At 42.5% G+C, this 143045-nt stretch overlaps 9 protein-coding genes and 2 long non-coding RNA genes across 17 annotated transcripts; 2 read left to right on the forward strand and 9 right to left on the reverse strand.

The window, feature by feature from the left end:
• Positions 1 to 4551: 4551 nt before the first annotated feature.
• Positions 4552 to 16829, reverse strand: rgmd (RGM domain family, member D). The gene is made up of 5 exons (XM_076278242.1): positions 16790 to 16829; positions 12542 to 12588; positions 11386 to 11534; positions 7196 to 7725; positions 4552 to 6291 (listed from the first exon to the last, which is right to left on the reverse strand). The coding sequence occupies exons 2-5, from the start codon at positions 12580 to 12582 to the stop codon at positions 5575 to 5577; spliced, it is 1437 nt and encodes a 478-aa protein (XP_076134357.1). The 5' UTR covers positions 12583 to 12588; positions 16790 to 16829; the 3' UTR covers positions 4552 to 5574.
• Positions 16830 to 46154: 29325 nt separating this feature from the next.
• hsd11b1la (hydroxysteroid (11-beta) dehydrogenase 1-like a) lies at positions 46155 to 65545 on the reverse strand. Of its 2 annotated transcripts, none has more exons than XM_076278246.1 (6): positions 65251 to 65545; positions 48984 to 49114; positions 48690 to 48893; positions 48362 to 48455; positions 47866 to 48031; positions 46155 to 47513 (listed from the first exon to the last, which is right to left on the reverse strand). In XM_076278246.1, exons 1-6 carry the CDS (start codon positions 65336 to 65338, stop codon positions 47330 to 47332), a joined length of 867 nt encoding a protein of 288 aa, XP_076134361.1. In that variant the 5' UTR covers positions 65339 to 65545; the 3' UTR covers positions 46155 to 47329. The 2 variants fall into 2 exon arrangements, with proteins under 2 accessions (XP_076134361.1, XP_076134360.1); XM_076278245.1 differs by having other exon boundaries at positions 47833 to 48031.
• LOC143116883 (uncharacterized) lies at positions 50049 to 57193 on the forward strand. Of its 3 annotated transcripts, none has more exons than XR_012985934.1 (4): positions 50049 to 50387; positions 50543 to 51466; positions 56200 to 56320; positions 56539 to 57193. It is a non-coding gene; the product is annotated as an uncharacterized LOC143116883 (long non-coding RNA). The 3 variants fall into 3 exon arrangements; XR_012985933.1 differs by having other exon boundaries at positions 51367 to 51466; XR_012985935.1 differs by lacking the exon at positions 50049 to 50387 and having other exon boundaries at positions 50394 to 50825; positions 51367 to 51466.
• On the reverse strand, positions 59361 to 65154 carry LOC143116884 (uncharacterized). 4 transcript variants are annotated; one of them, XR_012985937.1, is made up of 5 exons: positions 64812 to 65154; positions 64396 to 64662; positions 63729 to 63820; positions 60932 to 60999; positions 59361 to 60246 (listed from the first exon to the last, which is right to left on the reverse strand). It is a non-coding gene; the product is annotated as an uncharacterized LOC143116884 (long non-coding RNA). The 4 variants fall into 4 exon arrangements; XR_012985939.1 differs by having other exon boundaries at positions 64545 to 65154; XR_012985938.1 differs by having other exon boundaries at positions 64535 to 65154.
• Positions 65546 to 66731: 1186 nt separating the features above from the next.
• micos13 (mitochondrial contact site and cristae organizing system subunit 13) lies at positions 66732 to 69833 on the forward strand. The gene is made up of 4 exons (XM_076278247.1): positions 66732 to 66897; positions 67589 to 67745; positions 69111 to 69162; positions 69262 to 69833. The coding sequence occupies exons 1-4, from the start codon at positions 66869 to 66871 to the stop codon at positions 69357 to 69359; spliced, it is 336 nt and encodes a 111-aa protein (XP_076134362.1). The 5' UTR covers positions 66732 to 66868; the 3' UTR covers positions 69360 to 69833.
• A 2144-nt stretch (positions 69834 to 71977) lies between these two features.
• Positions 71978 to 73844, reverse strand: LOC143116889 (mast cell protease 1A). Its single transcript, XM_076278250.1, has 5 exons — positions 73683 to 73844; positions 73415 to 73565; positions 73200 to 73329; positions 72809 to 73078; positions 71978 to 72493 (listed from the first exon to the last, which is right to left on the reverse strand). Exons 1-5 carry the CDS (start codon positions 73738 to 73740, stop codon positions 72335 to 72337), a joined length of 768 nt encoding a protein of 255 aa, XP_076134365.1. The 5' UTR covers positions 73741 to 73844; the 3' UTR covers positions 71978 to 72334.
• Positions 73845 to 76539: 2695 nt separating this feature from the next.
• On the reverse strand, positions 76540 to 78100 carry LOC143116887 (granzyme G-like). Its single transcript, XM_076278249.1, has 5 exons — positions 77950 to 78100; positions 77676 to 77826; positions 77437 to 77584; positions 77027 to 77290; positions 76540 to 76879 (listed from the first exon to the last, which is right to left on the reverse strand). The coding sequence occupies exons 1-5, from the start codon at positions 78005 to 78007 to the stop codon at positions 76700 to 76702; spliced, it is 801 nt and encodes a 266-aa protein (XP_076134364.1). The 5' UTR covers positions 78008 to 78100; the 3' UTR covers positions 76540 to 76699.
• Positions 78101 to 78881: 781 nt separating this feature from the next.
• LOC143117530 (transmembrane protease serine 9-like) lies at positions 78882 to 93919 on the reverse strand. The gene is made up of 10 exons (XM_076279273.1): positions 93696 to 93919; positions 92537 to 92696; positions 92267 to 92402; positions 91889 to 92137; positions 91626 to 91782; positions 80212 to 80376; positions 79809 to 79965; positions 79536 to 79674; positions 79176 to 79424; positions 78882 to 79069 (listed from the first exon to the last, which is right to left on the reverse strand). Exons 1-10 carry the CDS (start codon positions 93757 to 93759, stop codon positions 78917 to 78919), a joined length of 1629 nt encoding a protein of 542 aa, XP_076135388.1. The 5' UTR covers positions 93760 to 93919; the 3' UTR covers positions 78882 to 78916.
• Positions 83107 to 84906, reverse strand: LOC143116890 (granzyme B-like). Its single transcript, XM_076278251.1, has 5 exons — positions 84763 to 84906; positions 84511 to 84661; positions 84288 to 84417; positions 83880 to 84149; positions 83107 to 83543 (listed from the first exon to the last, which is right to left on the reverse strand). The coding sequence occupies exons 1-5, from the start codon at positions 84818 to 84820 to the stop codon at positions 83385 to 83387; spliced, it is 768 nt and encodes a 255-aa protein (XP_076134366.1). The 5' UTR covers positions 84821 to 84906; the 3' UTR covers positions 83107 to 83384.
• On the reverse strand, positions 88417 to 90819 carry LOC143116886 (duodenase-1-like). The gene is made up of 5 exons (XM_076278248.1): positions 90741 to 90819; positions 90467 to 90617; positions 90229 to 90376; positions 89839 to 90102; positions 88417 to 89318 (listed from the first exon to the last, which is right to left on the reverse strand). Exons 1-5 carry the CDS (start codon positions 90796 to 90798, stop codon positions 89136 to 89138), a joined length of 804 nt encoding a protein of 267 aa, XP_076134363.1. The 5' UTR covers positions 90799 to 90819; the 3' UTR covers positions 88417 to 89135.
• Positions 93920 to 109652: 15733 nt separating the features above from the next.
• On the reverse strand, positions 109653 to 111157 carry LOC143115148 (granzyme B-like). The gene is made up of 5 exons (XM_076277064.1): positions 111051 to 111157; positions 110641 to 110797; positions 110368 to 110506; positions 109966 to 110214; positions 109653 to 109845 (listed from the first exon to the last, which is right to left on the reverse strand). Exons 1-5 carry the CDS (start codon positions 111112 to 111114, stop codon positions 109684 to 109686), a joined length of 771 nt encoding a protein of 256 aa, XP_076133179.1. The 5' UTR covers positions 111115 to 111157; the 3' UTR covers positions 109653 to 109683.
• Positions 111158 to 143045: the final 31888 nt, after the last annotated feature.

Below are 143045 nucleotides of genomic sequence, written 5' to 3' on the forward strand. Positions count from 1 at the left end.
TGCTAAGGACAGTAGCTTATTATAGATATGAAATCTGTATATTAAGGGAAAATCAGCACAGGGACATTTTGGATTCAAAGGGCGGGCTTTGATGGGAGGGCAAGGGAGGGTGGGGTGGGTTCGCTTTATAAGATCATGGTAAACTTCTGGCTTCTCGGCACAAGGAAAAACAAAACAGTATATATATCGAGAGTATTTGAATCTGTTGTCAAGACGGAGAGCTTATGTGAGTGAGTTGGGCATTTCAGTGTTAATCCGGGGAGGGAGGAGGCTGTTTACATTTCTTTCTTTTTTAAAAGAGGAGAGCGCCATCTGTCTGCAGGATGGGCTCAGTACAGCATGGTGAACTGAAGTGAGGAGCAGTACCTTTTTTATGAAAAAAGAGAAGATGTGTTCTGTAATCGCCTGAGAAACCAAACATTTTTCTCCTGTTGAATATTTCTCAAATACTTGCTGCTTACATTATTTCATATTGATGACAATGATTTCATTATTTGCCAATAATGTATTTGAGCATTTATTTATTTATTATTTTATATTTATTTATTTTATTAATTTATTATTTATTTAACTTATTGGTTGATCTCTATGACTTTATTCATCTGTTATGTTTGAGAAAAAATATGTATGCATCAAAAAGAAATGCTTACTGGGCTTTTCTCTTTCTCTCTCTTTTTTTCAATTTTACAATAAAAGTACAAACTGGATATCCAGCTCCTCTTTGCGCCCCGTCATGTATACATACCCACAATATTGGATGACTGTATACTGTCATTTAAACATTTTAATGGGTAGTTCAAACACATTTATTTAATAAAACATTATATGAGAAACGGTTGAGTGACAGAAGATTAGGTAGAGAAAGGACCAATTTTCATGGCTGCCATAAGAGATTTGTCAATTTATGAATCAATTTCTCCAACATTTATCTACCTACACTTGAATTACCAATGTGAATGAATTGTGTTATATGAATAAACTTGCCTTGCCTTGCCTTAACACCTTGAACGTATCAAATCTACTAAATGACAGCAGGTGATTGACAGTCTCATCATCCTTTTTGGTGTGTGGTAAATGAACTGTGTTGAAATATTGTGTTTGGTAAGAGCATAGAGGGGGATGGGAAGAGAGGTATCCAGCTGTAAGGGAGGGTGGACTAAAAAAAAAGTAGAACCACTGGCTCATGAAATAAATTGGCCCAATTACAATAAAGTGTGGCTCTTGGTCAGTGTGCAAGCCCGGCAGTTCATCTTTATTACAATCAGTTAATGAAAATCAATCCGCCTCCTGATAAACTCTTATCTGCACAGCCTCAGAGCGCCCTGCACGCTGGATGATAATAAATTAGGGTAATATTGCCTTTGATGAGGGAGTGAATTGCAAATTATTGTAACTTTCCAAGATTTATGATGTAGATGCCTAATATCCGCACAAGGTTTTTTTTTTTTTTCTTTCACAGAGCTTCAGGGTGTGGGAGAGCCATTTGTAAAAAAGTTTAGTGACATCGTCCCATTAACAAATTTATACACTCGGTCAGGCAGGTGTCCTCAGCAACCCCCCTCTCTTCCTGCGGTATTTCAGTAGGAAGTGTCCTGTCCTGATATCATTTTGTCTGATAATGCCAGAAGATGAGCTCAGTAAATCCACCAAGGAATGTCACTTAATTGGGGGCAAGTAGCCATTAATTTTGCTGTGAGTTTATCAGGTATAAATACAGTGCTCAGACGGTAGGCGTCACAGGTAGAATCTGCTGGGAGCTCACACACGCCTCTGGTTATGCACCAGGTATTTCCTTTTAAACAAATCATTGCATTACATATTTAAGGGATTCTCCGGGAGGAGGAGGACTACTAGTCTATCCAAACATGCAATTCCTATTTTGGGCAGAATCGAGTAAGTCAAGTGGTTTGACAGTGTGGGACACACACATACACACGCTCATTTTGATGCAGTGGTGACGTGACTTGATGCAGTCTGTGTGAGCATGTTGAATTATCATTTTATGAAAGTACATCAGCCAGATTTAAGCACAGATCTGCCATCTGTCCATGCATGTGTAATGTATGAATCAGGAGCCAACAGACACAGCGGAGGCTACAAAGCAAAGAATATGGATAGAATATATTAATTACCAATATACCACAGCTTTTTTGAAGTTGGATAAAGTTTATTATGTGTATGTAAAAATAGTCATGTAGTCATGTCCTATATAACCAGCAAGTAAACAAATGAATTTGAATGAATGAATGAAACCAGATTATTTTCTATCAGCCAAAGCCTTTACATAATATAACATGGTGACCTCACCAGCACCTCACCAGCACCACCAGGGTTTTAAACTACAAAGATGATGATGCTTTTCCTGCACCACTACACCCAGCACAGATTGTCTGTATTTGTTATAGAGGTGAGACAATGGATAATTAGACTGGTTAGTGGCTGTGTTAGGGACCATTAAAAGGGGTCTTGAATTAAAATAAGCTGTACTGAGCACCTTTCTTAGTCTTTACACAAGTGCCTTGTGGTCTGTTTACAGCCACAGAGATTTGGGACCTCGGTTTTATGTCTCACTCCGACGGCAGAACGTGACTGCATGGCTGTGCTCCCATCACTGCAGTGGGGTTTGTCCACTTAGTCCTGCTCGTCCCTCAACAACTCCTCCAGTGTGAACCCAGTACTGCATGGTGAAGTGAACCAACACACAGTTTTCTGTATTTGTCTGAGAAACCAGAGGGTATATCCAGTTAATCTCCATCAAGGCATCGGTCAGGTTATTTACCTTGCTAGGTTTTGTTTATTGTTATTGTTATTATTGTTTATTGGTTTTTTGTCAAAAGGTCTTGCCAGGAAAAGTTTTGGAATCACTTGTATGACAGATTGCTTGCTTGTTTGTTTGTGTTTATCCTCAGTGTACTTTCAGTTATTTAGATAAGCCAGGCTAAAGATGAATAAGATTTAGCTTTGCTGACTCTAATATGAAAAATAGAAGTAATTAAAAACATTTATGAATTAGTAATGGACAGATGAATTTTGGGGTGTTTTTTTAAAAAGCATTAAGTGGATTGGAGGGATCAAGGACATGCATGACGACAGCCATCAATCTAGCTATTAGCCATCAAGGAGAGGGCAGCGTCTGTACAGCTGATTTATCTTGCCTAATGCTCTATTAATATTAAATTAATTCCTCCTTAGTGAATATCAATCATTCAAGAGGGCCCCTTAGAATCATTAGCAAAATAATTGTCCTTGTTTATGAGGAGGCAAAGAGAGACACTCATTGACAATTAAGTTTTTCTCTTGATACGAAAGTGCTGTGGTGCACCAGTGACAGGGTCATCAGAACATATTGTTGCTGACTAATGCACCAAACTTATAAGCCATTACATCCTTGTGTTTGCAGGTTTTTATATTATCTTCATACGTCCCTAGAGTTTGATGATTAACATATGTCAATGATAAATTGGCTAAAATAGCCCATGTTATTGGCCTGTGTAACGGCCAACTGGTTTGGTTGTGGTGAAAGTTATGTTCGGTTTCCATCTTCAGTTGCACTGCCCAGTCAGTCATCATTGGAAAATCTCATGGTAGCCATTACTCCTTTAGACATCATACTGCCTCCTGCTGGTCAGAATGTCATTCTTCATGTCATTCTCAGCTACTTTAATGGAGGGCAGTAGAGGTTCATTGGTGAATGCCATCTGTACTGATCATGACCAGACAAGCCAGATACGTATACACCACACAGTAGGCCACTTTACCCCATCGGTAGCAAATATATTAGAAAAAGAAATTCCTATGACACAGAATACAAAGCAAAGTTATACCTCTGAGAATTACAAATGATCCAAAACGAACAAACTTTAGAAGTAAACAAGTGATGTGCCTCCATGTAAGCACTGAGTAAGCAAGGGTTGGGTCTGCTGCTATAACAGCGCCTCCTCAGTCACAGTTCCATTTACACACACACACACACACACACACGTACACACAGACCACACCTTTCAGCGTGCTGACTACTTGCCCACAAGTGTCCTATTTCTGGGCCATCTGAGAACCACCAGCTCATTAATGACCGCGTTATCATGCACTGCGTGTGCTTGATGCCCACAGTGGCCCATGAAAAGAATAGAGGTGCGGCAGGCGATCCCAATAGATCTGATGTAGGATGGACAGGGGCATGTTCCACTCACTGCCTAAACATTAAGACATTCGCCTCTGGGGTTTCCTCAGGGACCACTGGGTCCCATGTAGGAGGCAGAGAAGCTCCCACTTATGAAAGGTCAAGATCAGACACAGTTAAACATCCGTAGTAGCATGACAGTGTTTAGTCATATCTGACTGCTCCTAAACCGACTGTAGAGTCAAATTGTTTCACCTATGCAGCTGTGGCAGACTGACAGTACATACAACAGCTGGACACATTCCATTAATTTGAATGAAATTCTTTTGATCATCTTTACAAGTGTATATATTAGAGCCGAGGTGTAAATATATTTCTTTATATACATTTTCCACACTTTTGGTGTAAAGAAAATAGACTTAAAGACACTGTGTGCCCAACACTTTAATATGGAAGGGATTACAATGTAAAACATATTAGTTCACTTATAATATGGATTTTTAAAAAAGCACTAGATCACATTGTATGTAAGACACATCACAGTTAAATCATCTATACACAGACAAATGTACACATTATAAACACATATATACACTCTTTCAATATATTATTTATATAAAGAATTTGTTTTCTTTACCTTAAAACAATGAAGGAAGTAGCGCAGCTTGAAAAGGGAGTGTGTTTTTTTTCCATCTGTGGTAAACATGAAAGATCTCCATACTTCAGTATCACCAACCTTAGAGCGCCTGATTATAGGTAGCATTTCCTAACAGTTGTTGGATCCCATCGAAAATATTCACAACAAATATGCCATTTATTTACTTATGGGGCTCAGAATGTGTACCAGTAAGTGCCTTACAATCTTCCAAAAAACAACCGACTGTGTACTATTGCAGGTCTAGAAATGTACTAGGGACAATAATGGAAGAGAATAACAATCTGAAGTATAGTGTGATTATTTGCCTGTACCACAGTTGTGGGGTGAAGGGTAATATAGTGAAGTGTACCATTTGTGTTTCAATTCTGCCAACTGTCCATATTGACCTCAAATCAAATCAACAACACACTTCTTTGTGTGTTAAGCATAGCTGCATAGCTGCCTTAACAATCCCAGGAACCCATGAAGCAATTATATGTTCACATTGAGGCTAGTGTTTTGCTTTGTTTTTTGTTTGTTTTTGTTTTGTTTTTTCTAAGTGTATACAAGTCACACAGGAAGTTGGCAGATGGTAGCAATGAAAACAGTCCATGCACTCCAACTTTAGGAATTGTAATGCTTTCCCAAGCTCTCCTCCCAGATGGCAGCTGCTGCTGCAGCTCACAGAGGAATCCACGTGAAGGTTAAACCCAGCACGGGAGTCCCGGTCCAAAGCGGAGCCGTCCACTCTATCAAAGCATTCCATCCTCAAGCCGTCATCTCGTCCTCCTCCTCCTTTCACCCTCCCTGGTCCATTTCACATGTGCAGCAACGCTGCCAACAGAGTCAGTAGGAGGAGGAGGGTGTGTGTGGAGGCCTGGGTGGCCATGGCCGAGCCCAGCGCACCCGAGCCGGAGCCGCCGGTGCTGGCCGCGTCGTCGAGCGTCCTGGGAGGGTTCTGCTTCAGTCTGCTGGGTGGCAGCGCCTTGAGGTCCTCCAGCGCGCCGAAGGCGGCCATGGAGAACTCGGGGTCGCCGGTGGTGAGCAGGTCGAAGACGCACGACTGGAAGTAGACGTCTTCCACCTGCAGCGTCTCGCGACACTTGGTGGTGGCACGCTCCACGCTGTAGGCCTGCTGGGGCGGCAGCGGCAGGCCCTTGGGCGGCCCCTGCTGGCGGTGGAGCGTGTGCTCCTGGATGAGCTCGTTGCGCGGGCAGCCGTGGAGACACAGCTGCAGGCCGCCGCTCTCCTCGGCCGGCCCCAGGGTGTCCTCGGGCATGCGGATGGCAAAGGTCAGGTAGCGGCCAACGCGCCGCACGATGATGGACGTGCCGATGTGGCGCGCCTGCAGCCGAACCTGACGCCCCCCGGGGCCGCCGTTGTGCTCAGAGATCCACAAGCTGCCCGACTCGCCACCGGCAGGCCGGCCACTGCCACGTGTGCCGTCCTGGAAGGCTGAGGGAAGGTCCTCTGTTGTGGCCTGGTAGACCTTCTGCTCCGTACAACCATGGTACGCCTTAAATATCACCGTTATCTGAGGGGAAAGAGGAAGAGAGGATTCAAAATGCCCTTTTCATGACACAGACATAATCAAAAGGTCAGACACAACACTGCTATTCCGTCCTGAGACAAAAAAAAAAAAAAAAAAAACATATATCCAGGAAGAGGTCAAAGAATAACACACAACTGAAATGAACTGGTGAACACATTTTCTATTTCCCTTATGCATTACCAAACCACACTAAAACTGACACTACGTGATGGCAAAGAAAACTTGATTAATATAAAATCTCATGTGATTTATCTGAAACTTCACAATACAGTCCCAGGTGCTTTTCCATGAACCTTGTGGAATAGTTGCACAAAACTAGCATTCAAAACTAGGCCAAGACCTGAAGGCTGCTCATATGAAAGCTTATTTTCCCTAGACGTGTCCATGGGTTCACTAGATCTGCAACAGACCATCCATTTCAGTTCTGACACTGAAACCAGTGCTTGTGGACATACTGATGGATGGCCAGGGGTCAGAGAAAGACACTCTGGCAAACATACCACACTGTAGTCCATCAAGGAGAGCACAGGCCAGATGCACTTACGTGGGGAAATCCCATTTATCAACCGGTCAACAAAGATAAAAATAAATAAATAAATAAAAAAACACACATTTCACATCACCTTGGGGCTAACACACAATCAGTGATTAGGACCATGTTAACAAGAGGATTGTATGTGCATACCAATTATCTTCCTCTTATTGTCAAGTCCAGAGTGACCAAGATACACTATGCATTTTAAAGCAGCATGTTAAGGTTGACAACATAATGGAACGCTCCCCCTGAGTGGATGTAAGCAGTTTGCTCAGTGTAAAACAACAGGATAGGTGTTAGTGGAAACAAGCCAAGCATGTGTCATTGGACAGCAGGAGGCATCGCGCTCACCTTGCTGGTTGCAGTGGCGCTGGAGCCCTGCACCACTGGCACGTTTGTCACCTGCACGGACAGGTAGCGGTTGTCGATAAGCGGCCAGGCGCCCTCCACCTTGCAGGTCTGGAACTCGTCGCGGAAGGTGCGCAGGTGCGGGTCGCCGAACAAGCCGCAGTGGGCGTACTTCTTGTGCTGCCCGTTGGCGCCGCCCGCGCCCTGGGCCAGTGCGCGGCTCTCGTAGTCGCAGAGTTGCGAGGCGTGCGGCCGCGAAGTGCTGGGAGCTTTGGCCGGCGACGTGGGCCCGTCGCTCGAGCAGTTGTGCTGCGAGAAGAGCTCGCGGATGCTCAGCAGGGCAGCGTGGTACGTGAGGTCGCCGTGGCAGCCGCGCGACGTCCGCCGCGTGCAGAGGTTGTAGGCGCGCAGCGCCGTGCAGTAGTCCACGGTGTCAGGCGACGCGCCGCCCTCGTCAGGCAGGCCACCGGATGGCGATGTAGAGGCCACATACTCAGAGTTGCAGCGCTGGATCCGACACTGCTGGCAACATGCTGATAGAGAGAGAGAGAGAGAGAGATGAAGGGAGAGAGAGTGGACAGATGTTATACATTTGTCATCACAACATCCATACATTTAAGGCAAGAATGAAGCTCAAATTATCAAGTTTGCTTTTATTTGACTTTGTTTGAATTCTGTAGTTGCACAGAATTCCCCTCACTGAACAGCAGGATGTGAAAATGCAAATGATGAAGGCTTTCAATGTGAAAATTATAGCCTGTGTTTACATACAGTACTGAACCTTATTTTGCATTGTAAACTGCAGTTGCACCAATATCTCCATTACAAAAAACAAAAAAACACAACTAAGAAATAATTTCATTTGGCAGTGGTAAATGTTATGGACAACCTTTCAAGATAGCTTTCTTAGCTGAAAGTTGTTTGGAATATCCCTTGGTTTAAAAGGCTAAAACGATGAAGTCTTATTCTTCTCTCAATATTGATAGAAAATGAAGGTCTGAGAAACAGGAAATGCACATGGAGCTTCTGGTTAAAGTGGGGCCAGAAGTACAAATATTTTTCTCTGGAGTTCCATGGTGAGCCTGGACACATTGTCCAAAGGCCAGAATCCACTGATGCTAGTAGACATGTTGAAATTCTAATTTTGATTAATGAAATGTTGCTTCCAGGCATGTGGCCGTGCTAAAATGAAAGTCAACACATTTTCATCAATACTGTGGTTTCTCTCTTCCCTCCAGAGCTGCATGTTTACTTGGTAGCAGTGGGAAGAGTTGGCAGTGGTTTAACTTTTCAATGAACTACCAACTCTGCTTCCTAAATTTGATTTTCTGGATCATTTTAAATATGCATTTTTTTTTTTAACAAACACTGCAAAGCAGGCAATGAAGTCATCCTCTCGTCAAAAACAATATAACTGATTCAACCTTTTAAGCTTCTAAATATTACCCAAGATGCCATTTAGTAGGGCTGTGCTGATGTCATGTCATGTATGTCAATTTCATGGGTTTAAATGTGGCCTACTATGCGAGAGGTTAGTTCGGTTTAAGAAGCAGGTATCCATGGTAAAATCGGAAATATGAAAATATAGCCTATATCAGTGCAGTGTTTGTTTTTTTTGTTTTTTTTTGGGGGGGGGGGGGGCTTTTTTACCTTTTATTTGGACAGGACAGTGGAGAGTGAGACAGGTAGCAAGTGGGAGAGAGAGATGGGGTGGGATCAGGAAATGACCTCAGGTCGGATTCAAACCTGGGTCCCCGTGGGCACTCGGACCCAAGGTCAAACTATTCTCCACAGAGAGTTAACAGATTTACATTAAACAGCTGACTGAGACCTAAGACAAAATATGTCAAATAAAAAGTTTAACAAACCAATGCAGTAACATTAAAATGAGAGATGTGTACTGAACATCACAGAAGGTCTCAAGTGTATGACTGCAATGCACTTTATTGTAAAGACAACTTAGTTTGACATGGGCCAACAGGAAGAGAGTTGAAGTTTACTTCTTCTACAACAGGTGCTCAGTCAAGCACTGCTGAGGCTCTATGGTTGAAACAACTGACTACAAATCATAAAAGAAAATGCAATTATGAACAACATTTTCCACTTTTGGTCATCCTTATTTGCACAGCCTTCTAAAGACTCATTGTAGTTTTCAAATGGCTGTGAAACAGAAGCCTAGCGACATGCAGCTGATGGATTTTCCGTACACACGTACAAATGTGATAAATCTCAAGCATGGTTTACACTGGTGAACATGGACAGTTTTGTATTGAAAAGACGCCTATTTTTTAATCCAACTACATGTTTAAGCAGTGGTGTTGGAAGTAATTTGCTTTTCAACACCTTCGTGCAGACACAGGAACAGATATCAATCAAAATTGATTTGTATGGCAAAGACTGATATGGTTATTTGAGGGTTTAGGATGCATGATAAAATCCCAAGGCAAACAAGGAATTGAATAGACATCGCATCTCTAAATCTTCCTACCTAGGGCAACTCTCAGACTAGTCTATTCCACCAGTCACTTCCACACTTTTTGTATTCATGAGTAAATGACTAGACTAAACCTATTTAATTAAACTTTGTTGTATTTTAGCAGAGTTATAGCTGTAGTGTAGTCCGGCCTCAACCACTGGAGGCTCTCACAGCATGCTAGTAGTGGACCCCTGACTCCACACATGCCAGAACCGTTTATGTGAGGCTAGTCATGGGCTGTCCTGCTTGTAAACTAAAACCCATAGGCACCAGATCATGCCAATGCATATCTACATCTATACACATTTGTATTAAAAAATATTGTAGGTTATAAATAAGGGGCGATACTTTTTTTTATTAAATCTCTTTTTGCATCTACAGATGGGACATTTGAATTTACATACCAGAGATATGCATCAGGAATTAATATGGTAAGCTTTACAGTAATAGTAGTGGTAAGAGTATTTTATTGCCCTCTACTGTCAGGCAGAAGAACCCTTATTTCAATGAAAACATCATTAAGTCAAGCACATTTGTCTTGTGTGCAACAGTAAAAGAACAGTGAAACGGCTGTAAATGTCTTTCAGATATTATGGAAACACCCACAACTTACTGACTTTCTGTCTGTCTGATAACCAACCAGGTAACCGTTATAGGCTAGGCTACAACCTATAAAAGTTTATCACCTCAGCGAACTTTATTGTATAGTGTCCAAATTGAAGAGGGCGCACACAAAAACTGAATAGAAACACTGGTAGTTGATTAATTCGGAGTAAACTTGTAAAGGGCTAGACCCAATTAATTATCAGGGAATACTGGGAATTTGTCTCGAAATTCAGACTCGGGGCGTTTGGATCTGGCCGCGACATTTGAGATAACGTTAGAGCTAGACAACTACGTCCATTCCGTAGAGAACAATAGCACAGCTTACAAATTAATGTTTCAATACAAGAGAGTTAGTCAAAGTTAGTTCACGTGATAACAAATAAATATTGGTATTAATTAAAGGTAGTTCACATGTTATCCCACATTTCTTCACGTTACATTAGTCATAACTCTTGGTTGTAACTTGTAAACGAGCTAACAAAGTATCAGGAAAAACAAGGGGAAAAGTTTACATTAGCATACTAAGTTAGCCAGGTAACTTACGTTAATTTCATCAACAGTGCAACATTGTGAGCGCTAATTGGGCCGTCTTGTCAGTACACCATGTAAACCATTGTTACATGGCACGGCAACAACTTTTAAATGAATATGTCTTAAATAAAATTCAATAAAAACTTAGCTGGCAAGCTAGGTATTAGCTGGCTACCACTCGCTAGCTTTGCAAATGTCGCTAACACTGCTAGCTAGCTCGTGACCAGGTGTAGAATACAGCCAAGGTACCGAACTACAGCAGAGTCGTTAGCTTGCTAACAGTTCAGATAGAAAGCAGACCATGCATCAGAAGCCTGGGAGGAGAACGAGTGTACGATAAACAGATGGTTAGAGGAAAAGATAGGTATTTTTTCCCCTTGTCCAGATCATGATGTGCTTGTCAACATCACTGTCAGTTGCTTGACCTCAACGTTAGCTCACGATAGAAACAACACTTGACGGAACAAGCCCGAGTCGCTAACACGCTGCGGGCCGTAGCTAACGCGAAGTTCCATGACTTCAGGGTGCGGGACATTTGTTTCCTATGCAAGCGGGTAAAATGACTGATGGCATTATTTACCTGGTCGGAAAAGCAAAGACAGTAAAACCATCATTAAAGAAATCCAGTTCCAAAGCTTCCGCTTAGCCAAGTTGTGAGATCCGCTTTCCCCCATGCCAATCCATTCAGTTAGATTGAAGTTCTTCGACTGCTGCTCATCGGCGTTGAAGCTGCGGGAAACCAGACTAAATTTTTCATCCCTGCTTCTGGCATTGTCATTCAGAGAGGACTACTATGTGCTCCCTTGCATGGGAGGAGTCTGAAGTAAACCAGCCTTCAAATTAGTTCTCTGAGCAATGAATCAGTTTTTGTAGTTGTCATTTAGGATAACTTTTTTCATAATCAGACAGCTCAAACTACATCGAGATAATTGTTTGCTCATACAATGAAACAAAAATCGAAACAGTAAGTAGCCTACTCTATAATATGAAAGAAAAATGGCTTTAACCTACATCTGCAATATTTCTGAGTATTCATGTCAAACAAACACAACAAAAACACCTGAAACATAAAACATATATATTATAACATATGACAAAGCATGTCATAGCGTAGGTAGGCTATTATTTACATTATTTAGCATTCTTACGTTTGGGTAACAACAACAACGGGAACAACAACAACAACAAAACAATTGGAATCAATTGCACGGAATAGTCTAAATAGCCTATGTAACAAAATTAATGCCTTGACCTTTATGCAGCTCAATCACTGATTTTCCATGCTTCCATAACTGAATAATGTAGGCCTACTGGAAGATACAATTTAGAGGTGCGATACTGTTTGCATTTCCCATTTCTTTTATTTAGGCTAGCTCACTCAAGTGAAGTGATTACTTTTATTTCTACAACACAAAAATAAAAAGTACTGGCCTACATTTTGAATTGGAACATGCCCAATCAATTTGAAAGTTTATACTTTTCACTTCAGAGTGAACAGGATTTAGGCAAGATTATGCCTGTTCTGTAGTGCCTTAAAGAGGCTTCACATGGGGCTAACTCTGTCAGAATCACCCCCTTGGGTCCAATGCTCTGGTGTTTGTTCAGCTAATTTTGGGGCTCGACTCCCTCTCTATCTAAGAATACATCTGAATTCAGCACAAATGTTAAAATATCATAAGACGCTTAACTATTGGCACCTTTGAGAGGAAATTATCTGCAAGATTTAATTATCTTACCTTTCACCACTGTGTTTTTCTGGACCCGTGGGAAATAGCATGTTACCCTTGAAACAAACAAAATGATTAGAAACCTGTGATGATGTTAATGCACTGCATGATTTAAAAAAAAAACTTTTCAGATGTATTACATAGCCTAGTAGAAAAAAAAATGTTCAGTTTTGTCTTGCCCATTCAGTAGCCATGAATAATAAAGTACAACCTGGTGTCAATAGTTTTAATTACACAGCTGACTTGCTCTCTCAGTAGGTTTCAATGCATTCATTCATACTGTTAGCATTTCTAATTATCCTGCCAGCAATGACTTTTGTCAGTAAATGGAAGAGTAATTCATCTCCGACTTCTATAAAGGTGTTGGCAGGACCAAAAGAAGAGAGAGAGAAACATTATTCATGTGCATGGTTCACTGAAGCAAACATGTTGTTCATTCAGGTGGGCAAGGGATGCGGGCATGCATGGATGGATGGACGGATGGGTGCATGGGAGAATTCTTTATATGGAATATCACTATAGATGTTTTGTTTGGTCTGATGGCTGGAGAAAGAAGCCTTTCTTCTCATGCTTTTTTTGAGCATATTCCATTTCATGACCCAGCAAATATACATGTTCTGCCTCCCCGGACAAGCTGTGCGAAGAGGTGGGGTGGGGTGGGGGGGCTGGGTAAGTAAATTACTGGGATGAAACGGGTAAAAGAGGAAGCCAGAGTATTTCTACTGACACTGGATCATTTGTTCTAATACAATAGAAGAATGAGGTCAGTCTGGTAAAATTAGCCATCCAACTCATAGCAGACCTGAATGCCAGGCCAGTGAGAAGGAACGGCTGGTCTCGTTTTGTGAGTTGGAGAGGCGAGCGAATGAAAAAAAAAAATACTAAGGGAGACAGAGGAGAGAGAAAAGAGATCAGAGGGTAGGGAACGTTTGGTACAAAGTGTTAAAGATAAACAGAAAGCAGAGAAAGAAAGAAAAAAAGAAAGAAAGAAAGAAAGAAAGAAAGAAAAAGGCAAAAAAACGCTTTCATATGTTACTTGAAACAGTGAACATGGAGCATCATTCCCAAACAGGAGATGAAAATCTGCTAAGACTGTGAACTTCTAATCAGTTGTGAAAAAGATAAACAACAAAAACCTAAACAATGTAGTTCTAGTGTGTGAGAGGAAAAGAATGGAAGAAAGAGAGAGAGAGAGAGAGAGAGAGAGAGAGAGAGATGGACTGTTGGACTGAAGGATAGACAGGTGGGAGGGAAGAAAGTGAGAGGGATTGAGTTTCCCCTGACTGTGTGTCTGGGCAGCTCCATATGTTCCTCATTAAAATCCTCACACTACGGGCCCAGCTTTGCTCCAGCCTGCTTGTTTTTGTTGTTAGACCCATCTCATTGCGGTCTGGAGGAAACCAGAAATCATCTGGCCCACCTAGACCAGGTCTGTCATATCTATGCTGCTGCTGATACCAAACAATTACTTTCATCCAGCAGTTTTTTGTATATAATTGTATTAGGTTGACTTAATCTGATTTAAATTGAAGACAAAGTTATCATTTTACCATGTTCTTCTGGGCTACTTGTATGTGGTGAGCTGTTAGATTAATCTGCATGATTTGTTCTTTCATTGCACTGGATTTACATCATTAGTGTTACTTTGGAATAAGGCCAGATGTCTTTTTTGGTATTGCATGTATAGATTTCATCACTGATTTGATCATATTGTAAGATGGGATGGATCATTGGCTTGGCAGGCCAATGGGACGCTTAAACCAATACCATGGCTGATGCCACAGAGCAGATAGCAGTCACAGAGGTGTCAGTCACTCTGATACTATCTGCCCCAAGGGACCAGCTTGAACTGGCACCTCATGGGGCACATTGAAGGAGTCTATGATCTTGTGAGTCTCAACAAGTGATGTGAAGACTGAAAGCTTTGAAAGGGGGAGGTTCAGATCTCATGATTATTCTCGTTACCTTTTAATTAGGCTGATTTATTTTGTGTGATAATAAACCTAGTAGAAGTAATGCGATAGGCCTATTCATTCCAGCCTGGCAGTGCCCTCCCACACATATTTCTCAACACCGGAGTCTGGAAAGTCCTCACTGGATGCTGTTTGGGTTAGGGGTGTCACCACTGTGCACTGACAGTCAAAATTATGTTGAGAGCCATTGTATAAGCTCCTAGCTTAAAACAAGCTTGCAAGATTAAAACTGGCAACGCCAGGCTGCAGAGCCAGTTGGTTAAACAAACTCAACAGGGTGAGGAGCCATAACATGTCTTTCCCATTAATAAAGGTCTTCATTCAGGTTGTTGTAACTTCATCCACATGTAGTTTTTGCCAAATTGACTAATTTTCGGCATCTCTGCCAGCCTCTTCAACTCTGGCCATGTTGTTGGAGCTGGATTTCCAATGGCAGTGCTGCCTCGTTGTCATCACCTAAACCACTACCCACAGAAAGTCCACTCGGCCAATCCTCCTCTACACTGTAGATTGAAGATTTCCAGATTATAACTGCAGTGAAAACTAAACTGTTTTTAAAGTAATATGATGTCGCACTTCTACCTAAAAATAACTAGGCCTACATCTAACAAATTTTGACACCACACTGACTGGGTTTCCAGTGTATAGGGAAATACACCCTTGATCACTATTCTGTGTAGTATTAGAAGAGTTAAGCCTTTTGGTGTTTTTATTTGTAATGCAAGTTAGATGGAATCACAAGCTTAGTAAAATGACCTGTTTAATGCTTAGCTCAATGGACTGTGAGTTAGCTCAGCATCGGCTTGGATGGCTTAGATTTGTTTCTCAAATAACCATCTCTGCGCTACACTTGCTATTCCCAGCTGGGGAATCTGTGCAGGGATTTGCACATATTTTAATATTCCGATATGCAACTATATGTTGTTGCTGAGCTAGATCTAAATGTGTTCTCTCCAGGACAGCAGAACAGGAAGGATGTAAGATGGATTCCATACAGTCTCCCCTTTCCCTCTCCTACACAGACACACACACACACACTCACAATGTTTCACACACACACACACACCAATCACACACCTGCTCCAGCTACTTTTCCAAGCTCCTCAGCTGCCTTGGGGCTCAGAGGGGGAGCAGGCAATGACAAAAATGTCCGGTCAGTATCCATTGTACATTGTTTTAGCCCACTGTGCCTTATACTCGTGCGGGCGTGATGGCTGAGGAAATGCACAGGAGACTAAATGATTACCACTTTATAAAGATGTTATTATTCAGTGACAAAACTAAATTTCAATTTTACCCAGCTAGAGGTGGATGTTACTTTAACGAAATGTTGCTGTTTCACTTGCAAGGGTGCCTTTTATATGGCTTCACAAATGGCACTTGCACTGACTACCCTCTTGGGAATACGATGCCTCCACATGGCCACATGATTTCATGTGTATGATGGCATGAGACAAAATGAAGTACAGACCTTTGTTCATGTACGTCATAAGACAGGGAGGGATTTATATATTGAATGCGAGTTTTGTTCAGTTAAACTGTGCAGTAGTTGTACGATTAATTTAAACAGTAAATGGCATAATATAGGGGAAAATGGCCCGGCTCAAGTTGACCAGGACACTCAGAAGCACTCGCTACTCAGGTTTCATGTTGTTCTTTGGGTCCTATAAATTTCAGTGAACTCACGCTTTATTTGATCTGCAGAAAATAATAGCCCAAGACTGAGAATAGATTTACAAGCAATAACCCCCCCTTCCTGAATCATCCTCTGGTCCGGAGCTGGCTCACCCTAGGTCCCGATCTGTTTTAGAGTCAGCTGGTATTTGGGTCATGAACCCAGAGTATAAATTCAGCTTTCTCAACACTACTCAGCCATGTTTACACAAGTGGGCTATGCACCGCCACAAGTCAGACTTAGGGGACATGCAGTATGGTCATCAGTGAAGCCATGGATGAACTATCTCACCATGCTTGCACCTGAGGCAGGCACTCACCCAAGGCCTTCAGTATTTTATAGAGAGATCTGAAGCTAAGATATTTTAGTTCATCATATACACTGTGGTATAATAATGTTTGTTTTAATGCAGGATTAGGTAGAAGAATAGAAAAGCCCTAATCATTCTAAGTACTGAGGCAGTCATTCGTTTACAAACAGATGAAAATGGCAACATCTCAAATCCTGACAAAATCACACAAAGCCTGATAGAACTGCATTAAGCAAACCCTTAGCAATGTCTAATGAGAGATGTCTCTGAAGTTACAGAAGTACACAAAGCAAACTTACCTCGTTTTGTGAGTGTGGTGTATGCAGTGCGGACTCGGAACAGGCACAGACCTCTAGACCCCGCACCCTGGCAGCTTCTACCGGGCAACTACCACCTCAGCTGCTCCTCACACACAGAGATGGCTGAGAACTAAGCCACTTGACAACAGCTGTCTTTTTAAAGAATCGGCACTTTGATTAGCAATGCTGCCTAATTCCAATATAACTGGGCAGGGCAATTACAAAGAAAGATTGAAAAAAAGTGTGTGTGTGTTTGTGGGTGTGTGTGTGTGTGTGTGCGTGTGTGTGTGTGTGTGGTCAAAAGAGAGATAGATAGACAGAGGGAGTAAAGCACGCTCACATGCATGCTTGCAAACATGTCTCACACACCCTTATTCACATTCATCGACACTCATTGGTTTGACAACATGTGTCGCCGTTGGACTGAAGCCCATATTCTCCAAAGGCCACAGAGACAGGCAGACGCAGTGTTGCAGAGGTCCAGGCAATGGGCAGAAATGAGCCCATGTAACACAGTGGAAAATGAATGAAAGCTCTGTCTGGCATTATGGACTTTAGGGTCCCTCATCTCTGCCTCTCTTGACACCCCCACAAACCCACCCCCTCTTACCCAGCTCCCACCCTTATGCCGCTACCCCATAACCCTTGTCCCCCATCCCCACCCCACAAGACATAAGTGTGTGCATTCAAAGTTCTTGCCAGAGGGAGTCATAAAATATGAGTGTCTGACTGATGGATAGCTCCAATGTTTGGAGTGTGCTTGGAAGAAAAGCCTTCAAAGACATGTGCATAAGAGGCATGAATTGTCAGCACTTGGAACAGTATCATCATCTTGATACACCGGCCAACTAAATTTTGACTAAAGCCAATCCAAACCTTCCCTGGTTTTAGGCTTGGACAACATTTTTTGCTTTAAAGCTTATTAATAACATTGAAGTAACACAAGGAGATAATTGATTCAAATTGAAGGGTGCTGGTAAAATGACATATATTTAGTTGCCATACATCTATGGCTCATGTGGTTCTAATTTGAGAGGGGGAAGAGAATTCCTCTCCCTGTGGTCTTCACAGGTGACATCTCTACACACCTTGCTCAAACCTTGAGAAAGAAAGTTGGCCACATTACATTACAAAAAATGTGTATCAGAAAAATGATGAGGTTATTTCTGTTCCATTCTGTATATAAAAAGCCTATTATACTTAAGAGTCAAATAGCCTATCAAGGGACATTGGGATATTTTCAAAGGCCCATTGGGTCATTTTGTGGCACATTTGTTTTGCTTTTCTTCAGCTACATCGTAACATATTCATTGTTTATCAAGTGCTTCCCAAGATAAACAATAAACAATAAAAATACAAAACAATGTCAACATCTTCATTCTTTGTGTTGGGTGCCGTGTGTATGTGTGCGTGTGTGAGGGAGTGCCGGGGCTTTCTGCAAATGGACAGCTGTTCAAACAGACAGCTGCAATACTCATTCATTCCAATGGTGGTGATTTAAAAATCAAGTCAATGTTGTTTTTAAGTTGATCCATTGCTATTTCAACTAGTAATCCTCTCTCATGCCCTAGCACTCTCTTTCTCTCTCTCTTTCTCTCTCTCACCCGCACACACACACACAAACACACACACACACATACACCATTATTTCTTTCCAGAACACACTCTCTTTCCCACTTGATTCCATGAAACACATGCACACACATACATGCACACACACAACCATACACACACACACTCACACACAGAGACACACACACACAATGCAGACAAAACATATAACACATAACTGCATGGACTTATTAAAATGTTCATTAATTTGACCATGTAAAAGACTATTGATAGTGTGGGTGGCATTCCATGGCATGGCGCGCATAGTTTCCAAAGGCAAAGGGCCCAAATTGCAGTAGCCTGGCACCTTCGGATTAGGCCCCACTACTGGACCCAAAGCCAAACAGAGCTGCGTAATCTCTGCCTCGCTGCGCCAAACATTGTTTCCACGTCTTTTTCTGTGGCGGCATGCGTCCACCCAAAGCCCCTGTGGCGACAGAGTGTGGCATTGAGGAGAGGGTTAAAGTGGACCAGGGGAGGCCGTGCCAATCTGGACGTGCATCTGTCTCCCACACACAGAAAAGCCGTGTGACCACACACACACACACACACACACACACACACACACACACACACACACACACACACACACACACACACACACACACACACACACACACACACAAACACACACACACACACACATACTCACACACACACACACACACAGACACAGACATGCACACACACACACACACACACACACAAGCTCACGCACATGCACACACACAGACACAGACACACAGACACAGAAACACACACACACACACAAGCTCACGCACATGCATACCCCCACACACAATTACAACATGTCTCCAGTTGTTCCCTGCTCTCACTGTGCACAGCAGGTGTTGAGCGGACCTTGGGCTAAAGAATGGGAGCCAGGGGAAGGGGGTGTGTGTGGGGCTGGGGTTGGGGTTGGGGGGACCAGGCTCCAAGAACAGCATTGCTATTGTTACAGACACGGGTATTGTCCTAGAACAACATAGGAAAACCTCAGCATTGTCTCAGTACTGTACCGAGAAAGGGGAAGAGTACAGTCTAGACAAAGCCTTTGATTAGAAATACATCATCAGTGTTATTTCATATGAAGATTATTAGACTTGTATGTGCTTTACTGGATCTCTGAAGGGGGTCTAAGATTAATTGAAGGAGGCACACATTTTGTGGTATTGTCATAACTGGACATTTCTTTCAGAGTACGTATCAGATTAGATTAGATTAGATAGATTTAACTTTATTGTCATTGTGCAGAGTACAAGTACCTGAGACAACGAAATGCAGTTTGTGTCTAATCAGAAGTGCAAAAAAGCAGAAAAAGTGCAATGTGATATACAAAGTATGTGGTGCATAGACAGGACAAAAGATATAGTGCAGTGTAGACAGTAGTATACAGTTGTTTATAGATGCAGTAGGTCATTCAAACAGTTGATATTTTCCCGTCTAAAAAAGTTACGCAGTATGGAGTCTTCCATCTCTTGAATTGGATCAGACACTTGAATACATGTCATGAGATTCAAGTCCACACCTCAGTACTGCTGTACGCTTAAGTTCATCAGTTAAATCAATCAATCTGTGTAAATGCAATTTGCAGGAATTTAAAGCATGCTACCTCTGTTCTAAAGTAATTCCGAGACTAAAAATGTGAATAAGACAAACAACAGGCCAGTATCAACAGAAGCAGAGGCAGCAACCATCATTAAATCAGCTCACTGTCAGTCAGCTACATCTCTGATGTCCCATATCTCTTTAAAGGTATTGCATTAAGCCGAATCCTAATGATGTGATCCCTTCTGCCTGTCTAAATTGGCAAAGGCATCAAAGGCCAAATGCAAAAGAAAGTGCAGACTTTGATGCTGAACACTGCCTCCTTTCAACAAAGGATTCACAATATCAAAAGCAAACCTCGTCTGTTATGTCAAAGCCCCGCTAATGTAAATGTGAGGAGAGGAAGCCAGAAATAAGAATGATCCTTCAGAACCTCTGCAAAGCCATAGCAGCTCATCGGCAAATTAATAGAGAATAATGTCTTGATGCGCTATACTCTGTGTCCATTAGAGACATCATTAGTAAGCCTCCGAAAAAGTTTCTCCTTTTGTCTGGTATTTTGTCTGGTTTTATTTTTCAGTGAACTTCAGCTAATAATTCAGCTCCTGTTGTTTTTCGCTTTGCTCCTGCTGCCTTGGTTATTACAACTTTTTATTTGTGTGTATATGTAGTAATGTATTGTCCTGTGCATGTGAGCCATCAGGAATTCAAATGTATTTGATTTTTTTTTCCATTTGCCATCTCGGTGTAATTGCCTTGCTGTAAGTCCTTTTGCGTGACAAGAGGAGAATTAGGTGTCTGTTCTTCATTGTGCGCCTACTCACCTAACTCACTGGCAAAGGCGAGGACCGTGATGAGTCAACATAGCACATTTCCAGAGTGAGACAGACACCTTAATATCTTGACCGCTAGTGCTTTATAACCACAAATAATGTCCGCAGTCTAATTTCAGGGATCTAGTTATCCGCCTAAGAAGTCACTTTTGAAGGACAGTATTGAAAGTGGCGCACCAACATGTTGGAGTATTTAGTGTGATGTTTACATGAATATAAACATATGCTGCCAAGGCAGTGTCAGCATTTTGTCTCTGAATCTCAGTCTTATGGTCTAACAATATATATAGACTGCATAGGGGAGGTACGGTAGCTAAAGCACACTACCACAGAGCAGATGCCACTGATACTGACTGTAATAATTCCAAAGCAATAATGAAAGAAATATTCCCAAACCCAAACAGCCCATTGTTAGTCGCTGGGGGTGATGACAGTTTCAGCATGACGCGGGCGCCACACGGACATCAGGGATCCGGAAAAAAAGAAAAGAAGTTTCAAGAAAAGTTTTTTTTTTCTCACTTTCAGAGAGAGAATAGGCACATACACACACACATAAACACACACAGCAACACACACACAGGCGCGCGCACACATGCACACACACACACATGCACTCACACATCATATTAAATAACATCCAAAAGTCTGTCAGAAGGTTTGAGATGTGGGGGCTAGCCAGTGATAAGCTGATGTCTGGAGAAGCTTTGGGAGCAGGGAGAGAAATGGAGCATCACCATCCATCCCTGCCCTCCCCAGCTTCCCCTCCACCCAGCCTGGAACCCTCAGCGAACCCCTCCTGGGCCCCTGGACGCTCTGAGATGTGCTGCTCCGTGATGGCTGCCGTCTTGTGCCCAGACAGGAAATGGGGAGAGCTGCCAATCACCATGATAAATGAGTGGAAGATGGGACCTTTCTCCAACTCCCCTGCTATGAGGGATCCGTCAGGGTTGATTGTCTGGAAGAGAGAACCACCTCACTTAAGGTGCACCACTACGTTTTATACTGCTTATACACACAAGCTTGGAGAAAGACACATTGGAGTGGACGTGGGACTGTGGTGTGTTCCTCCAACGTAAACACAAAACAATATCATCTTTATTCATCGAGTTTTAGGACAACAGCAGGATATTACATCACTTTTATTCAAATAAATACAATTTCTAAAAAGACTCAGGATGTAAAGGCTTCCTTTTGTCACAAACACAGTGCACACATCTGGTGAAATTAGCACATCACCCAAATCCAAGACTGCATAGAGGAAAGTACAGAACAGGAAAACAAATAAAAAAACAAAACAAATAAAGTCATGTTAACATGCGTGAAAACAGAAAAACCTCTAAGTTCTGTATTCACATTAGTGGTGTTGTTGCTGGACTTTTTTTGCATTTGGGACTAATAGCAGTCTGCTGGCAGCCCATTCAGCATAATTACTAAGGGTCATGCGTACGGGAAGCCAGAGAGGGGGCCAGTATCATCAAAGCCCAAGTGATCACTCACTGGCCTCTCTCCCCGACAGGAGAGGGGAGAAGAAACACAAATACACATGAACAAACACGCAAGGAGGAAGTGAAAGGCAAGGCAGATGTGATGGTTAAAGGCTCCAGATTGCAAGGAGGGGGGACAGGAACAATCTCCCCTGCATCACCACCACCACCATCATCATCACCGCAACCACCACCACCACCTCCACCACCACCAGCACCACCTGTTAATATTTAAAAACAATGGAAGCCTGGGGGAGAAAAAAATAAGAAAAACAGGGGAAAAAACGCAGAGATGACATCATGGATTTCAGGCAGGGAGGGAGGGATCTGGGGTGGGGGGGTGTGGGGAGCTATTAAGGGGCCGGTCTGGATTTTAGGTTTGAGGGCAGGAAACTGTGCAAGGAGGAATTTGAGACCTTCGAACCTCTGCAGCTGTGTTCAGAGCTTTACCCCAACAATGTCTGTCTGAAGCTGGCCGAACACACAGAGACCACCAACCTACCCCTGCAAAACAACATCTTTAGACTGCAGTCAAAGACAAAACTCTCTCACTGTCTCTCTCTGTCTTTTTTTTTTTGATCGACGAGGAGCAAAGAAAATGTCTGCTAAACATTTACTCAAGTAAATTACCTCATAACGTAAACCTTTCAAAACATACAGATCTCAGATATTCCAGTACCCACCATCGCTTTTTCATTATGTGTTTATGAGCCTTTCATGTGCATTAGTTTATTTATTACAGCAGAAGCAAACAGTGGGTGCAGAAGATGAATTAGCTTAGAATATGATAATGCATCACTCATGTGCGCATGGTGGGAAGGGACAATACCAAAATTGCACATCTTGGCACATGATAACAAGGATCAGTAATCCACCATGATGTCTACTGGTCTCCAGAATCCTCGCATAAGAGAGCAACCCAGAAGTGCTGCGTTGCCTTTTGAAGCCATAATCATTTGAGTCTGGGGCTGAGCGGGTGCCAAACACCGGGAAACTATCCCCCCGTATCTTTTATCTCCCATGTTTAAAGTTGCCAGATTGTGCAGCCCCTTTGAAATGTGTGCAGCGCTGTGCTGTCATGGGCGTGCATTCATCTCCGTGGCTTTCAATTAGAAACCCGCGGCTGCTCTCTGCCTCTGCCGCTGACGATGCTGCTGCTGCTGCTGAGAGAAGCGCTGAAGAATGCTCAGTCAGGACCTCGGCCAAAACAAGCCAGCCGGCGCCGCATCGGACCTGTCCTGGCTCTGGCCCAGATTCACTAGTTCTCCTGGATCTGGCCCTGAACTGGCCCAGAGCTGGTTGACCTCTCCCTCTCTGTCCGGCACCTCCCACCGAGAGGGGTGCAGGAGTGGGGAGCATCTTCCCTTGTGCTGCCCTGTGCTGTGCTGCACAAGGGGAGTGAATGTGACACTCCGCAGAGGGGCTCTTTGTGCCCCAGATCACTACCAGATGGGCCCGGCGCGTCCGGACTCCAAACTGGGGCTGCATGTGTGCAATTTTCAGCAATTTGTCAGATTTCAGGGTTCACTCTGATACCGGCCGATAGACAAATAAAGTGCTCGCGAGGATAATTTGAAACATGCACACCTTCACTCCCAGATCTCATCTTCAGACATATCTTGAGAGTGATATATGCCCAGGGAAAGAGGAGCGTGAGCATTCAGGCCTGATTGACCACCCAGCTGCAGCACACAGACATGTGATTCAGCATTACTCCATAATCTGAAACCCAGTCAAAATGGCCATCACTGTTTCCCTTAACTCAGGCCTTCTGAGAGAGAGAGAGAGAGAGAGAGAGAGAGAGAGAAAGAGAGAGAGAGAGAGAGAGAGAGAAAGAGACAGGCAGATGGAGAGTGAGACAACATTCACACACACTAAATCTATCAACCAGTGCATATGTGAAAAAAGGCACAACCAAAACATGCTCATTGGTAAATAAATAAGTCAAGCAGCCAGTTAATCTCTCCTGGGACACCCCATAAATTAACTGACAGCTTTTGGCCTCTGTAGCTTTTCAGTCATATGCTTTCTCTTTGTACTCCCTCTCTCTCTCTCTCTCTCTCTCTCTCTCTCTCTCTCTTTACACACACACACACACACACACACAAACATACACACACACACACTTATTTTCCTTTTATACAAACATTTTTTGAGAAAAATAAAAGACCAAGAGCCCCAAACAATAATCATATTTTCCTAGCAGCCAGGAGGGAAAGAAAGTATCCTTTGTTGCTCACTCCCTGTTTAGGCCTCTTTCATAGGAAATTGAGGGCAGTGTCTCGTCTTTATGGCAAGCTTGAAACGTGTCAAGTCTTGGGATGGGGGAGGGGGAGGGTTTTTGGGAACAGTGCCCCCTCCCCCACCCTAAGGCAGACTCACTACCTCTTACCAATTCTATAACATTGCTGCAGAGCATTCCTTGACTTTCCCCAGCTAACCTGGACATACTGTACTCTGGACTGGAAAAAAAGAATCACTATTAGAAATGAATACAGTTTGGTATTTTTTAACTAGGGCAGTAGACATCCAATTACTTTCCTCAGCTGGATTCTCCCACTATGGTCTTAGTGCAGTCTGCAGTGTCTACAGTAATGTTTGGTTTGCTAGAAGGCAAATGCTTTCTTCTTAGAAATATCTTGAGTAAGCTACTGAGGACTCCAGGCTCGGGGAAACAGTGATTTCCTTATGCAAGTATGTAATAGAACTTACACAAGCCTCGGACTCCAAGAAGCGCATGACAGAGATTGTAAACCACAAACACGTGAAGGCCATTGCAGCTCGCACTGAGTAGGCTATGTGCTTAGTGTCACTTATGACATCTTTTGACTCTGTCACCTAATTGAATTAACATGTCCCAAGACTACCATTTTTCTTGAGTAATTGTGTTTAGTGATAAACCCATAGTCACAAATTAACATGTGGCAGTGGTGTGCTGGCCAAAGATCTCTACACAAATGTTTGCTAGAACAATCACATGTGCATCAGAAAGGCTGGAATTAATTTTGTAAGATGTTTGTAATGATTCATCGACCAATTGATATTCTCCCTAGATAAAAGTGCCCAAAAGTGCAGAGAAAAGTAATTTTACAAAAGCTAAAAGCTATAGGGCCTACTAACTAACAACTAAATTTATTTACTAATGGTAAAGAAAGTAGCAAGCATAGCTAGCTTAGCTGTTGCAAAAGCTAATTCAAAGGTAAACCCAAAGTCGGAAGTTATCATAAGATTGGTTGGGCCACAGTATCACTTATAGACCTATATCAGTTTTAGATTTGAATATATACATTTACAAAATAGTTAAGCTAGGCCTTTTTCTTCAATGGTGTTGTTTGATAGCATTTTATAATAAATAATATTTGGGTGACTTTTGACCTTTGCCAGTGAATTTCTTAAGAATGTGCAGTAGGGTGCATAATTAAATAAACTGTGAGGCTGGACGTCATGGGGAAAGTCTTCATTCACGCCACATTCCTGAACTATTCAATCAACCAGTACAGAGATATCTATTCAGTGCTATTACAGACACAAAGCTAATAAACAGGATTCCACACATTGGTTCCTCTCAATAATCTTAAAATTATGTTTTTGCACACTTTACCAAGTGTTTAAAAATGCACAAGATCAATAAATGATAAAAACCTTTTCTAATGTCGACTGTTTCCTTTTTCAAGAAAGAAACCTGCCAATTTGCACTTTTTTAATTATTTGTTTGTTTTGTTTTGACTACACAGACATTGTTGTTCAGAAATGTAAACATATTAATTTTGCATAATAAACCAACATTAGAGTGTTTTTCATCGGGGAGACACTGATTCACCTGTTTTATAGTGTCTTACATTGGGCTGTTCTAATTAAGTGTTACCAAATAAACTCTTTGTTACGTTTATATTAGCAGAGAAAGGACTCTGAGTTCACTTTGAGTATTTGTTTACTAGTCAGGAAAATCTCTTAACGTTGTCCCACACAGTGGAAACTGCTAAAGTGTTTACAGTGCTGGCACAGAGCGCTGTGCATGTATGGTTATCCCGTATGGCTGAGCTGTGCCTCTCTCCAAAGCCCAGCATATTGCATTGCAGTTAAAAGGAGATGGAGTTTCCTCCCTGGAATCTGCGGGGGTGTGAGAATAGGTGCAGCGAGGTTACGCTTTTAAAAAGCCACGGGTCTTAAACGGTGTTGTGCGTACATGTTTATGCCATTACACGCCTCACTATGATCAAGGATTGTATTTGTAAGCTAATGGAGGTCCAAGGTTTTAGAGCATAAATACCTGGTTGTTTGTGCTCAAGCCAGACTACAGAGAGATAAATGTAGCCTACATAACAGGTACTCAACATAGATTAAACATTGTATCTGTAAGGCCTGTTTAATTGTGTCCATAGACTTTGTGCCACATGTGTGCCCATACCAGAAGTAGAAAGCACATCATGCGTCTCTGACTGCTAGTCTGTGCATATGAAGGGCCAGAGCAGCTGCCTGGCACCGTGTGTGTGGAGTCCGACCCCCCGCCATTTTCCAGCCTAGTGTTCCCACTGGACCGGAGCTTTTGTGGGCTGCCCCGGGCGCCCATCCCTGCGACTGGTGGGTCTTGTGTTATGTCTGCTCGTGTTTTATTTCCACCGGCTTGTTTTCGCTCCGATAATGCAAAACAAATTCCAGATTAATACGCCACCCAGATGGCGAGGGGCCCGGCTCCCGGTGCGCGCCCGGGCCAGGTCCGTGCCACACCCGGTTGGCCGGCGGGGCCTGTTGTTCCTCCTCGCTGGCTCGTCCCCCCAGTGTCTCGGAGCACATGGCCTCCCCCTAGAGCCTCACTGCACGTTTGTTTTCCTTTTGGCTCATTTCCCGCTAAGCTGGCTGACAGACGTCCATCAACCCCGGCCGCCACCGTTGGTGCTTCTCAGTATGCTACAGACCTGCAAGCAGACATTCTGAGGAGCATCCCTGGGATTTATACCATAAATGGTCATTCCATACATGCAGCAACTGTGAGGCTAACAGCTTGATAATGCAGCTACTTTCTCCTGAGGGTTCTACTTTTACACTCAGGAGCTATACTCAAAATCTTCACTATTTCACTATAATGACTTGATATAGGTATTCATCAAGTAGTGCACTATGTATTGAAATGGTGTTCATTTCGAGAACATCAAAGGTGTCTTGCAGCAGATACAGTATAAATCGGTTGAAAAGTTAAATATTGTTGAAAGCTCATTCGTCTGTGCAGACTGTTACACACACTTAAAAAAATGTTGGATTTATGAAGCCCTGTTAATTGCTTAGCAGTTCATTTAATGGAAAGACCATAGAAGTGAGCTGGTTTTCGCCTCTACTTTTCCGTCGGAGGAGTGCAACAGACAGCCACCGCCTATAATGAGTTGGAATGATTACTAATAACATTTAATTGGCCTCATTAAGGAGTTTCTCTGAAAACAGGAATGTGGGAGGGGGCTGCAGCAGAAAACAAAAGGCTCAGTATTGCTCAGGAGTCCTTACCTCGACCACTGGCGAACCCCACTGGATCTTCAACCAGATCTATCTCTTTCAAGGTCTGGTGTGTGACTACTTGGTGGTTGAAAATCACCTCACTAGTCTACCTGACCAGATCCAGGAAAAACAATGAAAATGGCCACAGCAGCATCTGGATAATAATCCTGACTAGCTGCTACACTGGCAGGTAAATTAGGCTACAGTGCCAAACTGTAATAGAACAGTTCAGAAGTGTGTTTAATTCACTTGAAGGAGGCTAATAAAGTGCATTAATAATGTAATATGTTTTCATATCTTTTATCAACAGACATATTAGTTACAAAGTTCACATTTGTAAATCAACAGTGTAATTTATCAGCACTGGAATATAAAAACAACCAGATTTTTGGTGTAACATCCCCTTTTAATATTTCTACCATCCACAAATTAGTATGCGTAATGTGTCCCCTCAAATTAACCTCATAACTAGATAACTCTGGAGAAATTCAAAAGTGACAAAATACCATTAAAGTGACTTGTTGATGAAAGCCTGAATAAAGCTAAAGATCTAGATAATGTATTTGAATGGTTTTATTATCTGGCTACTTTGTGTGAATGACAGGAAAAAAAATCAGGTCTGTTTTACATGCAAACCATGTCTCGAGTTAGTCATGCATGGATTGTTTGTATTAGATGGTCAAGCGTCATGAAAATCAAATCGCCGGTAAGGGAAAAAAAAACAATAATCAAATAACAAGTTGTGTTCATCATCAAGATTTTTATTTCAAAATAATGTAACGAAATGTAACGGTTCTAGCTCTTTCTTTAGTGATTGAAAATTTCCATTATTCTAAGAGATTTACAGCTCGGACCGTGATCTGTCGACATTTGTTAAGGTATTTGAGTGGACCAGAAAGGAGATGGAGGCCCAGGCCGTGCTGGGATGTATGTGTTAGTAATTTGGAACGTTAGGGGGGTAGGGGGCTCAGGCTCCTCCAATGCAGAGCTGAATTCCTTTAACATATGGCACGTCAGGAAAGGGGTGGTTGACCTATGGCACACCACGAGTCCCTGGAGACAGCCTAGCAAGGGTTGCACGAGAGATCCAGCATTGTCTGCTGTGAGTCGCTATTCAGGTTGCAACTGCTATTACAGTCATGCCTTATCTCAGTGATGTTTTTACTAAAGTATCGCTCTAAAGATCTTTTTTCATCGTCTAGTTTTTTATGTGTAATTTTCTTTTTCTTTTTTTGCAGAGTTTTCGGCTGCCGGTCTTGCCTGATGCTGTCTCACTTACCTCCATACATCAGCTCAACACATGTGACCCATTAAAGTAGATAGAGCTGCCAGAAAGCCCAGGAAGCTCTCAAAAAATGTGTTGCTCTACTTACAAGTGTTTCCAGGGGCTGTGGATTTTTAAGCTCATACGACATGTAACCAACAGATTACCAGACATTTATCAACCCTTCTATTGTCACTGGAGAATCTGAAATATACATCATATGGAGACTTTGGAAACAAAGATTTAGCAACATTCATGCCAATACCATAATGTCATTGGCTGGTTTTATGTATTTTCATGTGGTCTCAAAAAAGTCCCATTTGAAATTATGTCAAATGCATAAAATTTTTATTACTAAATAGATATTTTCTCTTTGGCTGCACATCATTGTGAAAAGATTGTCTGTTACTAGCTATTAACTATATTTAGAGTTTGTACGCCAATTTCCCAACTGACCACACAGAACTACAAAAACTAAATTGAATAATTTTGCTAAATACAACCAATGATGTGCTATACCAAAGAGCATGCTGCTTTAATGGGGGGAAACTCACCCCTGATGGCAATAACGAGATAACTGCCCTTTGCTGTGCATCAAACAGGTGCATTTCTCAAAACACCCACGTTGATCTGTAATTGGTGGTACCACCAATATCAAAGGCAACCCATAACGGCCAGGGGCAATAGATCTTGGGGGGGGGGCAGGGCAATAGAAGGGGTTGAGGGTCAGGGTCATCAGGATGGATGCGTCCCGATGGCTCTTTTGTACCCCCTGAAAGAGGCAGTGTGGTGGGGGTCATTGTGGTGGTGGTGGTTCGGCCTGTGCTCTTCCTCACAGAAGGGACCCTGTGGGGGAGAGAGAGCACAGTGTTGCGGTCTTGAGCAGCGGGGTGAGGCCGTCCGCGAAATGTCAATGGGGCAGCTGCGCAGGGGTGAATAGGAGGTCCCTTTGTGTCCTGCCAACAAAAATCTGTGACCAATTATCTGTGTCTGTCTCCCAAGAGGAGCTATCTCGGCCAGGACGGGCCAGGGGAAGCACTGGTCAAGGGGTTCGGGGGCAGGAGGCGGGCAGGAGATGGGAATTTGTTGATTTTTAACCCCATCCTTCCTCTGGTCGCTTACGTAAACTCACACACGCACAGAGTGCAGCTACAAAGCTCACCTTGAGGTCAGTCTCATTGCTGGAGCTTTTAATGAAGTCCAAACCAGAAGCATCCGTTGCCATCAGGCTCATGTTAAATGCCAAAGATGAAACCCATTGCAGTCCTGTGAATATAAGCAGTCAAGTGACCAACTACCTAACTAGCGATCTAAAAGAAAGCCGAATCGGAATAGATGTTTTGTAAATCCCAGCGTCCGTCGACAAAAGGAAATGAAATGGCAAATCAAAACAACCCCCCCCCCCCATTTGCAGCTGTTTGCAATCCCCACTGCCATCCCTGAGCATTGGTCCCATTTAAAAGTCTAATATGGGTCTGTTATTAGCAAAGTGGCTCCATCTCCCAGGGAGGTGAGGATGAGGGAGTTAGGGTGTGGAGGAATGATGTGTTCTCCTCCATATGCTTCACATTAACTACTAATTAGAGATAAAAAGCTGCGCATTTACCACAAAGTAAAGCCTTGTTAAGTATACTTTACTGTCTCCACAGAGATCAGTCATCCCTGACAAGCACAATTGGCACGGCAATAATCACTAATGTAATTGCCAGACCACTTTTATTATTTAATTCATTTGGGATCCAGAAACGACCTGACGTGATGGTCAGTGCCGCGCATAAAAATCCATCAGTACAAAGATACATAATTAAGCTGTGCTGTACTCCCTCTCCCTCTCTGAAGAGAAGAGATTCTTTAATATTTAAAGCAGCGGTATGTAAAATGTCATTATTTTCCATAACAGTTGAACTGTGAAGTGCAGTCATTTGGAAACTAGTGCAGTGTTTGTGGAAAGGTGGAAAGGTATGTTGTAGGTAACCTTTGACCCGATGGGGGTTGGGTGTATTATTGAATAGGGATAGAATAACTGAGCTGCCGATGACCCCGGGGTGACCTTTCCCTTCAGTCCCACATGGTTGCTAGTAGCGATGGCTCCAGTTGATCTTCACCTGTCAAAGCAAGACTTTGACTAAAGACTTGCTGCTCGAGAGGAGGAAAGGAAAAACAAAAAGAGGAAAAGGGAAAACAAAAGAGCTCACAAAACCATCCCCTCTCTGGCATGAAGATGACCAAAAAATATATATTTTCAAAATTTGGATGAATCAGAGGGAAAAGAAGAAACTGAAGACTCATAGGACTGTATTACTTCCAGACGTTTGATTTAGTGCTTTTTTTACTATTTATCTTTTATTTGCAAAGTCACTACTTATTCTTATTTTTTCTTAATCCGGATTTGCAAGTCAACTCATCACGTCTTCTAGTTCGGCTACCTTTTCTCAGCCTTCCTGATATGTCAGAAAGGGAACACCTTTTTCTACCAGGAGGGCCACCACCAGCAGCAGTTGAAAGATGACACAAATTCTTTCAGCAGACACCTTTTTTCCTCGCCCGGATTGTCTTTGTTCCCCCTCCTGTTTGTTTGAAGGGGGTTCCTCCTTACCTAGACTTGCTAAAAGCCCACAGAATTAATGTAGCAAACTGTTGACTTTAAACTGTCAGCCACAAGCCATAAAACATCTCACTGGGGGATGTGGGCCAAGGCTGAGACATAAAAGAAACACACGTTGTGCAATTGAAGTTTAACTGCACCACACTACCAAACTCAAATTACCAATGGAATTGTCATTGACTGCCAAGCATTTTAGGGCAGTTGTTTAAAACTTATTTACAAAGAGTATTTTATGCAGTATTATTGAGTTAATTCCGTGTTTTTTTTTTTTACTTCATTTTAAACTTCACAATCTAATCTGAATCTATAGATTTTGTGAATGTAGAAAACGTCTAAATATGTTGGGATGTCATATTAAATATACAATCATGCACATATGTGTGTAGACCCTCTCTTTCATCTTAACATTACAAATAGGTAACTGTTAACATTACTAAAACAACATGACAATATCTTTACACATAAACCATAGTAAACTTGATTCAGTTTGAAGGAAAACCTAAACTAATCAGTATGTTGGGAAATGACAGTGACCTCCTAAGAAAAAGTCAATAGTCTTCACAGTTCTGCTTGACTAGCTTAAGACCCCCTCCTTGATCTTTTCAAGGTTGGGAGTCAAACATTCCAGGCTCTCCCATCCCCCTTTAGCATCCTTTGTCGAATAAAAAGAAAAATTTGGCCAGGATCTCATCTCTGGAAGCTCTGTTTGTCTTGTATCAGAGGTTATAATAATAACCCTCTACTTTGCCTTAGTTGGGGTTTGAGAGAAGCTTGGGGGGGGGGGGTTCCTCGTGCTCATGTGTTCATTGTCACTACATAGCGCTCGCTAGGGTGAATAATTACAACCCTGACATTTTTTACTTATATCGTCTTGTCTGCGGTCCAGATCTGGTCTTTGTGTCGGAGGAGAGGCTGTGGAGGAGACTGCTGCTGCTGGCCGGTTACTTCCTGGTGTGCAGCGTCTGTGAAAGTGAGGGACTACCTGTTGCATGAAACAGCTCTGTTATTATGCATGTCCACCCCTGGGGAGGAACAAGGAGGCTGGACTGCTGGTAAAAGGCTTGGCTCTCGAGCGAAAAGCACATCTGGTTGAAGTTGGAGTTGATTTTTAAGAGTGCAGATGCTCTCTCTCTCTGTGGTTGATTTTTTTTTTCAGAGGGAATTCTCTCCCTGGAAAGACAAAATGGTGGAGAGTAAGATTTACTCTTCTGTTCTCAGTTTATTCACTTCTTTGCATTGTCTACCATGGATAATGCACAACGCATGCTGAAAGCACTGTCTGACTCCAAATGACTGCAGTTGCTTGTGTAGGCTAAAACAGGTCCCTGAGATGTAACTGTATTCCTTCCTATAGGCTCTCCAGAACCCTGTTCTCATCTTTGTTTCACTCTCCTGCATGGTCTGTGAGAACCTTTGTTGACCTGCTGGCTCCGTCACTTCTCTGATGTCGTCAGGCCATTACACTCATGAGGGATCAGGCCTGTTGACTTTGGCTGTGTCATCTCCAGGGGCAGTCTGTTCTGTTGCTGTGTGTGTGTGTGTGTGTGTGTGTGTGTGTGTGTGTGTGTGTGGTGGGGGCGTGGGGGTGGGTAGCTTAACGCTGCTGCGTCATGTGGGCCTGTTGTTGTCTGCCCTCTCTGCCCACTGACGCACCCACTCGCCCAGCCCTGCCTGCCAGGCACTCCACTGGAAAATTCTGATCTGACGCACAAATAAATACAGCAATGTGGCCTTGACCATGCTGTGAGTTTACCTGAGACTAACTTGCATAGTGGAAGTCCATCAAATCTAACATTAGATCGCTGATGTAATAAAGTGGTAATAAACAGAGAATTGATTGATAGCACAGCAATGACACCTCATACCTTTTACATTTTGGCTTTTCATATTCTGGACATTCTGCCATGTTTTCCCCTTTACATATTAGTCACTGGCACTGCGGGCTAAGCAGTGAAATATCAAACCTTGAAATGCTAATGTGCAATTAACAGGAGAAAAATAAATCTTGAAGGTGTCCATGACCCTTCATTTTGTGGTAAACATTATGACTTGCTGCTCCATTCCCCTCCTAGTGGGAGATGTTTCACTGGCTTCCATGCTAAAATAATCAGACCATAAACAGTTGGTTTCCAGGCAACCTCAGAACCTCGAAAAGGGCACCAAAGGTATGACGGCCACTGACCTGCTCACAATGCCCCACTGATGGAAAAACTAGGCCCTGATGCGCGGCCCAAGCCAGATTCGGTGCGGTTAGGATGGGAGCCTTCCATGATGCCCAGGAGACTTGTTGAGGCGGCACCATTTTCCCCCTGGTGAAGCCCAGACTGGGGGCTCTGTCTGGAATGCAATCTGCTGGCCAGCTGCGCCCCCTACCCTCCCCAGCCCATCCGACCACCACCCATCTGTCCACCCCCACCCCCCCCCAGCACCCCCGCCCCCCCCCTCCCCCCTCCCCCCCCCCCACCAACTCCATTCTCTTTTTTGATTTCCAGACAGACCCATGTCAAAATTAGTGTCTGTCCTCTAGCTGGCTCTGAATGTGCTGGATAACACTGCCTCATTCTGTCCATTTACAAAAAATGCTTCCCCACCTCAGTGCAGCCAAAGAAAAATAAAGAATAGATTACCAAGTGTGGAAAACACACACACACACACACACACACACACATACACACACACATGGCCATATTTCAAATTGGACTCAACTGAAAGCGTCACGCTTTCCAAACAGTCCCACATCGCAACTCAGATTTTTGATAATATCAACACCTCAGCGCACACGATAATATCTACCAAACCAAAGCGTTACAGTATCAACAATGGAGACTCTGTTTTAAATCACCAGATGAAAGGAGATGAGAAACTGTCTTTCTCCCTGAGTGATTCGTCTCACTTTCTCCCCCCTCCTCATCCCCTGGGTTCTCTGGAGATGAAGAGCCTGCAGAGGGGTTCGGACTTGGCCAGCCTCCAGCTCACACAGTTGCTTCACTGCTGTTGCTCCTTTCCCCTGTTCTCTCCCCACTCATGCTAGGCCCTTTAGCGTAGCTTGCTGATTAGCTTTTACATTCGTTGAAGAAGGTGTGCTCTTTATGTTAGAAGCGGGTTTAGCGGGTTTGGTCAACCGTGAGATCCTTCACTGATTACAAGACAGGGCGAAACAGAGAAGGGACCAAAAGGGGCACACATGCATTGCACACATTGCATACATCTGTTTCAAAACAAATCTGTTTGTTGAGCACAATTTTAGCTTAGGTCAACAAAAAAAGGGCTACTTTCAAGAGACGTGGGTTTAGCTGCTCCAGGGTCTGAAATAATATCTCCAAATGCCCCAGTCACAGGTGTCGATGGAGCCCCTTTGATTGCCCGGAGGGAACTCAGTGAAAGTTATGGAGGCCTCTTATGAGGCTGCAGCTAACAGTTAACTAGCAGGATGATGCCAGGGGCAAACAAAAAAAGAGAGAAAGAAAATCGGGCCACAGAACAGGGTCACAGTAAAAAAAGTGGGGTTTTCGTGAACATTCATACTTGTGGAGAGCTCTGGTACGAGGCTTGGGGGGTGGGTTGGGAAGAAGGAGAAGAAGAAGAAGAAGAAGAAGAAGAAGAAGAAGAAGAAGAAGAGGAAGAAAAAAAAACATGGGGCTCACAATTAGGGAGAACTAATCAGTGCTGTTTAGCCAAGCACATCCCCCTGGTCAGTGCCAGCCCCTGCACTGCGCTTGAACCTGCAGTGAATGCCAACGGCAGATAATTATAAACCCCTCGCACTGCGGCGCCGAAGCCTCTTCACAGCAAAGAGAAGGAGGGAGGGAGAGAGTGAGAGAGGGATAGAGAGAGAGACAGAGAGAAGCATGGAGCCCATGCTGAACTCCTGACCCTCTTAACACACCGAGCGTCTGTTGTGGGCTCCGGGAGGTGCAAGATGGGTAAGACCTAACAGAGAGAGGAGAGGAGAGAGGCCAGGGTGGAGGGCAGAGGAGAGGAGAGGAGAGGTGGAGGCAGAGGAAGGGGTGGTAGAAGGGTGTAGAGAGGGTGGAGTGTCTGTGGGCACTATTGTTGAATCAACCCGTTGCAATGCAGCAGGCATCAAAGGCACAGGCAAGTTCTGTCCCATCAGCAATCTGGACGAGCTGGTGTACATAATGTGAGCTCTGAACAAAGACACAGAGAGGAAACAGATCATCAAATGGACAAGGTGTAATGGGTAGCATGTAACATTCAATGCAAGTTATGCAAGGCCAAGGCCGTAGTCATGATGTAAACATTGGGGGGGACCAAATCTGTGGTGGGGTCTGAGGGACCCTCAAACAGAATTTCAATACATTTCCTACCATGCAAAAATATTATTAAAAATCACAAACAAGTCGTTAGGTCAGTCAAAAATTAACTTTTGACGGACATAGGAATGGCATGGATGGATTATGAACCCCTGGACACAGATGCACTGGACCAGTGACTCCATTTGTGTTCAAAATGTATACTTTAAAAGAAATTACAAACTAGAGTATCTTATGATAACCTCTATATTACACAGAATGTGGTTTTTTGACTTAGCCTATTACTTACACCTGAAGATTTTTTTAAACTATGAGGCTTAGACTCATTTGGAGCCTAATAAGATTTTGTCTTTTAATTTAGATTTTATTATGCTGGCGGCTAATCACACAATTTTAAGATAGTTTGAAAGGGACAGGATTCAGGAATAGGCTACTAAGACAGGCCCCTCTTCTGTCTGACCCACCTCATGTTACCCCTGTATGCATTGGTGAATGGAGGTGCAAATTCCTTTCTTTGGTTATTGTCCGCGATTCACATTAACTGTAGGCTATCACGTAGGCCTATTGTAAACGTCGCCACATTTGATCGTTTTGCCTGCATGGCTGCGCGATTGTGTGCGCATCTAAATAATATGCAAGATGCAACAATCATTTCTAAGAGGCCTATAAACGGTAATTTCTGGCATTACTACTAGCATATGAATGCATTATTTATGTTGAAAGACGTGAAAGAAATCACACAGGCTTGCACAATTCATCATTTAAAATAAAACGTTTCACTTTCGCTATCATTGTGAGAATAGGCTACAATATGGAAAATGTTCCCTTTCAGTCTGATCGGCTCCAAACATGTATGGGATTTCCTTAGCCTGTGCTACACCTTTTCAAGAAGTTTTGTGAAAATTGTACCAGTAGCTTTTGCGATAGGTCACTAATTTGTGCGTTATTTACGTTTGATTACATTTCAGATACAGTACGTGTTGGTTTCCTGTAGGCCTAGTATAGCGCTTTATTCTTTATTTATTTTTCTATGTCCGAATATTGGGGGGGACATTTTGGTCATATTTGAATATTGGGGGAGACACGTCCCCCTCAATGTCTATGCTGTGCAAGGCCCTGGCTGTGAAATGGGTCATTTAATCTATTCTGTAACATCAAGTCTTGTTGAGGGGATTCACATAGTAGAATTCAATAACATAAGAGAACCTTAACAAATTCAAACACTCATTTGAAGTTGCATGTCTAAAACATGATTACAGCCACAGGACAAACAGATCCCCATCAAACATATTCATTAAATCCTAATACTTTTATATACCTTCTTCAATGACCGCAATAAAAATACTTATAAACCAATTTGTTTTGCTTAGCCTGGAAAATGTTGTCGACATGGTCTATAAAGAGTGCTGCAGGCATATTCTATTCATGCCATTTCAATTATCATGGACGTGCTCCGCAGAGACAGACAACAGGAATGGAATGTGCGTATGCATTTATGCATGAATATGTGAGGGCAAGGGGTTCTGGACAGGATGTGAATAAGATAGCAAATTGGTAAATCCTGTGCAATCATTGCTCCCGCTGTCATTTTCATTTTCTCTGAAGCTTGTCTTTGTGGACAATCACTCCCAGATGTTGAATATTAGATGTAATCTCTTTATTGTCGTCCAGTCTGCTTGCTTTGAAAGGTGACAGGCAATGCTCTTTCCACCAGGCCTAGTAATGACCAGTCTCCTAGTCTTTGTGACCATGTGTGATAAAAAAGCTTTCTTAGGCTTTCTCATGCAACGAATATGCATGTCAAGCAAAGTTTGGTAATCCACCTGAATAATCTGAATTCTGTTAAACAAGAACATTTTCTTTTCTTTTCTTTTCTGATTGATAACCCACGACAGCATAAAAAAACATGGCTTTACATGAGTTTTCAAAAATAGATGCACTTTCCTTAAAACTTTAATCACTACCAACACATGTTTCAATGTAAACTTTATGCTCATATAACATACATGCAATCAATACATTAAGCCCAAGGAATCACCATCTGAACTCAGTGTGTAAACTTTCAAAAACACTAAGCCACAAAATTATTAACACATCGATCAGAGTTGCCGAATCAATACATAAGGGACATTGGTGTGCCAACATGCTTTAGAACAATAGATCCTACAATGTAGAACTTGTAAGACTCCAGATGAGGCCAAGCACAAAGATGATGAGAAAGGGGGGATATGAAAGACAAAGAGTTTCAGATGAAATTCATCATTATCAATCATCATGTGCTCGTACATGAAATTATTATGGCGAAGGTAGACAATGGCCGCAGTCAAACTGAGCCCTTTTACAGATGCTTCCATTTTCAGTGTAATTTGCATTGATGTACCTGCAGTGCAGGCACTATACCCACACTTGGGCCTTGTTTTCATTGTTTTATTTCCACAGTGACATCTGTAACTGCTGAATTATGTTTTTGTTTTGGTAAAACTGAAAGGCAGACACTGTCTAAGATTAAGCAGACACTACTTCTGTTGATGTTTTTTATTTGCTCATCTGGTCATCATCAACAATGCCAAAGGGCAGAAACCCCAAACAAGGACACCAAGAGCACTCCCAAATTGGAGAAAAAAGTTATGGTAGTTTACATCAGACATGTCTTGGCTGTGCAAAGATGGATCAGCTCTGCAACTCGTTCACCCCGGCGTTCAGACAGACACCTTGAAGATGCCAGACTGTAGCCGTGCCAAAACAAACCCATATCATGGGTCTGTGGCCTACTCCTGCACCATTAGGGAGCTTAAATCTGGGGACTGTCTGTGTGTGTGTGTGTGTGTGTGTGTGTGTGTGTGTGTGTGTGTGTGTGTGTGTAGTGTGTGTGTGTGTGTGTGTGTGTGTGTGTGTGTGTGTGTGTGTATGCCGGGAAGGCCATCTGTAGCGCATTTGATATTTACACTGTTCGACACCTCTAGATGAGGTTGGTTTTGTTGTGGAAATGCTCCTGACTGATGGATGGCGAAAGTTGAAGAAAGAGAAAGAGAAAGAGGAGGAGGAGAAGAGGGGAAGAAAAAGGGGGGATGAAGCAGAAGTGTCAGCGATGCCAACCCCCACCCCCACTGGACTGAGACGGGCAAGCCTGTTTCTGGCTGACCTCCTCCTCACCCCTACCTCTGTACTGTCCAAAACCTGGGTGAGTTACTGCCCGGGGTTGTGCTCGCCGAGGAGGCTCCCTCCCTTTAATATCGGCCAGATTTGTGTCACGTGGGGCTCTCGGATGGGCCCTAATGGCAGTCCGAGCCGTGGAGGTCAGGCTCAGGCGGGCTCCAGACACGGATCACGCACATCAGTCCGGCCGCCTCGCTCTCTCGCTCATCAGCGCTGCTTGGAGAAAATTCCAATCTGGTGAAAGACAGAGAGAGAAGAGAGAGAGAGAGAGAGAGAGAGAGAGAGATAAAAGAGACAGCAGATACATACTGTAGAGATAGAGGGAGAAGAGAGAGAGGTGAGGGAAGGAGGAGAGCGGGAAAAAGGAAAATGGAGGGATAGAGAGAGAGAGGAAGATGGAGGAAGAAAGCGAGAGAGAGACAGGAGAAGAGACAGATGGAGGATTGAAAAACAGGCTATATAGAAGGAATATATACAGAGAGAGAGAGATGAAAGAGATGAAAAAAGAGACAGAAAGAGAAAAAAAACGAGAGTGCTCCTCACACTGTTGCTAATGTCCTGTTCCAGTTTGGCAGACGCTGGAGCAAGAGCACCTCCTGACATCCATCTTGTGCGAGGCATAAGCACTGCAGGCTTTCTCACGGCCCTCTATTTGGGCCTGCGAGCACGTTGTGTTTTATGTGATTCAGATGGTTGGTCACGGCGTTTGGAAACACCGCCGCTGCAGAGCACCATGACAGTACAGGCTTCACCTGTTTCAAAATAAATCCTCGGTTAGACACTGGAAAATCTTTTACAAAAGAGGGGGAAAGAGCGGAATAGAAAATGTTGCTATTTATAGACTTATAACGTTTTTTTTTAGGTGTGGAGCAACATATGTTGTGAAGTGTGAGCATGTGTATTTCAACAACTCTCTTCTGTAGTTACAGCTGCACTGAAGGTTTCGGCTGATGTCAACAGGCAAATCTCTACCTAGCATTTCAGCTTCCACAAATAGAACCACAGTAGCACCTGAGCTTGGACCAGATGTGGACCTAAACTGCCAGCTCCACACCACATCAGAACCACACTTGGCCCAGCTTCAGCTGCCAACTGGGAAGGTGAACACAACACACACACAGCTAGACAACCTGAAACACTACAGTGATCAAGGACCGGGTTGCGAAATGGTCAACATTCACTATTCTCCCTGCTTAAGTCTCAAGGCTCGTTGCCAAAAGGTGGGGGTTGTGGAGGGGAGAGGAGTCCAGACTGAAAATAAATGACCCATGTGCAGCCCAGCGCGAGGAGCTGAGACCTCGCTGTGGCTCCCCTAAACAGTCTGGAGGTCTCCATTCCTCCTAGGGTTTAACCCTTCTCACCCCATCTCATTCGCCACCCTTTCATTCAGCTCTCTGATTTATTAGCACTCCGCGGGGAGCAAAAACAACCATGTCCCAGCCCCATCTCTTTGATAAATTACCTCAACCTGGATCTTCCTCGCCATGCTCACCGGAAGTTCCCGTGAGAGTGTGTGTGTGTGTGTGTGTGTGTGTGTGTGTGTGTGTGTGTGTGTGAATGAACATCCATCCATGTGTGTTTGGTTCTGTGTCTGCATACAAATATGTATGTATGTATTTGTATTTGTGTGTAAGTGTTTTAGTGTGTTTGTGCTGGTCCAATTATGCATATATAATATGGACAATATGGAAGATGTCCATTTGTATAATTCTAAAAAGAGAATGCTTCTAAAAGCTCTAACCTTATAAAGCAAGGTCTTCCCAAACATACAGCACATGAGCACAAAGGAGAAACGGGCCTGTGTGTTTCTGTAGAATTCACAATATGATAAATATAATAAATATACTGCTTTGTTTGTGTGTCATACAATTGGACTTAGTGGATCTACTAGGCCCCACTAACAATGTCATAATCATATAGGCATTAGGTCATAAGTAGCTTATTTGACAAACACCGCCAAGAGACTTCAAATACAATCACACACACTTCAAACACACACCTTACAGAAAACGCGATCTGTTCAATGAAGTGGATCGGAGTGTGTGCTCAACTGCCTCCTAAATTACCATAACAAGATTTGCAGACGTAAACGGAGGAAAGCGTCTGTTGTCTGTCTGAGCTTTTTCACTCTGGTGATGTTTCTATTCCCTTCTGTCGCCCCACCCTGCCCCGGCTCCTGCTCCTGCTCCTGCTCCTACCCCTACCAACACCGCAGAGCAAAGCAGCCGCTCGCCTCCTCTCCAAATGAAATTCTTTTGGAAAGTCATTTTATATCACCCTTTGAACGTGCATTGAACTGTAAAACTACCCCATTGGAAACCAAATAAAGGGATAGGAGTGCAAGAGGGAAGGGTACAGGGGGGGGGGGGTGTTGGGGGATGGGGCAAGGAGGAGAATTATAATTCTTTGCAGGCCACTGGTATTAACCCAAACACCATAGCTGTCAGCAGCTTAGAAAGGGAGGTGCGAGGGGCAAACATTCAGTGTTAATTGGCACTTTGTACGCTCAGAGCCCTCCTTTTGTGGGAGTTGTGGTGGAGGGGGGGGGGGGTTGAGAGGGGGAGAGGGCCAGAGAGATAGAGATAGAGATAGAGAGAGAGAGGGAAGCAGAGAGAGTGAGTGAGAGAGAGAGAGAAAGCCGGCTCTTGTTCTTGTTGGGCCTTGTTGAGGGTGTTTACGGTTCACTTCTTATCCTTTGTTAATTGGTCTCTCTCCTCTCCATGAAAAAAAAGAAAAAAGAAGAATTCATCTCACCCCCCCCCCCCCCCCCCCCCCACACACACACACACACACACACACATCCCACCCCCCAACCCAACCACCCATGCTCTCTGAACCTCCCTCCAAAGTCGGATCAGTTGGGGAGGCCTAAATCACCAGAGTACACCAACATAATTGTACATGGGACTTCATTAGGCTCAGATAGATCAGGACCTGATGAAGAAACATTGCAACTCACAACTCGAATGCATTACGTGCAAAAAATGAAGAAGAAAAACGTCAAGTGCTTTTGACATCCAATTAACGGGATAAAGTTATGCAGGGCTGTGCTTTGCATTAATTCTGGGGCACAGATGAACTCTTGTGTGTCGGAGCAAATAGGGTGTCAAGCATGTAATGGGATTCCGACTAATTTCAGGCTCTTCTTAAAATAATGGCCACTAAGCGAATGTTTGTGTGCTTGTGCACATCACCCCCTACCTCATCATCACTACCACCCACACACAGGCACACACACACACACACACACACACACACACACACACGAATACACACACACACACACACACACACACACTCAGTATCCGGAAGTCCCTATTCCGGAGGCAGTAGGAAAGTACTAGAACTGCACAACAACAGCACCCTTGGGGCAGAGAGTGAACTCTCTTTTTCTCCCTCTCTCCTTCCTCTCTGCATCCGCCTATGTTTTTGGGCACAGGGAACCTCGCCTAATTAGACTAGAGGACTGAATGGGGAATGGGGGTCGGAGATGGTGGGGGTGGTGGGGGGGAGGGGTTGCGCAGGAGTGTGTTTGAGGGGGCCAGGGATGAGATGGGGTTGGGGCTGGGGGGAACGGGGGGGTCAGTGTTTCGGGGAAAAAAAGGGGGACAGGGGTTAGCCTGCTTCACAGCACCTCTGGCCTCTCTCTTCTCTCGGGGAGCGATGTAAACAATAATAGTGGCAGGGCTGAAAGGACACAGGTGTCAACCATTGTGCGGACATGAATAGGGGTGCGGGGAGGGGAAGCGGGAGTCCAGGGGCCCACGCGGATCACTGGCCCTCAGAGCAGCCCCGGCACATATTCATCACCAGTGCCGCTTCCACCGCCTGATAGCCCGCATGCTCTATCTCTGCTCCGCTCTTTGCTCATTACCACAACTTACATTTGTTTTCGCCCAGGACTGCGTAATTGTTGTATTTTGTTTAAAAGGATTCAGTGATAATGGTGTCCAGGCTAATGATTGGAAACAAGTTCTTGTGATACTTCTTGTGGACATTTGGCTATGTTGATTATATTCCTAGCTGACAGAATGGCTAAAGGAACGTGCTAAGAAACTAGCGCTAATTAGGTTAATTGGATTTAAAAAGGCCTCTGTATTTGTCTTGAAATAAACTATTCACACATCTTTGTCTGATTTGATTACAAAACATGCTCTAATTATACATACAGTTATTTGCCTCTTTGCAAATGAGGATGAAAGTAAAACCCTGTTCAGCTTTTTTGCATGTTTACTTTGAAACATTTCTGATGTGAAATGTTTGCTCACACATTACACCACAATCTTAGCCTAAACCTCTGCCTTTCTCACCTAACTCCATTCAAATGGCTCAGCTGTACTCTGAGACCACTCCTCATGCATTTTAAAATGGGTGCCGGTTTCCCCTTGCTTGCATCAGCCTCCGGTATTCATTTTTATGAGATTGTTTGACGTTGACGGTTTTGCCCAATTTCTACCCCACCGGCGGCCTCTTCTTGGATGCTGCTGTGGCTCACTATCAGTCTCATATGAGGTGCGTTAACTGGACATTACCTGCATGTTGTGAAGCACACAAGTAACTTTTCCTATATTATATTTCTCACTTTCTTAGTTAGAGAAAAACGGTTATCACATAAACATACATAAGAGAGTAAACATCAGTGAGGCTTCACTGTTGAAAAGTACCCACATCGTTAGTGCATCTTGTCATCTTTGTTCACATATGGCATGCCCTTCACACTCAACTATGCGTGTCTTTGAGCAACACAGAAACACACACACACACACACACAGAGAGAAGGGCACAACTGGCGCAGCTGCCAAACAGCTCAGAGATGGACGAAGTGTGTGTGTGTGAGGTTGAGCGTGATCTTTGTCCCACTGGTGAATGGTGGGTTGGTGTGCTGGTGCTGTAGGGTGTGCCTCTTCCCCTCACGGGCTCCACTCTCTCTCTCTCTCTCTCCGCTATCTGCTGATGCTAGTCGAGGGTGAGGGGATTTATTACCCGGCATTAGAAGCACTAATCTTTTGCAGGTGTTACTGGCTGACATCCCGGGCAGAGCCTGCTCCCTTCCCCAGGAGGCCCCACCATGTGTGTGTGGCGTACAACAGAGGGAGGGAAAGAAAGAGAAAGAGAGAGGGGAAAAGGAGGGATAGAGAAAGAGAGAGAGGAAGATGGAGAAAGACAGAGAAAAAGAGACAGAAAGGAGAAGAGACATGGAGAGATGAAGGAGAAGAGAGAGAGGGATAGAGAAAAGAGTGGAGAAGATAAACTACAAAAGAGAAAGGAAGAGAGGAAGAGAGAGAGAGAAGGGAAGGAACTCAAAGGGAGGCAGAGAAGAGAAAGACAGAGAGATATGAAATTATATGTGAATGCTTACATCCTCCCAGGATTTCAGCACAGATGTGGCCGTAAAATATGTCCGAGAGACAAAATAACCCTCAAAATGTTTGTTTGTGTGCAATAGGCCTAATGTAATGTGTTTGCTGGTAAGTTTGTATAGTTTTTGATGTTGACCCAACTACACCAACAGAAATGTGAATCTGTGCATCTGTACACACGTAGTAGGAGTGTAATATGGTTTGCTATTCATCTAGGGAGCAATTTTCTGGTGAGATATTCCAAAACAGAAGGCTTTTCAAAGTGACCAGAAACTGGAGAAACACTGCCATGTTGAGGACACACTGAGTCATCACATGTAAACCAGCTGAGAAGCAGGGAGGGACTTTACGTACTGTAATTCATATTTAAACAAATAACCAATTACAGAAGCATGAAATATGAAGTAAGTAAATAAGCAAGTTTCTTATCTTATTTTCTAGCAAAATAACCACTCAAAGGCTTAATGTAAGAATGCAAGCACTCAAAGGCTTCACATAAAGACCAGTCCATGGGCATTGGTCAGTGATGATTTTCCTATAACATTTTGCATTCAAAGTAACACATTTAAGGCTAAATGTAAAAACATTTGGGGACAATTTTGTATATTTGCAAACATATTTAGGTGGATGTCTACTGTAAGTCTGATGTAATGCCAGAATTGATGTCTACTGTAAGTCTGATGTAATGCCAGAATTAACATTTTAAATTTCAACAGTTGTACATGTTCTTAAGGCTCTGGTTGACCTCTTTGGCCTCATGTAACTTAGTGATACCATCACAAAATCTACCACCAAACATGTAGTGTATGCTTCCATGAGCATAGCCTCTCTTGGCTAGCTCCCCTTTGACCCTCATCAGTGTATCAAAAACAGTGTTCAGTTTCCCCTATACTTTGACATTAGCTTTGCTTCTCTGCAGACCCACCAGTGCGCTGTAATTCACTGTAAACCTGAAGATCCATTCTCTCATTTATATGTCAGTGGGTGTGCAAGAGCTGAGGCAAGCCATGTACAGTCCAAATCATGAAGCTGTTCCCAGAGTGACAGATGAACATTGCTTTTTTTTTACCAGCCGTAACTGATGTAATTATGCAGTCCATTGAGACCAAGAAATTAAACGCAGACAGTATCCCAGTCTCACACTAGTCTTAACAGTAAATGTATCCAAAAGATGCTCTGCATTGATATCTCTGCAGGCCACCTCCTCTCCATCTTCCACAGGGGGTATGAATTCTTTCTATAGACCGTAATGCTGTGTAATGCCCAAAATGCCTTGCCCTTGCCATCATAAACCTGCTTCGAATCAATTACGTTAATGTGTAGTGAGAGTTCAACTGTGACAAACTAATCTGCAACTACAGATGCATTATAACCTTTGGTGGCCCCAACTGTTTTCTGTTTTATACAGGATATTCATGCTAACCTAGGCATGGAGCGTGAAAGAACTTGTCTGAATAAATGTCTTTGTGGAGTCTCCTGAATAGATGTAACTGTCAAATGGAGAGAAGCCATGTTTCCCCAATTCTTTATGCTTTGTATGACCCCATTGGCCTGAACTCAGAGGTTGCCTTATTTCATGAACAATTATTCAAACTCAGCTACGCCACCACTGACTATTTTGTATGCCAGGCAAGACACAGATATTTTATTGCTTCTTCAGTGTAATGCCTAATACAACTGTCATGCACACTGTGGTAATGTGTGATGTGTAATGTGTGGTAACGTCACACTCTCGGTTCTCAATTCACTGCCCTGAAGATATATACAACAAACCTTTTTTATAAACCTTTTACTCATATTAAAAACAATCTGCAAAAATACATATTGAAATACCCACAGGCTATGATGACAGGGAAAACCCTTCACAAACAGATATTTACTGGAATAACAACACAAGTGATGTGATCATCATCAGAACACAAAACCAGTTTTTAGTCTTAATAGGGATCAGTGCAGAGTTGAAACATGCACTCTGCTGTTACATAAGGGGCCAAGCCGGTTCAGCTCTCCTTGATTGACATGAATGAACAGTGTTTTTCAAGTTTTATGTTCACTGCATGGCAGAAAAGAATTTCAGTTCCTCCCTGATTGTAGGATAACTCATGATTATCAGAGTTTCAAGTATGCTGGATAAATCATACATATATGTAGCAATCATAGAGGCAATGTAAATTAATTATAAAATATCAGCAGTGTTAATGTATAAGTAAAAGTAAGTAATACAAAAAGTTATGCACCTAAAATTAATACAAAAGAAATAAGGATCTACTGTATTTGGAATGGGGTAATTTCATGCTGAAAGGCTTTTGAGAGTGCTATTGCACCCCCTAGCATAAAAAACAGTGAACTGCACTATTCATAGGTATTTGTATTAAAGGTATACTATGCAGTTTCAGGTATTTTTGGCGACTGAAAAACTCCCCCTAGAGTCGCGATATATTTATATTTTACACTCTGCTGTTGTAAATAACCTACATCTCGTGGCTTGTTCCCCCTGTACACAATGAAAATGCTGTTGTTGTGGAGGCGAATGATTAACAACAGGCTATCTCCAAAGAGCTACATCTACTGACAAGGTAATGTTTCATGATTTACGCAAGATGTATTCAGGTCGACTTTTCTTGAAGTTGCATGGCTGGTTCTCTATTAGCGACTCGCTATGGCTATGCTGTATGGCTATGCTAGGTGAACGATTCCCCTATTACAAGTTTGTTTACCATCAAATTAGCTTCGTAAAGGTTATATTAAGGTGAAAATCTTGCATAGTGTACCTTTAAAATTAGACATGGATGAGGGAATGAAATACACAATTATAACAAAATGGTTAGCTCTAAAAACACAAACATTCTAAAAACAAAATGACATTCTATTTCCTGCTGTGCACATGTGCAGGATATGGGTATCCTCTCCATCCTTCTCTATGGCTCATAATGGTAAAACCCTCGGATGACCATGTCCCTGAAGAAGGGAAACCAGTCCTTGAAGAGGCCAGAGTAGTAGGCGTACCAGGGATAGAAGATCTCTGGCTGCCGGGTCACTCCAGCTGTGATGATTTGCCAGGCTGCCTCACTCGCCGGGTACGCCGTCATGTTGGTATATCCCCTTTAAACGCACACCAAATAAATAAAAAAGCAGCAAATGGCTATGAATGTTTAAAGACTCATCTGTTCGTCTTACTGAATCAATTTATTAATTTTCTTAGAGAGTTATGGTTTTTATGTTTATGATTTTTGCTCAAATGAAAACTCATTATATGTATGATATTTAATAATGTTTCTATTACTAATATTTTTGTTATCATTACTATTATCATTATGCCTATAGGCTTTTCAACTTTATTTTTTAACTAATGTTTATTTACTGTAAATCGCTGTGGAGAAAAGTGTCTGCCAAATACCATAAACATAAACAAAATAATGACCTGAAGATGTTAGGTAACTTTGAAACAGCCAACCTGACTTTCTCCATAGCCGAATCTGTGTCAATCAGCCCCAGAATGCAGATGCTGACTGTCACATTGCTCTTTTTCATGGCCAGTTCATGCTGCATTGTTCCGAAGAAACCGTTCAAGGCAAACTTGGTGGCAGTGTAAGGACCAACAAATGGTGTGCACATCTTTCCTGTAAAACGACCACTGTTGTAATGATCCATGTTTAGGTATTTTCCAAGGTTGAAAGATGATACCCCTAAAATCTCTTCAATGTAACTAAACATTGATATAATGTGATACAGATTAGATAGCTGATGAGTTAGGGTCCAGACTCATGCCATTTGTATACCAGAATAAGGTAAATTAAAGTTAATAAGTCAAAATCATCCCGAAGCACCACTATTTTTCCATGGTTAGCTGACAAGATATATTTTGGGTGATATGGCAGACACCTACAATTAAGTCCAATTTCATGCAATGTATTGTGAAGAGTGATGCATTAATAACGTGTTTGACTCACCAAGCACAGAGGAGACTACTATTATCGAACCTTTACTTTGCTCAAGAGTTGGGATTGCTTTCCATGCCATCTGCAGGTAGCTTAAGAAATTTACCTTTCAGAGAGAAACCACATTAATACAGTAGTTCAGCATTGCCCCTCATTAACACATATTCATCATCTACTCTGTAGTAGGCTAATTGCCACTAAGAAGGGTAACTGATTGAAAAATGCCTGACTAACTATCTACACTTATATTAGCATTAAAACTGGTCACAACTGACTTGGACCTGTATACACACATGTTAAACACCAATAATCTAAACAGAGATAAAGTAAAATAATATACCTGCATTAACCACCTAGTATGCTCAACATCTCCATCCCACATGGCAAAGGGACTGGGTCCGATGTGATTCAGCACTAGGTAGTCTAATCCTCCAAGCTGCTCTACGGCAAACCTCACAACTTTCTCTGGGTCAGACGCCTCTGACATATCAGCTGGGATGTACACGGCTTTCTGAGCCCCCATAGTCATGCATTTTTTCACCACCTGATACATGAAACAAAACAAATCAAAACAAACAAAAAAAAAACTTTTTTATCAAAAAACAATCTAGTGTTACACATTAAGCCCACTTACCTGCTCCAGAACATTGCCTCTCCTTGCAGTGATAACAACCTGTGCACCAGCTTTGGCAAGGTGGTAGGCAACCTGCTCTCCAATGCCAGTGCTGGCACCAGTCACCAAGACCCGGGAACCCTTTAAGGACTCTGAAACAGGTCAAAGGTCATCACCATATGCCGTTGAGCAAACTCTCATTCTATCCTTTAAAACATGCCATATCCCCATTCTAGTATTAACATGTTTTACTTGTTAGACTAAGTTGTCTTTGCCTATGATATCAAGCTACTGGTGGTCAGGTGTCATTATGACAATAAAAGTGGATTGTCCCAGAAAAGGATTTAAACTAAATATGCCTTAACCTCAGGGCTTTCGTGTTAATGAATAAGCCTATTGTGTGCACAGATCAGACCAGCCATAACTGGGTCAAATTAATTTGACATGTCTTCCCTTGTGAGCATCAACTGAGATGTCCTCACATGTGATCAAGTGAACTGTTAAGCCAGTATGCTGACACCCAAATAGGCCTTCATGTTATAGAAGAAGTACGAAGTAAAAACCTTATAGCCTACATGTGGTGATGATATGATATGAATAAATATGAATCTAGTTATCAATATAGAATAAAACTATTGGACAGTTGTATGCAAACCTTTAGGGCTACGGTTTACAAAAATAAAGTGTATTTGGATAAGCGTCTGCCACTATAGGCTAGGCCAAAACTATTCCACTTTTCCAGATTGCAGGATAATATGGCATTATTGACATGGTACGCATCACACAATGAAGTGCTAATTGAGTGGACTACATTGCTCGTTATGACCGTTCTAACCCCTCCAATCAATCTTTACGCTTTCAGGGATCCACATTTTCACAACAACGCTTGAACAGGCCTCTCACGCATTTTTCAAGTAATTAATGCAAGCTTCGCACACGGCATGAATAAAGCAACACACAGACCTCCAAGCAATTGTCTCCGCCCTGCATGGTTAAAATCGCATGACACGAAACTCGATTAGACTTCAACAACAGCTGTGCGTGATAGCCTGTGTCAGACGCTTCAGGTCCCGTCAGCGTTTGCACCAACACAGTCTCACTCCCTACTCGTCAAAGGTCTGACGCATGGTCAAGGTTCCTTGGCGTCAAATTCCAACGAGAAAGGTGTACCCTTTGCGTCGTTTTTCGACGTGGGGGTCCGTCAGATAGACATTCATGTTAATCCCTCACCGTCAGATATAGACGAAAGGAAATCAAATGTCCATCAAAGGTGATGCCGTCACGCAACCCAGTCTGAAAATCTAACAGGCTTTACAAAATAGCATGGCGAAAAAATGTCTGTTACATTCTTTTGAAGCTGCAGCAACGTGATATCTCGTAGCTCGCTAGACCCTCATTCTGCCTGAGAAGGACCAAACCAGCAAGGTAACTACCATTTTATTCGTTTCTGAGCTAGGGGTAGGCCTACTTCTTTTGTAAACAACTTGTTTTACATATTTATGTTTGTTTATACAGAATGTAATCGATATGTGCTTTCACAACTGATCAACAAATGGACCATTTTCTTGTGTTTGCACTAGCTTCGATACTAGACAGCAGTAGCGAGATATGTAAACATCCGGTAACGGCGAAGCTGGTTACGGTCATGTGACACACGCAACCACAAGAAAGCGGAAACGCGGCATAGAGCGAGCCATGTGGAGAAAGTTAAGCGACGTACATTTTGTAAACAATAATGCTGTTTTTTGTTGTTGTTTTCGAACAAAATATAAGCCTAGTTATCCTGAACAACACTCCTTCATGGTGTACAAAGCCTACAATCGTGCGATTTTAGTGCAATTTTTCAGTGCAGTTCAAAGTCTTGTAAGTGTAAAAGATATGGTCAAATTATAGGCCTACATGAATTAGCTAAATAAATCATTATTCGACACGTTATGCTTAAATTGCCTTGTTTTAAGCAGGTGAATCTCACAATAAGTTATTTATCCTTGGGTCTGGGTAACTCATGGGACAAAACATGTTGTTATTATAGGTTATTACCGTTTTATCCTGAAAAAAAGCCAACATTTCTGTGTCCAAAGTATTGCATTTCTGCAGTGTAGGCTACTATGTAGTGCAGCTTTTAATGTGCTTGTATTTTCCTGCATATGAACTACAAATATTCCTCCAAAACCAGTGTTGACATTTGAAGTAGGCCTATAGGAGTTATTTTTTAGTATTGTAGTATTTGAATATTTACCCACAACAGTTTATGTAGGCCTAATGTATTCTTAAGGCCATTTTTGCATAGGCTCTTCCTTTTTCATGCTAAAGATAATGTTATTGTAACCATTGGCCATTTCATGTTTCAAACCTTTGAAATAATTTTACTGATGTTTACTGTTACACCTTAATGTTGCTTCAGTGCTTCAGCAATGCCAAGACACAATCTGTGAAGCCTGGCCCTGAAGAAGAGGAGGCATGGCCTGTCCCAATGCATGCAGGGCAAAACGAACATACATTTTGTGAGTATTGCTAATATTAAATGACATCCAGGTATACAATACACAACTATGTATAGGCTTGTTGCACGAGTGGCTCTTGGTGGGCTCATTTGTTTCCGATGGAGCCAGGTGTGTTTGAACCTGTCACTATTGTTAATGTAATTAGTGTCTACACCGACTAGGTTGGTTGTGGCACCTAGTGAATCAGCACTTTACAATAAAGAAGGATTTATGCATGTGTTAAATTTGTTATTATTGGCCAAACAAGTAATTCAGTGTCGGAGTAAACATGTAAGAAGCAGAATATAACAGAGGATGTCGTTACAACACAGCTAACACTCCACCGGAGATAGACGAGCCCACCGAGGACCCTTTCGTGCGACTAGTCAATTAGTCTATGTAAATAAAATGATGGGGCAAATAAAGCAGAATGGTGGCTAGGTTGGCATTTAAGTATAGTATATAAGTATATATACTCTTTTGATCCCGTGAGGGAAATTTGGTGTCTGCATTTATCCCAATCCGTGAATTAGTGAAACACACTCAGCACACAGTGAACACACAGTGAGGTGAAGCACACACTAATCCCGGCGCAGTGAGCTGCCTGCAACAACAGCGGCGCTCGGGGACAGTGAGGGGTTAGGTGCCTTGCTCAAGGGCACTTCAGCCGTGCCTACTGGTCGGGGTTCGAACCGGCAACCCTCCGGTTACAAGTCTGAAGCGCTAACCAGTAGGCCACGGCTGCCCATAGGTAGTGGTTGCAAGGTTGTTGCTAGGGCAATTGAGATGGTTCCTAGGTTGTTGCTATGGTAGAAATGGTGGTGGCTATGCTAAACCTAGTTGTTGCTATGTTGGTTGCTAGGGTAATCATGTTGGTTGCTGTGGTGGTTGCTAGGTTGACATTATGGTGGTGGTTGTTAGGTCAGTGGTAGGGTAATTGAGATGGTTCCTAGGATGTTGCTATGGTAGATATGTTGGTTGCTATATTAAACAAAGCGGTTGCTATGCTGGTTGCTAGGGTAATCATGTTGGTTGCTATGGTGGTTGCTAGGTTGACATTATAGTGGTGGTTGTTAGGTCAATGGTAGGGTAATTGAGATGGCTAACCATAGCGGTTGCTATGCTAGTTGCTATGGTAATCATGTTGGTTGCTATGCTGGTTGCTAGGGTAATCTTGTTGGTTGCATGAACATTGTAGTGGTGGGTGGTTGCTAGGTTGTTGATTGGGTAATTGAGATGGTTGCTAGGGTGCTGCTAGGGTAGATATGGTGGTTGCAATGTGGTAGGGTAATAGAGAAGGTTCCTAGGTTGTTGCCATGGTAAATATGTTGGTTGCTATATTAAACAAAGTGGTTGCTATGCTAGTTGCTAGGGTAATCATGTTGGTTGCTATGGTGGTTGCTAGGTTGACATTATGGTGGTGGTTGTTAGGTCAATGGTAGGGTAATTGAGATGATTCCTAGGTTGTTGCTATGGTAGATATGTTGGCTGCTATACTAACCATAGCGGTTGCTATGCTGGTTGCTATGGTAATCATGTTGGTTGCTATGCTGGTTTCTTGGGTAATCTTGTTGGTTGCTATGGTGGTTGCTAGGTTGACATTACAGTGGTGGTTGCTAGGTTCTTGATAGGGTAATTGAGATGGTTGCTAGGGTAGATATGGTTGCAATGTGGTAGGGTAATAGAGATGGTTCCTAGGTTGTTGCCATGGTAGATATGCTGGTTGCTTTACTAAACATAACAGTTGCTATGCTGGTTGCTAGGGTAATCATGAAAAGCCCATAGCCTGTAGATGTCAATGAATATGAATGAAGACATGTCCCACCTTCCTATGTACTTTGGTGTATCAAAAGGCGTACATAGGCCCATATTGTAGATTGAGAAACAAATTGTTCAGTTGATACATTTTGGCCTACACTATTAAGGGACAGCTGAATTGACCACATAAACCATATATTTTCTGAAAGCCCATAGCCTGTAGATGTCAATGAATATGAATTAAGACATGTCCCACCTTCCTACGTACTTTGGTGTATCAAAAGGCGTACATAGGCCCATATTGTAGATTGAGAAACAAATTGTTCAGTTGATACATTTTGGCCTACACTATTAAGGGACAGCTGAATTGACCACATAAACCATATATTTTCTGAAAGCCCATAGCCTGTAGATGTCAATGAATATGAATTAAGACATGTCCCACCTTCCTACGTACTTTGGTGTATCAAAAGGCGTACATAGGCCCATATTGTAGATTGAGAAACAAATTGTTCAGTTGATACATTTTGGCCTACACTATTAAGGGACAGCTGAGTTGACCACATAAACCATATATTTTCTGAAAGCCCATAGCCTGTAGATGTCAATGAATATGAATTAAGACATGTTCCACCTTCCTACTTATTTTGGTGTATCATAAGGCGTACATAGGCCCATATTGTAGATCGAGAAGCAAATTGTTCAGTTGATACATTTTGGCCTACACTATTAAGGGACAGCTGAATTGACCACATAAACCATATATTTTCTGAAAGCCCATAGCCTGTAGATGTCAATGAATATGAATTAAGACATGTCCCACCTTCCTACGTACTTTGGTGTATCAAAAGGCGTACATAGGCCCATATTGTAGATTGAGAAACAAATTGTTCAGTTGATACATTTTGGCCTACACTATTAAGGGACAGCTGAGTTGACCACATAAACCATATATTTTCTGAAAGCCCATAGCCTGTAGATGTCAATGAATATGAATTAAGACATGTTCCACCTTCCTACTTATTTTGGTGTATCATAAGGCGTACATAGGCCCATATTGTAGATCGAGAAGCAAATTGTTCAGTTGATACATTTTGGCCTACACTATTAAGGGACAGCTGAATTGACCACATAAACCATATATTTTCTGAAAGCCCATAGCCTTTAGATGTCAATGAATATGAATTAAGACATGTCCCACCTTCCTACGTACTTTGGTGTATCATAAGGCGTACATAGGCCCATATTGTAGATCGAGAAGCAAATTGTTCAGTTGATACATTTTGGCCTACACTATTAAGGGACAGCTGAATTGACCACATAAACCATATATTTTCTGACATCCCATAGCCTTTAGATGTCAATGAATATGAATTAAGACATGTCCCACCTTCCTACGTACTTTGGTGTATCAAAAGGCGTACATAGGCCCATATTGTAGATTGAGAAACAAATTGTTCAGTTGATACATTTTGGCCTACACTATTAAGGGACAGCTGAATTGACCACATAAACCATATATTTTCTGAAAGCCCATAGCCTTTAGATGTCAATGAATATGAATTAAGACATGTTCCACCTTCCTACTTATTTTGGTGTATCATAAGGCGTACATAGGCCCATATTGTAGATCGAGAAGCAAATTGTTCAGTTGATACATTTTGGCCTACACTATTAAGGGACAGCTGAATTGACCACATAAACCATATATTTTCTGAAAGCCCATAGCCTTTAGATGTCAATGAATATGAATTAAGACATGTCCCACCTTCCTACGTACTTTGGTGTATCATAAGGCGTACATAGGCCCATATTGTAGATCGAGAAGCAAATTGTTCAGTTGATACATTTTGGCCTACACTATTAAGGGACAGCTGAATTGACCACATAAACCATATATTTTCTGAAAGCCCATAGCCTTTAGATGTCAATGAATATGAATTAAGACATGTCCCACCTTCCTACGTACTTTGGTGTATCATAAGGCGTACATAGGCCCATATTGTAGATCGAGAAGCAAATTGTTCAGTTGATACATTTTGGCCTACACTATTAAGGGACAGCTGAATTGACCACATAAACCATATATTTTCTGAAAGCCCATAGCCTGTAGATGTCAATGAATATGAACATTTTGGCCTACACTATTAAGGGACAGCTACGTCTGCTCAGTCAGACTTTGTATGACACAGATGTTATCTCTCATTCTCTGTTTTGTGGTTTAGTGATTTAAGAGTCAGTCTGCAGCTACAGCGGTCTGGGTTCAATATCCAAGTGTGACCATTTGGGTCTACCATAAACAGAAGAGAACAATTGGAAAAACATTTACTTAGTCATTTATATGGTGGTTGCTAGGTTGACATTGTAGTAGTTATCGTAGATATATTGGTTGCTATACTAGGCCCATATTGTAGGAACCAACTGTACAGGTTATACATTTTGGCCTCCACCAGTAAGAGACAGTTGATTCAACCACCTAATATGAAGATTATGTGAAGAGCCGTATAATACATTTTCTTAAAGCCTATAGCCTGTAGATGTCAATTAATATGAATTAAGACATGTCCAACCTTTTCACTTTGGTGCACCACACATTGTACATAGACCCATATTGATGAACCAACTTATACATTCTGGCCTACACAGCTAATTCAAGCACTTCAACCAAATCATTAACATAAATTAGGAATTGCTCCACCCTTCTCAAATACTTGTGCACTATTTTCAAAACATAGACCTATCTTGTATAGGTGAACTTTAGTCAACTGGGGCGCGTTTCCTAAAACCTTACTTGCTAACTAAGTTAGCACCTTAGTTGCTAATTAAGTTAGCAACTTTGTTGGTTGCAATGCAATTTCCCATTGCCAACCAACAGGTTAGCAACTATGGTTTTGGGAAATGCACCCCAGTATGTTTGAACATGTCAAAAGAAACACTGAGATTGTATTTTCTTTTTTGGTACTCTAAACATTTCAAAAGTTCTTTCTGATTTCCAGGTAATTAACTGTTGATAGGCTCATCCCAAAGCAGAAAGATACTTGACTGCTGAGAGCTGGATTGCTCCTGTGGAAAGAAGCTCCTGGCCTTTTCTCTATTTGGACACAACTGTGGAGGAAGGTGGGACATGTCTCAATTCATGTTAAATAATATCTAAAGAGTAAAGGCTTTTAGAAAATATAAAGTATGCTGTATATTGTTTAAATGTATCAGGCGTACCCTGGATGCACTGATATATGATATAGGGCTATATATGTCTTCATATATATTGCATGTTAGGAGATTGTAGTGTCTCTTGGTATCAATATTTAAATGTTTTATATCTTTCTAATTTCCAGGTTGTCAACTGTTTTCAGGCTCATCACCAAAGCAGAAAGACATAGTGAGACCAGACATGCCAGGAAGGAGCCAAGCACAGCCAAGGGATTTTTCTGCAGCTGTTCCTGCCAGTTATAGATGAACTGCTCCTGAGAATAGATGGGTGTCAACATCGTTTTGCCTACAAAATTGGTCTCCTATACGCATGATGCTTGTCAAGCACATCATTCCGGTGGCGGGACTGTTCCTGTGACCACACGGCTGAACAATGCATCATTCTCATCCATGCCCTCACCCCCCCTCTCCCCCAGACTGGACTACTGCAACCGGTCTTGAAAAGCGCTATGAAAATTAAATGTATTATTATTATTATTATTATTATTATTATTTTTGTTATTTGCTCCCTCTGTGTTAGCATATACCTTTGATGTATGTTTTATGTTTATTGGACACTCCCTTGGTTTAAGCAAACACAAACCATTAAAAAATACATATTTGGATATGTGTTGTGCTGAAATAAACCCAGAAACGGGTGTTTAGAGACCATATTTTTCACATACGTTGATAAACAAAAGTTCTTTAATCCTACCCAAACCATTACAACATCCATATTTTGATTGATTATGATACACAGAGGTGTGCTGTACTGAAATAAACCTAATTTCACTGACCTTACATGCTGTGGGAATTTTGATCTTCAAGACATCTTTAGGAACTGACATTTAGAGTGCATGTTTTTCACATATGCTGATAAACAAAAGTTCTTTAATCCTACCCAAACCATTAAAACATCCATATTTTGATTGATTATGATACACAGAGGTGTGCTGTACTGAAATAAACCTAATTTCACTGACCTTACATGCTGTGGGAATTTTGATCTTCAAGACATCTTTAGAAACAGACGTTTAGGGAGCATATTTTTCACATACTTTGATAAACAAAAGTTCTTAAATCATACCCAAACCATTAAAACATCCATATTTTGATTGATTATGATACACAGAGGTGTGCTGTACTGAAATAAACCTAATTTCACTGACCTTACATGCTGTGGGAATTTTGATCTTCAAGACATCTTTAGAAACAGACGTTTAGAGTATATTTTTCACATACTTTGATAAACAAAAGTTCTTAAATCATACCCAAACCATTAAAACATCCATATTTTGATTGATTATGATACACAGAGGTGTGCTGTACTGAAATAAACCTAATTTCACTGACCTTACATGCCTTGGCAAGTTTGATGCACTGGACATACTCAGAAACTACAATTCAGACACCCATATTGGCCAGACAGGCCTAGGTAAGTGTCACACTCATTATTTCATGAAATGTTGGCATGTGGCACATATTTTGATACAGGGTATGATAACAAAGTTGTTTGTCAAATTTGAGACCTCTGACTGCTTGTGTGTTGACAGGAGGCGGAGCCAAAGATTGGAAAATCTAGATTTCTAGGGGGCGCTATAGAGTCTGTGAATATGTGAGGCATGATTTTACTTCTCTCATATATTTTATGTCATATATAGATGTCACATGCCAAATTTAGTCTGTCTATGAGGTATGCAAGTTAGAAATGCTAACCCTAGGTTTAGATGGTCATAATTTGTATAGGTCAGACAGGCCTTGATAGGATTACACCAGTTAATTCAAGATAGTGCCAGCATGTGGCACATATTTTGATACAGGGGATAATAACAAACTAGTTTTTCAAATTTGAGATATCTACTGGCTTCTGTGTTGCCAGGAGGCGGAGCCAAATATAGGAAATATTGGATTTCTAGGGGGCGCTATAGAGTGTGTGAATATGTGATGTGTGATTTTACTACACACTCATATTTTGTGTCATATATGGATGTCACATTCCAGATTTAATCAGTCTAGGGGGTATCTAAGTCACAAATGCTAACCCTAGGATTAGATGTCCATGATTTGGTAGGTAAGATAGGTTAAAGGAACCATATGTAAGATTATGGCCAAAACTGGTACTGCAATCACTTTCAAATTACTGTAGAGCGGTGTATCCCCTCCCCCTCCCCCCTGACTCGAGGTTGCCAACCCGGATGCCGAAACACTACTTACTTAGTGATTAGTAGATAGGTGGAGGGTAGCGCATCAGGCCAAAACACAACATGACATGACAAAACACAACAACATCAGTTGAGGGCTGCAACTTCACTTTTTAAATGACAATATCCTGGCCAGACTACTGTTGTCAGTGATATATGTATTTGAAATTAACATGATTTCTTAATGTCTAGTGACATATCAGGGCCATTTTATGATTAATTTAAATACATTTCTTACATACGGTTCCTTTAAACAGGCCCTGAAAAGGTTACACCAGTTATTATCAACTAATACCAACATGTGGCACATATATTGATAAGGGGGTAAAAACAAAATAGTTTGTCAAATTTGAGACCTCTAGCTGTTTCTGTGTTGCCAGGAGGCGGAGCCAAAGATTGGCAGAGGTGGCAAGCGCAACTTGAGTGTATTAAATTGACAAACCGTTTGTGTTGCTTAGGAACGAGATAAAACTTATTATGGTCTGAGCGTTGCGTTACGTTTGCGCTGGCTGATGTGATCCTTGCCTTATAGTTAGAAATGCCAACCCATTATGTACATGTCCATGAATGGCAAAGGTCAGACAGGTCAGATAAGGTTACACCAGTAATTTTCAACTAATAACAACATGCGGCACAAATTGATTTAGGGGAATAAACTGGTTTGCTGTATTTGAGACCTGATCTGAATCTGATCTGATTGTGTGTTACTGTAGCTTCCAGGGTGTGTGAGGTAATTTCACTCTGATCCCATATTTACAAAGCCTAGATTCAAGTTCAAGTTTGGTTTATTGTCATGTATTTAGTAGGCCTACAATACAATGAAATGCATTTTGCTCCATCACTCACATGCAGTATAACTGGTTAAAATCACTCTAAAATGCAAAACAATGGTAATCAGTTTTTAATGTGATTATGGAAATTTTAATCTAAGTGCAAAAATAGCAGTATTGCTGAAGCCTATAGTAAAATAGCACCAATTACTTGGTGTGGTACTTATATCATGCTAAGAGCAGCAGTTAGTGTGAGACAGTTATCTTTATGTGTGGTGAGTTTATTAGCCTCACTGTTCCTCAGCCAGGTGGTTCTAGTCCTGATACTCCATACAGGGAGGGGGGATTCAGTCCATTAGCAAGTAGGGTGGAATTCTTCATGATGCAAAATACCTGTAGAAAGTCTTATATGTATCTACTGATGTAAAGGTCATTGACAATGGGTAGATTGCTGCCAATACTCTGTACTGTTGTAACCACCTGATGCAGTACACCACAGGAAGTGAGGATGTGCTCCACAACACAGCTGTACATGGAAGCAAGAACTAAGGTGTCAAGGCCAGCATGATTCAGCCTCCTCAGGAAGTAGACAAACAAGGCGGGCCTTGTTTACATGCTGGCTGTCTTGTTGCTTGTGGAAGGACACCACATTATCAGCTCCTTTGATGTAGAGAGAGGGGATCTTGGGGGATTGAAGGATGATTGTGTTAATGGTGCAACTGATGAGCAGTCATTCATTGGAATCCTTGCTCTCCAAACATGCCAGAGTCAGGAGAACCACAGATGAGCAGAAATTAGTACTGGAACACTTATTTCTGTAGGTGTTCTGTTGGAGTCATATAATGTAATGCAACCCAAACATCAGGATATCAGGAGCAAGGATCTGTGAAAACATAAGTAGAGGGGACAAATTTAAAATAAGTCTAGAAAACATTAGGACAAATTTATACATGGTTCTATTTTGTATATTGGCAAACGAAAGGCACATATGATACGTTTTAAGCTCCAACTCAAAGGCAAAGCAATTTCACCTAACCAAACCATATCTTTTCTGAAAGCTTTTCACTAGTAGATGTGAATTAACATACATTAGGACATATCCCACCTTTCTGCAAACTTTGGTGGCCAAAAATCTGTACATGGTTCTATTTTGTATGTATAAATCTAATGTGAAAATATAAGGATAGATCATCTTAAGAACCCTAAATGATATCTTTTTGGAATTATTGTAGTGTGTAAATGTGATTTAAGATATAATAAGTTATATTCCACCCTTCTGTGGTCTTGACAATATCATATGCCAGGATGAGATCACTGTTCTGAGTGACGGATAATTTTGAGCACTGGTAGTTTTTAGGGTGAAATATAAGGATAGATCATCATGTCATCATGTAGTGTATAGATATGATGTAAGCTATAATAATCTGTATTCCACTGTTCCTGCAAACTTTTGTGCACATATACTGGTGAATGAAGGATATATATGACACGTTTCAAGCTACAAAACGAAGGAAAGGCATATTCACCGAACTGTACATTTTCTGAAAGCCTGTCACTAGGTGTCCCACCTTATTGAAGTTCACGGCCATCACAAAGCAGAAGGGCAGCACTGCACACATGGGACCCTCTCGAACTTCTGTAGGATGTAAAGGCAAGACTTTTAGAAAGTATATGCTTTAGGTGGTTGAATTACCTGTCCCTAATAGTGGAGTCCACAATGGCCAGGGTGGTCCATATCACAGCAAGGCCTGAACAACCTGCAAACGTTATTCACCTTATAATACAATTGCACTGACCTCATCTGACATTAGAGTAAAGAAAAAATGCTTCCCAATTATGTCAATGGAAGATTGTCAATTATCATTATTTAAGGTTTTGGAGTTTAATATTCAAAGTAGATGTTATGGCTACAACCCAATAGGTGTCCCTGGCATTGTTCATTGTGTTGTACAATCTAAACTCACTGATTAAAACACCTAATTACCAGTTAAAATCTATTTAGCAGGTTTTAAGTGCATTGTTATGCTAATGGTTCCCATGCAGGATAGTAGGCTATAAATAAATAAACAAATATATAAAACAAATAAATCGCCTATTAAGCAATTGAGAAAAATAACCCATTTTCGTAGGCCATCTGAGAATCAAAATTCTCAAGGTTCATGCTCATCTCATAATAATTAAATCCTTGTATTTGTATAACAACAGTATATCGTGCAGTAGCCTACTAACGTTAGTCCTTATTATAATTATTAGCCTGTGTAGTCGCTAACTTTAGTTGCCAATGTTTTGTTTGGCGATGCCAGCGATAGTGTTGGTGCATACGATTCATAAACGCCTCTTCAGGAGATTCAGTCTCTCATCTTCTGGGGTTTCAGAGTTAAACAAAAGTATTAAATTAATATAAATTGTAGCAAATGCCCGACTGTTACCTGTATTCTCCGCCATCTTTACATACCCTGTGTAAACAAGTGTAAGGGACAGCAATAGTTTCCGGATTGCCAGCCAATGGGAGCAACCAGTGCTAACGACCAATCATATACAGAATGCACACACTTTAAGATTTTAAAGTGATGAAATGAGCTACACTTTCTCTTGCAAATGTAGTTGTAGTCTTATCACTACCAATCAAAAGAGGGGGTTTGTTAATATTCTAATATTCTTTTTCTCTAGAAACCACCATAGCAACCAACAAGATTACCATAGTAACCAGCATAGCAACCAACATGATTACCCTAGCAACCAGCATAGCAACCGCTATGTTTAGTATAGCAGCCAACATATCTACCATAGCAACAACCCAGGAACCATCTCACTTACCCTACCATTGACCTAACAACCACCACCATAATGTCAACCTAGCAACCACCATAGCAACCAACATGATTACCCTAGCAACCAGCATAGCAACCGCTATGTTTAGTATAGCAGCCAACATATCTACCATAGCAACAACCTAGGAACCATCTCAATTACCCTACCATTGACCTAACAACCACCACCATAATGTCAACCTAGCAACCACCATAGCAACTAACATGATTACCCTAGCAACCAGCATAACAACTGCTTTGTTTAATAAAGCAACCACCATTTCTACCATGGCAACAACCTAGGAACAATCTCTATTACCCTACCACATTGCAACCACCATATCTACCCTAGCAGCACCCTAGCAACCATCTCAATTACCCTATGAACCACCATAGCAACAAACAAGATTACCCTAGCAACCAGCATAGCAACCAACAAGATTACCCTAGCAACCAGCATAGCAACCACTTTGTTTAATATAGCAACCACCATTTCTACCATGGCAAAAACCTAGGAACCATCTCTATTACCCTACCACATTGCAACCACCATATCTACCCTAGCAGCACCCTAGCAACCATCTCAATTACCCCATCAATAACCTAGCAACCACCACTACAATTTCAACCTAGCAACCACCATAGCAACCAACAAGATTACCCTAGCAACTAGCATAGCAACCAACAAGATTACCCTAGCAACCAGCATAGCAACCACTTTGTTTATTATAGCAACCAACATATCTACCATAGCAACAACCTAGGAACCATCCCAATTACCCTACCACTGACCTAACAACCACCACCATAATGTCAACCTAGCAACCACCGTAGCCACCAACATGATCACCCTAGCAACCAGCATAGCAACCACTTTATTTAATATAGCAACCAACATATCTACCATAGCAACAACCTAGGAACCATCTCAATTACCCTACCACTGACCTAACAACCACCACCATAATGTCAACCTAGGAACCACCACAGAAACCAACAGGGTAATACCCTAGCAACCAACAAAGCAACCACTATGTTTAGCATAGCAACCACCATTTCTACCATAGCAACAACCTAGGAACCATCTCAATTGCCCTAGCAACAACCTTGCAACCACTACCTAAATGCCAACCTAGCAACCACTATTCTGCTTTATTTGCCCCATCATTTTATTTACATAGACTAATTGACTAGTCGCACAAAAGGCTCCTCGGTGGGCTCGTCTATCTCCGGTGGAGTGTTAGCTGTGTTGTAACGACATCTTCTGTTATATTCTGCTCCTTATATGTTTACTCCGACACTGAATTACTTGTTTGGCCAATAATAACAAATTTAACACATGCATAAATCCTTCTTTATTGTAAAGTGCTGATTCACTATGTGCAACAACCAACCTAGTCCGTGTAGACACTAATTACATTAACAATAGCGACAGGTTCAAACACACCTGGCTCCATCGGAAACAAACGAGCCCACCAAAAACCACTCGTGCAAAAAGCCTATACATAGTTGTGTATTGTATACCTGGATGTCATTTAATATTAGCAATACTCACAAAATGTATGTTTGTTTTGCCCTGCATGCATTGGGACAGGCCATGCCTCCTCTTCTTCGGGGCCAGGCTTCACAGATTGTGTCTTGGCATTGCTGAAGCACAATTAAGGTGTAACAGTAAACATCAGTAAAATTATTTCAAAGGTTTGAAACATGAAATGGCCAATGGTTATAATTACATTATCTCTAGCATGAAAAAGGAAGAGCCTATGCAAAAATGGCCTTGAGAATACATTAGGCCTACATAAAACTGTTGTGGGTAAATATTCAAATACTACAATACCAAAAAAATAACTCCAATAGGCCTACTTCAAATGTCAACACTGGTTTTGGAGGAATATTTGTAGTTCATATGCAGGAAAATACAGTACTTTGTACATTAAAAGCTGCACTACATAGTAGCCTACACTGCAGAAATGCAATACCTGGACACAGAAATGTTGGCTTTTTTTCAGGAAAAAACGGTAATTAGCCTATATTAACAACATGTTTTGTCCCATGAGTTACCCAGACCCAAGGATAAATAGCTTATTGTGAGACTGACCTGCTTAAAACTAGGCAATTTAATGTCAAATTAAATCATTGCACTCATTTCGAAAATTTAAGCATAACGATTTATTTAGCTAATTCATGTAGGCCTATAATTTGACTAAGTCTTTTACACTTACAAGACTTTGAACTGCACTGAAAAATTGCACGATTGTAGTAGGCTTTGTACACCATGAAGGAGTGTTGTTCAGAATAACTAGACCTATATTTTGTTCGAAAACAACAACAAAAAACAGCATTATTGTTTACAAAATTTACGTCGCTTAACTTTCTCCACATGGCTCGCTCTATGCCGCGTTTCCGCTTTCTTGTGGTTGCGTGTGTCACATGACCGTAACCAGCTTCGCCGTTACCGGATGTTTACATATCTCGCTACTGCTGTCAAGCTAGTGCAAACACAAGAAAATGGTCCATTTGTTGATCAGTTGTGAAAGCACATATCGATTACATTCTGTATAAACAAACATAAATATGTAAAACAAGTTGTTTACAAAATAAGTTCCCCTAGCTCAGAAATGAATAAAATGGTAGTTACCTTGCTGGTTTGGTCCTTCTCAGGCAGAATGAGGGTGTAGCGAGCTATGAGATATCACGTTGATGCAGCTTCAAAAGAATGTCACAGCCATTTTTTCGCCATGCTATTTTGTAAGCCTGTTAGATTTTCAGACTGGGTTGCGTGACGGCATCACCTTTGATGGACATTTGATTTCCTTTCGTCTATATCTGACGGTGAGGGATTAACATGAATGTCTATCTGACGGACCCCCACGTCGAAAAACGACGCAAAGGGTACACCTTTCTCGTTGGAATTTGACGCCAAGGAACCTTGACCATGCGTCAGACCTTTGACGAGTAGGGAGTGAGACTGTGTTGTTTGCACCTGTCACCTCAACGGCATTATAGAAACGACGAGCTGCCCGAACTCCGAAGTCGATTCAAGTGATCAGAAAAATATTATAGGTAGGCCTACTTACCAGCATTGAAGGTTGGACCTCTCAAGTACAGTGCAAGAAGAGCTGCAGTTATACTTCCCAATGCAAAAAGTTTTAAAGAACGCCTCATTTCCGAATTCTAGTAGTCTCAGTAGCCACTTGGATTTCGAGGAGGGAAAATTATATCTTTCAATTTGGCAAAGACTGACGACTAGTGTTACTCTTAACGTACTATCTTTTTTCCATTACACAACATCAGCACTGAAAGGGTTAACGTTCATGAAGCCAAGTAGGGATCTGGCAGCAGGCATGCCTGAAGAATCGTGAACCTACTGTTGCAGATTAGACTTATCATGCATTAAAACAGGCGGAGTCTAGTCAGTGACAATTTTCTGAATTATAAGAACGGCTGCCTGATTGGACTGATTGGTCTGACCCTGTTGGACTTTTGACTTAAAGCCCCATTTCTATTTGATTTTGTTACAAAGATTAGTTCCAATCCTTCAAAATACATACCGGTAACGACAAAATACGTTAAAGTAATTATTTAAAATATTAACATAGGCCTACTGCCCATGTCTATCGCCTTGATGTAATGAATGGGCTGTCAAAAATGCATCATCACACCATATACTATTGTAGCAGGCTAAACTTAGGCTATGCCCAGGCATATTACATATATATATATATATATATATATATATATATATATAGCTTTACTTATAGATATTTATTAATTTAATATATTTATAATATGTAGCCTATTTAGGCCTATCTCTTTAGTTGTATTCATTATTATTCATTTAGGTATTAAGTTTCATACAGGACATAGGTGAAATCTTCAGACCTGAAAAAGACAGAAGGAATTATTAGGACAGCAAAATATTATTCCTCTACAACTTTGCCATACCCTGAGAATGATAGCACCAGCAGTTGTCTTCAATGCCAATCCCATTTCTGCAGTATATGATGCATAGGTTAATTAATTACCAGGAAGAAGTTGTCTCTTTTGATTGTTGGATGATGTAGACATGTATCTGATTAACGACCTAATGATAATCCCTGAGAATGGTCATAGTCTAAACAAAGAGATAAACTAGTCCTATTCTAAAAATGTTAACCTACAATATAGGCCTGATTATGCTCAGTCAAAAAGCCTGACATTGATGCAACAGAGTAATAAATAGTGGGAGGCCTTTAAACTCAGATTATTTATAACTGTTGTGCATGGGATTCACATAACAGAATATACAAAGTTATAAACTCATGAAACTCAGGCTTGCAACCACAGACAACACCCTTACCACCCATAGCCCTAGTCTGCAATATTGTTCTGCTTAATGCGAACAATTGATAGCCTATCACCAATTTATTAGAAACCAAACAGAGCGAAATATGTAGGCTAGTGGCAGCAGGATTATCAGACAGACAGGCCTACCAGAAGAGTGTCTGTACTTTACTACGTTTTGACGAATCTGCCGAAGTTGTTGTTCAGATAGCTGTCAAACCTCACCCTGACTTCACTACTCTGCTCTGCTCCTGTGCGTCCATGTCCTTGTCAGTGAATGGGGGCTGGTAGAGAGACTGGTCCGGTGATTTCGTAGCAGTTTTTGCTGTATTTATCAGAATCGGTAACTAGCTTAGTTTATTTTGTTGTACAATGGCTGCCAAGATTTTACCTGTTGTCAAGTAAGTGTACAATAATTGTCTTTTTTGTGTGTAGGCAACGTTAACTTTAGCTAGCTAACGCTAACGTTAGTTAACAAGCTGTCAAGGTGTTTCTCGATAACCTAGCGATAACTCTCTATGTTAATCATAGAAAATATTGCAACACCAAAGTGCATTTAGTACCTTTATTTATGTGTTGAAGATAAGTAAAGCGTTCGTAAATAAACTCGTAGGTTAAAGGCTACGTAGCTTAGCTAACGTTACTCAAGTTAATGTTACTGGCCTAACATAGACCATAACGTTAGAGAAAGCTCGAGATATGTTAGCAAGCCATCCAGCTAGATAATGTAGCTCACAGATCACGTTAACGTTAGGTTGGTCGCTGCTCAAGATTGCAGCTAGTCACAATACGTGCACACTGCATGAATACTGCCTAAAAATAGGCAGTGCAGCTAGGTACAGATGTTATCCAAAGTGAATGTCTGAGTGCAGTGTCTGGTTGAAATGTCTTAGGTTAGTTATCACAACATTACTGTTGCATAGAAGCACCGAAGCTAAGTAGCCTAATTGTGTGCTGGTGTTGTCAAGCTGCTATTCTTGTAGGCATAATGTAAAAAATACGTAACGTTAGCGTTATAACATCATAAACTGATGATGTTGTCTACCAAAGTTGCTGGCATGCGAAAAATAACTTTATCCATGTACATCCCAGGCTTGCTACAAAGGTGACCATTGCTGGTGGAGCTATCTATGTTGCGTATGATTCTGGCCTGCTGGGAGGTAGTGAGGAGGGTTCAGTCGTCCTCGCTAAGGCCAAAGCTGCCATCCCTCCTGCAGTAGACGAATGGATGAAGTACTTTGGACTTGAGGTAAAAAGGCATAGGTCTAATGGTTTACAAGATGTTTTAGTGGGTATGGGAGAAAGGGGACCGAATTGGCCAGCCATGGCATCTTTCACCCACCCATCAATTGCCATTTGATAGGCAAATAGGACTCCAATAGGGGCAGGACATACAATCCAATGGCAATTCCATATTTTGATGAGAATGCATCCCTAACCCACAGAAATAGGCACAAGAAACCATTTACATGGTTATTACATACATGTAGCTCATTCATCTAATGACTGTTTATTCATTTAATTAAGTTCTCAGGTACTTACTACCAGATTATAAGGATGAGATGATGAAGCTGAAAATTATGTAAATGAATGAATTTCTGGAAATTCATTCATTTCTCAAAGTCAAGTCAATTTACTTGCCAAAATACATTAATATATATTTCCACACAGAATTGGTTATTAGCTTTACTGATTGCTTGAGTTGTTGTGGTTAGTACAACTTTGTTTATTCAATGCCCATTTACTCATCTCCCACTCTAAAAAATTAAAAGATTCTTGAACACTACACGGCTGCTCTGTAATATTTGGTCGTATATTGTACCATTCATTATATAGTAAGTCATGGAAATTCTTTTTTTTTTGTCAAGGAAAAGTCATGGAATTTTACATTTGACTTGGAGTGGAAACACTGTGTGTAAAATGTAATAAAAAACAGAATCAGTGATCATCTGCAAATCACAAACCTATATTTAGTTGCAAAACGTTCATAGACAACATATCAAATGCTGAAACTTACAATTTGATGCTAGCAAAACAAACAAAAGATCTTGGAATGAAATTATCTATGAAAATCCAATTGCTGAAGACTTATCTTAAGTCTTATCCAATAATTACTCAGAAATGGGGATTTAAACATGAAACACTGTCATTGTGACCATCCAGACAGCACCACTTACACTAATTGGTGTCTGAAGTGGCTTTTGATTTTTGAACTTTGATTATCAGTACTGAGCAATGTTTCATAGTTAAAAACGTTTGTTAAATACATGTTAACACGTCTCTTCAGGGGGGTCATAAAATCAGTAAACCAATTATTTACTATTTAACAAAAGTTTTTAATTTAGGGCTGTGCATGAATAATCAAATATCCAGACATTCCAGAATATTCCTCTCTGGCTATCAAGACTCTTGAAATGTGGATGGTTTGCTGAATGGACACAGAATTGTTCATTTAGAGCGAGATGGTATTCATTCACAGTAAATTCTCACCTTCCTAATAGTTTTCCCATATATTGTAGTCTGGTATCCACCCGAAGAGATTTTATGTTGTGGATGTGTTGATTTCCCTACTTTTGTACCATACTAACAAGCCTCATTTCTCCCTTGGGTTCAGTTGCCTACGCCACCTAAAATAGAGTTCTCTCCACTTCAAGCTTGGAACTCAGGTGAGTGTTTCTCACACTTGGTCATGCTTTCAGTTTATGTGCCATTCTGTGAGCTGTGTGGTTTTCACATTTTCAAATCTTGTCCCTCTTTGTTTGTAGGAGTACAGAAGTCTATCCATGCACTCTCCGTAGCTCCAACCAGAGCAACCGAATACACCAGCCAAGGCGTGCAATACCTGAAAGATCTCACCAAGTGAAGACTGTATTTTCCCTCTGACACTCGTTCAGGTTCTTTTTGCTCAAGCTTATTGAGTTATATTACCATTCAGAAAGCCCCGTCCCCTTTCAGTCAATACAGTGTACAAGAAGTGACTTATTTATAATTGAATTCATTGGATACTTCTCTACTGGGATTAGATGAATACAAAATTCTCTACAGTATTTGCTCACAATTTGCCTTGGGGGAAATTGAAGATAAACACAAAAATGCTAAAGACCCCTAAGTTTATGAGGCAGTCATTTATTTAAATCCACATGTTTGTCGTGAATTTTGTCTTCACAGTTTTGTTTATCAGGGAAGGTTCAGTGGTACAGTATGTTTGCTGTATTCTAACTCGGACTTGGCTATATCTCCCAACCAAAACACATCTTTTTTTACAGCAAAAAACAACTCTATTTTGTAAATAACCAGCTAGCTCTTATTTTCATGATTAATAAACTTTATCATGTCACATGGTGTAACATGAGTTGTTCTTTAAACACTGAAAAAACAACGTCTGCGGAAGAAAATGACAATAAAGAGATATTAATTAGTCAGAAAGGTCCAAGAACATTTATTATCATTTTAAGACCCTCTAAAGAGTTTTTTTACCTTTTAAAATAATTTCAAAAATCATTTCGATGCCACATACTCTTAATAGGGTGAACAGCACTTCCGCCACACTGTGAGCAGGTCTTATCGCTTGTAAAACAGCCATCAGAAGTTGGGTGCTCGGGTAGAAACACTGCCCCCCTCCGACGTTGAAATGGAAAAGAGCTGCTATGCTACAGGAATTCGGAGATCTCTTTCTACAGACATGCTGTCGGTGCATTCCCACTATATTGTATCGGAGTTGTGTTCATACGTTGTTGCAAAAGACACATATTTAATATTTTTAATACTTTAATATTTCCTTTACTAGCAACAAACCAACGTTTTGGCCCTTAGGCCTTCATCAGTAAACATTTTGAAATAATTTGAAATGAAATGTTTTATTTAGGCAGCTTCAGTGTAGTTGAGTTACTGTCCTAAGCACTCCTGGCAAGGTTATTTAGTAATCCTACTAGCTTCACTAGCCTTACAACAGGTAGCCCATGAGGTAAGATGTTTTCTCTCTCCTTTTAGCAGCTCAATGATTTGGTATCTGAAAAACAACAGACTCCTCCTTGATTAAAAGATGCAACAACTTTTTATTGGACAGCCCTCTGAATTTTCTGCCAAATTCTCTCTGCCCGGATACAGAGAGATACAGAATGTCCTGTTCATAGCACTGTACAACATCATTAAGCTGTTGCAACACTAGAGGGCAATATTATTGTGCACAGCACACCAAGAGCACCAGACAAATAAATAATCCACTAGAACAGTTGGCAAATACATTTACACACGTTTGGGTCACCTGTAAATGTAGTACATAAAGCCACTTTATATTCCATTAGATTCAACTACAAAATATTTCCACTGTTTTCTCACCACTTGAGTCATCAGACATACTCCTAATGCCTACCCCGTGGATTACTGGCCAGCCACTCTAGTCATCAGACTGCCCCGGACATTATTATAGGTATTGGCTGTCTGTGACTCTAAGATGTGATGAAGATGAGAGCTTTTAAGCTGTTTTCACATATGAACTCTGGACATTGTCTGTAGTTTCACAACTGTCACACACAAAAGGAGGTTGGCCAAACTTGCATCCATCATGGGCAATACCTCTCATCCCCTGCACGAGACAGTAAGGACGCCAAGCCGATCCTTCAGCAACAGACTGCGCTACCACAGTTCCTTCATTCCGCCTGCTATTATTCTACAATACCACAGTGTTGAAACCCAGAGCAAATAGGTCCTGGATGTACATTATTGTATTCTAATCATGAATGTCAATTGGATGTGTGCAATATCCACTATGTACAATAACCATATTTATTTATTTATTTATTTATTTATTTATTTATTTATTTAGATCTACGGGTATGTGGAATATTAGGGCTACATGTATACATCATTTATGTATACATAAATTCTTCTTGATTATTTCTACTTTTTAATTTTTTATTTCAATGCTAGTTTCTTTCCTTGGCTGATGTAACAAATACATTTCCCTGGTCTGGGATCAGAAAAAGCCTTCTCTGTGTCAGATGCGCTCTCACCAGTGGTTTACATACGGTCACTTGGATGACGCAAGAGAGAGCCCACCCATGTCGCTGATCGCTTGTGGCCATTTCTGACTTGTGGTTACCTGTCTATGGAGATAAGCCTCAGAGTTTATAATTCGTCAGTGTCAAAATGACTGCTGACCGTTTGAATGATGGGATGAGGTTGGGGTGATGATGTGGTTGGCATTCAACAAACCCACTCTTGAGTTCTCTGTCTTGGGTCGTTTTGGAATGTGACGCAGGTCTTTGGTGTTACTCACAGGATGTAGTAGTAGTAGTGTGAACATTTAGTTTGTTCATTTAGTATCATTGTTTGACAAGTAGGAAAAAACAGGTAGTCATTGTCCTTCTATAGGTCTCAAAATGTGTTGGAGTGTAATTACATGAATGAAATTACAAGGTAAAGTACAAGGACTCTAAAACAATGCAGTGTTAATCTACCAATAAGTGTGCTTAAGCAGGATTTTAGGCATAAGGATTTTATTGGAAGTGCAAGAAACTTTCACTCATGGTGATTTTACTTTTTACACCATTTGACATATTTGTGAAACAGTTGAATGCCCAGAGAGATGGAGTATTTAGTGAGATGCGTGACACCTCTGATAACAAACGTAATCAGTGCATTAACTACTATAAGAAACTACTACTATAAGAACTATATAAACTACTATAATTTCCCCTGTGGATCAATAAAGTATCTATCTATCTATCTAAGAAATGTCAGGAGCACAGAAGGGATGTCAGGAGGGGTGTTGTAATTTAACTGCCTGTTGAGTTTAAATATCAAACAACTTTTTGTCAGAAGCCTGGATCTATACCTTCAAGAATGGACTTTGATGGTTTCATTAATCCAGGGCAAGAATTTTGAGATCTGAGTGTAGACATTGGGAACATTAGGATAGTTACAGTCTTGCCTGAGGTTGAATGAAACAATGCCAACTGCCACATTGTCACACACCAGTGGTCCCCCTGAATCACCCTGCAACATCAAATCAATGGAATTAGGCTTACAGGCAGATCTCCCTTGCCCCACACTATTATATGTAAGTACAATACTCCTTATATAAGTTTAAAGGATAGGATAACAGTAATCACTGATAAAAGGTAATGATATATAATTGTTTAAGAGGTATTTTATCTGAAAAGTTTCATTTAATGAATAACTGACGTACATTAAATAAAATAAAGGATGTTGAGAATGAAGAGTGTTTACAGTATTTCACAAGCTGAAGTATATTGTACTAATTGTTTATTATTGAAACACACTCCAGACAAAATACACTGATGTACAAACCTGGCAGGCCCCTTTCTTGGTTTCATATCCTCCAGCACACATGACCTTGGCTGGCAGAGTCACCTTTGCTTCCTTCCACACGTTTTTGCATTCCTCGGTGTCAATGGGCTTCACGTTTACAACCTGCAGATCCTCTGATGCCTTCTTGTTGCTGTTTGCAGTGGAACCCCAACCAGCAACTGAGCACTTTGTGGGTTGCTGAACTGGTTTGTCGTTTCTTGGGATATTAACTATTTTCACCCCTTTGCCTAATTTCACCTGTTTGACTAACTTCACATAGAAGAAAAATAAATATATTTTAGTACTTTCATTTTCTTGGTTTTGGCTTTGAAGAGCTAAAACTTTTAAAATGTTCAATTCCAACATTTCATATAAAAATGATAAATAATACCTTTAATAGCATTATGTCGTTTCCAGTCAAGGAGCTTTTGTATGATCCATGCTTAATCTTGCTGTCCACTTTGTGTTTTTTAACATTTCCCTTAATGCCATGTGTGCCAAGGACAACAGTCATCTCACCACTAAGCATAACAGAAAAAAGGCATCACAAATCTGCATCAGCAGCATCATTGGATGAATCATTGTATCTGCTGAAGGAATACTAACCTGAAGTCACAGTGTGCAGCCGTAAGAACGAAGTTGGGGTCAATGAGGAATCCTCCACACCTATGGGTGCCATCAATCTGCACCGATGCCATGTATTCCAAGGAACCATCTTTGGCTTTCTTACCATTGATGATTTCATCTTCTGACAAGGCTTAAATCATTCAACAGCGTAACGTGCATACCATAAGTAAACATGCAGTAAACTCGGCAATGGAATACATCGTCCATAAAAGTGTGTTTCGTTTTTTTTTGTCTGTACATGGGTTACCTGCATGTGCATTTGCTACCAAAGCGAGGAAGAGAAGTAGGCTGTGCTGGATACTCATGTTCTTGAGTGTAGTCTTTGTTCACTTTGATCTGTGCCAGCAGAGACACTCATATTTATACCAGTGAGACATCTGTGGTTTTCTTTCTCACAGAGCACTTACCTCGCAGAAGAGGCTCCTCTTTGAGTGACATGTAATGCTTGCCACTTGCCTTGCCTTAGCACCTATAAGCAGACTTATAAATATCTTAACCTTATTTACAATCAGAAGGTGTGTGTGTGTGTATATGTGTGTTTGTGTGGGGGGGGGTAGTCTGTATGGCGAACGCCTTCTCCATACAGACTACAGAACCCTGACCACCTCAGTCCATGAAACCACCAAGATCTCATGAAATCACATTTTGTGGTGATGGGCTGGGACCCTCTTCTCAGAAAGTTGCCGCCTCATTTCTCAGTAGAGCTGCAGAGAGCTGGTGACATTTACGCCATGATTAGTAAACGTAGCACAAGCACAAACCATACCATATCCTGCATGGGGCTGTGGGCTCTTACAAAGGAAGAGTCGCTGACCAGAAATTCAACACTTGTTTCCCACAAATGTATACTACTTCATGAGGCAAAGTATGTAATTGACTCCCTGGACTTTTGAAAAGACTGTGATCCAAAACTTATCTGCAGGCATTTACCAATCACCATCAATGCACAGTACGTCATAGTTGACAGCTGGCAGTAACTGGCACTGGCAGTAACTGACACCCTATCGTGCAACTGTCACATGCACACTGTGAACTGCAGTGTGAGAGTTAAAAAGATGTAGAGATGCTACATGTTACATTTGAATAGAATATCAATATATATATATAGTAAAATTAAATAGTTTAATATATGTTGCAATACTAATAATATGTGTATACTTCCCAATTGAAAATGTGGATTTATTTATGATTTGCATAGAGTGAACTGAATTATCTTGAATGTTAAAATAAATATATTTTTGTATTTAAAAGGAATCTTTGAGTTCATTTGGGGTGAGTCATTGAACTGTGGTCTAGCAATAACCTAAACCAATCTCCTCGGAACAGACTGTTCCCACACCAGCATAGGCTCCTTCCTTGTTGTGTGGGCTACAGAAAAGTGTACAGTAGTCGTGTGCAGCTGTGTGCACACACATACGTACTCATCTTCTACAGAGTATGGTGTGCGTGGCTCACCTGACCACGCTGACCATAGCAGTTTGCTGGAAATGTACACTAATAGGTCAAACTCTTGCAGATGTTCCAAATGTACGCCTGCATCTGCCTGGTGTGGGGGAGGGCAGGTGTCATCCTGGCCCCTCTGTCTCTACGTCCTCTGATCTCTTCATCCCACAGAAAACATTGTTGCTTTAGAATAGAACAGTAGAATAGGTCTTTATTGTCATTGTCACAGGTACAACAGAAGTGCTTTCCTGTCAATGCATCATTCATGAGTCTATAAAAATATAATTATGACCGCCGCTAGTGTAGCTAGCAAAGCGGTCATATAGGGATTGTCAAAGTTTTTTTCCACCGTCATCTGCTTCCTGAATTTTTGGCCAACGATACCCGGGACACCGAAACACTGGGGCACATGAAATTTGGTGGGTATGTAGCCCCACTAGACTTTTACCGGGGGCCACTCAAATGCTTTAATCCCCCGATCTTCAGTTAAGATGTTCAGAATTGTACTGTATGTGTATGATTAACCTGACATTCACTGGGGGTATGCCAAGTTTCGTAGAATTTCATCCATGGGGCGGGGGGGGGGGGGGGGGGTGGGGTCCAAAAAAATTAAGTTATGTGACACACACACACACACATGTACACGAGCACACATACACACACAGACAGAAACATACACATGTACACACACCCACACAAACACACACACACACACACACACAGGCACGCACATACTATCGGTATCGGCAATTATAACGGCCGATACATAATTACAAATTCAGTAGGATTAAAGGAAAACCGAATATTCTACGGTTTTGTCATAACTCCCTCTATGCATTTTAGCATTTAGAGTAGCTCTGAAACTGGGGGGCGAACACATTGCAGAGGGGGCGCCAGAGCGCGGATACTGTATCTCAATCACAAAATTAAACAATATTTCTATCCGGCGCCTACCATGGACTAGGCTGGGTGATCTGCCGGCGATTTCTTTTTAGATTTCTTAAAAGATTGAGCTTGGTTTGGTGAAAGCCAGACAAACCATGGACCTCACAGGTGCAAAATGCAGGGGAACTTGAATCAGCCTATATTTGCACAAACAATAACGGACAACAGCTCTTACGCCCGTTAAAATGTGTATGAACAGTCTAGTGACGCATTTCGTTTTAGACTACTGGTATTTATGCATTGACAATAAAGTTGAATATAATATGAACTAAAGATGACTAAATTCTTGCATATGTAGAAGAAGAAACATTCACAAAAATCCATGGCATGACCTCTCTTATTGATAGCTGTTGGAATGGAACTGACAGGGATTGTTTATTAATGAATAAATAAATAAATACAAATAAAACTGATACCTTCTGCTTTTCCCAAATACAATGTAGCCTGCAGGTGTATATGATCTTTCATCAGTCCAGTTGCAATGGATGAACTGTGATGAATGCCCTACTTGTGATTATTTAGAGATTTTAAAGGTTTTATAACAATGCTACAATTTTTTTGGCTACTGCTACAAATCTATTCACCTTTGCAGCACAAGTAGGCTACTTTCTGTGCAGCCCACACACACACAGGCATGCCAAACAAGCATACACAAAAGTTTCAAGAGTGGGGGATGGAGTAGAAGATGGAGACAAATTGATTAGTGTGTTTATTTTTTTTTGCGGAATGGATGTACAGGACTGAGCGGCGGTCATATTTTGTATGTACCGCTATGCAGTACATCTAGTTTATTATAGAAAGCACAAATCACATATACTCATTATACAACTGACAAGCATGCATGCATGATGGTTCAGCTATACAAAAACTATGCATTTACTCAAAATAAGAATCTTGCAAATCAAAACTGGGACCAGTTTTGTTTTTGATCCATGGCAGGAACTTTGAGATTTGAGTGTAAACAGCAGGAATGATCTGTCGATAGCTTTCATTCAGGTTGAATGATACTATACCCACAGCCAGGCCGTTGCACACCAATGGACCTCCTGAGTCTCCCTGGAACAAGAACATAAAATAATGTCAAATAAGATGCATCTCTGATATAAGGTTAAGCAACCCATATAATATTACTGAATTTTAGGTCATAAAAAGATGTATAAATGGCAAATAAATAGCTAATACTTGTCAGTTTAGCATACACACCAGACTCGGACCGTTCCTGTTGAACCCTATGGCACACATCACATTTTTAGGAAGTTTCTTGCTGATGTCGTTTTGATTCCACGCTGCCCGGCAGTTTTGGAAATCGATGACTTGAACCTGGACCACTTGGAGCTGACTTGAGGCTTCATTCGTACTTGTTTTACCCCAACCAGCGACCAAACACTTTGTGGCATTTTTCATCTTCATCTTGTCAGATGATGGGATTTTCACTGTTTTCACATCCTTGCCGATTTTCCCTGACAGCTTGAAATATAAGCAAAGGATTAAAGGATTAAACAGCATTCATGTCTACTCTGCATATTCACTTTTAGACATGACAAATGAGAGGCAGAACAGAGTGAAGACTGAGAGTCACTTCAGAGCCACAGAGTGACAGCACTGGTACATACCTTCAACAGCATGATGTCATTTCCAGTTATGACTTCTTTGTATGCTTCATGGATGATTTTGTCTTCTTTTCTGATATAGTATCGTTTGTTTTTCTCTGCTTTATGGATGTTGTGTGCCCCAAGAACAACACTCACCTTGCCAGTGAGCCTATAGATCACAAATCGAATATCAATAACTTCATCATTTCTTTAAAAGAAAGAAAAATATCATTCTTCTATGGTCCATCTTGTGATGTTACCTTTCTTTGCAGTGTGCTGCAGTCAGTACAAAGTTGGGCTTTATGACAAAGCCTCCACAGACATGCTTCCCATTGTTCTGCACTGATGCCATGTACTGCATGGCTTTAGCTGCTACTGTGCTCCCATTAATAATCTTCTCAGCATAACAACCTTTTAAAAAAATTAAGGAAAACAGGTGCAGCCTGTATGAATCAACTTGCTGTCAAAGGGCAACTAAGCAGGACTTGCTATCGAAGAGAAAATAGCCAGGATTTTAATTATCATTTGACTTACCATGCACGTGCAGAAGAAGCATTGTCAGAAGCATCAGGGGATAGTGCAAGGCGCACATGTCTCTGGTTCAGGGGTCGAGGGCAGTAGTGCAGGACTGCTGGGACGTACCTGGTTTTTACAAGCTGAAAGGCGTTTGTGGTTTTCTGTTCACAGGCAGCCTAGCGTATCATATTGATCGCTCGTGCCTGAAGACCGTTTCACACAGATGAGCTGTATCATAAGTTATTGTTGTCATTTTATATATGCTAAGTTTAGAGATGAGCCAAGGAGAAGAGGTGGAGGCTGAGGTTGAAGTTCAATTGAATAGTCATTGCAGGCCACACATTGTGCACGCAGTTTTATAGGCACCAATCAATTCTGAATACGTGTGAAAAACATTGCAGTGAATATCAGCATCCACTGAGACAAACAAAGTTGGCATTTGCAACATGTTTTTTAATTGAAATTCTAATCATTTGCTTATTTCAGTGACATAACATTTTGAAGTATAATGTTCGCGATTTTAGTGGTAATTTCCACATGCACAGTGGCTCAACTCACAGTCGTCTGAAATGTTTCCCGTAAAGACCCTTGTACCTGTAAGGACCCCTAATGAGGTCACCCACAGGAAACCCTTCTGAGCTGTGATGTACTAACCACAGGTTTCCATGGTGCACTTTGAGCGTGTGCACTTTTTGCAGTGTCACCGCTAATTTCAAGATGCAGGCTGAAGAATTTCACAACAAACTGTAACTCAGCAAAGTGGTAGATGACTAGTTCAGAGATCAGTGCTGCTATTGTGATCAATAATTCCATTGTGGTTGGTATGCTTGCTCTATCTGATATAGACCATCAGACAAGCTTATGTAAAAGACCTTGAGAAAATACTTTTTACTTTATACTTTTTAATGGAATCATGTAATTTAATAAGAAATTAAATGAAAAAAGTAATGGAAGGTATATAAGCATTTATTTCATTTTGTCAGTGTTACACACTTTTTAAAATACTCTTTATCCAAGGCAGATATGCTGATATTCTTGTGTAGACATTTGGCTTTTTTAGGTTGTTACAGTTTTTATCCGTGAACGACACTACTCCCACAGCTTTATTCTTGCAGACCAGAGGGCCACCCGAGTCACCCTGCAACAGACATCAGCTGGGTGAGAAAACAAAAGTAGCAGAGCAACTCAATTTTGTTCTTACATATTCATTGACCTCGAGAGTAGTGTATTTGCCCATAGCTCACCTGGCAAAAGCCTGCTCTACCACTTGCACAAAGCATTTTTTCACTTAAGTATGTTTTCCATAATTTCTTGCACTCTTGTCTTTTCATGATGAGCACATTTGCCTCGAGAAGGAGATTGTTTGGAGGCCCATTGGTTTTTGTTGCCCCCCATCCGGCCACACTACAATTCGTTGCCCCTTTGATGTCTTTGTTTTTCTTAGGAATAGAGATCCATTTTACAGAGTTGGACTGTTTTACTCCTTCTGTCAGCTGTGTAACATATCCAAAAAACTGTGACTAACAATGATTTGAGCAGGTAGTATGAAACAACACAGTGCATCTTTAAATAAAGTAAAAAAAGGCTTCAGTATTGCTATTCACCTGTAGAATTGCAATGTCATTCTGAAGTGTCTCAGGAATGTATCCGGGGTTGACATGGTAGTATTTCACTGGTATCCTTGTTCCACTTTTCTGGTTTGTAATGTCGTGTCCCCCTACCACAACAGTCAAATCCACTCCCCTGCCAAGGAGGAAAGAAAACATACTTTTTATATTAAGGTATCTTCAACAGTTTATTTTGACAGCTTTGGCTTAATCTAGCTTTTGTTGCATAACTCATATCACCAGTTATGAAACTTGAATCAGAGAACTTACCAAGTGATACAATGAGCTGCAGTCATGACAAATGACTCAGACACCAGAAAGCCACCACAGAAATGTCCCTTATTTTTCTGCACAGAGACCATGTAGGGTCTAGAGTGGTTTTTTGCTACTTTGCCATTCACAATGCCCACATACCCACCCTGAGCACCTGCCAAAGACAATGATAGTGGATATCACACATCTATGTAATACTACAAACAAAGTACAGGTAAACATTACATACATAAGTACATTATAATGTAATGTATGTCTTATCAGTTCATTAATAATTATAGAACAAGTTCATATTCACCATAGAACCTTGTATAACAACATAGATGTTATTGTATTATCTTTGAAATATAGCCTAATAAATATCAATATAAGCTTATCAGATATATGATTAGGAACTTACTTGAGAAAACCAGCAACAGCATGGAAGCTGCCAGCTGGAGGCATAACAGAGTTGCAGCACCCATGATGTTCACAACCCCAAGTGACAGACGCATCAGCAGGGGATAGCTCACATGGAGCTCGTCCACATCCTCCCCAATGTGGTCTATGACTGTTTTTGCCGATTAGCTGTAAAGAATGCAGAAATTTCATAGTCCCTCATATCTCCTCCCCATCACGTGCACATACATGTACTCTTGCAAACACACACTCCCACATGTATACACACAAATACACAAACACACTGACCTTGTGGGGATGATATGGCAAGTGACCTCTACCAGTGAATGAATGCTTGAATGTTCGCAGTTACAATTATTCTGAATACCCAGAGATATGACACATGTCACGTCTTACAGTCTTTGTAACCACATGAGAAAGATATCTTGAGATATCAGCCAAGCCACATATTCAACTGTGTGAGAAACTTTCGGTTTCACCCTTTATTACTGCATCTCAGTGTATGGGCTATTGTAACGATTAGGGTCAGGCATGTGTCATGGCGTGATGCTTTGTTTCTGTGATGTGGGCGTGGGCAGAAGCCTCAACTATGACACTCTCTGAGAAACACCCTCTCAAGGCTTGCTTGTGGTTGGCACTCAGCACAACGCCTTTAGTTTAGGCCCTTTCAAAGATGAGTTGAACTGACTTGGGATGCATGCTCAACTTGTCACATCACTCTAGGTCTAGTAAGTAGTGGCTGTAAGGCAGTTGTCAGTTATCAGTTATGAGGATAAAATTCATAGAGACACCTAGTAGTTAGTAGAGATATGTAAGTAAAGAGCATTTGACACAGACAACAAAAGAGAAAAGCAATATGGTCACCTCCTCAATATCCTGATGTCTTAACACACAACTACAGTAAAATAAGGGTTATTAGTTGTGAGTTAATAGTTTAACTATTGCTGTAAATTATAGGGGTAGTCTTTATGAAGACTCTCTATCTCAAAATATAATGGGGATCATATCATATCCCTGTGCATCCTATCCTCATTGCACCAAATTATTGCATTTTTTTTTAACCAGGAGATGGCGCTCTTGCCCATGTTTACTGTTTACACATTTTCTTATATTTTCTTCTCTTGTACAAGGGGGTCCATCTTTTCACTTCAATACCCAGATATGTTTTGACTTCACTTTGGCCGTCTCTATGTTCTAAAAACGAATGAGCACCTTCGTTCACCTCTCTGGGGTTCTGGTTCTGCCTATTCTTGAGCCCTAATGTAGGCTTAAACAAGTCATGCCCATGACCCCCAGAAGCGGAACGTCCCACACTGGAGCTGACTTCCGGTATGAACTATACTATACAAGATATTTATTATCAGACACTGTTCAATTCGTTACCTTTGTGGTACAGGTGTGTTGTGTCCTTGTGAATTGTGTGGGTTTGTTATATTTGTAAGCACCTGTATAAGCTGACCAGCATACGCTTAATAACCTTGTATTAACTCCATTGACCAGCATGCTTTGTGTTTTAAATGTTCATGTTGTGAAATGATATTCTGTATGTGCACCTTTGTTTGTTGTGCTTGTATTTTAATTATTTAATCAGCCAATAATTATTTGTTATTTTATTATGCCCGCGAAATCGTGAGCACTGAGCGTTCAATCTTATGGAGGATTCACTGGCCGATGTGTCACTTAAATGGCAAACGAAGTTTGTTAATTTGCCATTATAAAAAGTTTTAAAAAAGATAATTTACAAAATGTTTTTTGTAAATCAATTATTTATTTATCATTAAATACTCTAATTTTAAAAAGGGATTTGCAAATATAATTGCAAAATCTTTTTGCTTTTCCATTTGCCAAATAATTTGGCAAATCGATTGGATGTCACGAATCGTCCAGGACCTTCCAGATCCTGAGCCGGGTTTTCTTGTACCTACCTGGCTGGCTGCACTTTTAAGGTGCTCCATTCCCAGGTGGTCAACTCCATGCCATGTTTTGCTGCTGACCTACTGCATCTCCTGTCTCCCTGCTCTGCTGCTCAGCACACCTGTGTCTGATTACTTAGTCAGGCACAGTATTTAGGCTGGGCTCTTGTAATCCTTCAGTGTTATCTTGCGATGTCATCTTGTTGCTACTGCTACTGCTGCTTTCCCTGTGGAATTACTTTTTGACCTTGTTGGACTGAACTTTGTTACTGAACTTTGGACTGTTTTCTGACCACGATTTTGGATTACTGTTTTTGGATTGTTTGCCCTGGACCTTATGTTGTCTTCACTCATTGACTTTCATTTTTGGTCTGCCATTGCCTGCTGTTTTTCTTTAAGTGGTTCTTGTTTCCACTGAACCTGTTACCATTTTTTGCTTGTGTCCTACTTCTGGGTCCAACCAGCAACTCTGCCCTAATGGCCGTAACATTGGAAAAGAATGCCTTAAAAAGAACATTGATAAAACATAGTAACGATCCGAGCTTAGAAGCATGAAACAAACTCGTAGAATCCAGCTGTCACAAGCACCTTCTGAACTCAAAGGAAACACTTGATAAAATATATTTGCGGTTTATAAAGGAGCTTTGCTATAAAGGAGCACACTGCCATTATGGATATTTCATGTAATGCCGTACTTTCACTGGCCGATGACTTAGATGGCGCTTAGGTGGAGTAGGCCTATGGCATGGCATTAAACAGACTGGTTAAAATCCGAAGTGAGCTAGCCTATGAGAAGCAAACCTAGAAGATAATTTCCTAGCAGTTTTCTCCCCAACGTTTTTTGTAGGCTAGGCTACTAGTTCTTCACTGATCTGAGCTAAATGAGTGAATTGAAGTATATAGTCCAGAAAATACGGTACATCAGAATGAAATTACAAAGTACAAGGACAGTTAATCTACTAATAATTGTGCTTCAGTCAGTGTTTTAGACTTAAGAATTTTATTGGAAGTGCAAGAAACTTTCACTCATGGTGATTTTATTTTTTATATCATGTAACATATTTGTGAAACAGTTGAATGCTCAGAGAGATGGAGTATTTAGAGAGATACTGTACGTCACACCTCTGATAACAAACATAATCAGTCCATTATCTGCTATGAGAAATGTCAGGAGCGCAGAAAGGATGTCGGCAGGGCTGTTATGATTTAACTGCCTATTAAGTTTAAATATCAAATAACTTTTTGTCAGAATCCTGGACCTTCAAGAATGGATTTTTATGTTTTTTGTAATCCAGGGCAAAAATTTTGAGATCTGTGTGTAGACATTGGGAACATTAGGGTACCTACAGTTTTCCCTTAGGTTGAATGAAACAATGCCAACAGCCACATTGCTGCACACCAGTGGCCCCCCTGAATCACCCTGTAACATCAAATTAATAGACATACAATTAGGCTTACAGGCAGATCTCCCTTGCCCCACACTATTGTATGCAAGTACTATATAATTAATAGCCAAGTTAGTGCAATGCACTCCTTATATAAGTTTAAAGGATAGGATAAGGGTAATCACTGATGATATGTAATAGAAGTATTTTATATAAACAAATTTGCTTAATGAATAACTTAATAACTGATGCATGTAAAATACAATAAAGAGAGTTTAGAATATAAAGAGTGTGTATACTGTATATGTACAGTATTTCACAAGTTGTAGTATATTGGAAACACACTCCAGACGAAACACTGATGTACAAACCTGGCAGGCCCCTTCCTTGGTTTTATATCCTCCGGCACACATGACCTTGGCTGGCAGAGTCACCTTTACTTCCTTCCACACATTTTTGCATTCCTTTGTGTCAATGGTCGTCACATTTATAACCTGCAGATCGTCTGATATTTTCTTGTTCCTGTTGTCAGTGTAACCCCAACCAGCAACTAAGCACTCTGTGGGGTGCTTAACTGGTTTGCCGTTTCTTGGGATATTTACTACTTTCACCCCTTTGCCTAATTTAACCTCTTCGGATAACTTCACATAGAAGAAAATAAGAGAAATTAAGAGAAACATTTATTAGTATTTTCTTACTGGTTTTGGCTTTGAAGCGCTAAAACTTTCCATACTTTCAATTCCAACCTTTTACATAAAAATGTTGATGATAAATAATACCTTTAATAGCATTATGTCGTTTCCAGTCAAGGGGTCTTTGTATGATCCATACTTAATCTTGCTGTCCACTTTGTGTGTTTTAACATTTCCCTTAATGACATGTGTGCCAAGGACAACAGTCATCTCACCACTGTGCGTAACAGAAAAAAGGCATCACAAATCTACAGCAGCAGCATCTGAATATCATTGGATCAATCATTGAATCTGCTGAAGGAATACAAACCTTTTGTCACAGTGTGCAGCCGTGAGAACAAAGTTGGGTTTAATGAGGAATCCCCCACACGCATGGGTGCCATCAATCTGCACCGATGCCATGTATTCCAAGGAACCATCTTTGGCTTTCTGCCCATTGATGATTTCATCTCCAGACAAGGCTTAAATCATTCAACAACGTAACGTGCATACCGTAAGTAAACTCGCCAATTAAATACATCATCCATAAAAATGCTTTTTTTTTTGTCTGTACATGGGTTACCTGCATGTGCATTTGGTACCAAAGCGAGGAAGAGAAGTAGGCTGTGCTGGATACTCATGTTCTTGAGTGTAGTCTTTGTTCACTTTGATCTGTGCCAGCAGAGACACTCATATTTATACCAGTGAGACATCTGTGGTTTTCTTTCTCACAGAGCACTTACCTCGCAGAAGAGGCTTCTCTTTGAGTGACACGTAATGCTTGCCGCTTGCCTTAACACCTATAAGCAAACTTGTAAAAATATGTTAACCTTATTTTTACACTCAGAAGCTGTGTGGGTGTGTGTGTGAGCATGTGCAGGCGGGCGCATGCCTTCTCCATACAGACTACAACCCTGACTACCTCAGTCTTTCTGCTAGGCTGCATGTAATATTTAAATAGATTTTAAATAGAATATCAATAATATATTATATATATATATATAGTCAAATGAAATAGTTTCATATATGTTGCAATACTAATAATATTTGTATACTTACCATTGATACCTTAATAATAAAATGTACAGATTAATTTATGATTTGCATAGAGTGAACGGAATTATCTTGAATGTTAAAATAAATATATTTTTGTATTTGAAAGGAATCTTTGAGTTCATTGGGGTGAGTCATTGAACTGTGGTCTAGCAATAACCTATCTCCTCAGAACAGACTGTTCTCACACCAGCACAGGCTCCTCCCTTGTGCGGGCTACAGAAAAGTGTACAGTAGTCGTGTGCAGATGTGTGCACACACACACACGTACTCATCTTCTATAGAGTATGTTGTGGCCTGGCTCACCTGACCACGCTGACCATAGCAGTTTGCTGGAAATGTACACTAATAGGTCAAACTCTTGCAGATGTTCCACATGCAAGCCTGCATCTGCCTGGTGTGGGGGAGGGCAGGTGTCATCCTGGCCCCTCTGTCTCTACGTCCTCTGATCTCTTCATCCCACAGAAAAGAATAGAACAGATAGAACAGGTCTTTATTGTCATTGTCACAGGTACAACGAAAGTGCTTTCCTGTCAATGCATCATTCATGAGTCTATAAAAATATAATTTAAAAAAAGAATAATACTTGAATATTTGAGTGACATGTAATTTTTGTAGACCTTCAATTATCTTAACCGACTAAATACACTGATAATCTGAAGGTAAAGTTGTGAAATTTCATTTAATTTCATTCATTCATCATTCATTTCATTCATCTGAATAGGCGTCCTGTTTGTCATGTCTTTTTTCCCATGACCTAGTTCACTAAAGCTCTTGTGTTGTGACCTCATATCATCTGTTTATTATTGGTGAGAGAAATGATCAAAATGGTGACAAAATCAATCAGACACAAAAAACTAGACAGCTTTATTGTTATTCTCCTAACAATCCAATGCTTTTATTACTGAACTGGTGCCCGCTAGTGCTGCTATTCTATGTACTATGACCACTGTCTGCAGCAATAATATTTCACTGATTACTGAATATTTCATACACTTCAAATGTCTTGCTCATTGTGAGAGTATGGAAATCATGTCATGTCATGTCATAAGTAGTTTATGTCCTTGTGTTTGTTATTTATGTTACTTATGTTTCCTAGAGTTATGGTTGGATAGAAGAATTCTGCTGTTCTTTCACATATGACATGTGACATATGATTTTATTCTGTAATCTGTATTCTATTCATGAGCATCTTTATGTGTGTTTAGAAATAAGGGGGAGGATTATGTTTTTTCCACATGACATCATTGCATGATGCCTGGGGATACATGAGTGCATCCCCTGCAGCAGTAGTTATCTGTCTACTCTGGGTTGCTAGGTAGGCTTTAATCAGAATCTGATTCAGTGTGGTCCACGCAAGTTGAGCTGATCAACGTCATCTTTTGGCAACCTGGAAGGATACTTCAATCCAGACTATTTGCTTGTTTAGCAAGGCCGTAGCCATGATGTCAACATTGGGGGGGACCAAATCTGTGGTGCGGTGTGAATTTCAATAACAGAATTTCAATACATTTCCTGCCATGCAAAAATATTATTAAAATCACAAACAAGTCATTAGTTAAGTCAGTCAATTAGGATATACCAAACTTTTGACGGACATAGGCACGGATGGATTATGAACCCCTGTGCATAGATGCAAAAAAAACCTCCCCAGTTAAGATAGGGGGGCCTGGGGGCATACTTCCCCGGAAGACTTAAATAAAATGACCCTTTATATTATGACAACTTGTGAGTTTTGTGGAAATAGAAGAGAAGGGCGGAGAAGCAACTTCACACAGTGGCTTCAGGGCCCCCTGAGCTCTAGGGCCCAGTAGGTCCATTCAATAATCTATCCCTGGATATAGACCTGTGGTATGACTCCATTTGTCTCCAAAATGTATATTTTAAAAGAAAATACATACTAGAGTATCTTTGATAACCTTTATATTACACTGAATGCTTACTCATAGGTTTGGACCTATAGCCCAATCATATTTTGTATTTTGATTTTATTATTCTGGCGGCTAATCACACAATTTTAAGGTAGTTTGAACGGGATGGGATTCAAGATAGGCTAGTCAGTCAGGTCCCTCTTCTGTCTGACTCACTTCAAGTTACCCTATGCATTATAGGCTGGTTTCTGACAGAAATTACGTTTTGTGTTAACATGTAGAAACACAGCCTTTATTTGGTGAAAGGAGGTGGAAATTCCTTTTTTGGTTATTGTCCGCGATTCACATAACTGTAGGCTATCACCGCCATTGTAAAAGTTTTTTCAACTTTTGTGCCGTCGCCACATTTGAGTGCTACATTTTGCCTGCATGGATGCGCGATTGAGCGCGCATCTAAATGTAACATGCAAGATGCAACAACCATTTCTAAGAGGCTTATAAACCGGTTCATTTCTGACATTACTACTAGCATATGAATGCATTATTTATGTTGTAAGACATGTGAAAGAAATGAATGACACAGGCACGCACAAATTCAAATAAAAGGACACTACGTTTCACTTTCGCTATCATTGCGAAAAAATAGGCTACAATATGGAATTGCTTCAAAGTTCCCTTTGAGTCTGATCAGCTTCAAAAATGAATGGGGTTTCCTTAGACAGTGCTACACCTTTCCAACAAGTTTTGTGAGAATTGTACGTCCGGTATCTTTTGCGATATTGTTGACAGCCTGCACCGCAGCAGGGTGCAGGAAGCTTTTGATAGCGCACGCATCAAACGCAAAACCTCCAGGACAAACCACTCACAGTGTAGGCTACTCTGTCTGAAACCATAAACAGGTCACTAATTTGTGCGTTATTTACGTTTGATTGCATTTCAGATGGCGGGACTTGTTGGTTTCCTGTAATAGCCTATAGCGTGTTTTTCTTTATTTATTTTTCTATGTCCGAATATTGGGGGGGACATTTTGGTCACGTCTGAATATTAAAATATAAACAAATATATATAAAGTCTGGTGACTACGGCCCTGTTGTTTAGTTACAGCATCTGGTGGATCTTTATGTGAAACCATGTTGTCTTTCCCTTTAAGATTGTATCAGTGATTGCAAGTTCAAAAAATAACTCAAATTCTCAGAACAATGTGGAGACAACAATCAAAATTGCCATCAACTGGGTAAATGCAAGTAAACAGTTTATTCACCTCTGTTTACCTACACATTTCAGAAATAGAGTCTATCCACCTCTCAAAAGAGTTTATTCACATCGCATCTTTTAACATTCCAAAATCACACTGTATTATCCACATTCACAATATGTACCCATCAACACTCTTGGAACCATTTAATACCAGTGGTATTGTTATAAACAATGGACAATAACCTCCACCATCATCAAACATCTGAATGCCTTTTAAAAAAAATCAAACACATTACCGGGATCACATAATTCATAATTTACCCACCTCTTATTTTACTGCTACACTGATTAGTGACCATAGTCTTTTTAAGCAACAATTAGGACATGAAACTAGCCTGGCGAGCCAGACCCACATTAAAATGTAGGGTCTGGGCACTCACCGTTTGCAGTGCTCAGTCCGAGGGGCGGGATAATCAGTTGTCTTTCAAATTCCCTCTGCACGCAATAGGACGCAATAGGATATTTGTTTTCAAGTAGCAGGGAATTCAAGCCAAACCGTTGCAACTCTGCCATCAATCATTATGTTAAGCCCACCAAACGACTCTATACACGATTTCAATGGCCTGATTAAGTTTCGATTTCTGGAGCTCACAAGCCAACGGAGAGTTGCTAGACTAGCCCTGGTAGCAAATGTAATTTGCTAGGGGCGCGTCTAGATTTCTAGGCTAACATGAAACAGTAATCCATAAATAATGTGGAGACTTTATTTATTATAATATCGCATTGCTCATTACACTACCTGATATATCTGATAGGCACATATATGACTATGCATTTACTCAAAATAAGAATCTTGCAAATCAAAACTGGAACCAATTTTGCTTTTGATCCATGGCAGGAACTTTGAGATTTGAGTATAAACAGCAGGAATGATCTCTTGATAGCTTTCAGCATTCAGGTTGAACGACACTATACCCACAGCCAGGCCGTTGCACACCAATGGACCTCCCGAGTCTGTCTGGAACAAGCACATACAAATAATACCAAATCAAGTACTTGACATCTCTGATATAAGGTGTGGTGTGGTAGTGGTTAAGGAGCTGGGCTAGCGTGCAGTGGCCTGAAAGTTGTGGGTTTAATTCCCGGCTTCCACCGTTGTGCCCCTGACCAAGGCACTTAACCCCAAGTTGCTATGGGGACAATGTAAAAGCTAGAATTAGTCAGTTTAGCATATACAGGCAGCCGTGGCCTACTGGTTAGCGTTTCAGACTTGTAACCGGAGGGTTGCCGGTTCGAACCCCGACCAGTAGGCACGGCTGAAGTGCCCTTGAGCAAGGCACCTAACCCCTTACTGCGCCCCGAGCGCCGCTGTTGTTGCAGGCAGCTCACTGCGCCGGGATTAGTGTGTGCTTCACCTCACTGTGTATGTTCACTGTGTGCTGAGTGTGTTTCACTAATTCACAGATTGGGATAAATGCAGAGACCAAATTTCCCTCACGGGATCAAAAGAGTATATATACTTATACTTATATACACACCGAACTTGGACCACTCCTTCTGAACCCTTTGGCACACATCACATTTTTAGGAAGTGCCTGATTGATGCTGTTCTGATTCCATTCTGCCTGGCACTCTTGGAAATCGACGACTTGGACATCGGCCTCCTGGAGCCGATTTGTGGCATTATTCTTATTTGTTTTACCCCAACCAGCGACCAAGCAGTTTGTGCCACTTTTCATCTTCATCTCATCAGATGATGGGATGTTCACTGTTTTCACATCTTTGCCAATTTTCCTTGACAGCTTGAAATATAAGCGAAGGATTAAACAGCATTACATACTCACTTTTTGAAATGACAAAGGCTAGGAAACACAGAATGAAGACCGAGTGTCACTTCAGAGTCACAGAGTGACAGCACTGGTACATACCTTCAACAGCATGATGTCATTTCCAGTTTTGGTTCTTGTATAGTTAATGTGGGTGATTTTGTTTTGTTTTCCAATATAATATCGCTTTCTTTTCTCTGGTTTATGGATGTTGTGTGCCCCAAGAACAACACTCACTTTGCCTGTTAGGCTATAGATCACAGATATCGATAACATCATCTTTTTTCTCAAACAAAAGAAAAAATATCATTCTTCTACTGTACATCATGTGATAAGTTACCATTTTCTGCAGTGTGCTGCAGTCAGTACAAAGTTGGGCTTTATGACAAAGCCTCCACAGACATGCTTCTCATTGCTCTGCACTGATGCCATGTACTGCATGGCTTTAGCTGCTACATTCCTCCCATTAATAATCTTCTCAGCATAACAACCTTTTAAAAAAATGAAGGAAAACAGTTGCACCTGCATGAATCAACTTGCTATCAAATGGCAACTAAGCAGGACTTGCTATCAAAGGGCAAATAGTCAGGACTTTTAATTATCATTTGACTTACCATGCACGTGCAGAAGAAGCATCGTCAAAAGCTTTAGGGGATAGTGCAGGGCGCACATGTCTCCGGTTCAGAGGTCGGGGGCAGTATTGCAGGACTGCTGGGGCGTACCTGGTTTTTATCAACCGATGTGGTTGTGGTTTTCTGTTCTCAGGCAACCTAGCATATCACATCGATGACACGTGTCTTAAGACCGTTTCAAATGGATGAGTTGAGTCATAAGTTATTGTTGTCTGTTGCTGAGGTTAAGATTCAATTGAATAGTCATTGCAGGCCTAACATTGTATATTCAAGCATGCCGTTTTATTGCAGGCACCAATCAATTCCGAATGCTTGTGAAAAAACATTGCCGTGAATATTAGCATCGACTGACAGAAACAAAGGTGGCATTTGCAACATGTCTTTTAATTGAAATTCAAATCATTTGCCCATTTCAGTGACAGTTTATAACAGTTTGAATTAGTAATGTTCTCGTAATTTCCACATGTGCTGTGGTCTCAACCTGCAGTCGTCTGAAATGTTTCCAGTAAAGACCCTTCTACCTGTAAAGACCCCTAATGAGGTCACCCACAGGAAACACTTCTGAGCTGTGATGTACTAACCACAGGTTCCCATGGTGCACTTTGAGCGTGTGCACTTTTTGCAGTGTCACCACTAATTTCATCATGCGGGAAGAAACAGCAACTCAGCGAAAGGGTAGATGACTATCAGTGATGCTATTGTAATCAGTAATTCCACTGTGGTTGGTATGCTTGCTGTATCTGGTTTAGGCCATCAAGCAAGCTTATGTAAAACACCTTGAGAAAATAGTTTTTTAATGGAATTATGTAATTAAACAATAAATTGAACGAAAAAAGTAATGGAAAGCATTTATTTCATTTTGTCAGTGTTTGACACTCTTTAAAATACTCTTTATCCAGGGCAGATATGCTGATATTCTTGTGTAGACATTTGGCATTTTTGGGTTGTTACAGTTGTTTCTCTCGTAGAACGACACTACTCCCACAGCTTTGTTCTTGCAGACCAGAGGGCCACCCGAGTCACCCTGCAATAGACATCAGCTGGGTGAGAAAACAAAAGTAGCAGAGCAACTCAAATGTATTCTTATATTTTCATTGACCTTGTGAGTAGTGCATTTGCCCACAGCTTACCTGGCAAAAGCCTGCTTTACCACTCGCACAAAGCATTTTTTCACTGAAGTATCCCTTCCATAATTGATTGCACTCTTTTCTTTTCATGATAACCACATCTGCCTGGAGGAGGAGATTGTTTGCAGGCCCTTTGGTTTTTGTTGCCCCCCATCCGGCCACACTACAAACCTCTGCCCCTTTGATGTCTTTGTCCTTCTCAGGAATAGAGATCCATTTTACAGAGTTGGACTGTTTTGCTCCTTCTGTCAGCTGTGTAACATATCAAAAAACTGTGACTAACAATGATTTGAGCAGGTAGTATGAAACAACACAGTGCATCTTTAAATGTGCACCAAGTTAATGTAGAAAGTAAAAAAAGGCTTCAGTATTGCTATTCACCTGTAGAATTGCAATGTCATTCTGTGTCTCAGGAATGTATCCAGGGTTGACATGGTAGTATTTCACTGGTATCCTTGTTCCACTTTTCTGGTTTGTAATGTCATGTCCCCCTACCACAACAGTCAAATCCACTCCCCTGCCAAGGAGAAAAGAAAACATACTTTTTATGTTGAGGTATCTTCAACAGTTTATTCTGACAGCTTTGGCTAAATCTAGCTTTTGTTGCATAACTCATATCACCAGTTATGAAACTTGAATCAGAGAACTTACCAAGTGATACAATGAGCTGCAGTCATGACAAATGACTCAGACACCAGAAAGCCACCACAGATATGTTCCTCATTTTTTTTCTGCACAGAGACCATGTAGGGTCTGGAGTGTTCTTTTGCTACTGTGCCATTCACAATGCCCGCATACCCACCCTGAGCACCTGCCAAAAACAGTGATGGTGGATATCACACTTATGTAATACTGTAAACAAAGACAATATTAAGTACATTATGTAATGTATGCCTTATCAGTTCATTAACTAGATGTACCGCAGAGTGGTACAAAATATGACCGCCGCCCAGTCCAGCACATTTTTTCCACAAAAATAAATCACGCTGAGAGACCTATATGATTCTAACTGTCTCACTAAATTGCATTATCCACACTCAATTCTCACTGATATCTGCTAGACAACAAGTACCAAAACATGATTAGTTCATAGATTTCACATGTAAAATTCATTTTATACAACCCCACCTCCATCTTGCCTGTTCATAATTCTGAGAAATTCTTGAATTGTGTGCATGTGTGCATGTACATGTTTATGTTATGTGTGTGGGTGTGTGTGTGTGTGCGTGCTTGTGTGTGTGCCTGCGTATGTGCCTGTGCATGCAAGCGTACATATGTCTACTGTGTGAGTATGTGTCATACGTATGATTACTGTGAATGTATGTGTGTGTGTATATCTGTTTGTGCACATGTGTGCACATGAAATGGGTTAACATGACCCCTGCAGGCAAACATACGGAAAAAAATGGTCATCCTAGTCCCTACAGTTCTCAAGATATTCACAGAGAACTGTGTCTGCCCTACCCTCCTTTCTGGGGGTCCAGTCCAGCGGGGGGGCTACAGATCAAAACGAAAAACGACGGTTCCATGCTATCCATATGGGGTTACATGCCCACCAAGTTTCGTCTACCCCGGTCTTTCAGTGTCCCGGGAATCATTGACGGAAATTTGGACATGCGAAAAAAAAAAAAAAAAAAAAATCTGACTAAACCTATATGACCGCCGCTTCGCTGCGCGGCGGTCATAATAATTATAGAACAAGTTCATATTCACCATAGAACCTTGTATAACAACATAGCTTTTATTGTATTATCTTTGAAATATAATCAATATAAATATAAGCTTATCAGATATATGATTAGGAACTTACTTGAGGAAACCAGCAACAGCATGGAAGCTGCCAGCTGGAGGCAGAGCAGAGTTGCAGCACCCATGATGTCTACAAGCCAAGTGACAGACGCATCAGTGCACTGCAGGGGATAACTCACATCGAGCTCGTCCACATCCTCCCCAATGTGGTCTATGACTGTTTTTGCCAATTAGCTGTAAAGACTGCAGATTTTTCATAGTCTCTCACACTCACCTTGTGGGAGATGAAGTGTATGGCAAGTGACCTTTACCAATGAATGAATGATCACTACAATTCCTATGAATACCCAGAGATATGACACGTCACGTCTTACGGTCTTTGTAACCACACAAGGAAAATATCTTGAGATATGAGCCAAGCCACAGACTCAACTGTGTGAGGAATTTTCAGTTTCACCCTTTATTACTGCATCTCAGTGTATGGCCTATTGTAACGATTAGGGTCAGGCATGTGTCATGGCGTGATGCTTTGTTTCTGTGATGTGGGCTTGGGCAGAAGCCAACTATGACACTCTCTGAGAAACACCCTCTCAAGGCTTGTTTGTGGTTGGCACTCAGCACAACGCCTTTAGTTTAGGCCAGGGGTCTCAAACTCAAATGAGCTGGGGGCCACTTCTGCCAATGTCATCTCGTTGGAGGGCCACGTCAGTGTTAAAGAATAATTTTAAAAAAAGAACGGCTATTTCCTAAATTTTTTTTTTTCAAATACTGTATTTTCAAACACAAAACTACAAACAGAAAGTGCAAGACTTTTTATCTATTTTTAGACACCTGTGCTAGCAACCTTAGCTTATAAATAAAATAATGATTAAATAAATATTAATACAAATTATAAAAACAAACAAAAAAGCATAAAAACAGGTAGGCCTATGTGTGTGTTTCACACCAAATAAAAATATTTTCCTCTCAACTGTTTTAAACCTGGCAAACTAGGCGTCAGGGTTAAGAAAGCAACCATTGGATTTTTATATCAAAATTTCAAAAGGCCATGGCTTGAAAGTGGTCAGAGATCTACTGTAAATGTAAAAATCTTTGAGTATAAACAAAAGTTGTACATTTACCCATCTAATTTGCCACTGGATGGCAAGCAAATTATGCACCTTTCAGTAAATACTGGATGAACATATTTGAGCAGATTTACTTTCTTTTTTGTCATATTACCCACATAACAAATTAACAGGAAAACACCTAAGATGTATACCAACGATAGTAAACTATTACTAGCCTATAACCACAAGGCCTACAATAAAGTATCCTGGTCAAATCAGTTCCTATATCGCGGGTGACTTTGTAGTTCTTCAGAGCCCTATTTCTACAAACCCTGCTGTCTGTACCACGTCCATTACGGACACTATCATCACGATTACCACTGCAACCACCAAGCTATGTTGGGCAGAGGGTCGAAATAAGCATGGTATGCTTAGTGGACACCGTGGTATACGCGAAAAGACGCACCTCCATTCACATCGTGACCATCACTGTCAATAGACGATCGATCATAATCTCCAACAGGATATTCTCCTTCAGAATCAGAATAGGTGAATAACATAGCCTACCCAAGACTTTTGACGTTTTTCAACAGTTGGTGTAGGCCTGCTATGTCTGCTTCAATTTGTGCAAAACTATTGCATCGCTTCCGCGTCATTACAAATGCACGTCTTCGTGTTTCTCGTGTGTAATTAGGGGATTGCACGGCGTGTCATCAGATCTGGACGTCGCCATATTGGAGATACTCGCCTCATTAGAAAGCATTAGGCACTGAAGTAAATCCCTAAGATCGTCAAGGAAAATGGTTAATTATTGCCGTGTTTTAGGTTGTACCAATAGGTCAGACTGAGAAAAACATCTGGTGTAGGTATCGACTTCCAAAAGTTATTAAAAAACCAGGGAGAAAGGAGAATAATGACAGAAGTTATCAGAGTAAGGGGGGCGCTTGTGGTTGAACTTGGTACTTCGTCTCCCTCACCCAACTCATATGGATCTGCGCTGCCAATAAATCGTAATTTCTCGAAATATCGCGCCTTTTCTTGTGGTCCAAGTCCTTCCCTATATGCCTTTGCATCTTACACGCATTTTGATGAGTTTTTCTGTTGTTTAGACACTGCTACAATCACGTAAGATATCCAAAGTGCATAATACTCCATTGTACTTCATTCACTGAGTATCGCCAAAATGGCCGCGCATGCTGGGTTACCATGGTTACCGGCCAGAACGTGACGTCCGTGCAAACCCCTAATACAAGTATTTCCTGAAAACGTTGTGCAGCCATTTTGGTTTGAATCAAGCTCTGGATGTCTAGCAAACTAGATGTACCGCAGAGCGGTACAAAATATGACCGCCGCCCAGTCCAGCACATTTTTTCCACAAAAAGAAATCACGCTGAAAGGCCTATATGATTCTAACTGTCTCACTAAATTGCATTATCCACACTCACTTCTCACTGGTATCTGCTAGACAACAAGTACCAAAACATGATTAGTTCATAGATTTCACATGTAAAATTCATTTTATACAACCCCACCTCCATCTTGCCTGTTCATAATTATGAGAAATTCTTGATTGTTTGTGTTATGTTTATGTTATGTGTGTGGGTGTGTGTGTGTGTGTGTGTGTGTGTGTGTGTGTGTGTGTGCGTGCCTGCGTATGTGCCTGTGCATGGAAGCGTACATATGTCTACTGTGTGAGTATGTGTCATGATTACTGTGAATGTGTGTGTGTGTGTGTATCTGTTTGTGCACATGTGTGCACATGAACTGGGTTAACATGACCCCTGGAGGCAAATATACGGAAAAAATGGTCCTCCTAGGCCCTACAGTTCTCAAGATATTCACAGAGAACTGTGTCTGGCCTACCCTCCTTTCGGGGGGTCCAGTCCAGCGGGGGGGCTACAGATCAAAACGAAAAATGACAGTTCCATGCTATCCATGTGGGGGTACATGCCCACCAAGTTTCGTCTACCCCGGTCTTTCAGTGTCCCGGGAATCATTGACAGAAATTTGGACATGCGAAAAAGAAAAAAAAAAAAAAAAAAAAAAAAAAATCTGACTAAACCTATACGGCATTTCAGAATGTTTGTAAACAATAGGCTCCAAGATCCTTCCGGGTGGCAGAACGCAAGCGGCTTCCACTGACCTTACATAGTTAAAACATTGTTGTTGATCAAAGTTGAAACAATAACAAAAACGTGTTGTGTTTGGGGTTGTGCCGCCAGATATACAGCAAAAAGTGTAGGGTTTTTATCGATGTCCTTCAGAAAGAAAAAAAAATCCAGCGGAACCTGTGGGTGAAGTTTAATGCTAGTGGACGTCGTCAAAAGTAATGCTACAGAGATGGCAAGACTGCCTGGTGGCGGAGTAGCCACTTCTTACATCTGTATCCGATCCGAGCAACAAAAACCCGATCATAGCCTTTAGATAGCAGGGAAATACCATCTAACAGACTGTAAGTCAAACAGCAACAGTCACTAAAATAACCACTCAATGGCAGGCTGAGGTTCATTTACACATTAGGCTATAGTAGGCTAGCCTAGGCTACTATGCATTTCATTTATTGCTATCTCCTTAGGGCCGTTTGCACAAAGCACTTTAAGTTTTGTCCCTTTAGTATCAACCACGGAGATTGTTTGTTTGCTAATTTGTGCTTGCTTTTCTGAGGATGCAGATGTTGGTCAATACGGGACTGTCCAAAATAATAGCAAGCTGTGTGCACATATTGTTGATAAAATCAGATAGTGAATGACGCATTACAAATCTGAGTAGGCCTATAACTAACTTTGACAAGTTTGACGGATGAAACACGGCAGTGACAATTAATGTAACGATGTTAGCTATAGTTATTAATGCACCTACTGTAGGCCTATCAATAGCTAATGTTAGCAATGAATAACTCAACTGGTAGGCTACGTTCAACGGACATAGTTGTAACTAGCTTGCTAAAGTTATGCCGTAGTCTGCAACCCAAGTTTATGATATCTTACCTTAATAATTTTCGGTGACATTTATCCATTCATCAGTAAAGCCAGACATGAATTGGACAATACTAGCTAGCTAGTTAGATATTATCCTGACTGTCATCAGGGCACCAAAATAAACTTTTTTTGTTACATTTTGCCTGGCGAACCGAACCTCATGTGGTTATTTAGGCTGCTAAGGTCGTTTGTGCAACGGAATTTCTTATAAGATAAGAAAAGGAGAAAACCTTAAATACTTGAGGGAAAATGATAAGGAAACCAAGTAGAATACTTAAATGTGTTTGTGCAGCCGATTTTATTTTAAGGGGGCCTTAAATCAGATTTTAAGGGAACCTGAACTAGGTGTTTTGTGCAACCGGCCAGTCTCTCATGTTAGCTATGTCTGAATATCCACCACGTCTGTTTTTGAATTAACTTACCTGTTGAAATGTATTAGGCCTAGGCTACGGCCGACGGTGGGTTCCCCAAGCAATTTACCTCACGTAGCATTTTCATAATTCGCCTTTGATTTCGACTGACACTTCACTTCGTTCAAACTACTGGGTAGAGTGGACGCAGCATGGCTAGAGACACATATGACTCATTGCATATTAATGAGACTTCCCATAACCGTATGAATATGAATGAGAAGTCCCGTAGCACCCCGCAAGACGAAAATCATTCATTTAAGCCATTTACTCTGTTTTCTTGATCGCTCTCCCCTGGTCAAATGACATGGAAGGGGTTGTTTACTAGTAGTGCCAATGGAGAATGCTTCAGCTTTTGCCACCCAGAAGAATGTATATTGTTATTGTGACGTCATGGTAAATTCTCGTATATGACCGCCGCTTCGCTGCGCGGCGGTCATAATAATGGAGGAGAGTACAAATGAGATTTGTCACCGTACTTGGGTCTATCGTCTTTTTTAATCAGTATCGTTGTTTGTCGCAATTAAAAATACCCTCAAGGGCCGGATTACATTATTATTTTGACATAGGTCGCAGGCCGGAATTGGGCCGGATTTGGCCCGCGGGCCGGGAGTTTGAGACCCCTGGTTTAGGCCCTTTCAAAGATGAGTTGAACTGACTTGGGATGCGTGCTCAACTTGTCACATCGCTCCAGGTCTACCAAGTAGAGGCTCTAAGCCAGTTGTCAGTTATCAGTTTTGAGGATAAGATTCATAAAGACAGGTTAAACCAGAGACAGGTAAGTAGATATATGTAAGTAAAGTGCATTGGACACAGAAAACCAAAGGGAACAAGAGGTAATAGGCCACCTCCTCAATATCCTGATGCCTTAATATAACATGATGCAACTAGAGAATGATCCAGGGAATTACGAGTGCATGAAAATGACGCTAGGACAGACATGGTGGTTGCACAGCTTAATAAAAGTTGATAGTTTAAAAGTAGACAGTTTAAAAGTTGAATGTAGATTGGGAGTTGATCACACTAGTTGACTGAAAAGCCCAGGCTGCCAAACAGTTGTGGGCAGAGGACACAATTGGCGGGAGTCATAGCTGATGACAACTGACAGTTGGATTGGCTGAACAGTTAAATAGTTGAATAGTTTAAATGGTTCAAATATTTCATAGGGAATTATTGTAGTGAAGATTTTTATTTTGAAACAGTTGTGGGGAGAGGAAACAGTTGACGGGAGTCAAAGTTGATGACAACTGACTGTTGCTAGAGTAGTTATGGTGGTTGCTATGCTCGTTGCTAGGTTAATGATGTTGGTTGCTAGGTTTTAACTGTGAATGTGGTTGCTAGGCTGTTGCTAGGGTACTTGAAGTCGTTGCTAGGTTGTTGCTAGGGTGTCCATGGTGGCTACTATCAGAAATAAAGGAGTTACTACAGTGGTTTGCTAGTATAATCATCTTGGTTGCTATGGAAACTGACATAGATGCTTAATTTCAATGGTTGCTAAATTGGTTGCTAGGTAGGTTTTTCATGCAATCTATTGTGGTGTTTCAGAATTTCCCAAGGATAGCAGGAATAAGATATAACAGCAACACACAACTAGTAAAATAGGTTATTAGTTGTTAGTTAAAAGTAGTAAAACTATTGCTGTATGACAGGGGTAGTCTTTATGAAGACTCTCTATCTCAACAATATAATGGGGATCACATCCCTGTGCATACTCTCCCCCTTACTTGCACCGAAGTAATGTATTTTTGAACCAGGAGATGGTGATCTTGCCTATGTTTACTGTTGTCACATTTTCTCTCAGTTCTTCTCTTGTACAAATTAGGTCCATCTTTTAAAGGCACCCTTGACAGTTTTTTGACCCTAACATAACATTTCCAAAATCATTTTGATGTCACATAACCTGCCATTGTCTGAGCGGCCCTCTGCAGGCGATTATGGACCTAGCAACTTTCTAGTTATGGGTAGGAAACTGACCCCCCCCCACACACACACACACACACACCACACACACACTCCCTCATCCAAAACCAAATGGAAAAGAGCTGCTATGCTACAGGAAATCGGAGATCTTTTTTCTACAGACTGCTGTCGGTGCATTCCCTCTATATTATATCGGAGTAATGTTCATACTTTGTTGCAAAAGACGCATATTTAGTTTGTCTATTATTGTGCTTCTCAACCAGAGGGGGACCCTGAGACCCTCACTCTGACCGTCACCAGTCTTAAAAGGAATGAGCACCTGTTCTGCCTATTCACCTTCCCACTGAGCAAGCAACATCTATGGATGTCCAAGACAAGTTGATATCACATCGGTCCATCCAGGCTATGATCTGGACGTCTATTTGACAGCCAGAATTAGTTGATAAATGACATTGAGACAATAGTCCAGGCTGACCCGGTTTTGAACGTCAATAGACAACCAAAAGTAGTTGCAAGTAGACGTTCTGCCTGGCCATAATCTAGACGTGTATTTGACAGCCAGAATTAGTTGATTAATGACATTGAGACAATAGTCCAGGCCGACCCGGTTCTGAACGTCTATAGACAACCAAAATTAGTTGCAAGTAGCCGTTCTGCCAGGCCATAATCTAGACGTGTATTTGACAGCCAGAATTAGTTGATGAACTTGTCCTGCATGTGACAAACCGACAATGATTATGATTATTAGAATGATAAACTACAAAGGTGTTTAGCCTGCAAGATGGCTGGACTAAGTATTCTAAAACTGAATAACAAAATGTAGCTACTGTAACATTTTTTGTAAATGTAGCCTACTAGAATTTTTACTAGGCATTAATATACTGTGCTGTGTTTACAGTACCTTACTGCTAGCAAAGGATTAATAACGATGACTTTTTTACAGTAGGCCTATACTGTACAGTAGTAAAAATGCCTGGGGAAAATTTGACCAATGAAAATGAGTTTCTCTTCTCGTACTTTTCTCTTCCTCTTAAACAGTTAAGACCATTGACATGGAAATAAACGTTTAAAACTGGTGCTACTGCTACATACCATCTAGTCATAATCGTGGTTACCATGGCTGAAACGTCCCCATGGGGGAACATGTTCATTTCGATTGCATGTAATCTAATGGAAATGCACTGGCGTGAGTAGCCTACAGAAAACTCTTTTAAAAAGATTAAATCGTTTAGCAAACATCAATAAACGGCAATAAACAGTTTGGACTGAGAGTTATCTGTGTGTCAAAGAGGTTAAGGGTAACATTAAACCTACTTTAAACTTACTTAAACCTACTTAAAAACCAACTATACAACTTCCAGAAAATATGTATTGATAACGTTCATTCTGGCTACTCTGAGGACGTCTTCTGGATGTTCAATAATTAAGTCTTTGAGACGACTTGAAATGACGTATATGTAACAACCAAATGACACATCTATTCAACGTCCAGGAAAGACATCTTAAAAAGTTTCATTCTGGCTACTCTGAGGACGTCTTCTGGATGTTCAATAATTCAGTCTTTGAGACGTCTTTAAATGACGTCTATTCAACGTCCAGGAAAGACGTCTTAAATTCTTTCATTCTGGCTACTCTGAGGACGTCTTCTGGATGTTCTATAATTAAGTCTTTGAGACGTCTTTAAATGACGTCTATGTAACAACCAAAATGAGACATCTATTCAATGTCCAGGAAAGACGTCTTAAAAACTTTCATTCTGGCTACTCTGAGGAAGTCTTCTGGATGTTCAATAATTAAGTCTTTGAGACGTCTTTAAATGACGTCTATGTAACACCCAAAATGAGACATCTATTCAACTTCCAGAAAAGACGTATTAAAACCTTTCATTCTGGCTACTCTGAAGACGTCTTCTGGAGTACGGCGACCACATCTTTTTGACGTATTTTGGACCCCTTTTTGCTCAGTGGGTTTGTTCTCCCTATGGTCACGCCCATGACCCCCGGAAGCGGAACATCCCACACTATAAAAGCGGAGCTGACTTCCTGTTCGTTCCATACTATACCTGCAGGTAAGAGATTTATTATAAGAAACTGTTCAATTCGTTACCTTTATGGTACAGGTGCCTTGTGTCCCTGTGAATTGTGGCGCTATGCCATTTCTCCGACACCCCATTATTCCGACCACTCATTATTCCGAAAATATGCTTATTGATATGAAATGTCAATATTCCGACATCTAATTTTTCTGACTTCATTTTTAACAAGTGTCAGGCATCCCCATGTCATGTAACCTACAGTAGTCTACAACCATGCACACATGTAAGCACAGGGCTGCCAACTTTTCAAAAAACCTTGGAGTGAGATTTGGTGGGGCCAACCAAAATTTTGCTGCGGAAATTTTTGTTTGGCTCATTCAGCATTATACCATACAGTAAAAAAAACGTACATCAGTGGTTCTCAGGTGTAGGGACCAGGCATGGATGGATTATGAACTTTCGGGCCCCTGGGCCCACATGTATTAAGGGCTCCCCACTAATTCTCGCATATGTAGAAGGGGGGTTTGTTTGATGTGATTTCCTGTATTCTGGTGCATTTTGGTAGCTTAGAAATCTAGATACACCCTAGCGGCAGTAAATTACATTTGCTTCCAGGGCTAGTCTAGCAACTCTCCGTTGGCTTGTGAGCTCGAAAAATTAAACTTCTATCAGGCCAATCAAATCGTCTATAGAGTCATTAGGGAGGCATAACATAATGATTGATGGCAGAGTTGCAACAGTTTGGCTTGAATTCCCTGCTACTTGAAAACAAAGAAGATGGATATTGCTGTTGGCCAACAGTGTGACATGAGTTGAGCTTGTTTTGAGATGGCAAAAGTTTGAACTAGCCAACTAGCTCCGCTGGTGGGAAAACGCATGGGACTTAGTGCTGTCCTATTGCGTGCAGAGGGAATTTGAAAGACAACCGATTATCCCGCCCCTCGGACTGAGCACTGCGAACGGTGAGTGCCCAGACCCTACATTTTAATGTGGGTCTGGCTCGTCAGGCTAGCATTTTGGGGATGGCCAATACTAAATTCAATCAGATTCATAGCCTACATCCTGATGTGTTGATATTGAGGCAATAATTCCATGCAAAGGCTTGGGCTTCAGGGCCCCCTGACACCTTGGGCCCCTGGGTCTGGGCCCGGAAGGCCCGTGCAGTAATCCATCCCTGGGACCAGGTTCCCAGAGTTAAATGAACATTGGTACATCCAGTAGCCCACCGGATCAGCCTCCGCCGGGTGTGATTGTCAACGTTTCGGTCAGTTAACGAGCTGTTAGACGAAGCTACCAGAAGCTTTCCAGCTTACTGGCGTTTTCTCTTTTAACGGGCTGACGCCTATTGTTAAGTTGTTTTCGTCGCTTGTTCGCCTGCCACCAGGTTGCCAACCTAATGGCTCTCTCGAAGCCCGCTACACCTGCTCTCGTCCAGGAAGCCACATCGCGCGCCTGCCCGACCGTGTGTGTTGCCCTCATCGCAGCCAGGGATGCCCATCCCTTTTGTGTAGTGTGCATGGGCTACAAGCACGCTCAAGAGGCGTTGTCTCAACCTGAGAGTTGCAGTCACTGCATGGCTCTGCCTCGGAAGCTCCTGCGCCGGAGGCTTAAAGTGGCCGCCACTCAGAGCGTCGAAGAGCAGCCGTGGTCGGACCACGAGGGAGACGACGAAGACATGAAGGCCCCGGAAACCCTCCAGGGCCCGGCTCTGCTCAGTTGGGCTGACCAGTCCGAGCAGAACACAGCGGAACCGCCGCAGCACGACCCGCCCGGCGCGGTCGAGGAGGTTAACTTGATGGACGAGTCGGAGGGCTCGGAGGAGGATGACCCCCTCCCCCCGGCCCAGAACACAACGTCTAGTTCTTCCACCCTGCCTCATGCCGTACTCTTGGAGGTGTGTGAGCGGGCTGCCTCCCATCTCAACGTCGATTGGCCGGCACTCATTAACCTGTGCTGCTGTGGAGCCAGGCCAGGTGCTTTTTGGTCCCGCTGTCGCTCTCATGCAACAGCGCTGCGACGATAAAAAGAAAGAGGACGAGGCGTTTAAACTTTGCCTGCCAAGGAAAGTAGCCCCTCGCCCACCGCGGCCGACCAGACCCCAACAAATGCCATCTAACCGCCCTCAGCATACTCCTAACTCGTGGGGGGAGACTTGGGAATGTTCAGTGCACAGGCAGTGTCACCACACCGTTCGCACTACATCACTCACACATTCTCAATAAAGGCTACGGCCATGGTGTGTTTGAACATAAAGAATCAAATACCAAAACATATGAGGCTACGGCCAACGCGGTCAGTGGTTCAGCCACCAGATGGCGACAGTGCAGCGCATATGAGGGCGCTCACTCCGCGCGCTTATACAGGCACTCAGGGGCTGGCGGCGGGGCGACTGGCTCAACCCGTTGCAGCATGGAAGGCCACGTCCGCCCCTGAGTGGGTGGTCAGGACAATCGAGAGAGGCTACCGCCTACAGTTCGGTATAAGGCCCCAGCGTTTCAACGGTATAGTCTTCTCTCAAACGGAAGAGGGCTCAGTCCACTTCCTAGAGGAGGAAATCAACTCTCTTTTGTTAAAGGGAGCGAATCAGGGATACTATTCCCGATATTTTTTAATTCCGAAGAAAGACTGATCGCTCCATCCTATTCTGGAACTGAGGGTGTTAAACATTTGAGACGATATCATTTCAGGATGTTAATGTTCAACAATCTATCACGCTCAATACAACAAAACGATTGGTTTACATCGATCGATTGGACAGACGCTTTTCACCACATTGCCGTCTATCCCCCACACAGGAAGTTTCTGCGCTTTGCTTATCAAGGCAAATGCTACGAATTCATAGTTCTCCCATTTGGGCTTGCCCTCAGCCGCAGAACATTTTGCCTGTGTGTAGAAGCGGGGTTAGCCCCCCCTACGCATGGCTGGGATAAGAATATTAACATATCTGGCTCATTCTGGCCAGCTCCAGGGACCAGGTGTTTCGGGACACACAATGGGTGCGGGTGCACTTAAACTCCCTAGGCTTCATAGTAAACTATGCCAAGAGCAACTTCACTCCCGCCCAGAATGTCACTTTCATAGGACTGGAGCTGAACTCAGTTGCCATGCGCGCTCGCCTGTCACAAGAGCGCCCTCGCTCTCTCATGAACTGCCTCACACTGTTCAGAGAGGGAGCGAGGGTAAAGTTTCGCACATGCCTGAGACTACAGGGCCTCATGGCTTCCGCCATACAGGTCTTGCCATTGGGGCTGCTGAGAATGAGGGAATTCATGAAATGGATTGCATCTCTCCACCTCGACCCCATGTGCGATCTCCGCCGAGATGTGAAAGTGTCGCGCAAATGCACTGCATCCCACAAGTTTTTTCCCACGGCACTCCCCTCGGGGCAGTGGCCGCGAGGAAAGTTGTAACGACAGACGCATCCCTCTCGGCATAGACGCACTAGCCCACCCGTGGCCCAAATTGCTCCTCTATGCCTTCCTCCCTCTGAGTCTGATTATTCCCACTCTCGCCCGAGTAAGGGAACAGGGGCTTACGATGATTCTGATAGCACCCAGATGGCACAAAGCCCCGTGGACGGTGGAGATAACCCCCCTGCTGTATGCGCACCCGATGGCGCTCCCGTTACGTTCGGACCTGCTATCACAGGCGAACGGGGAAATTTACCACAACCATCCAGATCGGGTGGCGCTCTGGGCTTGTATTTGGCGGCTATATCAGCGTGTCACTTTGGTTTCAATGATGACACGGTGGGTCAGCACCGTTAGTACGAAGGTACATAAAGGGGGTGAGACGCTCGTTGCCAATCTCGAAAAAGCTCGTCCCGTCATGGTATCTCCCTTTGGTTTTAGATGCGCTGTCACGGCAGCCCTTTGAGCCTATTGGGGATATAAGCTTGAAATTGCTGTCACTCAAGACTATTGCTTGCGCTAGCCTCGGCCAAACATGTTAGTGACTTGCATGCATTTTCGGTGCACGCCTCATGCCTTCAGTTCTCTTCTAATGGGGATAAGGTTTTTCTCAAACCTAACCCGGCCTTTGTACCGAAATGCTTCCCTACGTTCTCTTGCGAGGTGTTGGAGCTCGTAGCCTTTCACCCGCCCCTTTTTGCATCAGCAGAAGAGCAAAGGTTAAACACTTTATGCCCCGTTCGAGCCTTGAGAACATACATGGACAGGACTAAGAGTTTTAGGCAGAGCGACCAACTCTTTGTCTCCTGGGCCCCCCCGCGCACGGGAAAACCTATTTCAAAACAGCGCTTATCGCACTGGCTTGTCGACGTCATAGCGGGAGCATACGATTCGAAGGGGCTACAGCCTCCCGCGGTCCTGAGAGCTCACTCTATGCGGGGGATGGCGGCTTCATGGGCGGTGTTTCAAGGGATATCAGTGCAACAGGTGTGTTCTGCAGCTAGTTGGACTAGTCCGGACACCTTTGTGAAATTCTACCGGCTGGATGTTACTAGAACGCCGGTTTCTCATTCGGTCCTGAGCGTTGGATCTGCGTGAGTCGCATCCCTACGTTCGTTACACTACTGTCACTTCCCTCACGGCGCAGCCCTGCTCGGGCGATCTCTAGTTGAGGTGGGCTACATGGCCGATAACACTTGAGCAAATTCATAACCATAAACACATTCCCTGTTCATGCTGTCAGCTGAGTGGGGTTATGTTGTGATTGTGCGTATAACTTTGGATGTGTCTGGCACCACTGCGCTGAGGGGACACCCTGGCGTGGAGACCATCCGAGGCTGACAGTGTCACGGTAGGCAAATGGGCAATCGGGGAGCTGTCCAGATCTCTCCCTTAGGTGGATCTCGAACACGAGATGATGAAAGAGAACTAAAGGTTATACTGGGTAACCCCAGTTCTCTGAAACATCGAGTTGAGAGATCCACCGAGTAAGCCCCGCTGGCTTCACGAGAAGCGAATCGTCTACTGATGAGAGGCAGCGCGGCATCATCCTTTATACCACGGATGCGGGGCGGGGCTATCCGTGGCGTCGGATTCGCGCTGCTGTCTGTAAAAGCCAGACTTGGTGCAATTGGTTGCTTCTGCAGAGGTCGGGTACAGATGTCCCTCCCTTAGGTGAATCTCTCCACTCGATGTTTCAGAGAACTGGGGTTACCCAGTATAACCTTTAGTTATATTGCAGTTGTTAAAATACTGTCCCCATATCACTGTTTGCAGTTGATGGGGTTGCTGGGTACATTTGTATACTGGGGCAGCTCACGTTTTTGTTGGCTATCAAGTTTTGTTACCTTGCTAATTCTGTTCGCAGCTAGTGGGGTTGTATTATAGCCTATTGTGTTTGTAGTTAACGTCAAGGCTAGTTTTGCTAGCGTGCAAGCTATAGCTCCACACTAAATTAAGTATATAACTATACCGCCGCTCAGTTACATCCTCCACGCGAAAATAAATCACGCTTGTCAATTTGTCTCCATCACCTACTCTTGCAACTTTTGTGTATGCTTGTATGTGTGTGTGTGTGCCTGTATGCATGCGTGCGTGTGTGAGTGTGTGCATGCCTGTGTATGTGTATGTCAATTTGTCTCCATCTCCTATAGAGCCTGACGGATATGGGATTAGCCACGGTGCTTGACCATGCCACCCAGCTGCTGGGTATTGCGTGGCCTGAACAGGCGGAGCATGACGGCTCGCTCATGGACGGGTCGTACTATGAGCAGCGCCCAGAGAGGCGACAACGCCCCCTCCCAGCCTTCCCTGATTTCCTCAGTGAGGTGCAGCGCTCATGGGGGAAAACCCTACGGTCACCTGTTCAGGGCTTCGTGCCCTTCTATGCCCTACAAGGGGCAGAGAAGCCAGGCCTGTCTCACCTGCCCGAAGTGGAGGAGGCGCTGGCTGCCTACCTCGCCCCCCATGGAGCATCGGCTCGTGGCCCACCCACTCTGTCTAAGCTGTGCAGACTAGTCACTGCCGGCCAGGCATCAAAGGCTTACGCCTGTGTGGGGCAGGCATGCCGTGCCCTCAACACCGCAGCCTTCCTCAAGGTCTACGCTGGTGAGAGCATGAGGTTGGCTGTGGAGGATGACGAAGCCCCGACTCCACTTCCTGAATGGAGGAAAGCGCTGGACCTGGCCTTGCGAGCCTCAAAGTGTGCAGTCCTGGCGCAGGGCGATGGGCCACTTGGTGGTGCTGGTGCGCAATCTGTGGCTGACGCTGTCCCAGCTGCCTGACAGGGAAAAGACCCCGTTGCTGGACGCGTCCCCTCTCCCCCTCCGGACCAACGATGGAGAATATGAAGGAGCGTTTTGATGTTACACAGAAGAGCACCGCAGTGCTCAAAACTTTCCTGCCCCGGTGGGAGATAATCTCCCGCCCCGCCCCCCCCCGCTCACTCCGATGGCCGTACATCGACAGAAACAGAGGTGTAGGCAGTGCCCGCAACAGCGGCAGCAGCCTAGATCGGCTGGTCAGCCCCAGAGGAGCATTTTCCAGCAGCAGCAGCAGAGCGGGCAGCCGAGCTGTGGCTGGAAGAGGAGCCGAGAGCGTTCTGCTTCTCGCTCTGGTCCCACTGGCCAGCCCCAGGCCAGTCGACGGTTGTGGCCGTCTTGGGAGGAATGCGCTAGAGGCCCTTCCTTGTTTTTAGTTGGCGTGCCAGTGTGTTCCCCTCGCACGTCTACACAAGCACTTGTTGACAAAAAAAAAAATTTATCAACCATAATGACTAGTGGCTCGCCCATTGCCCCTGTGTCGACGGTGGCAACCCCAGTCACTGCCCTGTGTCTGGCGAACCAAATTGCAGAGTGGCGGAAGTGCACAAGCTCTCAATGGGTTCTCCGCACACTGGAGCACGGGTACGAGCTACAGTTCGCCTGTGCCCCACCCGTTTTCACGGGCGTCTGACAGTTGTTTGCTATGGGAAGGCTGAACTATATTTCAGTTTCAACGTGTAGGCTACTTCCATTAACCATTTTGATGCGCTCACAGAATGCTAGCTCTGAGCCAAAATGGGAGGGCGAGTGGGGCTTGACAGGAGCTGTTATTGGATCAGTACAGTGTCAGTATGGTAGATGAACCAATGGGCCACTGACTGTCCTTCCTATGGGCAGATCATTGGCAAAACAAATTACATTATATATAGCCTATTCTATCAGCCCAAAAGGTGCGTGCGTTGGCCCACCGGGAAAATGCCTGCTATGCCAGATGACCAGTTCGTCCCTGGTATGAATTAGTAATGTTCTTGGTCATTTTGGTGTTCTTGGTCATTTTGGTGGCAATTTCCACATGCACAGTGGCTCATCTCGCAGTCATCTGAAATGTTTCCCGTAAAGACCCCTGAATCTGTAAGGACCCCTAATGAGGTCACCCACAGGAAACCCTTCTGAGGTGTGATGCACTAACCACATGTTGCCATGGTGCACTTTTTGCAGTGTCACCGCTAATTTGAAGATGCAGGCTAAAGAATTTCACAAGAAACATGTCACTAGTAACTCAGCAAACTGGTAGATGACTATCAGAGATGCTATTGTGATCAATAATTCCACTGTGTTGGTACATTTTCTTTATCTGGTTTAAGCCATCAGATGGGCTTATGTAAAACACCCTACAAAATACTTTTTAAATGGAATCATGTATTTAAATAAAAAATTGAATGAAAAAGGTAATGTATGGTAAATGTAAGCATTTATTTCAATTCGTCAGTGTTTGACACTCTTTAAAATACTCTTTATCCATGGCAGATATGCTGATATTTTTGTGTAGACATTTGGCTTTTTTGGCTTGTTACAGTTATTTTTCTCGTTGAACGACACTACTCCCACAGCTTTGTTCTTGCAGACCAGAGGGCCACCTGAGTCACCCTGTAACAGACATCAAAAGGGATGAAACTGCTGGGTGAGAAAACAAAAGTAGCAGAGCAACTCAAATTTATTCTTACATTTTCATTGACCTTATGAGTAGTGCATTTGCCCACAGCTTACCTGGCAAAAGCCTGCTTTACCTCTCGCACAAAGCATTCCTTCACTGAAAAAATCATTCCAGTATTGCTTGCACTCTTTTCTTTTCACGATAACCACATCTGCCTGGAGAAGGAGATTGTTTACAGGCCCATTGGTTTTTGTTGCCCCCCATCCGGCCACACTACAAACCTCTGCCCCTTTGATGTCTTTGTCTTTCTCAGGAATAGAGATCCATTTTACAGAGTTGGACTGTTTTGCTCCTTCTGCCAGCTGTGTAACATATCCAAAAACACTGTGACTGACAATGATTTGAACAGGTAATGAAACAACACAGTGCATCTTTAAATCTGCACCAAGTTAATTTGTGATATTTACTTTAAAGAAATATAAGTAAAAAAAAAACTCTTCAGTATTGCTATTCACCTGTAGAAGTGCAATGTCATTGAGAAGTGGCTTAACAATGTGTCCAGGGTTGATATGGTAGTATTTCACTGGTATCCTTGTTCCACTTTTCTGGTTTGTAATGTCATGTCCCCCTACCATAACAGTCAAATTCACTCCCCTGCCAAGGAGGAAAGAAAACACATTTATTATGTCAATGTATCTTCAACAATTATTTTAAGAGCTTTGGCTAAATCTAGCTTTTGTTGCATAACTCATATCATTATTTTTTGAAACTTGAATCAGAGAACTTACCAAGTGATACAATGAGCTGCAGTCATGACAAATGACTCAGACACCAGAAAGCCACCACAGATATGTTCCTCATTTTTCTGCACAGATACCATGTAGGGTCTGGAGTGTTCTTTTGCTACTGTGCCATTCACGATGCCCACATACCCACTCTGGGCACCTGCCAAAGACAGTGATGGTGGATATCACACATGTATGTAATACTGTACTGTAGACAAAGTAGACATTACATAGATAACAACATTATAATGTGATGTATGTCTTATCAGTTCATTAATAATTATAGAACAAGTTCATATTCACCATAGAATATGCCATCATAGATGTTATTGTATTTTCTTTGAAATATAAAAATAAATGCAGTAAATTGTAAGATATCATTTAGCTTATCAGATATATGATTAGGAACTTACTTGAGAAAACCAGCAACAGCATAGAAGCTGCAAGCTGAAGGCAAAGCAGAGTTGCAACACCCATGATGTCTACAAGCCAAGTGACAGACGCTTCACAGCACTGCAAGGGATAGCTCACAGGTGGTTCGTCCACATCCTCCCCGATGTGGTCTATGACTGTTTTAAAGAATAAAGCATTTTCATAGTCACTCATATCTCCTCCGTGTCTAACATGCATGCACACTTACAAACACACACACACTCACTTGCGGGGATGATGTACAGTATATGGCAAGTGACCTCTACCAGTGAATGAATGCTTGAATGATCGCAGTTACAATTCCTCTGAATACCCCGAGATATGACGCATCAGTCACATCTTACGCTCTTTGTAACCACAGGAAAATATCTTGAGATATCTGTATAATGTTCCTAGGTGTGAGTAGGCTATGATATTGTAGACCACGACAACAATGACAACCATTCAGTATCAACATATGTTGTCTTTTATTATCTTATTCTCTTGTTCACTAGATTCCATAGTATCCTGTTGTATAGCTCCATAGCATCCTATTGTATAGCTTCTTTCAGCGAGATCTAATCTGGAACACCATAGTTAATAACTGTTTCCTTCAGACAAATGAAAAGAAAAATGTCAGGCCAATCAGCGAGAGAGGGGAAGACGAAACCGAAACTTACTGTGATAAACAGTAGCAGCAACACCTGCAAACATAAGAATATGCCGTTGTAAAAATGCAGAAATTTATTTACAGCAAAGGTAGGCCCACATACATTGTTTCCTGACTGTTGATGCTGTTTGTTGTCAGTTTGTAACGTGTAGGCGAAGTAGGAAGTAATGTTAGGAATCTCTGATCAAAGTGATTGGTAAAGCTGGACCAATGACTTCAAAGTTAATGCCCGTTGTGATGCAATTGTTGGAAACAAATCCCAGTCACCAGACTTCACTTTGTGAATGAATTTGGATTCATTCTAAGGGTAGACTACCTGACCCTTCTGACTGCAATAGGGGTTTATTCTGCCCTTTTCACCACAGGCCCACTAATGCTAAATGGTATGTTACCACTCCCGGATCTGGTCACAGTCACATCAGTGTCGGGCTGCCAGTCCGGTTCTGGAAGAGCAGTAAGCTGAGCTCAATTTCTTCTCAGTGTCCCCAGCTCCGTCTCCACGTTGTATGACCTTGGAGTTGGCAATGGTGCTTGAACTGTTCCAGTGGTCTTTGCTGTCCTGATCCATACTGGTTGTCCCAGTTTAAGTATGGGCAACTCTCTTGCTCTGTGTCTTCTCTTGAGTCTCCTTCAGCCTTGTCTTTCCTTTTAAAAGCTTGGAGGTCTGGCTTCTTTGGTCTGAGAGATTGCGGAGGAACTGGAACTGTAAACCTCAACCTTCTCCCCATCAAAAGTTCTGCTGTTGAGACTCCATGAGCTAATGGGGTTGTTCTGTAAGCCAAGAGAGCTCTCTGGTGATCTTGATTCCTGCTCGATATATCTGCTCAAAATATCTGTTTCACTGTTCTGACAGCTCTTTCAGCCTCCCCGTTGCATTGAGGATATCTGGGGCTATTAGTGACATATTCAAAGTCGTATTCTTGAGTGAATACTGCAAACTCAGAAGAGGCAAACTGACTCGTTGTCAGTCACTAATACCTCAGAGACACCAAAATCTGGCGAAGATTACTTTCAGTCTCTCCACTGTCGTCGTAGTTGTGAGAATTGGCAGATTGGCTACTTCGATCTTGAGAAATAGTCTATGTAGTGGCCTTTTCCCCACTGAATGAGGTCAGCAGCCAGTCTCTGCCATGGTCTGGCAGGTAAAGGGGTTGTGAGCATTGGTTCTGTGCGGTAAGTAACGTTCTGACAACACACGTCTTTCAACTAGCTCTCTAATGTGTCTTGTTAACACCTGCCACCTCATGGACCGTTGTGCTCTGGCAAAGCACTTCGTCATGCTCTGATGTCCATGGTGGATCAAGCATATCTCTGCACTATAGGGCGCTGGAATAAGGATTTGTTCTCCCTTTAGGAGGATCCTGTCTGCTGTATGTCTGCTCTGTATGACCAATACGGCAGGATGTTTTCTGGAACTGCTTTTCTGTGCACGGGCCAACCTTTGTCTGCATTCACTCTGAGCTGTCTCATGATTCCATCTCTGTTCTGCAGGTCTTTAATCTGGAATGTTTTTGTTGCAGGTATATTGTCCATGACGTAATCAATGTAGACTTTGCACTCTCTTTCTAGGGTGTCACACTCCTTGGTGTTTTCTGTTCCAAGTGGCACTCATGACAGTGTGTCAGCTGCCACCAGCTATTTTCCTGGCACATGAATGATGCTGTATGTGAATCTCATCATCCTCAGCCTGAATCTGAGTATTTGTGGAGGTAAGTCATCCAGTGGTCGGGTGCCTAACAGCGAGATCACACAGAGAGAATGCGGAAAAGTTTTTATCCCCAAGCTATCCGGATACTGAATGAGGACTGTAGCAGGAGCACATGCATGTTGGAAACATGTCATTCACTTTAGACATTTCTTCTTCTTCGCTTGTTTTTTCTATTTATTTCCTTATTTACTTACACATTGCACAGCCATGGAGACAGTGGACAAAGCATTTCACTACATATACATATCCATATAACTGTATGTGACAAATACATTTCAATTGAATTTATATCAAAGGCTTGTGATGTGTGCAGTCAAGTCCAATCCCAAGAGATACACACTAAGTCACTCGGCGAGGGCCTCTTTCTCGATCTGTGCGTACTGAGATTCAGTGGGTCTTCTTAATATGAACACCACTGGTCTGGATTCTCCATCTGGCTGTCGCTGCATTACAGTCAATATCTCCTACAACACTCATTAGCGAAATCTGAGAGATACATAGTAGGGTAGGCTGTTAGGAAAAAACTGATAGCCTATATCCTATGGGGCGCCAAATGTAACATGCCTTATTTCGTGGACAGAATGACTTTTGTGTGACAAAATACATATATTCATTACGAAAACATGTTACATCGTAACACGTTTTGTCCACGGAATGCACAAATTGGTTTGCATTGTGTCCACGAAACACTTGCGCCTCCAGTTATTCACAGAGCTGCGTGAAATGTATTGCAACTTTTCGCCACGAGGTGGCAGCTTAAGTCCGCTGTAGCATTGCCGGTAAACGGGGCAGCTGGCTGCATTCAGAGGCTTTGCAACGGTGTTTGGCAATCTGCGAACCGGTGCCAGGCCGTGCTGGACCTAGCCTAGTTCCGCGAGAAGCAATTATCTATGGTCTATGATCTTCAAACTATGAGCCTCTTCAACGAGTAGATTGCTGGTCCACTCCATCTGTAACAACACAATACTTTTGTGGACGAAATTGAAATGGGATTCACAGAATGATGCGTGTACTGTAGGTGCATTCCGTATTTTCGTAGACAGAATTACTTTTGACTTTTGTCGTTAAAGAGGTAATGCTACACGTCTAGGAGCTGACAGTGCATATGGTTAGGGCTCCTTCAGCTAACTCTATAGCTAGCCTGCAGCTTTCCTAAGCCTGTGAACTGTGAAACCTATTGTTTGAACTGCTGCAATCTGTTGCAGTAGCGGTAGACTCTAGATGGCAGGGAGACCTGGTGGCATCTCCAGGTCTTTAACTACAAAGGTGTCCTGGGCCCAGTTCCCCGAAAGCATCTTAAGCCTAAGAGCGTCGTAAATTCCCTCTTACGAACGTCTTAAGATTTGCCGACTGTTTCCCGAAACAATCGTAGCTTAAGAACGTCGCGAAAACACTCGTAGATCTACGAGTGCTCCAGAGTACTCGTTACCGGCTAAGAGCGTCTTAACAGTACTTCTCACTGAGGTCACCAACAGGACATACAGAGGAATTTCAACTTAGAATACATAATCCAACGTCCGTTCCCATTCTTTATTGTGTTTACCTGTGATGAATCAAGATTTTAGCGTGCAAATTAAATAGCACAGCCTACATTTAATGGTCATAATAATGTGATGAAAAGCGGACAAAAATGCAATTAAGTTATGAAACAAGACGTTGCCAGAATAGTTTGACAATATCTTTGCTAAGTGAAGGCTATATTTTATTAGGCCTATGAGGTAAAAAGCAGAGAAACATGTGGTTTAGTCTGTACTGCATCAAAATCTAAGCCTACACATTTCCTCACTTTCTTACTCGACTTCTTTCTTATCTTCAAACGTGTTCTTACGTGACACAGCGAAAAAGTATTGCATGGTGCAACAATCTAATCTTAAATAATTACAATTATTTATGTCTGTGTGTGGTATATAACCTACTTGGGATGCTTACATGCAGATGTCAAAGTGTTTCTATTTTCGTATTGATGTGAATTGATGTGTAGATCCGAAGGTTAAACGGTAGGCCTATAGCTGTGACGTGCAGTCACCTGACATCACCATCAAATCAGACAATATTTCAGAACTATTAACGTGGACAGCTCCCCTTAAGAGCGTCTTAAAGGGAAACTTGGCAGGATTTCCCCCTCTGCTGTTAAAATTGTGCATTATGCTATTCCAAACTGTGGGAAAAGGTAACAATAAAGCACATGGATTTGTTTACAAGCTAGCGTACCGTTAGCATAAGTTTGGCAGAACTATGTGGATGTTACAAGGTAAGAAATACGATTTAAAACGAGTTTCTTGTTTCTCACTTCTCTTTCCGGGACGGTAGTCTCAATGTTGCAAGGTTGGTTTATCCGCCTGTGGACGCTAGGCGGAAAGTCACCATTTTCACCGGAACAGGTCATTTAACCATCCAAATGATTTCTAAACGGGTTTATTACGTTGAAATAGTTGCCAAGTTCCCCTTTAAGAGCAGTGCACGCGCGTTCACACTACGAGCATGTTCGGGAAACAGTCGGAAAAACCAAACGAACGATCGTAAGATGAATCGTAGAAAACCCTCTTAAGAGCGTGTCTCCGTCGTTATCGGGGAACTGGGCCCTGCTCTGTTCTCTTTTAGCCCTTTGTAAGACATGCATTGAACGTGCCCAGTACAGTCAGTGGTTGGTTGTTGGGACCGCTCATCCTTCGCTGTGCACTTTTCAGATTACTATCTCTGGCTTTTGAATACACAGATTCTGGTATAACTGTGACAGCCGCTCCGGTTTCTGACTTAAAGTTAATCAGCTCTCCGTTCATCTCCTGTCCTGTTTCCAGATACCTTGACTCTGAATTGTTCTCATTAATGCACATTCGCCATCTCATGCCTTTCTTACATAGCCTACGTCCTGTCCAACAAACTGCTGTGAAAAGGCCTTTGTTTTTACATTTTCTGCTGGACACTGCTTCCATGCATGCTGAGGACTTTTCCCACATCTTTTACAAATCTCTGTTTTCTGAGCCATGCGACTCTGGTGCTGGTGTGGTTTTTGTGCAGCTATAGCATCCACATTTGCTTCCTTAATTTCAGTCTTTTCACGTCTAATTAACGGTTGCTGGTTCTTAACATTAGATTAGGGTCTAACTGTCATTTTCCAGACAGTTTTGCATCTTTAATTCCCTCAACAATCCGATCTCTGATCATTTCTTCTAGCAGAATTCCATATTGGCAGCACTTTTCAGATTGCTATCTCTGGCTTTTGAATACACAGATTCTGGTATAGCTATGACAGCTGCTCCGGTTTCTGACATAAAGTTAATCAGCTCCGTGAGCTTGTGAATAATTATGACCGCTGACCGCCATTTTTTGTCCTCTCCCTCTCCGGTCCCTCTCCTCCTTGTGGACAATGCTGAAGGCAGATCATCCAGGTCTTGATTTAGCTGGGACAGTAATGACCCAGGAGGTTGATTGTCTCCATCATCTTTAATCCTCCTCAGAACAGCCACTATCACAGGAACCTAATAAAAAAAACAGGGATTAAATTTATGGTGAAAGCTGCAGATGAGAGCTTCTGGAATATGCTATTAAAATAAATTCTTACCTGGTATTTCAGTGCCAGAATAATTTACTTTTTCCTTCTGAAACAGTTTGGACAGGCAGGTTAGGTGTGGCAGTACATCTGCTTGCAGGTAGTCTGCTGCCACAAACCTGTATGTTGCCAGGAAGTAATACATCCCCTTGGCTGATGGGCACCTGTTGACCTCTGACTCTTCAGCCAAGGCTGCCAGGACTGCACAGAGGTTGTGCTAGAGGTTTTTAATAGCTGCATCTTGCGACAGCCAGCGTGTGACCTTCACCTCCTAAACAATATTTAATGAGTAAAAAGATAACAACATGAGCAGGCCCATAAGGTGCAAGTCATACGTAGTGTTAAAATTAAAAAATTTCATTTAGCAGATGCTCTTATTCAAATCAACCTACAATTGGTGATGTACAGTAAGTATTGTTTTACTTTCAGCAAAACTTGCCTTGATGTTCAAATTATCGATGCCCAAGGTCTGCCCTGCCATCTTCAGAGCAGCAGTCCTATTGGCGCTGTTGCGGAAATACAGGTGGAGCTGCTGCAGGTGGTCCCTAAATGTTCCCATGTAGGGTACCGATGTTGACACACCCTCGCATGACAGGGCAAGCCGATGGGCAGCACAGACAACAGACACCAGCCAGGGGGAGGCATCCTGAAGTTGCTTGGCTACACCATTCACTCTCCCTGTTTGAGGTCAAAACAGACATTTTGTGCAACACCCTTCAATAAATTCCTTACCTAATACTTAAGGGACAAAACTTAAGGTGCTTTGTGCAACCGGCCCTTGCCGTTCTACACGTGTGTATCTGATATAGACAGGAAATCTTGATGAACAAAAAAAAATTAAATGGTAGCGTTTCATAATATTTGGGGGAAAAAAACAACAATTCTTACTCAAACTTGAATCACGTGTAGATCCAACTGTTGACTGACAAAAATGTCAGAGGGGACTATTTTCAGGTGCTGCATGATATCATTGTGCTACTGCGCCCATTGTGTTCCTTGATTATTACGCTGGAATGAGAGTATAGTTCCATGTCAAATCAGCCTACAAAATCGCCACGTTTCATTTTCCATTGGTCTTATTACACTTTCTAACTTGAGAGGAGACAAGTTTTAAATAGGAAAATTACCGGAAATCTTAGTCACTTTTAAACGTGATGCTAGCAGGCGAGATGCTAATGGTCCAATCCGATTCAATGATCTATCCTAGGCTGGAGCTGAAAGTGGTATCGCCAGACTCGGAGAACGGCTGGATGAACTGGAGAAAGGTAAAAATCAATTGTTTAAAGGTCCCCTGCCACACAATACCGTTTTTACTTGTATAATTACTTGTGTTTGTAGCCTAGAAATCTAGACGCGCCTCTAGCGGCAGCAAATTACATTTGCTGCCAGGGCTAGTCTAGCAACTCTCCGTTGGCTTGTGAGCTCCAGAAATCGAAACTTAATCAGGCCAATGAAATAGTGTATAGAGTCGTTAGGTGGGCTTAACATAATGATTGATGGCTGAGTTGCAACGGTTTGGCTTGAATTCCCTGCTACTTGAAAACAAATAAGATGGATGTTGCTGCTGGCGAACAGTGTGACACGAGTTAAGCTTTTATTAAGTTGGCAAATGTTTGAACTAGCCAACTAGCTCCGCTGGTGGGAAACGCATGGGACTCATAGCGCTGCCGCTGTCCTATTGCGTGCAGAGGGAATTTGAAAGACAACTGATTATCCTGCCCCTCGGACTGAGCACTGCGAACGGTGAGTGTCCAGACCCTACATTTTAATGTGGGTCTGGCTCGTCAGGCTATTGTGTTTGTGCTATGTCGTGAATGTGAAAATAAACAGCTACCTCCTCTGTCAGCTCTAGCCACTGAAAAGTAGTAAGCAGAGAAATTAGGCCAGTTGCAAAAGCTCTTCAGTTTGATGTGGAATTGAGCTCATTACTATTCATGAGCTTGCCCAGTTGAGACCTGCAAAATTTGCTTAGCTCTGTGACAGTTTTCGTAGGCCTATGCAAGGATGGCTGAATGTCAAGGGTCCAGTGTTGCCAGATTGGATTGAGTGATTTCCGCCCAATCACGTTGGAAAACCCGCCCACTTCAGCAAAAAACCGCCCAACAACGATGTCACAGAAAAAAACATTTAATCTTTGAATAAACATAATGTAATACATTGTTAGGCTTTTAAAAAAATGTAGAACAACATTTTCATCATACATAAAAATGCACATCATATCAATACCGCAAGAACAGCTGCTAAAACACGTAGCCTAGGCCTAATAGCCTACATTGAAGAATCAAACCTCCGCAACAAATGCCGGGTAAACATAATGTAGCCTAATAGCCTACATTGTTAGGCTTTTAAAAAAACATTGCCAGTATTCAGAAAGCATGTTGTGTAAAATGTAGAACAACATTTTCATCATGCATAAAAATTAACATCATCCATACCGCAAGAACAGGTGCCAAAACACGTAGCCTAGGCCTAATACATTGAAGAATCAAACCTCAGCAACAACTGCCGGGGAGGTCTGAAATTTGCGGACGTCCATTCATTTCTGCGCAGGCCGGAGTGCACTTCCATTAGACTGGACAGGAGTGGCAGTCCCATACGGTTCCTCCTGTCATCTTTCAAGAGAGTCACTTGGGAAAACGCTCTCTCTACGTGGGCATTGGATATTGGCAGAGACAGCAATTTAATTGCACCCAGTGCTAGTTCTTCAAAACACTTATTCCCCCCAGCATCTTTGAAGGCCTCAATCTCTATCCAAAACGTGTAAATGGCCTGGTCACTTGAGAAGCCAGCTGATGCGATATTTCTCCACTGACAGTCCAAAGTATCGAAGGAGCATGTAAAAAAGTTCATAGGCAACTCTCTGACCCTTGGTCTGTTTATGGTGGACATCACTGACTTAGGGGAGAGCAGCTCCAGTTTCCGCAGCATGGCCAGCGATTCGGGTAAGCGCATTTGATATTGCACCAACAGTTCTTTAATAAAAGCGAAGCACCGCAGAGAGATAATTTCCTTTACTTTAGACGTCAATGCGCTCGCTTTGAGCTCCTCTTGAAATGTGGTGCCCAAGTCTGCGTCTTGGGCGGAGAGGTATATGCTAGTTGATTTTAGATCTAGTTCTCTGAGATGACAGTCGCTATTCACTCGAAAGACACTGGGCTTTGCAACTCTCTTTAGAGTGGACAAGTAAAGTCTCTCAAGATCCCGAAAGACACCCAGTGAGTCCCCTGTCTCCAATTGAAAGAACTTGTTCACTGTTTTTATTTCCACCAAGATTGGCCGAAGGAAGTTCATGTATATGTAACAGGGTGGAACTAGTCCTACAGCATTGCCTAGTTCCCTTCCACAGGTATCTTAAAGGATTCAAAGAGACTGGTATACAAAAATAATCTCAATTTATTATTGCTAATGGTTTGGTTAAAATATTGACGGTTGGCAACCAATACAGCCCGGGGGCACACAAATGACCAACAGCACGGCCTCACTACCACACAAAACACAATGTATCAGACACCTCAATCTCAGTTAGCACTACAACCACAATAGGAAAACTCTGTATAAGCATGCAAGCTCAACACTGGGTAATACAAGTGAAGCCACACCACATCTATGTTGGAGGCTGACTGCGGACAAGTGGTGTGCGATGTTAAAATACTGTTTTGGTAAAACCATTCAAAATAACAACCATCCCTTTAAAAAGAAAAGAAAAGAAACAAACAAAACAAATATACAAAATGTACAATGAGTCTTGGAGGTACAGTACAATTCTTAAAATTACGATAGGGGAAAGCGGCAATTACACCTAGGAGCACTCTGTGTCTGCAACAAATCACAAGCATACCATAAGCACACGTAGCATACAACCAACTGCACAGGTTTCTTTCTATTTGTATCGGGTTACAAAATAGTGTTCACATGGTATAATGTCCCACTTACAACATATCACACATAATACATATATAAAATCTATTATTTTACCAACAGCAATAGTGCAACATGTTTAAGCAGGGAAAACACAAACAAACAGCACAGTACATCCCCCATTAATAAACTGCTACTTTGCACTAATGGTCCCCGCTCTATCGAAGTGCGGCCTTGGTTACCGGGCTTCTTAAGTTGCACGCAACAGTCCATAAACAGATGCTTACCGTTCCTGTTTACAGCATTACAGCAATTCGCCAGTGTGAAAGAAAAACTCTCGCTGCTCCAGCTCACGACGTCTCTGCTTTCAGCTGAGAACAAGGCGATGCGCCGACCAGTATGAATGAACTACTCTCGTGCAACTTTTAACAAGTTGTGCTTGACGCTGAGAGCAAAGGCTATGCGCCGACCAGTATGAATGAACTACTCTCGTACAACTTTTAACAAGTTGTGCTTGACGCGGAAAACGAGGATTCTGAGAAAATTAACTTTTACCAGCTCGCACTTGACGCGCGCTGACCGGCCCAACCAAACAATTAAGCCACTCTACACGCTGCTTCTTATCTACTTCCTAGTCCCAACCACGCCCTATAGTACCTGAGTGGAAAACCAAATACAGGAGGTTAGCCTACAACGGACTCCCTCTGTTGGAGGGGAGTAGGTATAGATTGACACCTAGGTAGGCTGTCTTAACACACTTCATCCGGTTACATATAGTATGTTTGCTTGATCACTGTACATTTCGCTCAACAGCCTTGCTGAGTAGCAGTGTTCTGCACTGGCTGCGAGACTGAAGTGCAGCTTCAGTGCGTCTCGCTGTTGCAAAATTCGGTCGATGCAGTCAGCTACACCTAACCAACGCGTAGTGGACGGTGACAGTACTTTTATTGGGCACGCTCCATCATTTTTTTTCGTAGTTTCGTAGAGAGTTTTGTAGTCAGATTGACGTTTGGCTGAGTGAGAAAACCAATTGTAGGTTTCTCTTATCACATAGTCTAGATTGCTAGGGAGTTGAGCCATGGCCTTGTTTGCCACTATATCCAATGAATGACAGACGCACCTTATAAGGTTTAGATCGGGCTGTTTTTCTTTGAGTAAAGTGTACACGGAGTGATTTTTTCCTACCATAACACTCGCTCCATCTGTGGCGATCCCCACCATGTTTTTAATGTTTAGGCCATACTCTTGCATGAAGGTGAGGATCGCGTCTGTGATGCCCCTGGCATTTGCACATTTCACTTCAACTAACCCCAGGTAAGAGCTGATAAATTTGTCATGTTTTAGTGACCGGTATTTAATGCATATGCACAGCAGTTTATTGACAGATATATCAGTGGTCTCATCCAGGTAAAGGGAGAATGGGGACTCACCGATATCGTCCTTTAACTCAGATCTGAAGTGAGGGGCCAGCACTGATTTTATGATGGCCATGCACTTGGTGCGGTGCATTTTAAATTCTTAATTCCTCCTCTAGGATATCTGACAGGTCGTCCACGGCATTGATTGACGTGTGGCAGGCCACGTATGTTGCGATTCTAAGTTCCCTTCTCTTCTGATTATTATTGATGTCACCCTCTCCAGAGCATGTTGGCCTAGTGAACGATCTAATGCTAACATTTACACTCGGGATACAATTAGCCTTGTGTCTCTTTGTTTCAGCGTGGTCTTTGAGATCTCTTAGTTGAGCTCGTATTTCGCTCCTGCAGTACTTGCACCGTGCCTTGGACGGATCTTGCGCGACAGGTGCGATCCATGTTTTTAAAGCTTCATCAGCCTCCCACTCCTTTCTCCTTTCAAAATCGATCTAGCTTTTAGAAACGGGTAGCTTGGCAGTAGAATATAGAACAATGGCAGAACATTCTGAAATGTATCATTTTTATTTAATCTGACTTGCCCATAGACTGTATGGACTTGCCCGCCTTTACAAATGTCTTGCTGGCCATGTTAGGGTGTGATCGCTACATTATAAACCTAAAATTAGAACAACATTTTAATTGTATTTGATAAAATGTATGATTGGTGTGAAAACAAAAACCGCCCAATCTCGTTAAAAGTAGCCCATATTTTATCCGCCCGCCTAAGGCTTTTTTCCCCCGCCCGACGTACTCAAAAGAAGCCCAATTCTGGCAACACTGCAAGGGTCTTGTGCACTATGCACGAATAGAACTTCAACAATGCATTTTGCCCAAGAACCCAGACTTGGGCAAATGGCTGCAGTTTATTTTTTGGAACAATGCCACAGGCTTTGCAAAAAGGTTGCTGTTTAAGCCTGGAGCAGTACGTAGGCTACCATCACAGCAGTCTACGACCAGTGCCTTAAAGGACAGGTTCAGTATTTTACACTTAAAGCCCTGTTTTCAGATAGTTTATGATTAAATAGAACGTTTAAGATTGAAATTTGGACACATGTTGCTGTCCTGAGAATTTTCGGTTTCTGTGGTAGCGCCCCCCCTCCTCCAGAACGATGCATAGGTGCACTGGAACAATCCTTCCTAAAACGCATTAAACTTTCGTTTACAAAGACGTGAAACTCACCGAGTGGTCAGGGGTGTTCACTGATATGCTCACACAAAAATCGCTGCAAAAGATTCTTTCCAACAGGTTTTATCATAGTTTTTGTCCAACTCCATTGACTTGTATTGGATGTGCTGTGAGGTACGGTATTACTCCGCTGCCGGAAACGGATATGGGGTTGTTTGTTTTCTTTCTGTAGTCTTATGCAGTCGCGGTATCGTAGGCTACTACGCTATCCAAATTATTGTCACGTCCAACCATGGCTAATGCTAAAATGTCTTGGAACTTGCACAATGTGAATGATAGCCTACGTGAATCATTACGTTTTCATCATGAAAGTTCCACAGCCAAAAAAATTGTAAACGTACAAAATCATGTAGCCAAATTATTCATGTAGGCTAGGGTTAGTGTTAGGCTTATGATGTGAACATGACAGGTTATGGACATAACAAATAAGTTCTTACCCCAAGTTCTTCCAACTCTGTCGTCCCAGGAGGTAATGTGGGAACCGCTGTATTTCTCAGGCGAAATAGCTTTTTGGGCGATTTCTTTTGACCTCCAGCGACGTTCAGTAAAATGCAGACACGGTGATCAGCTTTCTGCAGATTCTCAACAGGTGTGCTCACATCCAACCCCAGAAATTCCAGCCACAACTTTAGCCTTTCTGGATCGTTGAAAGGAAGTCTGTGACAACTTTTTTTGCCACGAATTTTCCCGCAATTCGGAACTGCATAAAATCGCCTCATTTTTAGCTGTCTGTTGCAAAATACTTCAAGACAGCGATCTTCTGCTTCTTCTGTGTATTCAATGAAATGCCAGTGGTTTGCTTGTAATTGGCAAGACTGTGTATGGTGCATTATCGCCACCAACTGGGCTGGAGTGTCTATTATTCAAGCTCTCAACGGAAGAATGTACGGGTGTGAGGCGTTTGGAAAAATAGCTCCACAGTTTTACAACATGGTAATAACCTGTTGGAAAGCGTCTTTTGCAGCGATTTTTGTGTGAGCATATCAGCGAACACCCCTGACCACTCGGTGAGTTTCACGTCTTTGTAAACGAAAGTTTAATGCGTTTTAGGAAGGATTGTTCCAGTGCACCTATACATCGTTCTGGAGGAGGGGGGGCGCTACCACAGAAACCGAAAATTCTCAGGACAGCAGCATGTGTCTAAATTTCAATCTTAAACGTTCTATTTAATCATAAACTATCTGAAAACAGGGCTTTAAGTGTAAAATACCGAACCTGTCCTTTAAGTAAAACATTATTGTCAACTCAAGGAAGTGCTATGTTATTAATGCACTCGCTAGCCTAGCAGGTTTAATGCCCATTTGGACAATGTTAGCACTCGCTAGCCAAGCTAAGTTCATGCCATGAAGCTAAAATTAGTTGATAAAAGCTACCATCGCGGCAGTCTACCACCAGTGCCCAGTCCGTAAGTAAAAAGTTATTGTCAACTCAAGGAAGTGTTATGTTACACAGGTTTAATGCACTCGCTAGCCTAGCAGGTTTTATTTATGCCAATTTGGACAATGCTAGTACTCGCTAGCCAAGTTAAGTTCATGCCATGAAGCTAAAATTAGTTGATAACGGCTGTCATGTTATGGACGAAACCTACTAGCTGTTAGCCAATCAGAGTCAAGCAGCTTAGCTCGTTGAATATTAATGAGAACTGGCGCAAATCGTGCAGAGTCTTCCTGCAGGCTTTCAATACCACGCTAGAATGGCTTGAAACAAGGTAACCTTTTTTTTCTAAGAGAACTTCAGAAATTACCACAAAGTAATAGAATACGTGTGGCAGGGCATCTTTAACTCAAGGGGAGGTGGAAAATGAGTGTAATTCCCCAAATGGTGGAATATCCCTTTAAAAGGTTTCACAGGTAACAAAGTTCATCCGTTTTTCACAAAAATGAATCTTCAGACCATGACTCACAAATACATTGCTTTTTGGACCCATATTCAAAACCGGTTGCCCATTCACGACTAATCAAGTTTGGCGGATAAGCCACCAAACAGGAAGTGAAGTGATATCTCAGCAAGTCTTTAATGTATCAAAACCAAACTCGGAACATGGGCTCAGGAGGCAATAAGGAGGAGGCGGTCGCCCATCACGAGTAATCAAGTGTGGCGGCAAAGCCACCAAACAGGAAGTGAAGTGATATCTCAGCAAGTCTTTAATGTATCAAAACCAAACTTGGAACATGGGCTCAGGAGGCAATAAGGAGGAGGCTCAATAAATTTGATGACTTTTGACCTATAGGTGGCGCTGTAATTAGCAAAATTACGTTTTGGCCTGTAACGTGTGATGTGTTTGGAATTAAAACATATTAGAGATGTCTGCTAATACTTTGGGAGGTCCTTAGGCCGACACATGCCAACTTGTGATGTCAACATAATTGATTTGACTGCCATATTGGATTTCATCATAAACACTAAAACGTTTTCACAGGTCAGAAAGTTTGTCCGATTTTCACGAAACTTGGCGCAGATGATCTTCAGACCATGACTCACAAATGCATTGCTTTTTAGACCCTCATTCAAAACCGGTCGCCCGTCACGACCAATAAAAATTGGCGGCAAAGCCGCCAAACAGGTTAAGTCATATCTCGGCAAATCTTTCACATATCAACACCATACTTAGTACATAGGTACAGGACCCAATTAGGAGGAGGTTCAAGAAATTTGGTCAATTTTACCCTTGTATTATTTTTTTTAAATCAAGTGTTTGTTATTTTGTTGTGTACGTTTTATTTTGAACTCAACTAAAAGGAAAACGTAAAGGGCCCTATCATGACATTCTAAAGTGCATCGTCACTCGTCAAAAGTCTATTCAAATTTAGTAGGATGTCCAGTTCATATTCTCAAAAGTGGAGCGCATGGCGTAACAAGGTGTTCCTAGGTCTTTTAATCAGTCATATGGGTGTGTTTGGGGCGTAACATCATTTTAAACCAATGAGAATGACATCTGTCATTCCCTTTAACGGCGCAACGCGCGATATGTCAAATAAATGCATTGGTATTTTGGCATTCAACGGCGCATTTGAAGGAGGCTGCTTGCGAGACCGTATGGAATAGTCATTCTTAAACCATGCTTTACTAAAACCTAGCATAGCCTTCACACATTTGCACTCGTCTATTATTTGAACTCATTGGCAAAGTGAAACTAACTTCACCAAGGAGTCAGTCAACGACAAGACAGTTTTATGCAGTTACTTTCACTATTGACTGACAATGGGTTACCATCGAAAACATAGGCTGGAAAAAGCAACACTTACCCTAATGTTGCTCAAATGACTGAATAAAACAACATTTATCCTGCAGAGGAGTTGCTTATATCTCGTGACAGTGCGTCTTCAGCTCTGCTCCATACGTGTCTCTCGCCTCTCCCCTAATCACTTTTAACCGTCATTACCAATTTGCAAATGATGGTGAATAACTACTCATCATGAGATGTACAGTATTTCGTAATATCTTTATTCTAATTATGTTTCCCATTGTAATCGTGCAATTTATAATGCTTTGCATGGACGTGCGCTGGTGTGCGTTCATGAATGATAGAAGGATGGTGCGTGCACCTGCCAATATGACTGTTGACATGCGCTCTTAAAATAGCATATGAACAACTCGCCATTGACTTCTGACCAGGTTTAGGTGGTGTATGATAGCGATTTTTAAACAACGCGCTAGGTCCCTCCCTAGGTTGTTAATTGCCACACCCCTGGGCGCAATGCTTAAAAAATAAACGTGCAAAATAACGAATTCAACTTTCCGCGGGTGAATAACGAGTATTACGCCATGCGCTTGTAGCGGGTTGAAATAGTGCACCTGTGCCTTTAAGGCCGTTCATTAGTAAATCGGTGGATACAGCTGGCTGATTTCTTTATAAGTTGACTTGCACCATGGGTCAGGTATGCAGCAGAGGTGAGGCTGGTTTGTTTGGCTCTCAGCGCGTTGTCGGGAAGGCTGTTCCGGTCTGTGTGGTGCTCTTCTGGGTGGCAGCCGGTTTTGGGATTCTCTTGCATATTGGAAGGCTCAATATTGATTGCTCGGTGTGGTGTCTAGTTGTGTTGTGGACTGTTTGCGTTTAAGGGCTTTGTGCCCCTGAGTTGTGTCCTGATCATCGTGACCGCAGACCCTCCAGTGGGCTGACGAGTGTCTACCTCGCATTGTTGTGGCTGTCTCCTCCAAACACTTTGAAGCTACAGCGTGCCGTCTAACCCTCCACTGTGGTTGCATGGTGTTATTGCCAGGGTCGCCATCCTTTGTTTGCTGCTGTTTTGCCTCTGTTTGTCTTTGCTCATTTGATGTACATGTCTTGTCCTTGTGATTGTATTTTGTGATTTATTTGGTTTCACTAGTTCGCCCTTCTATATGATTGCTCAGCTAGTCTAGAATGTATGGGAGAAGTGCGTGATTGGCAAGGTAGCTGTCCGTGGTCCTGGAGTGCCTGGAGCGGACATCGCGATAGAGCGATGACCGCTTGCACCCCCCTGTGTAAGGAGGATGAGTAATCAGGGCAATTGGTGAAATGGAGGAGGAGGGGGGATGATTTCGCGAACGTCGGAGCATGTGACATTTGGAAAAGGAGGTCGGCTTAATAGCCTACCCTGCGGCGGCAGTGGGTGAGTTAATTGCTGTCAATCATCCCGAAGGCTCCTCCCGAACTTTGTTTAGAAAACATCATTTCACTAGTTCGCCCTTCTATATGATTGCTCAGCTAGTCTAGAATGTATGGGAGAAGTGTGTGATTGGCAAGGTAGCTGTCCGTGGTCCTGGAGTGCCTGGAGCGGACATCGCGATAGAGCGATGACCGCTTGCACCCCAAAAGATCACAGAGAAAGCCGCTACCAACTACGTAAGTGCTTGCTGAGCGAGTCGTAAATCCGCTAGATTGGAGCGGATGTAAGACTGGTAGGCATCCGAGGACCAACGGCCCAGTATTTTAATTTGTTGCTCCGATAAGCCGTTGAGCGCAGCTGTTGTGGCAGCTCCTATCCTGAAGGAGTGTGCGGAGTAGCGATCTGTGGGAAAACCGGATTTGACTAGAATGTTTTTTAAGAGTGTCTGGAATCTGTGGCGAGTAATGGGTAGCCCTTCGTCTGACACGAAGAGCGGGCTAGTAGACGAAGCTTGAGCTGACCGATATGAGATGTAGTGAGATAGGTATTGGAAAGGCTGAAGATCTGAGGCGGAGTTAAAAATGAATATGGAGTGTCCTTTTTGGAACTGATCGGTTTTACTCTGTTTGATGGTAAATCGAATGGTGTCTTGGTCTAGCTGCTCTAGATCTGCGATGCACGGGTGGAGATCGGGAATGAAGAGAGACGAAGGGCATGTAAACTCGCTACATCTCAGCAGCCCAAAAAAGGCCAGTAGAAACATAACGGAGATGGTGAAATCGGAATGTGGTGATATGAACCCTTTGCGAAGGGTAGCGAGGCAGGTGGCGAGAATGCTTGAGGTAATGGGAAGGCGGGAGTCTTGGGGGACTGGCTGTTTTCTACGGATACCTTTGATTAACAAGCCTATCCTGGTGTCGGAGAAGGAAGGGCATTCGGAGCCGTGGAGGAGTTTGTAGATGAAATGAATGCCAGCTAGGTAGACTCTAATGGAAGAGACTTTGATCCCGAGTGAAGTGTGGGCGTAGGTGATAAATGATGATATGGTGACTGCATCGAAACTGGGAAATGGTAGAGAGTGCTTTGCATGGAACTGTTTGAAGCACGACCAAGCAGTCCAGTAGGACTGCATGGTCCTGGGTGCGAGGGCTTGGAGGGCTAGGTCGGCCGTGATGGGTTGGAGATAGCTGAGAGGGTGGTTTATAGGAAGATGGTCTACGAAAAGATGGGGAGTGGAGTAGGGTACGGGTCCGCCTCTGGAGCCAAGCTTCTGAATCTCTGGAAATTAAGACGAGAAAGAGAGTCAGCAATTTCGTTGTGGCAACCGGGGACGTGCGCGGCTCTTATAATGAACTGGTAGCTGGCTGCTATCCAGATTAGACGCCTAATGAGAGGGGAAAGCGCAGGCGATTTTGAGCGCGAGTTATTTATGACGTGCACTACGGCTTCGTTGTCGCTGTGGATTAGCACGCTCTTGGAGGTCCACTCCTTCCCCCAGAGTAGGGCCGCAATGACTACGGGGTAGAGTTCGAACACGGCTGACGATTCGTTTTCCGTTATTAGCTCTCTGAACTCTAGTGGCCAAGGGGATGCAAACCAGCGCCCTTTGAAAAAGCCTCCAAAGCCTATTGAGGGGGCTGCGTCTGTGTACAGCTGGAGGTCTTCTGGAGATGATTGGCAGTCGTCGTAGAACGCCAGGCACTGGGCATCTAGAGATACTACGTCTTCGAGAGATGGGGTTGCTGAGGCGCAGTTTAGGAGATGCGAGATGAAAGGGCGGCCCTGTGGAATGATTCGCATGGCGAAATTGAGGTGGCCTAGAAGGGAGAGAACTTCTTGTTTGGTGTGAGATGGTGAGGTTATAAACTCGTTCAACAGTAAAGAGATTCTGTCTTTTTTCTCTTTGGGGAGAGATGAAGAGAATTCTTTGGTATCTAAGATGATGCCGAGGAATTCGAGTTTGGATAAGGGACTGCACGTCTTCTCTTCTGAGAGTGGGACTCCCAGTTTGTTGAATACGTCAATTAGCGTGGAAATGCCTAGGGCCGGTGGGTAGGAATTGGGGATAACTACTAGAAAGTCATCCAGAAGATGAACGAGAAATGGGAGCTTATAATTATTTAGGATCCAGCACAGGGCTTCTGATAGCGTATCAACATTTTTTGGGACTGCTGCGTCAGCCAAAGGTGAGGCGAACTGCAAAATAGTATCTCCTATGCCATTTGACTCCGAAGAGGTGCCAGAATTCGAGATCGATGGGCATGACTTTGAAGGCTGAGGTGATGTCTGCTTTAGCTAGCCAGCAACGTCTACCTGCCTTTTTGATCAGATCGATAGCGTCGTCGACAGAGTGGTAGTGCAGCGAGAACTCTTCTAGTGGAATCAAACTGTTAATGCTGGGAGTGGTACTATTGTGCGGAGCTGAGAGGTCGATGATCAGTCTCTTTTTCCCTGAGTATTTGCGCGTAGCTACGCCTATGGGGTTGATCCTGTAGACTGGGAATGGAGGCTTGGTGAACGGACCGATCATAAAACCAGATTCAACCTCTTTGCTTAGGAGTGAGGTGACTACCTCTGGATCTTTGACGGCAGATTGTAGGTTTTTACAAACGAAAGACTCTGTAGGTCTTGCTAAAACACCTGGATGGAACCCATGCGTCAACCCCGAAGTCAAATAGTCGCAAAATTCCCTATTTGGATTGGACTGAAGTTCTGAATGGAGAGCAGAAACAATGATTGGAGTAGAGAGGTACTTTTTAAACTTTTTATTTATGTTCTTGAGTGCGGAACATACTGACTTGGCATGGGCGCCTGCGCAGTAGCTGCAAACGTGGAGGTAACGGCAGGAGGATTGGCGACACTGAGCGCAGTTAAATCTTTGGCAGATTTCTCGACCTTTCCAGGAACGCTCGTCCTCTTCCCTGGCTTCTCCTGCCGTAGCATCGTAGATACGGGGAACATAGGATGAGGATTTAGGGGCTGTGGAGCTGGTGCTGGGGAGTTGATGGTCGGGGTTGACTAGTGGACACTCGGCCGCGCCGTGACTGGGGCTATTGCAGAGGGGACAAGATGGCTTAAGTCCCAGAAAAACGCGGTTATGGAGCTCCGTATCGAGCACGCCCCAGTAGGGGTTTTGGTTCCAGAGGCAGACTCTGGCAGCGCATTTAGCTGAAAACAGCCGGTGGTACGTGTAGAAATGGGCTCCCCCGTAGGATACGGCTAGACCGGCGATGATGGCCAGGTAATCGTTCAGCTCTTTGCGTCGGCTGGGGAACGCGAAACAGATGACTTCCGTGTAGTTAGTGAAAGCTACGGTGAACTCGGGAAATGACAGGGTTTTTGATGCTGGGCCAGAATGTTTTAGAGAAAAAACCAGTTCGCCGCAAACTAGATCCCGGTTATGAGAGGGAATAGGAAGGGAGGGAAGAATGGTAGAAAGGTCTACGTCTGCACCTGACAAGATGAGGTTCCTGGTGGACGCTGTGACGGGTGGTGGTTCGAATGCTGCAGCGTGAGGAGGCGGTGGCAGGGCCTGTGCTGTGGCTAAAGAATAGTTTTGCGGCCGGAACGGGACGTCGTGGTCCGAAGCACTCGCTGAATGCTGATGATGACCCGCTGCTGCGGGCTGGTCTAGCGCGGAGCCGGGGAAGAAATGGGAAGGGAGAAAAGGGGGGAAGGAGGGAGCGGTTGCTGACGCGACCGTAAGTGGAGCAACCTGGGACAGGGTCGCGGGAGGTGGGACGGGGAAGGAAAGAGGGTTAGGGGGGAATAGCGACGCTGTCGCTATCTGCGCCGGCTGAGACCAGGTGCTCGCTAACTCGTGTGAGAGATGGGGAGCTAGCGAGGTGAATCTTCTAACTGACGCTTGGTGAGTTGAGGCGTGCAGTGCAGACGTGGCTCCCGGAATGGAAAGGGGAGGGGGAAAGGGGGGGAGGGAGGGAGCAGTCGTCGGAACGACTGGAGGTGGGGCAGCCCTGGACCGAGTACTGGCTAGGGGAGGTGGATGGGGGAGGGAAAGAAGGGGTGGGGGGAGTAGCGACGCTGTCGCTACAGGGGCCGTCTGGAGAAGTGGGGTTGGACCCGGAAATACGGCGGAGATGCGGCGGGAATGGGCCTGAGCCGCTGACGTGGCTGTGGCTGAAGCAGCGGAATGATACGCTCTGAAGCGTGTGGTGCCGGAAGGTCCTGTCGGCGTGCCTGGTTCGCGAGGTGGCTGGTGGTGTGTGCTTCGTCCAGCTGAATGGCCGGCGGAAGGAACCGGGATGCCAGAAAGAACAGCCTGCTTCCTGGTCCGGGGAGGAAAACAAAGTGGGGGAGCAGGAGGGCGAAAAGACCGGGCTATCCGACTGCGTTAGAAGGCGGAGGAGATGGAACTTCCTATCCAACCTACGGAACGGACCCGCGGGAATGGAGAGTGCTGCGGATGCGAGCCACTGTCCAGTGGGTAGGGTCGTCGCCTTGCTGGCGCTGGGTCCTGTTACTGCTGCGAGTTGAGGCTGCTGAGCGGGAAATACTGCCCCGAACGGGGGCAGGAGAGGAGCACCTTCTGCGACCCTGTGGCCTGGGTTCCCTACGCTGGCGGCGAGGGGAACGAAGAGGATTATTTTCGCCCGGCGGAGGGCCCTGGGTGTCGGGTGTTGGCGGGACGAAGTTGTCCTCCAGATCGCTGGAAGAGGCGTGGATTTCCAGTTCCATGTCTTGTCTTTAGCAAACGATACGCAGACTGGTTGATTTCGCGAACGTCGGAGCATGTGACGTTTGGAAAAGGAGGTCGGCTTAATAGCCTACCCTGCGGCGGCAGTGGGTGAGTTAATTGCTGCCCAAAATACAGCCCAAAATATATATCACCCTACTTTTGTTAGAAGCTGTATTACTGTAAGTAAACTGTTCAAAAACATTATGTATTAAAAAAAAACACCCATTTAAAATGCTACCTTCAGATCTACAGTAATGTCAGACCTTTGATAGACTTTATTTGTATGCCAGTGTTGCCATCGACATAGACAACTTCTTTGACCTGAGGCCCGGTCATGGCATACTGTGGGGTCATAGGGCCCACCTACATGAACCCACCCCCCATCAAATTATCATTATATCACATCACAATTATTATTGTTATGCTATATTGTTATACATGCACTTCAAAGCAGCCAGTGTTTACATTGTTCACAAAAAGTTTGAAAACATGCACATCAGAGGACTGCTTTACTAATGTAAAATATAATTAGAATAGTTCCATTGCTTTTGCATGGTTGCATGATAAATACTTCTCAAAACAACAGCAATTATATGGGTGTCATCGTTTTGGGATGTTTCCCTCATGCAAGCATCATATACTGGTAGGCAAATGGAAAGAATATTTACATATTTAATTATGCCACAAGCTTTTGGCCACGTTATTCAAATTTGACTATACAATACTCTAGATAGTGTATTATAGTCTGTGCTCTGTTTTTATGGAAGTTGCATAAATCCACATTGTTCTATTAAATGTAGTTTCATAATTAAATAGCTTTCCAATAGGTTGAATTGGAGATTTTCTACCAACGTTATCAAGTGGTTTCAGTTTCTCTCGCGCATTGAATGAACGCTCATACCACCATTTATTGTATGCCTCTATGTTTGATGACACCAAATTAGCAAGTAATTCATACTGATTGCAGAAAAGTTTGTTTTCTTTTTCTGTCGGTCTGCGGTTCCTTGATCAATTGCGCAGCAAGTTATCAGACGAAGCCCCGGGAATAATTTCACTCCGCGGCTCCGGACCAGCAATGTCCACGTTACGGCCGGTGCTGGTCCACGCGGCTCATAGTTTGAGAAACGCTGGACTTTGAAAGGCGACAGGAGTTGAGGACTTTGCAAATGAGCCTAATGACATCAGCATGTTCAAAACAAGTAGGCTACAGGCACTTTGCGCGTCTTACCACATAGGTTACTTCACTTTATCAGTTGGCTTGAACGCTAAAAAAATATGCGTCGTGACTTATTGACCATGGGAAATGACACGCACCTTGATTGTTGATATCACGGGCGGCGGCATGTTCGGTTTAAAGTTTTTTTGTATGAATAAATTACAGTAATGACACGCCGTTACGTTGTCAACGTGAGACACTTCACTTCATTTATTATGACCGCCGCGCAGCGAAGCGGCGGTCATATAGGTTTAGTCAGATTTTTTTTTTTTCTTTTTTTTTTTCTTTTTTGCATGTCCAAATTTCCGTCAAGGATTCCCGGGACACTGAAAGACCGGGGTACACAAAACTTGGTAGGCATGTAACCCCATATGGATAGCATGGAACCATCGTTTTTCGTTTTGATCTGTAGCCCCCCCACTGGACTGGACCCCCCGAAAGGAGGGTAGGGCAGACACAGTTTTCTGTGAATATCTCGAGAACCGTAGGGTTTAGGAGGACCATTTTTTTTTTGTATGTTGATCTCAAAGGGCCATGTCAACCCATTCCATAACCACTCATTTCATGTATAGCGCCACCTAGTTAAACACAAAAAAGATAAAATGAGGTGTTGTCATCGCAGGTATCTGTGACCTAACATAGTCAAAACTGCACGAAATTGGAAGTGTAGGATAATTATGACACCCTCTGAATGCACGCCAAGTTTCGTGGAATTCTGTTCATGGGGGGCCACACAACAAATTAATTTATGTTACTATACACCAACTGGCCTGTAGGTGGCCGGAGACAGTTTTCTGTGAATATCTCGAGAACCGTAGGGCCTAGGAGGTCCACCTTTTTTTCGTATGTTGGTCGTAAGGGGGCATGTCAACCTATCCCATTACCACTTATTTCATGTATAGCTCCACCTAGTTAAAAATTAAAAAGCAAAAAATTAGGTGTTTTTATCACAATATCTCTGGCTGACATGGTCAAAACTGCACGAAATTGAAAGTGTAGGATCATTATGACACCCTCCAAATGCATGCCAAGTTTTGTGAACTTTCGTTCATGGGGGGCCTTACAATAAAATAATTTATGTGTACATTTAGTGACCTACACCAACAAGGATTCCCGGGACACTGAAAGACCGGTGTACACGAAACTTGGTGGGCATGTAACCCCACATGGATAGCATGGAACCATCATTTTTCGTTTTGATCTGTAGCCGCCCCGCTCGACTGGACCCCCCGAAAGGAGGGTAGGGCAGACACAGTTTTCTGTGAATATCTTGAGAACTGTAGGGCCTAGGATGACCAATTTTTTCCGAATGTTTGCCTTCAGGGGTCATGTTAACCCATTCCATATGCACACATGTGCATAAACAGATACACACACACACACATACATTCACAGTTATCATACGTATGACACATACTCACGCAGTAGACATATGTACGCATGCATGCATATGCACAAACACAGGCACATACTGTACGCAGGCACACACACAAGCACGCACACACACACACACACACACACACACACATAAACATAAACATGTAACACACACATGCACACAATTCAAGAATTTCTCAAAATTATGAACAGGCAAGATGGTGGTGGGGTTGTATAAAATGAATTTTACATGTGAAATCTATGAACTAATCATGTTTTGGTACTTGTTGTCTAGAAGATACCAGTGAGAATTGAGTGTGGATAATGCAATTTAGTGCGACAGTTAGAATCATATAGGCCTTTCAGCGTGATTTATTTTTGTGGAAAAAATGTGCTGGACTGGGCGGCGGTCATATTTTGTACCGTTCTGCGGTACATCTAGTTTCAATTTCCACAATAGGCTACTATATTAGTCAGAGTCTTGTGGTGTATTGACACACTGGTTTGATCTGATAGGCTTACCGTAGTTTGAGTTGATGTGTACTGCGCAAGCTCAAGATCACACGTTGTATGGAACATACATGTATGTGCTGTGACCGTCATTTTATTAGTAAAGCCTTCTGAACGTGTGCAGCCGTCCCGTTAATGGAAGTACACCACATAATTGGTGACGAGGCAAAGTGGATTTAACTTTAGTGAGCAGTGAAGTGAGTGAAGATGGCTAACTTTGCTAGACCTGACGAGTTCAAGCCTGAACATGAAAAGTGGTCGGCCTACGTGGAGCGCATGGAGCTCTTTTTCATAGCGCATGAAGTTGGAGACGACAAGCAGGTAGCAACTTTATTAAGTGCTGTGGGTGCTTCGACATACGGTCTTTTGCGTAACTTCAGCCAGAGAAGTCTTTCAGCCAGAGAAGCCGAAAGACAAAACCTTTGATGAGATCGTGGGAATACTCACAGGGTACTATGAGCCCAAACCGTTGGTCATAGCCGAACGCTTCAGGTTTCGGAAATGTGTTCAGAAAAGTGACGAAACAGTGACTCATTTTGCTGCCGAGCTGAAGCAGTTAGCTGTGCGGTGTGATTTCGGGGAGAAGTTGGATGAGGCTCTGCGCGATGGCTTTGTCAGTGGAATCTACAGTGAAGCCAGTCAGCGCAAATTACTCTCAATGGATGGACTGACTTTTGCGAGAGCCCTTGAGATCGCACTCAACATGGAAACGGCTCATCGAGATGCACAACAATTGAGGCGAAGCGACGAACCTGGCGTTTCTGTTCACAAGGTAAACCAGAAACAGAAACATTTTCACTCAGCACAGGCGGAGTGCTACAGATGTAAAGGCAAGAATCATGGTGCCAGTGAATGCTACTTTAGGAACAGTAAATGCCATAAATGTGATAAGCTTGGGCATATCCAGAAAGCGTGCAGGGCTAGTGAGCCAACGCACGGGAAGAGAGGAAAACAGAAAAAGCAAACAAAACGTCACAGGCTATGTTCATGCTGATGAAGCGGAAGCGGTGCTTAGTGTAAGTGAAACGGACAGAAAGGCATTCAAAGTCAACTTTGAAGTAAATGAAGAAAATATTCGAATGGAAATAGACACGGGAGCCGCCATTAGCATTATTTCAGAGGCTGTGTACAAAAAGTCATTTGCACATGAGCCACTAGAGGGCAGCCATGTCACGTTGAAGACGTACACTGGCCAAGCTATTCCAGTAAAAGGACAGTTCCTAGCCAGAGTGAGTTATGAAAATCAGTCCGCTGACTTGCCACTAATTGTAGTTAAAGGAAATGGACCTTCGCTTTGCGGCAGGAACTGGCTTGAAAAAATAAAATTAGACTGGAAAATGATTAAGAATGTTAGTGAAAACACAAAACTGCCCTCACCCAAGTAAATCCCGGAAGTCCTGGGAATGTGTTCAAAGATGAACTGGGAACGTTAAAGGACATTAAGGCAACAATTTCAGTAAAAAACAATGCCACTCCTAGATTCCATAAAGCCCGCCCCATGCCTTTTGCAATGAAAGTTCGAGTGGAGGACGAGCTAAGAAGGCTGGAGAAGGAGAATATCATTTCCCCAGTAAAGCATAGCGAGTGGGCCGCTCCAGTAGTCCCTGTAATCAAGCGGGATGGTGCAATCCGTTTGTGTGGTGACTACAAGGTAACAGTGAACCAGGCTACCAACACTGATATATACCCGTTACCAAGCATTGAAGAGGTGCTGGCGACACTCAGTGGTGGAAAGTTGTTTTCAAAAATAGACCTCGCCTCAGCTTACCAACAAGTACTCCTTGATGAAGATTCAAAAAAGTACACAACAATCAACACTCACAAGGGTTTGTTTGTGTACAATCGCCTCTGTTTTGGTGTAAACTCTGCGGTCAGTATCTTTCAGAGAATCATGGAGAACCTGATGAAGGACCTCAACGTGGTCGTTTACCTGGATGATCTTGTGATGGGAAAAGACGAGTCTGAACATCTAACGGTGGGTTTCCACACAGCGAAACACCTCGCGATTTTCGGCCAGCGAAATTTCGCCTCGGGGGCGTGACGGCCAAACCGCTAACCTTTTGACTGAAGTGTCTAGCCAGTGGTGGCAAGCGAGCTAATTAAGCTAATCAGCTAGTTCAAACGTTTAAGTACTTAATGAAGATATCCAGGGGTCTTTATGCCTCGACTAAGTTGATGTTGCCTATAAACAACAATTCATGTTCATAGAAACAACAAGGTCAATAAGACATAATATATTTCATACCTGTGTTGCAGCATGTAGCCTAGCTGTCTAGCTCGGTTTACAATGCAATCCAATGTCCTAAAATACTAGCATTTCGCCTGTCAGCTAGCTAAAAAGATTGAGTGCTTAAACTAACATATAGAGTGGTCTATTTAGTGGTGTATGTGCTCTGACTAAGTTCGTGTGGCATATAAACCACAATTCGTGTTCGTGTAGAAACATTTTAATCACATACAAATTTTCGTGTTACAATCTTGGTCAGACTTTTTTGTAACTCCCGCCTCCAAACACAAAGACGCGGACCTGATTGGTTCTCGAATGGTCCTCATTTAAATAAAGTTAAACTTTGGCCAACTTTGTTTCGCCTGCCTCGGCGATTCGCTTTCATTTCGCCCAACCAGGGCGAATTTCGTCTCCATTCAACCTCAATGAGAGCGACGCGAAATTTCGGTGTGTGGAAACACACCGTAAGGAACTTAGTTCTACAGCAGTTACAAGAAAATGGGCTGAGAGTGAACAAGTCCAAGTGTGAGTTTGGCAGGACCCAAATTGAATACAGTGTTTCCTCTAGGATTTTTTTAAGCAGTGGGGGCAGGCCCCACAACAACGTCCCCCCCCCCCCCACGACACATACATAAAAAAATAATTTTTTTATAGCCTATAATTTAGTATGAAAAGTATTTCTTTTAAAATATAAATTGCTTAAAAATACTGCTAATTTTATGCTGTTTAACAAATGTATAAATTGTGCACTGTCGCTTTAATTCACGTTTATTTCTCAATGATCTTCTGCCTGCTCCGCTATGGCTAGTGCTGTACCTACGGCTGGGCCCTCTCACAGTTTTTAAATGGTCAGTAGTGGGAACTATACTGTTGCCTTCATGATTTCCTTTTAAAAGTTTCTTATAAGAAGGATATATCAATTATCAACAATGACAAGCCAGCTGGAACCTGCGGCTCTCTCCCTCTCGTGAGTGCAGACGCTTTCCCAATTAAATGGATCACATAATGTTCACGTTAGATCTGCTGCAAAGGAGTTAACTTAGTTTAACATGATGTTATCTCGATTTAACATGATGTTTTGACATTGACATTGCAAACGTTCTCTAAGGAGAGTGAAAAGCAGTTTGCAGTAGTCGTCTCTATCGCAGGAAAAAAATAGCGAGCAGCCTAACCAAATGAAATGCTTGGCGGGCCGGATGAAAATGCTCGGCGGGCCGCAGTTTGCCCACCCCTGGCCTAGGCTAAGCATTCTGTAGCCTAATTCGTTAGACATTTTAAAAAATGGTTGCACTTCTTTTTGCTAATTTTCACATTTAGCAACAAGGGTAACAAACGTTTAGGTCGTGCGGCCTTTGTGCGTCTGTGTAGCCCAAATTATTAAAAAATAAACTTTTCCGTGTCATACAACACAACTATTTATTTTAACATCATTACATCTATTACTACATCTATAGACTATTTCCAATTTGTATTATATTAGTGACTCACTTATCGTTTTAATGTTTCCAGATGTTTGATATCAGGACGTGAGCTGTCAGAACTGACAAGTTGAACGTTGTCTTATTAAAACGGACCCACCGCGGTGACGTTTTTGGTGGAGGTGTTGTTTAATAGTGACTCAGAAGAAAGCAAACGTTTGGACAATAAGCACATCCACACACTATGTGAAGGTAAACTGGACAGCCCCAAACCTCTGAATAGTTCTGCTTGTTGTTAAATTGCAATGTTAGCGGCTGCCAACGGGGGTGCATAATGTCGGCAGGATCATTTAAAAGGCAACTGCGACTATTGTGCGTCTGTCCCATTTCTGATACCGTGGGGGAAGAAAATTAAACCGTGGCGGGCCGCCACTACCAAATCAACATAGAGGAAACACTGGAATATCTGGGCCATGTGCTAGATGGCAAGGGAGTGTATCCATCTAATGACAAGGTGAGAGCTATACATGATGCACCAGCTCCCACAAATGTCAAAGAGCTACGAGCCTTCCTAGGGTTGGTGAACTACTATGGCCGTTTTGTGCCACAGCAGAGCACAGTGCTGGCACCACTCTACAGACTCTTAAAAGACCAAACCACCTGGAGATGGAGCAAAGCTGAGCAGGATTCATTTAACATATGTAAAGAACTATTGACAAGTGACAAAGTGTTAGTGCACTATGATCCAAACCTGCCACTTACCCTTGCATGTGACGCGTCTGCTTATGGAATTGGAGCAGTGATTCAGCACACAACACCAAATGGGGAAGAGCTTCCGATAGCTTATGCTTCTAGAACGCTGTCCCCAGCGGAGAAAAAGTATTCACAGATAGAGAAAGAGACGTTGAGCCTAGTGTATGGCGTGAAAAAGTTTCACCAATATCTGTGGGGACGACAGTTCAATTTGATCACAGATCATAGGCCTCTTGACATTGTTTGGAGAGCACAAAGGGCTCCCCACAATGGCAGCAGCACGTATCCAGAGGTGGGCCATCATACTGTCTGCGTATGATTACCACATTGTTTACTGCCAGTCAGAAAAGCATGGCAACGCTGACGGGCTGTCACGTGTGCCACTGTCGGAGACCAAGGATGCTGGGACGGAAACAATGTCGGCCTACATTGATGCGCTTAAATGTGAGCACCTAGAAGGTGTGCCCCTGAGAACAGGACAGATTGCCAAGGCCACAAGGACCGACAAAGAGCTTTCAAAGTTGTACAGGTACATCATGGAAGGATGGCCAAAAGAAATTCCTGATGAACTGAAAGTGTATAACCGAAAAAGAGATGAGCTATCTGTTGAGCAAGGGTGTGTTCTGTGGGGCACAAGAGTAATTACACCGGCAAAGCTGAGAACATCAGTGCTAAAAGAGATCCACAGTGGGCACCCTGGCATTGTAAAGATGAAGGCAATCGCACGGCAATATGTTTGGTGGCCTAAAATCGACATGAGCATAGAAAATGTCTGCAAAGAGTGTGAGACGTGCCAGCTAGAGCAACGCATGCCACGCCAGGGCCGTAGTCACCATTCCAATATTCAGACGTGGCCACAATGTTCCCCCCCCAATATTCGGACCTAGAAAAATAAATAAAGAAAAAAACGCTATAGGCTATTACAGGAAACCAACAAGTCCCGCCATCTGAAATGCAATCAAACGTAAATAATGCACAAATTAGTGATCTGTTGATGGTTTCAGAGAGAGTAGCCTACACTGTGAGTGATTTGTCCTGGAGGTTTTGCGTTTGATGCGTGCGCTATCAAAAGCTTCCTGCACCCTGCTGGGTGCAGGCTGTCAACAATATCGCAAAAGATACCGGTACAATTCTCACAAAACTTGTTGGAAAGGTGTAGCACTGTCTAAGGAAACCCCATTCATTTTTGAAGCTGATCAGACTCAAAGGGAACTTTGAAGCAATTCCATATTGTAGCCTATTTTCTCGCAATGATAGCGAAAGTGAAACGTAGTGTTCTTTTATTTGAATTTGTGCGTGCCTGTGTCATTCATTTCTTTCACATGTCTTACAACATAAATAATTCATTCATATGCTAGTAGTAATGTCAGAAATGAACCGGTTTATAAGCCTCTTAGAAATGGTTGTTGCATCTTGCATGTTACATTTAGATGCGCGCTCAATCGCGCATCCATGCAGGCAAAACGTACTCAAATGTGGCGACGGCACAAAAGTTGAAAAAACGTTTACAATGGCGGTGATAGCCTACAGTTAATGTGAATCGCGGACAATAACCAAAGCAAGGAATTTCCACCTCCATTCACCAAATAAAGGCTGTGTTTCTACATGTTAACACAACGTAATTTCTGTCAGAAACCAGCCTATAATGCATAGGGTAACTGAGTCAGACAGAAGAGGGACCTGACTTAGGCTAGCCTATCTTGAATCCCATCCCGTTCAAACTACCTTAAAATTGTGTGATTAGCCGCCAGAATAATAAAATCAAAATACAAAATATGATTGGGCTATAGGTCCAAACCTATGAGTAAGCATTCAGTGTAATATAGAGGTTATCAACATTTTGGAGACAAATGGAGTCATACCACAGGTCTACGTGTATCCAGGGATGGATTATTGAATGGACCTACTGGGCCCAAGAGCTCAGGGGGCCCTGAAGCCTAAGACTGTGTGAAGTTGCTTCTCCGCCCTTCTCTTCTATTTCCACAAAACTCACAAGTTTTTATAATATAAAGGGTCATTTTATTTAAGTCTTCCGGGGAGGGTTTTTTTGCATCTACGCCCAGGGGTTCCTAATCCATCCGTGCCTATGTCCGTCAAAAGTTTGGTATACTAATTGACTGACTTAACTAATGACTTGTTTGTGATTTTAATATTTTTGCATGGCAGGAAATGTATTGAAATTCTGTTATTGAAATTCACACCGCACCACAGATTTGGTCCCCCCCAATGTTGACATCATGGCTACAGCCTTGTGCCACGCCATGTCCCGCTACACCCCTGGGAGTTCCCTGGGGATGTGTGGAAAAGACTTCACTTTGTAGGGCCGTTCATGGGCAACATGTTCATGATCATAGTCGACGCATATTCAAAATGGTTGGAAGTGTACAAAATGACCCAAATAACTTCCACAGCAACCATCACAAGATTGAAGAGATTGTTTGCATCGTATGGAGTTTCAGAACAAATTGTCTCCGACAACGCATCTACTTTTACATCTGATGAGTTCCAGCAGTTTGTAAGGAGAAATGGAATTATCCACACAACAGGTGCTCCAAGACACCCAGCCACAAATGGCTTAGCAGAAAGATATGTCTCAACATTTAAAACTGGCATGAAAAAGCTGTCAAGAGAAGATCTAAGCATAGAGGACAAAGTTTCTCACTTTCTGCTGCGCTATCGCACGACTCCCAACAGCACAACTGGAGAGTCACCTGCCGACTTGTTCTTGAAGAAACATGTGCGAACTAGATTGGACTTCCTGAAACCAAGCATCCAAGAAACAGTGAGGAGGAAGCCGTTTCGGCAGAAGGAAGAACATGACAAA

The sequence above is a fragment of the Alosa pseudoharengus genome, unplaced genomic scaffold (assembly GCF_046254945.1).
Source record: "Alosa pseudoharengus isolate Yale_2024_CS ecotype anadromous, Long Island Sound unplaced genomic scaffold, YU_APseudo_1.1 YU_APseudo_1.1_scf_11, whole genome shotgun sequence".
Lineage (NCBI taxonomy): Eukaryota > Metazoa > Chordata > Actinopteri > Clupeiformes > Clupeidae > Alosa > Alosa pseudoharengus.

Excerpts from the sequence above, each read along its gene's own strand:
- rgmd (XM_076278242.1), bottom strand. The coding sequence starts at position 12,582 with ATGCTATTTCCCACGGGTCCAGAAAAACACAGTGGTGAAAG. Across the intron at positions 7,726-11,385 it reads GTCTTTGCTTTTCCGACCAG|CATGTTGCCAGCAGTGTCGG; the intron begins GTAAATAATGCC and ends TCTCTCTATCAG. Across the intron at positions 6,292-7,195 it reads GCGCCACTGCAACCAGCAAG|ATAACGGTGATATTTAAGGC; the intron begins GTGAGCGCGATG and ends CTTTCCCCTCAG.
- hsd11b1la (XM_076278245.1), bottom strand. The coding sequence starts at position 65,338 with ATGAGGCGTTCTTTAAAACTTTTTGCATTGGGAAGTATAACTGCAGCT. Across the intron at positions 48,456-48,689 it reads ATACTAGGTGGTTAATGCAG|GTAAATTTCTTAAGCTACCT; the intron begins GTATATTATTTT and ends TCTCTCTGAAAG. Across the intron at positions 47,514-47,832 it reads AAGTTACCTAACATCTTCAG|GGGATATACCAACATGACGG; the intron begins GTCATTATTTTG and ends GTGCGTTTAAAG.
- micos13 (XM_076278247.1), top strand. The coding sequence starts at position 66,869 with ATGGCTGCCAAGATTTTACCTGTTGTCAA. Across the intron at positions 66,898-67,588 it reads AAGATTTTACCTGTTGTCAA|GCTTGCTACAAAGGTGACCA; the intron begins GTAAGTGTACAA and ends TGTACATCCCAG. Across the intron at positions 67,746-69,110 it reads TGAAGTACTTTGGACTTGAG|TTGCCTACGCCACCTAAAAT; the intron begins GTAAAAAGGCAT and ends CCTTGGGTTCAG.
- LOC143116889 (XM_076278250.1), bottom strand. The coding sequence starts at position 73,740 with ATGAGTATCCAGCACAGCCTACTTCTCTTCCTCGCTTTGGTAGCAAAT. Across the intron at positions 73,330-73,414 it reads GCTGCACACTGTGACTTCAG|TGGTGAGATGACTGTTGTCC; the intron begins GTTAGTATTCCT and ends TGTTATGCTTAG. Across the intron at positions 72,494-72,808 it reads CCAAGAAAGGGGCCTGCCAG|GGTGATTCAGGGGGACCACT; the intron begins GTTTGTACATCA and ends TTGATGTTGCAG.
- LOC143116887 (XM_076278249.1), bottom strand. The coding sequence starts at position 78,007 with ATGTGCGCCTTGCACTATCCCCTGATGCTTCTGACAATGCTTCTTCTG. Across the intron at positions 77,585-77,675 it reads GCAGCACACTGCAAAGAAAG|GCTCACTGGCAAGGTGAGTG; the intron begins GTAACATCACAA and ends TGTGATCTATAG. Across the intron at positions 76,880-77,026 it reads ACAGGAACGGTCCGAGTCTG|GGAGACTCAGGAGGTCCATT; the intron begins GTGTGTATGCTA and ends TTCTTGTTCCAG.
- LOC143116890 (XM_076278251.1), bottom strand. The coding sequence starts at position 84,820 with ATGAGTATCCAGCACAGCCTACTTCTCTTCCTCGCTTTGGTACCAAAT. Across the intron at positions 84,662-84,762 it reads GGTACCAAATGCACATGCAG|CCTTGTCTGGAGATGAAATC; the intron begins GTAACCCATGTA and ends GAATGATTTAAG. Across the intron at positions 84,418-84,510 it reads GCTGCACACTGTGACAAAAG|TGGTGAGATGACTGTTGTCC; the intron begins GTTTGTATTCCT and ends TGTTACGCACAG.
- LOC143116886 (XM_076278248.1), bottom strand. The coding sequence starts at position 90,798 with ATGTGCGCCCTGCACTATCCCCTAAAGCTTTTGACGATGCTTCTTCTG. Across the intron at positions 90,103-90,228 it reads ATGACATCATGCTGTTGAAG|CTGTCAAGGAAAATTGGCAA; the intron begins GTATGTACCAGT and ends TTATATTTCAAG. Across the intron at positions 89,319-89,838 it reads GAAGGAGTGGTCCAAGTTCG|ACAGACTCGGGAGGTCCATT; the intron begins GTGTGTATATAA and ends TGCTTGTTCCAG.
- LOC143117530 (XM_076279273.1), bottom strand. The coding sequence starts at position 93,759 with ATGGGTGCTGCAACTCTGCTCTGCCTCCAGCTGGCAGCTTCCATGCTG. Across the intron at positions 79,966-80,211 it reads GCTGTTGCTGGTTTTCTCAA|GTGCTCAGGGTGGGTATGTG; the intron begins GTAAGTTCCTAA and ends TGTCTTTGGCAG. Across the intron at positions 79,070-79,175 it reads GTAGAGCAGGCTTTTGCCAG|GGTGACTCGGGTGGCCCTCT; the intron begins GTGAGCTATGGG and ends TGTCTGTTGCAG.
- LOC143115148 (XM_076277064.1), bottom strand. The coding sequence starts at position 111,114 with ATGGGTGTTGCAACTCTGCTTTGCCTTCAGCTTGCAGCTTCTATGCTG. Across the intron at positions 110,798-111,050 it reads GCTGTTGCTGGTTTTCTCAA|GTGCCCAGAGTGGGTATGTG; the intron begins GTAAGTTCCTAA and ends TGTCTTTGGCAG. Across the intron at positions 110,507-110,640 it reads GCAGCTCATTGTATCACTTG|GGGAGTGAATTTGACTGTTA; the intron begins GTAAGTTCTCTG and ends CCTCCTTGGCAG.